At 41.4% G+C, this 111,081-nt stretch overlaps 2 protein-coding genes across 3 annotated transcripts; both read left to right on the top strand.

Annotated features, from left to right (window-relative positions):
• Positions 1 to 21,445: 21,445 nt before the first annotated feature.
• On the top strand, positions 21,446 to 33,657 carry ddx56 (DEAD (Asp-Glu-Ala-Asp) box helicase 56). Its single transcript, XM_072554007.1, has 14 exons — positions 21,446 to 21,521; positions 22,627 to 22,788; positions 23,580 to 23,734; positions 23,819 to 23,989; positions 24,549 to 24,639; positions 25,418 to 25,659; positions 26,103 to 26,231; positions 26,825 to 26,938; positions 27,205 to 27,299; positions 29,198 to 29,271; positions 29,816 to 29,905; positions 30,072 to 30,177; positions 31,836 to 31,933; positions 32,473 to 33,657. Exons 1-14 carry the CDS (start codon positions 21,465 to 21,467, stop codon positions 32,545 to 32,547), a joined length of 1,659 nt encoding a protein of 552 aa, XP_072410108.1. The 5' UTR covers positions 21,446 to 21,464; the 3' UTR covers positions 32,548 to 33,657.
• A 1,885-nt stretch (positions 33,658 to 35,542) lies between these two features.
• On the top strand, positions 35,543 to 77,605 carry cdca2 (cell division cycle associated 2). 2 transcript variants are annotated; one of them, XM_072554005.1, is made up of 15 exons: positions 35,543 to 35,672; positions 35,804 to 36,204; positions 36,590 to 36,659; positions 37,869 to 37,929; positions 40,875 to 40,929; positions 44,022 to 44,366; positions 45,695 to 45,955; positions 55,561 to 55,679; positions 56,391 to 56,511; positions 59,017 to 59,255; positions 60,252 to 60,342; positions 62,787 to 63,511; positions 68,951 to 69,143; positions 73,879 to 75,325; positions 76,592 to 77,605. In XM_072554005.1, exons 4-14 carry the CDS (start codon positions 37,912 to 37,914, stop codon positions 75,306 to 75,308), a joined length of 3,597 nt encoding a protein of 1,198 aa, XP_072410106.1. In that variant the 5' UTR covers positions 35,543 to 35,672; positions 35,804 to 36,204; positions 36,590 to 36,659; positions 37,869 to 37,911; the 3' UTR covers positions 75,309 to 75,325; positions 76,592 to 77,605. The 2 variants fall into 2 exon arrangements, with proteins under 2 accessions (XP_072410106.1, XP_072410107.1); XM_072554006.1 differs by lacking the exon at positions 35,543 to 35,672 and having other exon boundaries at positions 35,773 to 36,204.
• The last annotated feature ends 33,476 nt before the right edge of the window (positions 77,606 to 111,081 follow it).

Below are 111,081 nucleotides of genomic sequence, written 5' to 3'. Positions count from 1 at the left end.
AGATTGACTGAGGCCAGAAACCAAGAATTCCTCCTCTCTCAGTTCATCAGTACCCATCTGAACATCGGAATGCTGATGCTGGTGGTATATGAGAGTCCCAGTTACTCTCACCTTTGTACATTTTCTAGTGCTTCATAAGTAACTCTTCTCAATTTTTCTCCCACTTGCCACATGGTTTTGACCTCTTTCGTTTCTTTCAACATGTATGTGTGCTCCGTACCCATTCATTTTTCAGATTATTGACAGAAGAGGTCTTTCTGTCTCTGCTGTCACATGCTGCACCTTCAGTCATTTGCTCTGAATACCTCCTTTCAAATCTTGAATTTTGTGGATTTCTATTTTGCTGAGCCTGTGAGTTGTTGAAATAATGGTCAGTTTTTGGAAGGATCACAGCTGAGTCTGAGTTCTGTTCTTATGCAGCATCCACACTCCACAGACCAATCGAAAAAAAAATTCACCCGATTTAATTCTCTTTGTAGCAGTAACTCTTGTAATACCATACTCCATGTTCTCAGTTGAAATGGCTCACTAAACATCAAAAAGACATGGTAGCTGAGATTGCCCTGCTGACAATGTTCAAACAGATCAACTGGGACTTTTGCAGGAAGCCTCAACATTGAATTTTGTTGGATGACAGATTGTTGTAAACACACCCTTGCCTTGTCTCCACACCCTTGCACTTTCTTTGACTTCTGGGATCATGGTCTGGAATGTGAAAATTGACAGAGATTAATAGAATCTGAATAAGCTTTTAATTTGTCAATGTAACAGTCATGTCTAAAGATCTTCGATAGCGTCCAACCTGATGTTTACTCATCACAGTACATACATCTTTCTCCCAGTGATAAGTTCTTCATTGAATACGCACATGTTGCATGGACAGGAAATTTTGGTTTATGCACTAACGATCTATTAAATCCAGCAGACAGAGAGAAAACAGAGAACCACAGGCCAGTTAATCTGATAGGAAAGCGCGAGAACCTTCGGAAGAGATCTGAGCATTGCACTTGGAGAACTATCATATTCAGTTAATGTTTTTTCTGAAGGCAAGTTATGTTTTGCCAAATGAATTTGAGTGTTTGAACTTGTAACTTACAGGATGGTTTGCTGAACATATGGAGCTTGGTGGACATAAAGAGGCAGCAAAGACATATACTCAGCTTGAGTAAGTGGGCAACAAGTTGGCAAATGAATATAGTAAAGGAAAGTGAGGTTGTTCACTTTACTTCTCAGTATAGAGCTGCAAAATATTTTTAAAAGACGTCAAGTTTACTATTATTGTTGGTACTGGATTTCAGTATACAAATAGGAGGCAAATAAATTTGGCATGCTGATGCAACAATGAATAAGGAAGATAAATAACACATTCACCTTTCTTGCAAGTGGATTGGGGAGAAAATAAAATGTATAAAGGTAAAAATAGGAATAAAAATGCATGCTGCATTTGCACAGTCCTTTGTGGCACCATATCTGCAAGATAGTGTATGGTCTCCATCTTGAAGGAATACTTACATCGGAGGCAGTATGTTTCCCAAAATGAAGGTTTGTCCTGTGATGATGAAGGATTTAATTGAGTCTACATTCTCTGGGGGTCAGAAGAAAGAGAGTTGATTATATTGAAAAATATAAGACTCTGAGGACCTTGCTGGAATAGATCCTGAAAGGTTGTATCTCTTGGCTCATGAAACAAGTGCATGGGGCACAATCTCAGGATGAGGGACTGACCATTTAGACCAAGGTGAGGAGAAACCTCTTCAGGCATATGGCTGTACAGAGGAACCTCGATTATCCACCATTCGATTATCCGAACAAGATCGCAAGTCCCAATGCTTGACTAAACTGTGTTATTCGGCATTCGAAAATCCGAATGAAATACTCCCCACCTGTGTCCTTCGGATAATCGAGGTTCCGCTGTAAATCAGTAAAATGATCTACTCCATTGTTTGATATATTTAATGCTGAGATAATCATTTGTCTCTGGGGAAGTAAAGGTGTCTGGGGAGCAGATTCAAAAGAAAGGTTGGGGTTTAGCCTCACTCATGATTGTATTGAGTGGTGGAACAGACTGAGAATCGTAGATTGTAGAATCCCCTCAGTGTGGAAAGAAGCAATTCTGCCCATCGAGTCTGCATTGACACTCCGAAGAACATCTCACCTGCACCCAGCCCCCCAATTCTATATTTATAACCCACATTTACCATGGCTAACCAACCTAGTCTGCAGATCCCTGGACTCTACAGAGCAATTTGTCATGGGCTTTCTGGGCCTTCAGTGCATCATTGCTGTTATGTCTTTGGTTCTGAAGGTCTTGCAAGTCTAGCAAACTCAACAGGTGACAATGTTCTAAAAAACACAAGACTGAAAAGTCAGAATAAGTGAGTCAGCTTTTGCCAAGCAGAGACACATACGACCTAAAATTTTTAATGTGCCTTTTCTCTTTTATCTCTTATCAGGTGTTAAGTGGTGTCCAGTGTATTTCTATTGATATTTTTCTTATTTAAGATATTTTTTCTTTATTCAGATGAGGAAACTTGGAGCTCCATCAGTCGAGGTTTCAAAGACTTTGAGAAATTCACATGTGTACGCTTTGTATCTCACAGCGATGAGGAGGACTTTATTTCTATTCAGCCTATTCACGGGTGTGTACAACTTGTGGGACCAAAGTGTAGCTGTCCTGAGAAATATTCTTCCTGATTTGTGACATGACTCATTGCATCTGAGCTGTGTAATACTTGCACTTCATAGCTTCCGCTCACTAGCAGTGTGATTGAGTGGTCAGGAACAGTGAAGTCGGAACTAGTCATAGAATCCCTTCAGTTTGGAAACTGAATAGGCCTTCGGCCCATCAAGTCCACCCTGACCTTCCAAAGAGCATCTCACCCCTCCACCCTATTCCTGAATTCCACTTTTCCCATGGCTAATCCACCTAGCCTTCACATCCCATGACACTGTGGGCAATGTATCATAGCCAATACACCTAATCTGCCCATTTTTAGACTGTGGGAAGAAATCGGAGCACCCAGAGGAAACCCACGCAGACATAGGGAGAATGTGCAATCTCCACACAGACAATTACCCGAGTGTGGATTCACACTCGGGTCCATGGCACTGTAATGCAGCAGTGCTAACTGAATGACCGAACTGCCCTGAGGAGTACTGGTATCACTATCGAGACAGGAGGGGACTGTATTATTAGAACAGGTTCCACCTGAACCTGGAACCAGGATCCCAATGGAAAGGTTGAATGGGGTGGTCACAAGGACTCATTAAAGTTAGGGAGGGCTGAGTAGTGGTGACTGAAGTTTCTAGAACAAGTAATAAGACAATGTGGAAAAGGTCAAGAATCTAACTACAGGCTCAGCAGATAATGGGTAACTATAAGAAGGGAGATGGTCAACATAGGACTGAGGATGTTGTTCTTAAATACATCAAGGATGATAAATGGAGTCATAGCACAGATGGAAGTTGGCGAGTAGCATGTTGTGGACATCAGAGACATGGCTTCAAGGGGATTGGACTGGGAATTAAATATCCAACGATTCGCGTTCCGTCAATGGGACAGGAAGGTGGTCAAAGGGGATAGGTTGCCACACAAGATAAGAAACTATCAACCAGTTGCCCTGACATTGGTTGTTGGTAAGATTTCACAGTTCATTATGAAGAATGAATTTGTGGAGCACTTGGAAGTACATGGCTTCAGAGAAGGGAGGTCATGCTTGACAAATCTATCAGAATTCTTTGTGGAGGTAACAAGCAAATTCATCAAAGGAGAGACAGTGAACCTGATCTGTTTGGATTTCTAGAAGGCCTTTGACAAGATGTCGCACAGGAGGCTGCAAATTAAGATAAGATCCCATGGTGTTATGGGTGAGGTACTCTAATGGATAGAGGATTGGTAGACTGGCAAAAGACATATAATGGGGACCAAGAGGATGGCATCTGGTGACAAGTGGAGTTCCACAGGGGTGTGTGTTGGTACCACAACTATTCACGTGATACATGAACAATCTGAATGAAGGAACTGAGGGGATTATTGTAAGGTTTGCAAATGACAAGAGGTTTGTGTTGAGGAGGCAGGGAGGATGCAGAAGGACTCGGACAGGCTCGGACAGTGGGTAAAGAAGTGGCAGATGGCATTCAATGTGGGAAGCATTGAGCTTAGGCACTTGTGATAGGATGGATAGAGGCATAGACTATTTTCTAAATGGGTAGGTCCGAGTTAAGGATTTGCTTAAGGCTAACATGCAGGTTCACTTGGGAGTTAGGAAGACAAATGCAATGTTTGCATTTATTTTGAGAGGGCTCGAACAGAAGAGCAGAGATTTGGTGCTGAGGCTGCATAAGGCTGTGGTGAGACTGCATTTGTAACATTGTGAATGGCTTTGGGCCGTGTATCCATGGAAGGAAGTGTTAGTCTTGGGAGTGGTCCAGCAGAGGTTTTCAAGAATTATTCTGATAATGAAGGGCTTGTCAGCGGAAGAGTGGTTGATAACTCTGGGTCTGTAGTCAATGGAGTTTTGAAAGATGAGGAGAGATCTCATTAAAACTTACAGAATACTGAGAGGCCCTCAAATGGGCACATAGAAAATGTTTTCATGAGGAGAGCAGACTAGGACCTGAAGACACAGTCTCAGAGAGAAAGGAATGACCCTTCAGAACTGAGATGAGGAGGAATTTCTTCAGCCAGAGACTGGTGAATCTGTAGGACTCGTTGCCTCACAAGTATGTGGATTCCAAGTCATTGAGTATCTTTAAAACAGAGATAGATAGGTTCTTGATAAGCAAGGTGATCAAACGTTATGGGTAAAAACAAGGACTGCAGATGCTGGAAACCGGATTCTAGATTAGAGTGGTGCTGGAAAAGCACAGCAGTTCAAGCAGCATCTGAGGAGCAGGAAAATCGATGTTTCGGGCAAAAGCCCTTCATCAGGAATAGAGGCAGAGTGACTGCAAGGTGGAGAGATGCAGGCCACCCTGCAGGCAGTCTGCCTCTATTCCTGATGAAGGGCTTTTGCCCAAAATGTCGATTTTCCTGCTCCTCGGATGCTCTCTGAACTGCTGTGCTTTTCCAGCACCACTCTAATCTAGATCAAATGTTATGGGAGAGGCAGTGCCTCCCACCATATGACATCAGACAAATGAGAAAGGTAGCTGGTTCGGTAAAAGTCTTGGAATAATTTACTAAAGGTGAAGTATTAGATTTATCAAATGCTTTACATGAACTTTGTTTCTCCCAAATTGCTTCAAAGCAAGTGAAATGTTCTTTGCCCTGGATATTAATTCTTTTTTCAGTTTTTGTCAATATGTTTAATGACCATTTACTTCTGTCAATTAGGTGTTACTCATCTGTAGGCCGTGTTGGTGGAATGCAGCTCATGTCACTGAATCACCAGTGCCTGAAGAAGGGGAAGGGTGTTGTTGAACACGAGATTATGCATGCACTTGGCTTCTGGCATGAGCATGCGAGGAGTGACCGGGGCAAATACATCAAGATTGAGTGGAAGAATGTATGGCCTGGTAAAGTGTTTTCTTCCCCTTAATTCCTTGCCCCTTTATACAAATGTGCATTATCAACTTGTCAGCAGCAAATTGAACCTTAAGGTAAGCTCATGGGTTTTCTGTGCCAAGGACCATGAAAAATATTCACAGTACACAAATAGGCAATTGGCCCAACAGGTCTAAGTCTATGATATGCCATCTGTGAGCCTTCTGCTGCCCTTCTCTGTCGAATACTACTAATATATCTACCTGTTCTTTTTTCCCTTTTCATCTAGATTCCCAGAAATGCATCTAAAGTATTTGCATGAATGATACCTCTGGTTGCTCATTCCACATGGACACTGAAAGTTTTCCTGAATTCCACATTGGAAATATTTTGACCATCTTGCATTTATGTCCCTTAGTTCTGGTGCTAATAACAAGTAGATATGTCTTTTCCACTGCTGCCCCATTAAACCATTTAATAATCATGAGGACTTCCATCCGATCAATCCCTCCAATTCCTGAAAGAAGCACTCATTAAGCCAAGATCTGCCCCAGTACTGTAATATTTACTTACACACCCTTCTTTGGAAGTGTAGCCAGAGAAGGGCAAAGCAGCTTTGTACCAATCAAACGTTTCTACAAGGTGTGTGAATCTGAGAAAAAAGCTGCTGTAAACTGGATTAATCACTGTCCATTGGTTCTGTTGAAAGAGAAGAGTGATTCAAGTTCAAGCTACTAGACTGGAATAAATCTGTTGACTTGTTGGATACCCTGTGATTTTTAGTAGAGTTTTTCTTTAGTTGATCAGAACATGCTGAAGGACAAAAATATCTCATTGAAGTATAATTGTGTTTCGCTCGTGTGTACCAGTGACTTCCTGGCTTCTGTTTCAGGTTATGAACATAATTTCTTGAAACAAAACACGAACAATCTCGAGACCAAATATGATTATGGCTCCATTTTACACTACAGCAGGTGAGAATAATGCCGAGGTGGTATATGGGAGATGGTAAGCCACTTCTCTCTCTCTTTATACCTTTATGTGGAGGAGCAGCAGTCTGAACAGTATCACTGGGACTTGTAATGCGTTCATGTCTGCTGCAACACCTTGAAATGAGATGCAGTTTTTGTAGTTCCTGCGATTCTTAATCTGCATGTTAGCCACAACTTTGCATTCACTGTAATCTTGAACTTATCCAAAACTTGCGTTAATATTTTAAATTACATGAAATCCATTCACTCATCACCCTTGTGTTAGCTGGCTGACATGAGCCCACAATCCAGCACGCTGTTGACAAAGATTCTTGATTGTTGCTTTCCTGTACCCCCTCCTTATCTCTGATACTTTCACCCACCCAAAAACTCTCCAAACTGTCTGCTCCACACTAATTCTGCAACTTGGGCCTCCTTGATTTTCATTGCTGCACCATTTCTTGTTGCTTGTGGGCAGCATGGCTGCTCAGTGGTTAGTGCCAGGGACCCGGGTTCAATTCCACCCTCAGGCACTGTCTGTATGGAGTTTACAGTTCTCCTCGTGTCTGCTTGGGTTTCCTGTGGGTGCTCTGGTTTCCTCCCACAGTCCATTGATGTGCAGCTCAGGTGGATTGGCCATGGGAAATGCAGGGTTACAGAGATTGGACAGGGTAGGAGGGGGTGGGTCTGCATGGGATACTCTTTGGAGGGTGGGTGTGGACTTGATGGGCCAAATGGCCTGCTTCCACACTGCAGGGATTCTGTGAATAAACTTGTGCCCTGTGTTTATGAATTTCTTCCTTAAATATCTACTTTTCTGCTTATTTATAAAGTAATTCTTAAAATCTCCTCCTCTGAGCAAGCTTTTGGTGAAACTGTGGAGGAGCATAAATGTACAAGAGATAAAATTAAAAAGGAAATTAAGAGACCAAAAAGGGGGCATTAGAAAATAATGGAATGTAAAATAAAGGAAAGAATGTAGATATTTTACAAGTACATTAAGATTGCAAAGTTACTTAGGGAAAGAGTCGAGCCATTCAGGATTAAGCTGATAATTTGTGCGTGGGGCAAGAGGACACGGGCATAGTTCCATATGAATGTTTTATGTCCGTATTCACTCATGAGAGAGACAGTGTGGGAAGAGCAATGAGGGAGAAGAACTGTGATTTACCTCAAGGAATTGACACAGAGAGGAAGTTTGGATCGACTTTAAAGTAGACATATCTCTTGGGCCTGATGAAATGTAACCCAGGCTGTTGAGTGAAGCAAGTGAGGAAATAGCAGGAAATAATTTTGAGTTTCTGTCTGGCCACAGAAGAGGTACTAGATGGCTGGTGGACAGCCATTGTGGTACTGTCATTAAAGAAGGGAGCAAGGGAGAAACTAAACTCCAGGCCAGTTAATCTAATGTGTGATGACGAAACTATTAGAAGCAATTCTGCGGATCAGAATCAAGCTGCATGTGGTCCAACATGTCAAAAGGCCTTTGATAAAATCCCACATGGGAAACCTATAGCATGGAATCCAAGGAAATTTGGCTGCTTGGAACTACAAATAGCCAAGTGGCTGGAAGCTTGTTCCAGGGATTCGTGTTGATGCCCTTGTGTGTTGTAAATATACTTGATCTAGATTGAATGTAGGAGGGTTTATCACTAAGGTTATGGACGATATGAAAGTTGGTATGCTGGTAAATCATGCGGAGGATAGCCTTAGATTACAGGAGAATATAAATAGGCTGGTCAGATGGGCGATCATTGACAAATGGAATTCAATCGAGATAATCGTGAGGTGATGCACTTAGGTGGGTCAAAAAAAGGCAAAGGAATACATGACTAACAGTGGAACCCTGGGAAGCACCAACAATCAGAGGGACCGTGGTGTGCATGCCCAGTGGTCCCTTCAAGTAGAAGGACAGGAATATAAAATGGTTAAGAAAGCATGTGGGATACTCGCCTTTTATTAGCTGAGGCATAGGGGTTAACAGCAGGGAGATGACACAGGAATTGTATCAAAGATTAGTTAGGCTGCATGAGTGTATTGTGTGCAGTTGTGGAATACAAATTATAGGGGTGAAGTGATTGCAGTGGAGAGGGTCCAGAGGAGATTGACTAGAATGTTGCCTGGGCTGGAGATGTTTACTTGGGAAGAGAGATTGGACAGACTGGGGTTGTTTTCCTTAGAGCAGAGGAGACTGAGGCCGACATGATTGAGGTATATAAAATTAGGAGGGGCATGGACAGAGTTGACGAAAGAAACTTCTCCCTGTCATGGAGAGGATCATTGACTGGGAGCATCAATTTAAGGTTAAAGGCATTTAAGAGGGTTTGAGGAAAAATGATTTCACCCAGACGATGGTTGAAATCTCGAACCTCCTACCTGTCAGGGTGGTTGAGGCAGAAACCCTCAAAACATTAAAGATGTATTCAGAGGTACACTTGTGATGCAGAGACATGCAAGCCTCTGGGCTAAATGATGGAAAATGGAATGAGAATAGTTAGCTGGTTGTTTTTGACCCACATTGGCTGAGTGGAATGAAAGGCATTTTCCTCTGCTGTGGACGTTTATGGCTATGACTCTATCTACTCTTAGAGCTTATGATGTGTCTTGGTTTCAAAATTTATTTGCTAACGCAACAGTGAAGCTCCTTGGGACTTGTTATACCATTGATGTGATAAGATGCAAGTTTTCAGTCACAAGACATGACTTAATATACATGAAAATTTTTGTTCAATTGTAGGACTGCATTTTCCAAGAATGGACAGCCAACCCTGAGACCACTAATAGATACAGATACTGTGATTGGCCAGCGAAACCGCCTGAGTGAGCTCGACTTGTTGAAGGTTAATCGACTATACAACTGCACCATGCATCTCAAAGATAAGGCCAACGTATTGAAACGTAAGACTGCAAATAGGTATCAATCTTATTTAACGTGTGTGAGAAACAAAGAAGCAATCACTCAAAGTTTCTGCTGGTTTTTGTTTGTGACCAGAACAGATTTGCATTTTTTGGGATTTTTCTGTTCAGATTCCACTTCATGTCATATGTTTCCAGTGATTTTTCTCACCTAACACTGGCTTTCTGCTTGTACCTGAATCCTTTATTTGGGATGGTGGGAATTAAAACTTTTTTTTAAAACAATGCTGATGGTTATTTAGGTTTTGCCAACCAAAATCTGATGTTGTTTTAAGCGTTCCTGAATTAGAATTCCTTGATCTGTCTTGCCTCTGATAAGTAGGTGTGTGGTCCTAAGATTTTTAAAAGGCTTTTGTGTGAGCTTATTCCAGTTTTATTAAAAGATTCTGGAGTTGCACCTTCAGGTGGTGATTGTTTTGCCATTATGTGCAGGAGAGGAGGGTTCAATCCAGAGGTATGTCCAGAATCTATAAAACTAGGTTCACATTCATTGCCCCTTATGTGATCAGGGATAGAAAGCACATAGTTGTTGGTTTGCAGTTTGAAGATGTCTCTTATTCTAGCTAGATATGCGGGATAGTGTCCATCTGTTCTTCAATGAACAGTGAATCCTTTTATCTGTCTGATAAAGAATGACATTGGACAAGGAGAATGGTATGTCGATATATCTCAGTGTTGGTACAGTCTGCTGCTTGTGTATGTTTCTAGCTTTCAGATACGGAAGTCTTTGTGCATAAGAAGGTCGTGATCCCATAACAAATGTTTGTGTTCAAACACAAAGAGTAGAAAACTTTGTCTTATGATTTAAATGCCTGGATCCCTTCTGATTTGGTTTTAACTGTTCACTATCAGTGACATAGCAGGAGCCATGTCTAACCACATTCTCTTCAATTCCAATCCATGTCCTTCACGTAACAGCCTTGAGTCACAGCTTTCTATCTGCATTGTTCATGTTTCTCTTTCTTCTATGCATTTGGACATAATCATTTTCAATTGTTAACTTGGTCCACTCATCTGCATTCAGGATTGTGCCTTTTGAGCAAAAGAAACTTGATTAAGTGTTCAATACTGGCGAGGGTCTTGACGGTATAAATGTAGATAAGTTGTTAAAGTGACTGATTGATGACCATAGAACACACAGTGAAGATGATGAAGAAATAACATGAGGAACAGTTTTGTTTTTCTTTTTAAATGCATTGTCTGGTATCTTGAATTGTTTGCCTAAAGGGTGGTGGAAGCAGATCCAAGGATCACATTCAAAAGAGAGCTAGAGAAATATTTGGATGGGCAGAATATTGCTGAGCTATGGAGAATGAGCTGAGAACAAATCAGGTAACCTCCATGGCCATCAGGTCCGAAACTCAGTTGAAAAGGTGGCTGAAGTAGGTTGATTGTCAACTAAAAATCCTTCTAAAACATGTATAGCTAGCAAGAGGAGTGGAAATGTTTCCTGGCCAGCCAGAACTGTGTGATGGTTGCTCTGCAGCAACCATCCCACCTGCAATGTGATGGTGTTTTACACATGTCATACTCTGTGGCATGTATCCTCCTCAAGTTGAGGGACTGCCAATAGATAGCTCCATCATGGGTATTACAGACTGAGTTGTTTCCTTCTATAGTATCTCATAATACATAAGCTGAATTTTGAAGCTGTAAATCCTGATTTTAACTATTCCGTTTCCTTCCCTCTCATCCCACCCAAAACACCCTTAGGTCTTCCCTTGCTGAATGAAAGTGGTTCCTTGCGTGAATTTGGAAGAACCAAAGAAGCAGAGAGATTAAAACCTCTTTTAGACATTTCTCCTGAAACAGCGAAAGCAAGAGTTCACACACCAGCACAGCTGGTGGTGAGTTTGCGTGGGAATGCGTCCACAGTGAATCAAACCATCGCCATTGTGCATGAATATCCCAAGTGCATTCTCCTACGCAAATGTGCACCTATTAGCCAACTGATTAAGTCAAGGCCTGAAGTCTACAACACTTCTATCATCACAGCATTCAAGGAATCAGCAACTGAAGCCTCAGAGGGCCAGAGCAGGCCTATTAGTGCACAGATCCATAAAGGAAAAGCTAAGACATTTCTGCTTTTGCCCTTTGCTCAGAGTCCGATGACAAACTCACTGACCACTCACTCACCTCTACATGTAGTGTCCCCGACATTGGCGCAGAGGTCTCTGACTCAAGGACCTGCACTCTGCCCCAAAGCATGTGTCAGATGTTGTACCAAGGAGCATGTTTTGCATCCAAACAGCCAAAATCTAACGGATCATATTGAACCATTGGCAGGAACTCCGCATACAGTTAAATCTGACACCCAAACTGAAGCGACAGTGGGGTTTCTTGCTGACTTATTGACCACTGGTCAGCAAGATTCTCGACCAGTCAGTTGGTCTGATCTTCCAGACACTCATGCACAAACCAGCAATGTTGCTCACCAAGCAGTGCCGTCAGTTGGGCTGGTTCCAACTTTGACCAATTTGACTTATCCATTGATTATTCCTGACCTAATTCTAAACCAGAGCCATCAACAAAAATTACCTTTTCACTCTCTGATCAGTCATACACAGAAGACTGGTCACTTGAAATCAGTGAATCCAGCCAGTCAGTTTGAAATGTCACCCAGGCCTCTGCAGTCCAGCATCTCAATAAAGGAAACCATGGGAGCACCTGAGATTCTTTTCAGAGAGTTTCATAACAGAATGGTGACACAGAGAAAGGCACTGACAGGGTCCTCGTATAAAAAAAAGCTGCCTTTTCTTCTGAAAACTGGAAGCCCTGCTCATTGGAACAAGGCATTTAATTCACGTGACCTTTTGTTGACAGCCATACCTAACCCTGTGGGCACCCTACTGGTGTTCACCCCAACCACAGTGGCGGCATCCACTCGACCTGGTGATAACCTGTTGTTGTCCACTCCCCCATCGGAGACTCTACCAGTGTCCACTCTTTCCACAGACTCTCTGCTACTGTCCACTCCTCCTACAGATACTCTGCCAGTGTCCACTCCCCCTGCGGACACTCTGCCAGTGTCCACTCCCCCTGCGGACACTCTGCCAGTGTCCACCCACTCTGCAAAGACTCTGCCAGTGTCCATTCCCCCTGTGGAGACTCTGCCAGTGTCCACTCCTCCCACAGAGATTCTGCCAGTGTCCACTCCCCCTGCAGACTCACTGCCAGTGTCCATTCCTCCTGCAGACACTCTGCCAGTATCCACTACCCATGCAGAGACTCTTCCAGTATCCACTCCTCCCACAGATTCTCTGCCAGTGTCCACTCCCCCGGCAGAGATTCTGCCAGTGTCCACTACCCTTGCAGAGACTCTTCCAGTGTCCACTCCTCCCGCAGACACTCTGCCAGTGTCCACTCTCACTGCAGATACTCTGCCAATGTCCACTTTTCCTGCAGACACTCTGTCAGTGTCCACCCCCTTTGCAGAGACTCTTCCAGTGTCCACCCCTCCTACAGACACTCTTCCAGTGTCCATTCCCACTGCAGAAGCTCTGCCAGTATCCAGTCCCCCCACAGATGATCTGCCAGTGTCCACTCCCCCTGTGGACACTCTGCCAGTGTCCACTCCCCCCGCAGAGACTCTGACAGTGTCCACTCCCCTCACATTCGTTCTGCCAGTGTCCACTCCAGCAGAGACTCTACCCATGTCCACTCTCCCTGCAGAGGCTCTGCCAGTATCCAATCCCCCCACAGGTGATCTGCCAGTGTCCACTCCTCCCACAGACTCTCTGCCAGTGTCCACTCCTCCTGCAGAAACTCTGCCAGTGTCCACTCCCCTTGCAGAGACTCTGCCAGTGTCCATTCTCTCAGCGGAGACTCTGCCAGTGCCTACTTCCCCTACAGACACTTTGCCAGTGTCCAATCTCTCAACAGATATTCTGCCAACAGCAATTCTCCCCAATGAGACTGTATTAGCATCCACCTCTTCTCCAGAGATACTCCTGGCATCTTTCTCCTTTGTGGCCAACAGAGCAGCAACCATCCAGTCAATAATTTCTCCATTTACTTTGACGACACGCAACAATCCTGTGACAATTAATCCCTTATATAATGTGCCTTTGATTTCTCCCACTCAGTCAGTGTTGCCTGACAACCTTCCTGTGGAACTGTTTTGTGACTTTGAACATGGTCTGTGTGACTGGGAACAATCCACAACAGATGATTTTGATTGGGTGCTTTATCAGTACCAAACATTCTCGAGAGAAAGAGGACCAAAACGTGACCATACGAAAGGCCAGTGCAAACGCCAAGGAGGTAAGTAAAAATCTGATGAGTTTGGAGCCATTAACATGACAGCACAGAGGGAAGTGTGGAACAGTGTTGTTTTTCCAAAACAGACAGAGACTGGAGAAAGAAATGAAAGGGTCTGAGTATGTAAATCTGAAATAAGGTTAATTAATGTTTAGAAATAGAAACCTCACATTTGTATTTGAGGTGTTTATTCTCCTGTCGAAGAGATTAAAAATTAGTTCACCTTTCAAAGGATGTCGATGTTGCTACCATGATCATTTATGTGTGCAGCCTTCCCAACATTTTTTCAGCCCTGTGGGTCAGTAGTTATGTGTTGGTCCAGTTAGCAATGGTTGGTAGATTTCCCCTCCAATCAAGAATGAGTGAACCGATGGATTTGAGGTCAATCGAGTTGTGATTATTTTTGCTGATGGTAATTTGCGATTGTAATATTGACTTAAGTGGGTTTCAATTCACATAAAAGCAGATACAGATAATGCTGGACATCTTAAACAAACAGAAAAGATTCTGGAGAAATGCAGTAGGTCTGGCAGCATCTGAAGGAAAGTGACACTGGACTTGAAATGTCACATCTATTTCTGTCTTCACAGACATTGCCAGACCTGCTGAGTTTCTCCAGCAATTTCTCTGCTTTGACTTCATTTCTCAAAATGATGGAACTCATAGCTACAACTTAGTCGTCCAGCCTCTGCATTCAGAGTCCAGTGATGTGACAGCTGTACTTCTGTACTGGAATTGTTGATTGTTAGGCAGGAGGCAGTCTGCGTCCCTGTTTATAGCAGTGTTCGGAACCACTGGGAAAATGTCTTTGTGGATTCACAAACTTGAAAGTAGGAATGGAAGGATTTGGTGATGAAGACTGGTGTGGGATACGCTCAATGGAACAAAGTAACGAAAAGGGAATTTATGATGGTGGGGCTCAAAATTCTTTATGATTTGAAAGTGTACATTCAGAATTCATAACAAGAACATGTAAATTCAGAAGTGTCAAGAATTAGATAAACAGTCTCAAATTCTAATAGATTTTTGGCTGCATATTTCTGATATTTTGACAGTAGTTGTGATCACATGGTGTGTTTGATTAATTTTTCTTCACTGCAGGTCATTATCTGTACCTGAAAGGTTCATATCCTCAGCAGAGTGGGGAACAAGCAGCACTCATCAGCCCTCCACTGAGAGAACAGAAGTGCCTGACCTTCTGGTACAATATGTTTGGGAAACACATGGGTGAGTTATGAGGCTCTGAGCAGCAAACTCTGGTCATAACCTGTAATAATTCATGGAAACAATTTGATTTCACATCTTGCCAGAATAGAACAGTGACATAACAAAACTGCTGTTTCTAACTCTGTGACATTTGGTGATAGGCAAATGCATGGAGAAAGCAGAGCAGGGAGGTTGAGAAGCAGTGCATGTATCTAGATAGTGCTTATGACGTGTCAAGGGCATTGTGGAGGGGTTGGAGTGTGTTGCAAGAGCAGGTACTCCTGGTTTCTATTATGGTTTGGCCCAGATTGCTCTGTAAGGGTGTCAGAACAGGACTGAACATGAGGAAAGATCACCAAAGGCAGATAGATGCTGCTGAATTTTGGGGAAACAGCAGTGTAATCTTAGATTTACTTTTGATCCCATCTATTCAGCTCCAAATTGCTTTCTCTTTCTGGAAGCCTTTTAATCAGGCCACCACGAGGGGATTACTAAGTTAAAAATACAGGCGAAGGTTGGACCTGCTGATGGACTGCTTGAATCCATTTTCCTGCAGGTTCCTTAAATGTATTCCTGAAATATGAACACATGACTTCCTGGCGCAAGCTGTGGTCTGTCTCTGGAAACCAAGGCCGGAAGTGGCTAAATGCTGAGATCGATATTTTCACTAATGGAGACAAGTTCCGAGTAAGTCAAAATATGATTTGTGTTTTGTTGTAGGAAAAGTGTCTAAGTACAAGCTGTTGAAGAAATAAACCAATCCAAAAGTAAGAAGTAGTTAAACCAACCAGCATGCTTTTTTTTGTCATCTGAGGACTGTGCCGTTCAGTGACCAGGTGGGTGATGTGGGTGCAATGAAGGCTGAATGAGTATTTTCATGTATCCTGAAGCATCCATCTGCTCACTGGATATTGATGTGATTGCTGTTTGTGGATTGAGACTCCAGCTTTTGAGAGTGGAATTCTAGGTACTCATGAATGCAAGGCATTTTACAACACACTGATATGGGGTTGGGCAAACCGTTTAATATTTCCCTGGCCGTGAACCAAATTTAAGCTTGAGTTACTGACTCTGAAACATTTGTTCAAAAAAGGGAATAGGGATAACCCCGGGAATTACAGGCCAGTTAGTCTTACTTCTGTGGTAGGCAAAGTAATGGAAAGGGTACTGAGGGATAGGATTTACGAGTATCTGGAAAGACACTGCTTGATTAGGGACAGCCAGCACGGATTTGTGAAGGGTAGGTCTTGCCTTACAAGTCTTATTGAATTCTTCGAGGAGGTGACCAAGCATGTGGATGAGGGTAGACCAGTGGATGTAGTGTACATGGATTTTAGTAAGGCATTTGATAAGGTTCCCCATGGTAGGCTTATGCGGAAAGTCAGGAGGCATGGGATAGAGGGAAATTTGGCCAATTGGATAGAAAACTGGCTAACCGGTCGAAGTCAGAGAGTGGTGGTAGATGGTAAATATTCAGCCTGGAGCCCAGTTACAAATGGAGTTCCGCAGGGATCAGTTCTGGGTCCTCTGCTGTTTGTAATTTTTATTCATGACTTGGATGAGGGAGTCGAAGGGTGGGTCAGTAAATTTGCAGATGATACGAAGATAGGTGGAGTTGTGGACAGTGAGGAGGGCATTTGTCATTTGCAAAGGGACTTGGATATGATGCAGAGCTGGGCTGAGGAGTGGCAGATGGAGTTCAACCCTGCCAAGTGTGAGGTTGTCCATTTTGGAAGAACAAATAAGAATGCAGAATACAGGGTTAATGGTAGGGTTCTTAGTCAGGTGGAGGAACAGAGGGATCTTGGGGTCTATGTACATAGATCTTTGAAAGTTGCCACTCAGGTGGATAGAGTTTGTAAGAAGGCCTATGGAGTATTATCGTTCATTAGCAGAGGGATTGAATTCAAGAGTCGTGAAGTGATGTTGCAGCTGTACAGGACTTTGGTTAGGCCGCATTTGGAGTACTGTGTGCAGTTCTGGTCGCCTCACTTTAGGAAAGATGTGGAAGCTTTGGAGAGGGTGCAGAGAAGATTTACCAGGATGTTGCCTGGAATGGAGAATAGGTCGTACGAGGATAGGTTGAGAGTTCGCGGCCTTTTCTCGTTGGAACGGTGAAGGATGAGGGGTGACTTGATAGAAGTTTATAAGATGATCAGAGGAATAGATAGAGTAGACAGTCAGAAACGTTTTCCCCAAGTACAACAGAGTGTTACAAGGGGACATAAATTTAAGGTGAAGGGTGGAAGGTATAGGGGAGATGTCAGGGGTGGGTTCTTTACCCAGAGAGTGGTGGGGGCATGGAATGCGCTGCCCGTGGGAGTGGTAGAGTCAGAATCATTGGCGACCTTTAAGCGGCATTTGGATAGGTACATGGATGAGTGCTTAATCTAGGATAGAAGTTCGGCACAACATCGTGGGCCGAAGGGCCTGTTCTGTGCTGTATTGTTCTATGTTCTATGTTCTATCTCTGTCCTTCTCTGCACTGCTACAGGTCAACACCAAAGGTACCAACCTGGTGGGGTTGCAAGAAGAGTTTGCATTCCTTACAGAATGGCAATAAGCCTCTGAGGCAGGCAACGGCAGTTTAAATGCTTACCTTACAAAAAATTCTTGGCTGCCTCTTTTTGAACAGATTGGTCCAAAATACCCTGGACACTGATTAATCCAGAAGGACTTTACGTTCATCAGAGTGGCTGCTCATGATGCAGCAAAATGACCAGCAACAGATCATCTTTGGAGGGAGGTGCAAAAGGTAGCTTTCAGAGGCTAGCTCCTTGACCCACGTCTCTGATTACCCCCAAATGGGGCAATTAGCATCCTTCACTTCATGTAAATTGGAAAGTTGCTTGAAGTTGCTTCAGGCTGTGTAACTGAAGAGGGCTGTGTTCACATTGAGGATAACCATGGACTGGTTGAGCCAAGTGGCTTGATTCCCTCTTGTGTTTGTTCTCTGTTCATTTGCTGAGGTGAAGTAGTTGTCTCAATGAGCCATTAACATCTGTTACCAATAATTGATATTTTTCTCGCGGCAGATCTGACTTGTTTTTACCTCTTCAGGTGATTATCGAAGGTGTGCTGGGAACAAGCTATCAGAGCGATGCTGCAATTGATGACGTACAGATCTACAGAAATAACTGTGACTCAAGCTGGAAGCACTGGAACCCAACTTGCAATCGAGGCCTGAAGAAAAGGAACAAATCGCATTTGGGTTAGAGTGTTGTGACAGCAAATTGCTTCTCTCCAGTCCTACAAGGGGTGTGTTGACTGCCCAGGGCAGTGTTCTTGGATTGGCAATTCTACACACCAAGGGGGACAAGCGATGTGTTGTATTCAGGAGAGGACCCTGCCAGGAAGTATTAAAGAGATGAAGTGTCACCTTGAGAGATTGGAGCTTTTTTCAACAACTAACTTTCTTGCCAAAACTTCTTTCTTCTGAGATTATATATTCAGGACCAGATGCAATAAATGTTTAGAATTAGTTTTACCTTCGCTGTGTTTTGAATTTTCTCCTGAGTTCATGAGCTGGGTTTTAAATGCCTTTGACAACACTGCCCCCATATCTAAATAACAAATCACAAATCAAGCATTAATCATCTTTAAAAACCTCAGGACATTCCAACAGCTTCACAACAACATTCCTTGAAGGTGTTATTGTTGTATTGTTGGAAATGAAACATAATTTATGCACAGCAAGCTCCTCAACCAGCAGTTTATTTTTTGTGAGGTTGACAGAGGGATAAATACTGACTGAGACTCTCCTCGTCTTCTTGAAAACAATACTATTGAATGAGCAGACAGGACTCTCCATTTAACACCTGATGGTCATTTCAGTGTTCCTCTAAGCTGTTTAATCATACAGCAAGTCAGAAGTTCCCAAATATAAGAACGTAAGAAACAACAAAAGGATAGACAACATGACTGCTCAATTCTGTACAGCCATGCAATATGGTGATGGCTGTTGTTCAGCTTCAAGTCCATTTTCCTGCCTGCTACGTACATCCCATGTCTCCCAAAAGACCAAAAATATGTCAGTTGCAGCCTTAAATGCATTCAGTGATGGATGATTCACAATGTTCTTGGAGAGAGAATTTCAAAGATTCACAGCTCTTTGAATCTCCTTATTTCAGTCCCCCTGCTTTCTCCTAAGGCATGTTCTTCATATCCACTAGGTCAAACACCTCTTAATATCTACACTGTAAGTTCCTTCAGATTGAATGAAATCGCCTCTCATTCTTCCCATTTCGAGGGAATGAAGACTTAACTTACTCAGCTTCTTATTATGTAAAAAACCCTCTGATCCCAGAGTAGGTAGATATGGGACCTGGCATCAGAATCGATGGCTGCTACATTGGCGAGGTAGGCCAAGCAGCGAAGAATGGCATCTGAGGAACAGCAACTTCATCGTTGGTTGGAGCCAGCACTGGTGGTGGTGGAAGGGCATCACAGTGATGTTGAGATGGGCCCAGCGCTGAGAAATTGTGGGTACGACAAGGTGGGACGAGGCAGTGGTGGATAGGAATCAGTCCAGTGGTGAAAGATGGCACCTGAAGAGTGTCTACTTCAACACTGGTTGGGTGCAGTATAAGTGGCAGTGCAGGTGTCATTGTTGATGAGCTGGCTCAGGATTGATGGATTGTCTCAAAGCTGTACACAGAACATTCTCCTTCTCCTTTGATGCTGCCTGACCTGCTGCGCTTTTCCAGCAACACATTTTTAAACATCTGACCCTTCGATCAATAAAATCATGGCTGATCTTTTCATGGCTCAACTCCACTTCCCCGCCCTCTCACCACAACCCTTATTTCCTTTACTGTTCAGAAAAGGATCTATATTCGCATTAAAAGCATTTACTGAGGAAGCCTCAACTGCTTCACTGGGCAGGGAATTCCATAGATTCCCCACTCTTCGGGTGAAGAAGTTCTTTCTCAATTCGGTCCTAAATCTGCTCCCCCTATTTTTGAGGCTATGCCCTTTTGTCCTAGTTTCACCCACCAGTGAAAACATCCTCTCTACTTCAATCTTATCTGTTCCCTTCATAATTTTATGTTTCTGTAAGATATTCTCTCATTCTTCCAAATTCCAACGAATATAATCCCAGTCGACTCAGTCTCACCTTATAAGTCAACCCCCTCAACTTTGGAATCAACTTGTGGAAACTCCTCTGCACCCCCTCTCATCCCAGTACATCCTTTCTCAAGTAAGGAGACAAAAACTGCATGCAATACTTTGGGTGTGGCCTCACCAGCACCCTATACAGCTGCAAGATAATGTCTCTGCTTTAAAATTCAACCCCTTTTGCAATGAAGGACAAAATTCAATTTGCCTTCTTAATTATCTGTTGCATCTGCAGACCAACCTTTTGTGATTCATGCACAAGGACACCCAGGTCCCTGTGGACAGCCAGTTCCATTTACTATTCAAATAATAATCCTTTCTCCTGTTATTCCTATCAAAATGGATGACTTCACATTCAATAACATTGTACTCCATCTGCCATACCTTTGCTCACTCAATTAAACCAATAATGTCCCCTTACAAAGTTTCACAGCCCTCTACATACTTTGCTCCACCACTCATTGTGTTCTGTAAACTTTGATACACTACACATGGTCCTCAACTCTAAGTCATCCATGGATATTGTGAATAATTGCGGTCCCAACACTGATCCCTGAGACACACCACCAATCACTGATTGCCAACCAGAAAAGCATTAATTTATCACCACTCTTTGCTTCTTGTTAGTTAAGCAGTCCTTTATCCATGCGAAGACATTGTCTGTAATGCCTTTCATATTTATCTTAAGTCGCAGCCTTTTGTGCGGCACCTTGTCTATCTTTCTTTTTTTTCCCTTTTATAACTGTTCAAAATTATGCTGGATTGCGGCATCAGTCGAAAACTTTTCACTGTATTTTACTATTTTTCTCACTTTAAAATACGTATGATAATAAAACAATTCATTCATTTTACATGCTCTCTTTGATGTCAGTATTTGACATGTGTGCACTGCACATACTATTCAACATGCTCTGGAATTTCTCAGTTCTTACTCGGGCTGTTGAGCGTTGTCAGTAAATTTAGCTATTTTGCTCTGAAATTAATAAGTAGTGCAGAAGAAGATGGATTTGATTTCCATCTGGATGTGAGTTGTAAAATGCTTTGGTTGACTTGACAATGAGGTTGGCAGGTAACACAGTTCTGATCAACATAAAGCAATGAACTGCGATGCTGAAGATCTGAATCAAAATTCCAAAAGAAATTCGGGAGGTCTGGCAGCATGTGTGTGGAGAAAGTAGATAACATTTCGAATCCACTGAAAAGCTTCACTCCACACATGGTGCCAGACTTGCTCAACTTGTCAAGCAATTTCCGTTTCTTGTACAGTTCTGACCGAGGTGTTCAACTTGAAGGTAAAGTTGCTTCTTGTTTTCCGTTTTTGAGATGCTAACTGAAGTATTTCTCTGAGATTAGAGATTTGTTGGGAGGGCGACTGATTAAAGGTTGCAGACCCAACTCCTCTGTTGCAGTCGTGGGGTGGCAGGGGGATTGAGTTGCAGTTACCCGGCGCCACCACAGACAACAGCCGCGAGCACCGGTGCACTGACGTCATATCCTCGGGACTCAAGATGGCGGCGAAGAAGTTGAGGTTCCACGAGATGGGACTTGACGAGAGAGTTTTACAGGTTGGAGAGGGATAGAGATAAAAATAAAAATAGGGTTGGGAAAGGGAAATGCGAGTGTGACAAAGGACGGGATATTATGTTTGTTTTGGGTCAGAGAGAGTGAGTATGATGTACGACAGGATGGAGAGGTGAAAGTGGTGAGTGAGTCACTCACTCACTTCGTCAGTCATAGAGCCCTAGAGGGGTTTGGAAGAAGGTCTGGAAATTTACTGTTCGTGTGTCTGCTGGGGAGAAAGAGGGAAGGTGGATGGGAAGAGGAGGGTAGGGGATGGGGAAAAGGGAGATAGGGAAGGAGGGTGGGATGGGGTGGAAGACGATTGGGGAGAGCAGGAGGGGAAGAAGGTGGGTGAGGGAGTGGGAAGGGTGGGGGCTTAGGGTATGGGTAGATGGAGGGTGAGGAGAGGTTATGAGGGAGGGGGGAAAGGTGGTGGCAGGTCGGGTTGGACAACCAGCAGTCAACCCAAATGACTTGAATGGCAAACCTGAAGTTCAAGGTGTGTGGGGAGAACAGGTTAAGCAAGCAATCATTCTGGGTCATGAAAGCTTACAAGTGTAGCAAAGCATTATCAATCACTGCAAATGCCCAAAGGCAGGACAGTATTTTTTTCAGATCATGTCTGGGATGTTGGCATTGCTGGCTGCACCACCATTTACTACTCATTCCTAGTTGCCCTAGAGAAGGTGGTGAAAATGTGTTGCTGGAAAAGTGCAACATTTTCAGCTCTGAAATCCAGCATTTGCAGTCCTCACTTGCTTCCAGAGAAGGTGGTGCTGAGCTGCCTTTTTGAATCACTGCTGCCATGTAATGGTGGTTCCACAATACTGTTATGGCAGATACCCCAGAATTTTGAGGCTCTTGTTACTAGTAGCAATACTCAGTATGGTTCATCTTGTGTACTGACGAAGAACAATATGCTAGGAAGATTAAAACAATAAGACTTATACAAAATAATATGCATAATCCATATATGGAAAAAGAGTGATGGAATGTGGGGTTGGAGTTGGACTTGGGGGGGGGGGGGGGGGGGCTTTGCGTGGAGCAAAGATGATGTCAACTTCTTGAAATTTTGACTTAAGATGCAAATATAAATTTTACGTTGCTTAGGCAATTGCAAGCCTCAGTTGGGCTGAACCGACTTTGATCCAGGAAAAAGCCATTCCTTTGGCACTGGAGGGAAAGGATCTCCTTGCCAGAGCACGTACAGGATCAGGAAAAACTGCAGCATATGCTATCCCCATCATAGAACATCTTCTTAACACCAAAAAGGTAATCAAATTATTAGATTGACTTTATTTGTCTTCATTTTTAATCATGTTAAATTTATAAATGTGATGAGTTTGATTTATCTTTTTGGGATTAGTACTGGGACAGGTTCATGTGATATTTACACATGCAGAGTTCAGATGTTTTTGGTGATGAGATGAATGTAACTCCACACTGTACTTGCGCCAAGATCATCTTTGATTCCTTCCTTCTCTTAAAAAGTCTTGAGCCTCTACTTGGCATTGAGATCAACAAGTTGTCTTGGAAATTGCTGTAATGCTCCATGTCTCAACAGTACTTCAGAATTCCAAGGGTGGAGGATTGCAAAGCTTGGAGGGGCCTATTTGTAAGGTGACAGGAGAAAGATTTAAAAAGACTTGGGTAATTTGTTTTTTTTCACGGTAAGTAGTTTGTGTTTGGAATGGACTTTCAGAGGACGTGGAGGCAGGTACAGTTAGAACATTTTAAAAGACATTTGGATAAGTACATGAATAAGAAATATTTGCAGGTATTAGGACCCACTGAAGGCAGTTGGAAATAGTTTAGTTTGGGATTGTGGTCAGCATGGACTGACAGGACCGAAGGATCTGCTTTCATGCTGTCTGACTAATTTTATGTTGCCCGTGTGTAGCTGATGATGGAGTTTGCATCTGCCTTCATTCATTCTGTGTTATGAAGAGCTCGTTTTTAGGTCAGGGAAGTACCTTTTTGCTACCACACGGCACAGGCTGCATGAGTTGTCAACATTGCAGAACAAAGTTATAATGAAGCTTTGATTTTCTGTCTTTGTTTAGTCAGTCTGCGAGCAAGCAGTGCGAGCTCTCATATTGGTTCCCACAAAGGAACTAGGTCAACAAGTGCAGCAGATGATCCGACAACTCACATTGTGTTGTGCTCGGGATGTTCGAGTGGCTGATGTTTCGGGACAGGTGGATGTATCAGCACAAAGGTATAAAATAGGAGTGCATAATTTTGGGGCACTTGGCTTCAGTATCACAACTTGAGTAAGTTCTCACTTACGACATTCTTTCAGGCCTATATTAATGGAGAAACCTGACATTGTTATTGGTACGCCTTCTCGAATTCTGCTACATTTGGAACAGCACACCCTGAACCTCAGCACCTCACTGGAGATGCTTGTCATTGATGAGGCTGATCTACTCTTCTCATTTGGATTTGAAAATGATCTAAAAAACCTGCTGGGGTAAGTTTCTTTTTCTCAAAACTCCTGTTGGTTCAGTGTCATCACAGAACTGGAGAAAGTGAAGATTGAGACACTGTTAGAGTTATTGCAAAGGTTGACAGCCAGAGGGCACCAATTTAAAGCAAGTTGCAAAAGAAGCAAAGACAACATGTGGAATTTCTTTCAGATGTATGGCTGGGCTCTGAAATGCATTGTCTGAGAGTAAGTACAATTGGGGCTTTCAGAATTATGGAAAGTTCAAGAGGGGCAAAGAGTAAATGGAGAAAAGGTGGATTGTGGGATTCGTCAAGTTGGTCCTGCAAACTGTTCACAAGAGTGTGATGACCGAAGTGGTGCCTCCATGTTTTTGTTTTTAAACCAGTGTGTCAGGTGTACTGAGCGATGGTGTTATGCTAATATTGCTACTTTCACTGCTCTTTTACTGGAGTCTCATGACCTCCCCCCCTGGCCTGTAATTATATTTTTGATTGTTACAGTATCTGTAACATTGAGGCCCTTTGGGGTTATGGTTGTGCTAAATGCATTGCTTGTCTTCAAGGCTTATTCTATCTCTTTGCAGGCACCTTCCAAAGATTTACCAAGCATTCTTGATGTCAGCCACTTTTAATGAGGATGTTCAGACATTGAAGGAACTGGTGCTTCATAACCCGGTAAGAAATCTCAAATGCGACAGAGGCCTTTCGCTGTGTCTCAAACAGGAAATTGTTGTTTCCATCCTCAGTCTCGATACTGAGCACATAATCTGTGCACCACACAGGAGATAAGAGTGTTCATAGCTCTCGATGACACTTGAATCTGAAGATGTATTTATCTATACACCATGTGTATGAAAAGGTTCAATTTCATTTTGTGGAAGTCAAATGGGGATTTCTGCCTGTGTTTTGGCCAGCATTGTCTTTCGTGTATGCTGAATTTTGACAGGTTAGCATGCGTTAGTCACAGAAGAGCAATGTCTTCTCTGAAAATGGTGACTATTTCTCACAAAGTAATTCATTTTACATGAGCTGGGTGGTCTCTTGAGGACTCAAAAGGTCATGTATGCATCCAGTTTCTTTCTCTGGTCAATTGTATGATATTTAAGTTGTGCAAAGACGGTTTGTCCCTGAGCACTAAAGCAAATGTATTGGAAATGCAATTGGTATTTCATTCCTATAAGCAGTGAGACAGACATGATAAAGATAATTATTATGTAGAGTATTTTATTGTTTTTACATTCAGGGAGATGTGATGCCAGCCATTATCTTGTTGAAATGTGGAGAAGGCATGAGGGGTTCATGCATCTATTTCCTGCATTTTCGTGTTACTGAACTTAAGGTCGATGGAAGTGCTTGATTCTGGAATAGGGCATTGCCAGACAAATAGACTAGTACATGTCCTGTTTTATGTCTTGGTGTGTCCACTGTAACCTGATCTCCTTTACCCTTTCAGATGATTCTGAAGCTCAAGGAGTCTCCGCTTCCGGATAGCTCACAGCTGATCCAGTACCACATTAAATGCGAGGAGGAGGAGAAATTCCTTCTGATTTACACATTTTTCAAACTTTCCCTTGTCCGTGGCAAGACCATAATCTTTGTGAATTCCATTGATAGATGCTACCGGCTGAAACTATTCTTGGAACAATTCAGCATTTTGGCATGCGTCCTAAACTCAGAATTACCGGTACACTCCAGGTAGAATCTTGGTTGGTAACTGCTGTCTGCTCGATTTCTCTCGCGTAAACATGCTCTTTGCTCCAAACCCCACAAAGTCCTCATACTCGCACGTTCCTATCAGAGATCACAAAAAGAACTATCAAATAGCGGATAAAAAACACTTGCTCGCAGTTGTGAAATATCATAAGAAATCTGTTTTAAAAGGGAAACTCGTCAGTGCCACAATTATTTCTTCTGTTGAGCTGGGAAATCAAGCATTTTGGGTTGTACATACACAAGATGTAGCACACCACTGCAGAAAGTTTCTGTTTGAATATATTTAGGCCAGTATGGATGATGAGATTGGAATGACCTCTTTCCTATCAGCTGTAGATTTAGTGGAAAAGTTGTGCTATGATGTGGAGAGTTGGGCAAGTAAATTGCATCTTTGGTGTACCTTATTTCCTGTATTTTTCCATCAGGTGTCATATCATCAATCAGTTCAATCAGAGTTTGTATGATTATATCATTGCCACAGATGAACATGTTTTGACAAATTTAAATGGCTCAGAGGAGCAAAAGACAAAAAAGAAACGGTGTAAAAAAGCAAGGTAAGCATGATCAATTTCGTTTCGCCCTATGAATGAAAAATTCTGTCTACTAAATTACCTGAAATTGTTATTTACAAGTCTGGATTTCTTGCTTTGTTGTTTTGAATTTGCTTGATGTTTGAGTCTCAATTAGCTTAGTTTATCTCCTGAGTCAAGATTAGAGTGTGATGGAAAAGCACAACAGGTCAGGCAACATCCGAGGAGCAGGAAAACCGATGTTTCGGACAGAAGCCCTTCATCAGGAATCTCTGAGTTTGGGATTTTGTGCTTCTGTGAATTTGGCCATTTTCTGGGCATGTGTCGCTCTAATTTGCAGTTAATTCCGCCATGTTACATATCAGAGTGCTGAAAAATAAACTGACTTTCTCTGCAACATCAGCATAAAATATCTGGCTGTCCCTAACCTTATCCTGGAACCATGTCAGTATGCTCTGTATTCTGGGGCATGAAGTTATTGGGTTTGCATACTCTAGTCTACAACTTCATAAATAAAAACACTCTGTACTTTACTTCTGGTGGAGTTCATTCAATGTGTTCAAATGGTTAGAATATTTATGATTTGCTGTTGACCAGTCTTTCTGCTCCTCTTTCAGAGCCAAGGATCATGAATATGGGGTCTCCAGAGGAGTGGATTTTTATAATGTTTCGAATGTTATTAACTTTGACTTCCCACTCTCAGTGGAGTCCTATATACATCGTGTTGGCAGGTAAGATATAATGTGCACCTGTACATCAAGCAGCTTTCCCACATGTCATTTTCATGTTTGTTCTGTCCTTGCTGCACTGTTGTCTCACGTACTGGCAGCTTCTCTTTTAGATGCTGTTGAGTCACTGTTTGGTATCATACACATAATTCACCTGGCTGCATCAATCCTACTGGTATCATGCCGGCATTGTTTATTTTATGAATACTGAAATGGGAAATGAGTTACGTATTTGATAGTTAAATTCTGACTCTAAATGTTTTCCATAGGACTGCCCGTGCGAATAATCAGGGGACGGCATTGACGTTTGTATCTCACACAGAATTGCCACTACTACATAATGTGGAGGATGCACTTGCTGGAGGTTTGTTCCAAGTAACGTTCCTGATGAAGGGCTTCTGCCCAAAACATCGACTGTCCTGCTCCTTGGATGCTGTCTGACATTTTCCAGTGCCACACTCTTTGACTAATATTTATCCTTTCTCTGTTCTGTGTTGCTGCCTTAGATGCTTTGAATGGTCTGGTCTTGTTTTCTTGGTTTGGTTTGTCAAGTGGAGAGTTGTAGTGTGAGTCTGTATTGAGAATTCTTTTGTGAGGTTTTCTAATGAAAGATCATTGAAATCCAGTGAAAAGGCTGAAGCGAAACTACAAGACCTTCACAAGGAGAGATCTGTTAAGTGCAGTTGCTGATTTCTTAGTTTGCGTATTTCAGCGAGAGAACTGTTATACATTTGCAGATCAGTTGATTCATGAAGTTGAAAGGAATTGCCTTATGCTGGGCTGGGTAACGTACTGGTGTTACTTGTTGACAAGAAATCTAGAGGCACTCCTGCTTTGGAGACCAGAGTTCAAATGCTCGGCACCAAGTTAATGTGTTACCAGGCAACATGTGCGATTTTAGGTTCAATAAGTGCTTAAAAGAGGTAAGAAGAAGTTAAATGTGAGTTCGAGAGGGGAGAAATGTTATCGGCAGTAAATGCTTTCAGCACAATCTTGCAAAGTCTTCCCTGCTCATGGGTCAGCTTGCCCTCTTAAGTGGCATTCCTGCCACCTTCAATACTCACTCCCTCCAGGATGGGTGCACTGTGGCATCACAATGTGCGAGATACACTGCAGCGACTCTGTGTGTCTGCATCTACAGCATCTTCTGGACAGGACAAATTTGTGCCATCTGCCTACATGAGTGAGTAGCAGGTGCATGGCAACATATGCAGGTTGCAATTTCCATTTAAGCTGCACACCCCAATCCGGAGTTGGAATGAGATCAACTTAACTTCAGTGCTGAAGGATCAAAATCCTAGAACTTCCTGTCTAATATAATTCTCGGTGAATGCTGTGTGGGCACTGTGTGGATTGCAGAGGCTCAGAAAGGCAGCTTGCCATTACCTTTACGGCTGATCAACAAATCGTAGCATAGAAAGTGATATTTGCATCACATCAGAAGTATTTCAAGTGTTCCTTGAAAATGTATCTCTCTGCACAGCAGTCAATCTGACAGTCAAAGGATGAGGACATGTGGCATAAACATGTTGCTGGGTATCTAACTGTTTAAAGCCTCTTGTGGTTCTGTTCGCTGAGCTGGGAATTTGTGTTGCAGACGTTTCATCCCCTGTCTAGGTGACATCCTCACTGCTTGGGAGCCTCCTGTGAAGCACTTCTGTGACATTTCCTCCAGCAGTTATAGTGATTTTGTATCTGCCGCTGCTGGTTCCAGCTATCCGCTCCAGTGGCCGGTAAATTGGGTCCAGGCCAATGCGCTTATTGATTGAATCTGTGGATGAGTGCCATGCCTCTACCTGGACCCAATATATCGGCCACTGCAGCGGACAGCTGGAACTGACAACCGGAAGCGGCAGATACAAATCACTATAATTGCTGGAGGAAACGTCACAAAAGCGCTTCACAGGAGGCTCCCAAGCACTGAGGATGTCACCTAGACAGGGGACGAAACGTCTGTAACACAAATTCCCAGCTCGGCGAACAGGACCACAACAACGAGCACCAGAGTTACAAATCTTCTCCCAAACTTTGTTAAAAGCCAATTCACCACCCTGGACGATGGCAGCAGAGCAAAAGATATGCAGAAATTGTCGTGCATGTTGGACCACTGATGCAACATCTTCCATGTCTCTACTGTCCCCAGAAACCCATTTCATCTTTCATCCTCAGTCATCGAGAAAAGCTTCTGTTTTCAGCAACATGAGTGTGTGAAATGTTTCATGTCCTGTAATTGGATTAATATTCATTGCTTTGTGTTGACAGACAATTTGGACTGTGCTTTGAAACCATATCAGTTTCGCATTGAGGAGATTGAGGGCTTCCGCTATCGGTGTAAGGTATGGTCGACACAGACGATGTGAAATTTGCTGTTCATTGTTGTGCTGCCTCTCCCAGACTCTTGCGGAGTTCTGTTGCTGACAGCATACAAGTCAGCCATTTAATCAGTTTCGTCTTTATCTGCTGTCTGCAGTGCCTTGTCCCAGGACTTTTATTTTGATCATTATGCATTTCACTACTATGAAGTCATCTATAAGCATTTAGACATGAAAATGAAGATGGTATTATGAAGCAGTATGCAGATGGATATGGTGCTGCCATGAAGTGTAAGGCATTTCTCAGCAATGAAGAAAATACTGAGTGCAAAGTACCATCACCATTCATGATAAAAGCATTATCACAGAATGGAAGCATAGTTTTTGAAATTTACACATGTTGTTTGATCTAAAATGATAATAATTCATGCTGATTTTTGGGTTAAATGCATTGTGCAAATAACCAAGTCGTTCTTGAGAAGGTGATGCTACTGTTCATGTTGAGATGTTTCCAGAGTATTGAGTTTGTCCTGGCAGTTAATTGAGGGATATTTTTATTTCTTGGTAGGATGCCATGCGTTCAGTTACAAAACAATCAATCAAAGAGGCTCGCATCAAGGAAATCAAACAGGAACTGCTCAACTCTGAGAAACTGAAGGTGAGAAAGTGGAACTCTATTATTCGTCTTATGCGCTGAGATATTTGCAATAGCAGTCTGATCGTAGAGAGATAGCTCCAGGAAAATTAAAAATGAGTGTTAAGGTAGTTTAGTAAAACTCCATGTCAAAGTAATGTTCTGCAGTGAGCATGTTCTTTTCTTGCAGACCTATTTTGAGGACAATCCTCGAGACTTTGATTTGTTGCGACATGATAAACCTCTGCATCCTGCTATTGTGAAGCCACATTTGAAGAATGTACCGGATTACTTGAGTGAGTAGCCTGCCCAGTGACCTGGTTCAAATGATCTGTGCTGGGAGAATATCATATGCTGCTGTAGTGTATAGATGCTATTTGTAAATCAGGTGAATTGAAATAAAAGGTACAGGAGCTTCAATATTCAGGTGACCAGCAAAAAGGATTATGAGAGTATTTTAAGAATAGATGTTCTTCCTTTCTGAGATGAACGTATACTGGTGATGTAGACTGTAAAACTACAAGAAGATGGTGATTGGTTTTTAATTAATGAAATCTTGGCCAGGAGGGTTCCCAAAATTTTAATAGGGCAGAAGTAGTGGGGAAACTGTTGAAAGCCAGAAAACTGTTTGAATCCACTTTGCTCTACTGATGCCAAGACAGAGTTTATTTGGCCAGAGTACAGTTGTAACACTTAAATAGCAGGGAGATTATTGCAATCATTTCAACAACCGACCTGGTGTTCAAAATCATGACATGACCTTTGCTGATCATTCCTAATCAAACTCCAGTTTTGTATAAGATTAGCCTCAGGGTGACTCTGAACATTGAGAGTGCAGGGACCCATCTCTGAGAGAAAATGTACGAATAGAAAGCAAGTGCAAGAAGTTGCTTACAAGAGAAGTAAAGATGAAATTCAAATATCATAGAAAAAGAATGCAGGTGGTAAGAAAAAAAGAGATAATCTTGGTGCTATTCATCCATCACATCTCATATACTTCGCTAAATCTAGCAAAACCTAGGTAGTTGCAATATTAATTTACACTTAAGAGTCCATGACTTGTACTCAGTCGAACATGCTTTGTCTCCTTCACCAAATTACTAGATTATATCGTGGAATTATTTTCTGTGATATTTTGGAATATAAAATTTAAAAAGGATGGCAAGAAATGGAATTGCAGAAAAACTTCAATGATTTAATTGGCAAAAGAAGTATTAGTCATTAGTTGGATAGACAAATGTAAATTGAATTTACCTAATGTAAGAAGATTTCAAATAACTAGAACATGCAGGAAAGTGTCGGAGGAGGTTTTGAGTTCAGTTGTCTCTTGGTTGTTGAGAAGGAGAAGGAACCACTTTTTAAACTGTTTGTTCCATTGACAATGTATAGTTTAATCGAAGTCATTGGTAATGCAGGAAAAGAATGAGTTTGTATTGAGTCATACTTCTTGGTTGGCAAACTTGTACTTCCCTAAACTGTCAAGTTTGACCTGAACTCACCTTGGTCACAAAAATGGCCAGGTCTCTCATCTTTTATCTCTCCATTGGCAATGCTGATAAACTCAGCACATTAGTACCACGCTACCTGAAATTAATTCACTCCTGCTTTAAAAAATGTGGTCTCCATAGCTTCTGAATTTGCCCCTGACATTGCAGCAGTGAGGCGGGCAAGTAATATTTTAATGGAATACAAACAGTGTTGGAGAAATTCAACCGGTTTGGTAGCATCTGTGCAGTGAGAAGCTGAGTTCATGTTTGACGTTGATCGTTCTAAATAAGAGTCATCCTGGCTTCTAACTCTGTTTCTTTCTCCACGTGCTGCCAGATCTGATGAATTTCTCCAGCACTTGGTTATTATTTCACATTCTCAGCATCTGAACTGTATTGTTTTCCTTCAATAAATTCCAGTTGTTTGTTTTTGGCAGTTCAAGTATCTTGTATTTTAATCCTGACAGTTCCCCAAACCCTCAAAGGAATCTCGAAGCCCCTCATAAGTAAAAGAAAAAGATCGCGAAGCAAGGTCACCAGAAAATCAACTCAGAAAAACAGAAAGGTGGGAGACTACAATCGAACCCAAGAAACATTGTGTGACCTTTGTTTTTACTTGCTGAGCAAAAGATTATTTTGCTGTTGGCTGTACCAATCAAAATTTATTGTCACAACTATTACCAGTAAAATGTGGCTGAAGTGTGGTGGATGGAAGGACAGTATTGCTGTGTTATGATTTTACTGTAACAAATTTTGGAATTGTCCACGGTGCTTTGATGCTCTTGAGGCATTGTTATGCATGATGCAGGTGAAGTGGGTGGGTTTGAGAAAGAAGTGTGGAGAGCTTGAGGATGCATTCTTCAGGGACCACTGCCAATGAAATCTGAAACAAACAGCAAGAAGATGTTCAGTTGGTCTGGTCCTAAATAATTCTTTGATGCATTTGGAAGGCATGTTATATTTAACTTGCCAGTTACCAGTGTTTCAGCTGCGTTTTCAACAGATCTGCATTCATCTATCTACCCTCTTGAATTCTGTTATGGTGGCTTTTGCTTTTGGTGTTGTAAGATGAGTAATAACGTTGGCTGTTTTTCCCTTTTTTAGCCAAACATGAAGCGCAACCCGCTCAAGCATTTCACCTCCCAAGGGAAGAAGCAAAAGGCAAAAAGTGCGAGTTAAAGCAGAACTTGCAGAATCCATTAAAAGGATGTGGCATGGCAGAATGTGAAACTGTTGTCTGTGTGCCTTCAATTTAGGCCCAGTTGAATGGTCTCAATTTTAGATTCGTCCAATGTTGTCTGGGTGGTGACAGTACAGTGTGTGGACTTCTAGTTTGAAAACACGAGTAGACATTGGCTTTGATTGAATTGTTTGTCAATTGGTGGAGCTACAACCTTTCCATGTATCATGAATGCTTAAAATTTTACTTTTGGCAAGGCATTTATAAAATGAAAATGTTGTTGCACTTTAATTTTAAGCCTTATTCCGTTTCTTCGAAATGTTGCCCTGTGAAGGTACAATTGGCTCTCAATACCAATTGCAAGAATCTCTCTCCTGTTCTCTGCAGTGCCACCAAACCCACCACTGTGTGCATACATCATGACATATCGCATCAGTGCACAATATAATCAGGTGTGTTCTACACTGCAAAGCAGAAGCAGTTCCTCTCTTGATGCCAAAAGAGACCACAACACTCATTCCTGGTTTTCACATATAGATGTACAAACATGTCAATATGATGGCACAAGTGTATAATAAAACCAAAGCAAAGATGAGCGCTTTCGCTGATTTATGTAAAGAGGTCCAACAAGTGAGGATTTTGACAAAAAGATGTAATTTAGTGACTGGATTTGTCCCCTTGCTTGATGATTATCGTAGGCTGACCTATCTTTCGTCATCCTACTCTTCTCAATGACAAGTATTTGTATTATGTTGGATGATTTCTTGTCTCCTGGTGGATGGGAACTCATGGAGTTGTGTTGTTTAGTGCAATATAAATGAATGGACAGTCACAGTGCCAAACATTCATATTTTTGTAATTAACACATTCAAAATATTTTGGTTGGTTTGTCTGTTCTGGATCTTCCGACTCAATATGTTTTGCAATTTACAGATTTTTCCACATTTCAAACAAATGAAATTTTCTAACATTTTGTAACTTTACCATCAAAAAGTATGTGAGATTCTTTTTGTAAAGATGTTTGAAATTTCAAACACAGGACTCTGTGTAAGGTGGTTTTTAACATGTGAAGAGATAAATTGTAAATTTAAAGTAATGTGAAATTGTAATCAGTATCAAAGAAGTGGTTATTACCCTTTCATGACAAAAGGAATGATCTTCAGTGAGGTCAGATGAGACTGTCTCCACTTAAAATTCACAGTTCCCTTTTTATTTTATGAATGACCTTTAACATAAATTGAGTTGTAAATTGTGAGGAAGTATTGCTCTGTCATGTTTTGCATAAGCTATGGCTGGTTGTGTTCATTTATGAACTGATTAGTCTTTTAATGGAGAGCCATGTCTACCTCCGTTGATAAAATATTATACTACCAGAGACACAAGAATGTTTTTCTTTCAGTTCTGTGCAACAGCTGCCACTGTATATCTCATACATATATTTCAAAGTATCCTGTGATCTCTCTATCTTACCTGCAATTGGAGGTTTGCTGTTAGTTAGCAGTTCATTGTAAAATTGTGATTTGCTTGCAAGACAAGTGCTAAGGCAATAGCTCATTCAGCATAAATGAATGCAGGAGTATGAACAGCCTCTTCTGTTTCAAGATATTAGTAGTTGTTAGAGCGTCTGCTACAAGTTATAGGTTGATTTCTGTGTTGTCTAACTATCGGTCCAACTTGTCAATCTGTTCCGATGTCCTAAACTGAATTGATTCTTAGCGAGTTCATTTTATGGGCCAGCAATGAGCTTGTATCCCTTGAAATGCTTCCTTTTCACGAACCTATGCCTTCTAAATGTTGTTGCATCTCCGACACTTTCTCTGGCATTTAATTCCATACAAGCATCACCCTCTGTGTGAAAAATTTGCCTTTCAGTTCCATTTTCTATCTTTCCCCTCTCACCTTCAACCTTTTACCCTCTTGTTTTGGACTATGTCCCTCATGATTTTGTAAACTGCGATTGGGTTACCATGAGCCTCTGATAATCCAGAGGAAAGAGCTTCCGACTCTCCATTTAACTCAAAATCCTCCAACCTTAGCAATCCTTTTTGAATCCTTTCATGGGTTGCATGGTGGCTCTGGCGTTAGCACTTTTGCCTCATATCGCCAAGAACCCAGATTCCATTCCATCCTCACGCTATTGTTTGTGTAGAGTTTATACGTTTTACTGGGATTGCACTGGGTGCCATGGTTTCCTCCGTCCATCCAAAGAATTGGTGAATTGACCCTGCTAAATTGCCCAAAGTGTGAAGGGATGTATGGGTTGAGTGCATTAGACAGGGGTAAACGTAGCCTAATAAGGGAGGGGAATGGGTCGGGGTGGTAGACTTCTTGGCGGATCAGTGTGGCCCTATTGGGCCAAATAGACTATTTCCACACTGGGGATTCTATGAAGAACTTTCTTGTAGCAGGGATACCAGAACTGAATGCAGTACTCGAAAAGTGGCCTAACCCGTACTATTCAGCCCCAATATGAGATTGGAACTCCTATGGTCCATCCACTGACCAATTTAGGCAAACGTACAATATGCTTTCTTCATCATTATCTACAAGCAATTCCCTTTTTTTTAGTTCACTATTGGTAAACACTTACCATGGCTGTCCTGACGTGGAAAAATCCTGTCGCGTTTTGCTTTACCGAAATGCAACACTAACCGAAATTAAACTCTACATGCCGCATTTCAGCCCATTGGCCCATGTAATCAAGGTACTGTTATACTCAGATAACGTTCACTGTGAACTGCACTGCGAATTTAGTTCAGTGACGTTCCAGAAATCAGTTTCGTCCCGACATCTCTCTGTCAAAGCAAAGTCCACAGATGGTGAGAAGCTGGAAGTGCACAAAACTCTGGCAATCGACACTGAAGAAAAACACCATGTTAGGATTGAAGACTTGGCCACATTCTTCGTCGACCTTACAAACCACAGTCTGGGCAAGGAACAGTTGAAAGATCGCAGTGTTTCATCTTTGAGGTGGGGGGTGTGGCGTGGCAGGGGAAGGAGTATGCATGGCAAATGTTCATCTGCCCTTGTTGAAGGGCTTATGCCTGAAACGACGACTCTTCTGATCCACGGATGCTGCGCTTTTTGACTGATCTGCAGTCCTAACCAGTGAGCAGAAAACTGGGTACGCTCTGAAATGAAGGTCGCAGGAGCCGAAATATGAATTCTGCGTTCATCTGCTGAGTTTCTCTAACAATATTATTTTCAAGATTGACAGCATAATCCGCAGTTGTTTTTTTTTCCCCGTTTTCGTAGGCCGAGTCATGCTGGGAAGCAGTGGAAGGCTTCAAAGCCCAGAGAAGGCAGAATAAATAATTTTAAACAGTGACGAAAAAGACGTGGCAGTGAGAGCAGCGGCTGAGTGACAGTTATTGACGTTGCCGCACCGCGCGCCCCCAAAACTTCAAACTGCAGCACGTGATCAGGCCCGCCAACGGTCGCCCTCCTCCAGCTCCGCTCCCACTGGTTGGAACCGTCCCCACGTGGCCTACGAACTCCCTTCCAATTGGTCCGTTTCGAATCCCGCCGGTCTCGTCCCAATATTTTCCTTCTGGAGGCATGAGGGGAGTGCACCCGTAAGGTGTCTCAATCATTTACCTCACGTCGCAGAAATAATTATCTTTGTCTGGTATTGGAAACGATATTGGTGATTGACGGTGGGTGTTTGTTTGCTGGTGGTGTTTTAATGCTGATTTAACGGGTGGGCGGGGGATGTGCGCCATTGAGCGCAGTTTGTATCGATTGAAGGGGTTGTTTCCTATCTTCCAAATACTGCGCGATGCGCGCAACTGACATGATATTTAACGAGTAATTTGGCGAAATTTTGCAGGTCTGACGGCTAGAAAACTTAAGAGTTAACGATGCGAGTTTCCGAAGTGAATTTTGCCCGCACCAGACCGGCTGCTTAATTCTAGCCTTGGGTTCGTTTCACAATGAAGCTGTTTTCCTCCGAGTTTGTTCAGTGTTCCGATGGTGATGGTTCCCTGCAAGAGTGATGCTGGAAGTCGTCATGTTCAACCTTGATTTTGTTTCTCTTGATAGACGCTGCTGAATTTATCCAGATGTTTGTTTTGATCGCTGAGTGCCTGGTTGAAGTTTCAAGCCTGTGTTGGTAAGTCCTGGTATTTTCTGTCTCATCAGATTGTGAAACACAGGAAGAAACCACATGTATCACCAAATGGTTTAAAGGTCCTCGCTGAGGTTGAAGTTATGTTACTTGATGCATCAGCTTCTGGAGTATGAATTAAGGGAAGGCAATGACCGACTGATAGCATCGTCAGATGATTGATCCACTGACCCAGGTCATGTTCTCGGGGACCTGGGTTCGAATCTGAAATGAATTTGAATCCGGTTTAAAAATCAAGAATTCCAAAGACATGAAGCCATAATCCATTTCAGAAAAAAAAGCTCTGATTCGCTTCTTTTTTGTGGAAGGTGGTCTGGTCTATATGTGACTGCAGTCTCACTGCATTGTTGATGGCTCTTGCAGTTAGCTGTGGGCATTAAATGCTGGTTTGGCCAAAGATGTCTCTGTCCTGTTAATGAAGATGAAATAAATCTCCAATCAATTGTATCAGTTGCAAATTTTACCCTTGATACCAGTTTGCCACATTAAAAGGTTAGTGATCTTGGGTGGAACAGTTGTCCGCTGGTGGTTCTTTTAGATTGGGCGAATGTTTCAGAGGGCATTAATGGCCAATGCATTGATTGCTGTTGACAGTCCCAACTGTAACTGTAATTCATTTTTATATATCAAAAATGAGTGTTTGTTTTTAGAACTCGAGGCAAATATGGGTAATAATGGGTGTTCAAGTTTGATCAGAAGTTATCGGCATTCGTTTGTCTCTGCATTTGAGTCAAAACCATTATTTGGAAGGTTCATAAATTTTCAACAAATGATGCATGATTGCTTGTGTTATGGGCACATCAAACTCTTGTAAAGTATGTTAAGAGTGTAATCTGGACCCTAATCTTTCTTAGTTTAGTAGTAAGCATAAGGTGTTGTGTTCACCTCTTATAGCCATAGTATCGAATATGTTGTGAAACTTGTAAGGCATGGAAAGTTTAAATAGGCAAGGTCTTTTCCCTGGGGTAGTGGAGTCCAACACTAGATGACATAAGTTTAAGGTGAGTTGACAAGATTTAAAAAGGATCTAGAGTCATTACTTCTGAATCATTGAAATGCCTGTATTGATGGGGTCTTTTTGTGGAACGCAACAACTTTCAGATAATTCAAAAAGGTGTCCTTTTGTTGTGGAATTCAGGTTCGTGATTGTACTTTCCTGATTTTGACTAATAACTCTGTGTACTTCATCCACAGAGTTGAGAACCAAGATTTAGAAGCCTTCACTTCAGGGTTTGCCATGGATGCAAAAACACAAGTATGTCATTTAATACTGGCAATGGTTCTTTCTTCTGAATAAGATTTGAGATGTAATAGCTACGCAACAGTCATAGTATGAAACCATATTCAGTGAAATGGATTGCTTCACATATGATTCCCAGCATTTAACTGTAACAGAGAGAGCAATAAGAGCTGGTATAAAACCAAATACTTGTGCTTGGTGAGCCAACTATTTCAGCCAAGGCAGTTGATGAGATTTTCTGATAGGTTTATGACACAATGGCCTGTGAGCGATAAATAATTTGATCTTTGACCGCTTTTTGAAAAGGTTTATAAAAAGGTGAAAGTGATACCCAGTTAGGCTTTTAATTAACGTTTTAGCTTGGCTTTGATATTTTTTTCACTTGTCAAACAGTCCGATCCTGTTCATAATGCTCAGTAACTTGCCACTGCATCGCTTCACTAAGAGTCAGTTCCAACAGAAGCAATACATCGAAGTTGTGCAGGGGCAATTACCATGTTACTTCTTTTGCGAGACACGACAAGAGCACCTGAAAATCTGTTTGCACTCAAATTAGAAAATGTTGTACGAGCAGTTGCATCTATTCTTTTTTCTAATATGTTCTTTTCTAATATCTATTTCTAATATGTTCTTTAAAGTTCTTATGCTGACTGAACGTGTGTTCAATGAAAATTACTTTGATTTGGAAAACATGTAACAAGCATTAGTTATGCTCCTGACAGGTAGCTTCTGGTTAAATCCTACTTTTGTGATTTAATTGACCATGGGTATAAGGTTTGGAGTTGTATTCAGTAATGTCATTTGTACACTTTTCGAAAGCAGGTGAGATTTGAACCAAGCAGGAAGATTGTCACTGCACCTCGAGACCTCCGTTTTGTCCCTTGTCTGTAACAGCCTCCTCAGAGGGCAGGGTGGATGATGCAATCACTGGTTCTTGGCACTAAACAGAGGCAATTGCTTTCTGCTGACTTGCCTATGGTATCTGAGTTGTGATATGCAAACCTTGGGAGAGGAGAAACAAGTGGGTAATGGAGAGTGAGCTGTCAGATGATGACCAAGACTGGGCCAGGTGCAGTGAATGTGAGATGCTAAAAAGAGAGAAAGGTTGGTGAGACATGACATTTGGTGAGAAGCGTGTTTCCTGCTTGGCTATGAACACAAGGGCCTCAAGTGTGCTGCTGTAAGTTGTGCAGTCACTAACCTGATTGTTTTGTACTTAACTGGAAGGGGGAGATTTAGTTTGATAGGCCTTTGTGTTCCTGTGGTGCTAAAATGAAATGAATTGGGAATGTGGTTGTGACGAATGTTGTATGACCTTGTCATCCTACTACATGTTAGTTGTATTCAGTGTGGTCATTAAGCACTGCCACTTTTGCTGGTCTGCTTTAATTTAAAGTCGCTCAGAAGCAGAATGATCTTTGCAATAGAAATACAGAGCAACCTTGATTATCTGAGGACACAGGCAAGGAGTTATTCATTTGGTTACTTGAATGCTGGGTAACATAGTTTAGGCAAGCATTGGGACCTTGCGATCTTGCAGGAGAATCCGATATTTGGATAATCGAATGCTAGATAATTGAGGGAGCAATTACGTAACTATATATTTGGAGTTAGGATAACTTTTGAATTATTATTATGTCATAGTTTCATGATCAATCTGCATCCTCCTCAAGTCCTAAAACAGTTGAAAACACATGACCTCTTATGAGCTGCCCAGGGTTTGTCAGCCCATTTTTCTTTTTTTTTGAATGACCCAGGGCTGTTTTGGAGGTTACCACCCATTCCATATTCTGTATTGTCCATCAAGTTTTGTTTCAGTGCAGTTATTGGTGTACAATAATTGTGAGTTGTTGAACTCTCCCCTCACTCACTCCTGCTTAAATCTTAAAAGGTTCTGTCTTGCAATGTTTTTGTGAGTTTACTGTTGACTTCAGATATGCCAGTGTTGCTTGGCAAATCAAGGTGTCAACAGGAACAATCCCCTTGAATTCAAACAGTGAATTTCAGGCCATTTCACTGACTTAGCTGCCTCAATAGGTTTTTGCTTGAATTGTATCCGATTTCAATTCAGTACTGAATTGAATAAATTCTGAGCTGCAATAAAGATCAAGCCCAAAGTCAATATTGAAGTACTATGCCTTGATTTTATCTTGGAGACTGCTTCAAGGTGAAATATGTTCTTCGTCCACATAGTTATCTAAGGGTGACATTTTTGATTTTGGTTTTTTTTTTGGCAAGAGTTATTTCCAGTCCTGTGCGGTGCTCCATAGAAACTTTACTTCTCAAAGGCAAACTAATTTGCTGCAATAGCCTTGTCAACAAATGGAGTCCTATAGTTGTGACTGAAGCTAGGTTTATAGTTCAGTAAATATCAGGTGAAACCCACTGGACCATTTGGTTTCTGTGCATCTTGCATCCTTTCCGGATCGAAGCAGATAACCATTGGGTCAGTGGTAATGGTCTCTATCTCTGAGCTTGCGGACCCAGGTTCAAATCCTACCGAACTGCATCCATGGCATATTTGGCCAGGTTCCTGGGGGAAATATAAAATTGAGTTTCTTCAAAAGGTGAATGGGAGTCATTTAACATGTGTGAACACTGAAGTGGTTGTCTTTTTTTTGTGAAGAAAGGCTAAGTTAAACTCTAGTCAAGGCCTGTTGTGATGCAATGGTAGTGTCCTTCTTTTGGACTAATCCATGTCAGTTGAAAAGTCACCTGCTTCAAAGGTATGCCAGAACAACTCTGGACAGGTCGGTTGCAAAACATGGGAAGCCTAACAATTGACGGTTCTGTGCTAATGAACCAGGAAGACCAGATCAACTCCCACCTGATCCAAAAGTGTTATGTAACAGTCCTGAGATAAATAAAATCCAACCATATTCATTGAAATATAAGGTTAATTTTATTCTGAATGTTTGTTTGTTTTGGTGTATGTTTTCACATGTATATTACTGTCATAGGAGAATCTTTCATCGAACAGTCATCGACTGAAGAAAGCCACAAGGAATGCATCTGGTAGAGTACAAAAGTTTGCCCATATTGCCAAATGATTTTAATAACTTGTTTATACAGTGCTCTGTGAAACGTCCAATGTATTGGGTTATTTTGGATCACAGTGATGATGTAGCCAGTTTACTTCATTATGTTTGCAAGGATAGTGCCAAATGCCTCCGGAGGAGGTCAGGTATTTATTTTCTTTTTATCTGAAATGTGATATTGCTGAGATGCTGTGTTTCTTCAGTATTGAACTGGGATGGGAGAAACTTTTGACTCCATGTTGATGCCATTATCAGAAAGATACCTTGTAGTCACAGTATTGAAGTTCAGCAATATGGACATTTCAGTAGGAAACACGTCTGGGAATTGGTCATCTCGATGTGTGCTAATTTGAAAGAGAAGTTAATGTTGTGTGGGTTTTACGTACAGAAAAATAACTAAATTGTCTGTTTCCATTTTGGATCTCACCTGCAGTTAGTCACGCAAGGAGGATGTGTGGGAAATCATGTGCTGTACCTGAGGGAGCAGGAATGTACTTTGCCTGACTCTACCCCACCTTCAATTCATATAAACTTCCACCATGTCAGTCATGGTGTCAAATTTGGTATATTTTAGCAAGTTAAAAATTGCACAATACTAGCTCCTTCATCAGGTAGCTCGTGGGGCAGGAACTTAAGCAGCACTCCAAAAGCGAGTACTTCCAAATATACCTGTTGGTCTATAACCTGATGTGTGATTTTTAACTTCATCCACCCCAATCCAACACCAGTGGCACCTCATCAAATTTTAGGATTTTAAATGTTCTACATAAGCATGGGTTGTTCGACCTTGAGCATTTGAAGAAGCCGAAAACTTGAACAAGCATTGCAATGGGATAGAGTCTTTTAAATGACTCCAAGAGGGTTTTTTGAAAGTTTATGTAGATACTGCAATGAGGCAAAGGTCACACAAGAACTTGGGGAATGACTATGGCCAGGTGATTGAAGATTCAGTGCAGGTAGTATATTGTGAACCGTGGTTAGAGTTGGATTTAAAGTTTAAGCTGGTTATGGATAAGGATATGACTGGTTCTTGGGTAAGGTTGCTTAACAGGGAGAAGGCGAGTTAAAGTTCTGTGCAGGGACTGGAGAAATTAGGTTATGGGGGTGCAGTTTGAGGATAGCGGGACACTTTTTTTTTTCGAGGCCAATTGAGCAGAGTTCAGGGCATGCATCTTCTTGTGGAGATGAAGGATAATAATGGTGAGATTCAGGAACCCTGGATGATGAGAGGTATTGAAAGTTTATTCAGACAAAAAGAAAGCTTGTTTCATGTTTAGGAAACTGATATCCTTAAGGAAAATCAAGGAAGTAGGGAAGAGCTCAAACAAGGAATGAGGAAAGCTAAAAGAGTCTCCAAGATATCTTTGGCAAGTAAGATGAAGGAGACTCCCAAGGCGTTTCATAATTATATTAAGAGCATTATGTGGGATAAAAGGGAATTCATGCATGGAGCCAGAGGAGATGGGTGCAGTGCTGAATGAGCACTTTGCATTGGTTTTCACCAAAGAGAAGGACATGGATGGTCCTAAGTTGAGGGAAGGATAGTTGATGTTCTGCAGTATGCTGATATGAAGAAGGTAGTTGTTCTGGGTGCATTGCTAAACGTTAACTTCAACAAGTCCACAAGGGCTGATGGATTTAGGCCACAATACTGAGAGATGTGAGGCAGGAGATTGTTTGGGTCCTGACAGAGATCTTTGAATCCTCTTCAACCCCATGCAAAAATCCAATTGACTGGAAACAGCCCAAGTTGTTTCTTACGTTTAAGAAGGGAAATTATTGCAGAGGCTGATTAGGGACAGGATTTTGTCACATACAAAAGAATAGACCTGTTGGCAAACCAGCATTTTTTTTTGTCGGGGAGATCTTGGAAACTTGATTGAATTTTTTTTTAAGGAAGTGACGAAGATGACTGTGGGTTAGGCAATGACTGTTTTCGATCTGAACTTTCTTGAAGTGTTTGATAAGGTTCTTCATGGCAGACAGGTATGGAAGTCACTTAGGATCCATGGTGAGTTGCTGTGTAGGCATTGTTCATACATAGGGTCATTGTGCTGTCTGTTTTGCTTTTTTTCTGTTTGGATGTCTGTCACCACTGGTTTTCTCCAAGGATCAGTGCTGGTGCTTGTATTATACATTAAGGACTTGGAATGTGGGTGGTCTGATCAGTCAGTTGCTGATGATAAAATCGGACCTGTTGGTAGCAAGGAAGTTTGAAAACAAGACAGCAGAAGGTTGGGTGGAAAAATAGCAGGTGGAGTAGAATCTGGGCAAGTGAGGAGATGAAATATAAGAGGAAAACATGGAACAAAAGTCAGATGGAATATAATCAGAGTCCACACTTTCCTGAAAGTGGTAACACAAAGGGATAAATCGTCAAAGAATGCAAACGGTGTGCTTGTCTTCACTTGATGCATCAAGTTTGAAAGTTGACAAGTCATTTTGAAACAATATAAAATCTTCGGCTAAATTTGATGTATTGTGTGCACATCTGGTCATCACAATATATAATGAATGTGAAGGCTGGAGAGACGATACAGAAGAGATTTGCCAGGATGTTGCCTGGATTGGAGTGCTTTAGCAATAATGAGAGATTGACGCTCCAGTGAATACAATCCAAATGATCCAAAAAAGGCTGAGGAGCGATGATAGAACTATGTGAAATGTTTAGTGGCTTGGATAGGGTGGCTAGTTGACATTCCTTTTGTTAGTTTGGAAATGTCAAGTAGGGGGCTTATGTCAAATGAGAAGGGTAAAGATTTAAAGGACATGTGAGGGATAAGTTTATTATGCAGATGATGATGGATGACGAGAATGTGCTGCCAAGGTAGGTGGAACAAACTGGTAGGGTAGGAACATTTAAGTGTCATTTAGACACATGAACAAGTAGAGAGTAAGGGGGTATGCACCAAGTATAGGCAGATAGGATTAGTTCAGAATGGCAACATGATTTACAAAGACATGGCTGAAAAGTTTTATTTTAGCTGCACGGTTCTGTGTTGTTTTAAATGGGGCTAATTTTAGGATTGCAGTTGGTGACATGAAAAATATTTTGTTTCTGATTAACAGGCAAAAGGAAATTGAGGCATGATCCTTTGCATGAAATAACGATATCAACAGTTGAAAATCAACATCAAAGCACCAGGCAGCAGTTTTGTGCAAGACCATTACAAGCCAATAATGTACTGTGTTCACCATTAAATTTACAAGAAAAGGAAAAGTTAAAAGTTAGCGATTTAATAAAGTGTCATCCCCGAAATGGGCAACTCGCGATTGCTTCTGAAGGATCACGTGCAACCTGTCCAAGTGCCTCAGATTATTTGACCAAAAAGTCATTAGAATTAGACCTCCGGTCCGAAGACTTAATTCAATCTGATGGCTTACCCTGGAGACCTGTTGGTCCAGAAACTCCAGGTAATGTGTGGGCATATACTAAGTTCCTGTTTTGAGTTAATTTGGTTAACTTTATCGCTTCAGTGCTGTTCATGAAAGTGTGTGTTTGGTTTAACATTGTCATTTTTTTGTTCTCTGGAATGCCTGCTTTTCTGATGTTTTCTCTGTTTCTGTTTTTGCTCCCACTCTTGTTATCCGGGCCAGTTTTTGTCTGTGCTTGAGTCTCTCTGCACAACCTCTGAGCCTGACCTCTCCTTTTAAAGGCTCAGTGGAATTTTTATTTTGGCTCCAACTTTGCACTTGTAATTAAATTATTGGCTCAACTGCATGGCAGAGGTAAATTTGCTTGCACGCGGCAGCTGTTGCCACAAGATGGAGCCTGGTTCATTAAACCTGATCAAGTGAGTGTAATTTTAACATGATTTGGCACAGTGATAGTGTCTCTAATCTCCTGAAGTGCTGTTGCAAAGGAGTGTTCGAATGTCTGAACAGGTTTGTAAGAAAATGTGTTTAGTTTCTTTCCCTTTGTGAAGATCTTTATATTTTCAAAGTTTTCTTTCTTAAGCATTTAAATAGTGAGGAATCCGTGTACTTTTAACTTTGTGTTTCAAGATTTTGAAGCTTTGATCAAAATGTCATGGATTTCCTTGGTGCACTGTATTTATTTTATTGTGATGTTATTTTTTGTAAGCTATTTTGGGTAAGTGTACAGACAAAAGGTACTGTACTTCAATCTGTTTTGTACATTGTTTGTTCCTGTGGTCAAATGTCTGTAGGAACCTGTATGGCTACATGCATACCTGTGGACATTGAAGTTTGAGTGAAACAAACTACAGGAATACACCATATTTTAAATGAGGACGTTGTGGACTCCAACCTGTTTCCAAAACAGTGCCATAATGGACAGGTGCAAGTAACCCAAAGTGCAAAGTGTGAGAATGAATTAAAACAAAGTGATGGGAAAATTCATTGCTATCTTTTTTTTAAAAAAAGTAATAATTTTGCTTCTCTTTATTTTTTGCAGTTTGCATCTCTGTCCTTCCTCACCCTTCCACTATGTTAGTTAATGTATCAACAGCACAGTAAATTAGCAACACATCCAAATGAACTAAGACACAGTTGAATATAAACCTGTCCTCTCTGAAATTGACACACTTAACAGTAGGAGTAGCAAGAACGTTTAAAAGCAGAAAAATTGATCATCCCAAGCCGAGTGCATTCAGGGCAGTTGAAACTTTTATCTGCTTCAAAGCTGTGAGCAAGCATAGCGAGTCTGTGGATCCAAACTTGGATGTTGTCTAAAGTTGCGTTCCTTCTTAGAAATTGATTGATTATTTTATGTGTTGCAGGACCAACAGTTGAAACACGTGAGAGCATTGGCAAGAACGATTCTTTTCGGATAACACAGAATGATTGCATCAGGCCTGCTGCGCAGAAAACAGAAAATAATGCAAATAAACAATTAGATGATCTGATGAAACAGGACAAGGTGCAATCCCCTGCTCTGGTTTCAATTTGTACAAAAACACCCTCCACTCCAATGCATTTTTCAGTGGTCACTGAAAATCAACTGGGAGACAGAGCAGACATATTGAACCTTAAGTCAGCAGGTAATGGAACTGAGCAAAGTGGTGGAATGTCATATGTCTGGCTGTTACTGGTGTTAATTGAATTGCCACACTTGGCTCTGCTTTCTCTGATCTCAAGAACAAAAAAATCAACTTGGGTACTTGGTCTTGTTCATCCAATATTGTCAGCCTTTGGAAATCTGTCTGTATAGTTAGGGGAAATGAATTGGCTTCAATAGCAGGTAATTGAACCATTGGGTTTAAACATTAAATCAAAATAATGTTCGAGGAGGATGTGCTGAATCTCGTTCTGAGAGATGTTGTGGCTGAAATTGTTTAGTTGGACAAAATTTATGGCTAAGTGGTCATATGTATGGTTTGTTGGTGATGACAAAGACTGAGGAAATAGCTCCATGGATTGGTTTTGGGAATCAATTATTTGTTGATGTATTTTGATGACACAGATTGCAGAGTTTAGCGATGGTCCAAAATGTAGACGTGTACTGCACAGTGCTGAAATTTGTCATAGCCAGGCATGTGGAATGGGCAGACATAAAGTGATGCAGAGAAAGGTCAGGTAATTGTTTTCAATTAGAAGTAGTTGGGGAACACCACATCAAGCATACAGTTTTAAAGCAGGTGTCTGAACAGAGACCTTGGAGTTTATATGCACAAATGGTTGTCAGCAATAGAACACAATCATAACGTGTTTAAGAATGCATTTGGGATCCTGGGCTTTGTAATTGGCAGCATAGAGTTGCAGAGCGAACAAGTTATGATGGAGTACTGTCAATATTCAGTGCCACACTTTCGAAAGGAACAAGGGATTCGAGAGGGCATAGTCAAGGTCATGACTTGCTAAAGCACTCCAGTTCTGAAGAACCTGTGTTCTCTTGGGAGATGGCACACAATTATTTCCTAAGATCATAAAGTGGAACAGATGCCTGCTCCACCATTTCAAACCACCATTCTTTGTATTATTTTGTGCTTTCCTTGATTCCCAACTGATTGAATTTTTTTTTAGCCTTAAGTAAACTCTAGGACTCCACCCGAGAACACAATGTGCAAAGCAGTTCCAAAGACAACAACTGTGTGAGAGAGGTAGTCCCTTTTCATCTTAGTTTGAATTGACTTTTAGTTCTGAGTTGACATGCCTCGATTGAGAGATTATGCCCTTGGTCTGAGCCTTTGCCTGTCAGCCTTTATGCTGTCCAGCCCTTGATTGATCCAATTATGTTTTAATGAGATCCCCCCCTCATTTTTTTCAATTCCAGTGATTGGAGTCCAAGCTTTTTAGCCTTTGCTCTAAAGACAAGCCTATCCACACCAGGAATCAACCTAATGAATCTTCAGTGACTGCCTCCGAGGAAATTATTATTTTTGCTTAAATAATGGGACCAAGTATGCAGATGTGGTTTCACCAGCACTTTTTTGTACAGTTGCAGCAACACTGTCCTACTTGGATACATACCCCCCGAAATAAAGGACAGCATTCCATTGACATCCCTGCTGTGCTTGCGTGTAAGCTTTCTGTGTTTACTGTGCAATTACTCCCAAGTTCTGGATGTTGCAGTATTTTGCAAATTTTCTCTCCTTTTAACTAATACTCTGTTCTTTTTGTTCACCCTTCCAAAGTACCCACCTTCACATTTTCCTAACCCTGCAAGGCCCATGAGGCCTACTTGTCTGCCGAGCTGGAACTCATTACCTGAGCCCTTGTGGGGCTCCTCAAGAGATCGTCTTGTGATGCATTGGTAGTGTCTATACCCCAAGACATGGAGGCCTGGATTCAATTCCCACCTGCCCCTGAGGTGTGTCATAATAGGTCTGAATAAGTTGATGTAAAATAAAATTACTAATTTAAAAACAAGAGCTCTTGTTTTTAAAGTCATGGCATCCCATGTCTGGGTCAGAAGGTCCTGGTTGGAATCCCAGTTACTTCACAGATGCATCATAATATGTTTGAGCTAGCTGATTAAAAATATCAGCATAGCTACCAGAAGATGAATAAACATTTAGCTCAAAAAGATCATAAAGCAGACATAGGAAAGAACTGTTGTAATGTAGTGGTGTTGTTCCTAGCTCAGGGTTGTGGAGGCTGGGTTAGAGACTCACTTGCTCCAGAGGTACTGCAATGGACTAGACCAAATGCTCTTCAAAATTTTTTTTTAAGAATCCCTCAAGTGTGGAAACAGGCCATTCAGCCCAACAAGTCCACAGTGACACTCAGAGTATCCCACCCAGACACATTCCCCAACCTCATTACTCCCCTACCTCACCTAAACTGCATTTCTTTGGACTCTGGGGGGGATGGGGAAGCTGGAGCACCTGTAGGAAACCGATGCAGACTCGGAGAATGTCTCAATGGAGTTTGCACAGTCACCTGAGGCTGAACTCTAACCCGGGTCCTTGAAGGTCTGAGGCAGTAGTGCTAACCATTCAACCACTGTGCCGCCCCAAGCAAGCATAGCAAGAAGATGGTCAAATCCTAATGTTTTGTTATTTAAAGGCAAGTGTAAGGTGCTTGATCCAGATGTAATTCAATTGGATATACACTGTATTGTCAATCTCCAGTTAAAATAGAAATGCAAGGAGGAATTGGTCTAACTTAAACTTTATTGACAAACTTAACACAGCAACAGATTATCTAATGACTAAACAGCAACTCTTCTCATATAGTAACATCCCTCAGATGCAACCTTGGCTAAGCCACAGTAAAAGAGACTGTCTCTCACACAATTCTGGCAGCAGAAAGAGAACCCAATCTTTTGGCTTTGACAAATATGTAGCAGCTTCAAAACCCCAACAACTACTTCAAGCTAGACTAAAACTTGGTACTCTGAGCACCTCACTCCACCCATTCAGCCTGCTTCTACAACTCTCACTTCCAAAAAAAACCCAAGGTGTCACAGCTGTTAAGTGTTCTGCTCCAAGCCAATAAAGACAGCTCTCACCTCTGTCTCAACCTTTTCGTGATAAAAAACCAGGACAGAATACAGCTTTTAAAGCCATTGTGTCATCACAGCATGTATTATCAAGCTTGAACAGGTTGACAAGGGAAATATCTTAAACCCTGATTGTAGGGCTGTTGTGTTTCACTGGTACCCATGCAGATATACAGCACAGGGATAAGGTCATGTGGCCCTTTTAGGATACTCCTGTCAAAGCAAAGTATGGCTGACCCAGAACTGGAATTAAAGGTGGCACAGGTGGAATAATCCAACTTTCGCAGGAATTGTGTTCTGGAGTGTCAGACCAGGCGTGTTGGTGTCAGCAGCCGGATAAACTTAGTTGCCATGGTGATTTGATAGTGGGAAAGCCGTTCAGTTGTACATGAGAGCACTTCTGGATAGAAGTTAAATTCAGCAGACCCAGGAAGTGGTGTGCAGAACTGTCTGTCCCAAGCTGGGAGTAACCTGTGTATGCCATGACCAGTGACTCTATTGTAGTGTTCAGTAAGAAGTCCAGACAGGCTTCTTGAGTTAGTCCATCCACATTATACTCTGGCAATCCTTTGCCCACTTAATTATCATATCACCTTTTCTCAGTAAAGTGTTTGTCTCCCACTTGGCCTTTCCACCTGTTTTTGTGTGGTCTGCAAATCTGATTGCAATACATTCGGTTCCTCCCTCTTAGTCTTGTGAACCTTGTGCAATCTTTCCACCAATAACTGTGGTACCCTCCCTACCACCCTGAACAAGAGCCCTTTCACAATTGCTGTTTCCTGCCCATTACATCTCGATCTGCTTGTCCTTGAACACCTTCAGAAAGTCCAAACAGAACACATCTTTATCCACACTGGTTGTCACTTCCTTGAAATACAATAAATTCTCAGACCAAATTTGCCTTTGGAGCCATACTGTTTCTGCTTTAGATTGATATTTTCTTAAATGCTGTTAATAATTGATTCCATAATTCTTTTTAGCATATGGGTTTAATGTTGCCACTTTTGAGCAATCCTCTGATACCAGTACAGTATCCACCATCTCTGTTGCTACTTCTAGTATGTTAGAATGCAAGCCATCAGGACCAGAGGACTTACCTGGCTTTAGCCACCATTAGTTTGTTTAATTCTACGTCTGTTCTGATGTTGGAATTTCATTTCTGCTCTGTAGTCTTCAGATTTAATGGGATATTTTGAAATATCCTTCACTGTAACTACCTGCTTAACTTTGCTCCCATTCCCTTGTTCCATAAAATTGAACAGATTGATTGAGTTGAGGGGCCTGTGTTCATCTTGATGTCAAAGTTTGCATATGATCCCAAGGTGGGTGGGAGGACGAACTGTGATGAGGATCCTTCAGCAATGACCTGGACAAGTTTGGTGAGTGGGTAAATCAATAGCAGATGCAGTACAATTTTGATAAATGTGACGTTATTCACTTTTACCAAAACAAGAAGGTAGTTTAGGACATTGAGAAATTGAGAAAGGGGAGTGTACAGCAGGACCCGGGTGTCCTGTGCACTATCCGCTGAAGGTGACACCAGGTGGTCAAGAAGGCAGAGCAATTCAAGTCTAGGAGCAGGGATGTGTTATTGCAGTTATACAGGGCTATTGTGAGGCCACAGCCTTTGTGTGCCATTGTGTGAATATCAGTTTTTGTGTGCCATTTTGGCCGCCTTTTGAGGAAAGTTGCTCTTGCTCTCATGGGAGTGCAGCAAAGATTCATCAGGCTGATTCTGGGAATAGCAGGACTGACGTATGAGGAGAGATTTAACTGGGTTAGGATTGTTTTCACTGGAGTTCAGACCAGTGAGCGGGGAATCTCCTCAGCCTTGCCAAATTGTAACAGGATGAGACAGGGTCGATTTACAGGAAGGAGGTTCCTGATGGTGCATACATCCAGAACCAGGGGTCACAGTTTGAGAAATTGGGAAACCATTTAGGAAGGCGATGAGGAGACCATGTGTTCACCCAAAGAGTGGTGAGCCTGGAATTTATTATAGAGCATTACAGTGCAGTACAAGGCCTTTTGGCACCCGGCAGTGTGATAATGTGTGAAACCAATCTGAAGCCCATCAAGCCTACACTATTCCATTATCCACTGACCATTTAAATGCCCTTAAAGTTGGCAAGTCTACGACTGTTGCAGGCAGGATGTTCCACGCCCTAACTACTCTCTGAATAAAAGAACCTACTTCTGATATCTATACGATTATCTATCACCCCTCAATTTAAAGCTCTGCCCCTTCATGTTTGACATAACGATCTGAGGGACAAAGGCCTTCACTGCCCATTCTATCCATTCTTCTGGTCGTCTTGTATGTCTCCCTTTGGTCACCTTTCAACCTTCTGTCTAACGAAAACAGCCTGAAGTCTTTCAGCATTTCCTCCATACCATGCAACATCCTGGTAAATCTCCTCTGCACCCTTTCCAATGCTTCCACATCCTTCCAGTGACCAGAACTGGAAGCACTAGTGTTTTGTACAGCTGCAACTTGACCTTGTGGCTCCGAAACTCAATCCCTCTACCGATTTTAAAAGCTGGCATACTGTACGCCTTCTGAACAACCATAGTAACTTTCAGGGATCTATGCACATGGGCACAGATCTCTGCTCATCCACACTACCAGGAATCTTGCCATTAGCTCAGTACTCTGTACTTCTGTTACTCCTTCCAAAGCGAATCACCTCACACTTTTCTGCACTAAACTCCATTTGCCACCTGTCAGCCCAGCTCTGCAGCTTATCCCTCTGTAATCTGCGACATCCTTCCGTACTGTCCACAACCCCATTGACCTTTGTGTATCTGCACGTTTACTAACCCATCTTTCTCCGTCCTCATCCAGGTCATTTATAAAAATGGCAAACCGCAGTTGCCCCAAAACAGATCCCTACGGTACACCACTTGTAACTGAACTGCAGGGTGAACATTTCCCATCCACCACCACCCTCTGTCATCTTTCAGCGAGCCAATTTCTGATCCAAACCGCTAAATCGCTCTCAGTCCCATGCCTCTGTATTTTCTGTAATAGCCCACCATGGGGAACCTTATCAACTGCTTTACTGAAATCCATGTACACCAAATCAACTGCTTTACTGAAATCCATGTACACCAAATCAACTGCTTTACTGTCATCCACCTGTTTATCCACCTTCTCAAAGAAAGCTCAATAAGGTTTGAGAGTCCTCAAGTCCCTCAGCCTTTTCTTGTAAGACCTTCCCTCTATACCAGGCAACATCCTGGTAAATCTCATGTGAACCTTTTCCAAAGCTTCCACATCCTTCTGATAGTTCGGTGACCAGAACTGAACGCAATACTCCAAGTGAGGCCACACCAGTGTTTTGAACAGCTGCAGCATGATCTCATGGTTCTGAAACTTGATCCCTCTAACACACTGTATGCCTTCTTAACAACCCTATCAACCTGGGTGGCAACTTTCAGGGATCTATGGTCATGGACACCGAGGTCGTTCTGCTCATCTATATTACCAAAGATCTTACCATTAGCCCAGTCCTTTGCATTCCTGTGACTCCTTCCAAAGTGAATCACCTCACACTTTTCCACATAAACTCGATTTGCCACCTCTTAGCCCAGCTCTGCAGCTTATCCAAGTCCCTATGTAACCTACAACATCCTTTGGAAATATCCACAACTCTACCGACCTAAAGTATCATCTGCAAATATCCTAATCCATCCTTCTACGTTCTCATCCAGTCAATTATAAAAATGTCAGAGCAATGGACCCAAAACAGATCCTTGCGTTAGTCCAGAGTGAATATTTCCCATCCACCACTACCTTCTGTCTTCTTTCAGCGAGCCAATTTTTGATCTAAACTGCTAAATCACCCTCAATCCAATGGTTGCATATTTTGTGCAGTAGCCTACTGTGGGAACTTTATCAAACGCCTTACTGAAATCCCTATGCACCAAATCAACTGCTTTCCCCTTCTCCACCTGTTTGTCCGCCTTCTCAAAAACCACAGTAAGGTTTTTGAGGCATGACCTACCCTTCACAAAACCGCGTTGACTATCCCTAATCAACTACTTCCTGTCTCAATGATTATAAATTCTATCTCTTATAACCTTTTCTAACACTTTATCCACAACCGAAGTAAGGCTGACTGGTCTGTAATTACAAGGATTATCTCTATTCTCCTTCTTGGACAAGGGGACAACATTTCTGGTATTATTCCTATAGACCAGGAAGACATAAAGATCAAAGCCAAAGGCTTGGCAATCTCCCCTCTAGCTTCCCAGAGAATCCTATGATAAATCACGTCCACTACGACTAAACTATTTTCACACTTTCCAGAATTGCAAACACCACCCCCTTGTGAACCTCAATCCTGTCTAGTCTAATAGCCTGAATCTCGGTATTCTCCTTGACAACATTGTCTTTTTCCTGTGTGAATGTGAATGAAAAATATTTAGCACCTCTTCCTATCTCATTGGTCTCCACGCATAACTTCGCACTACAACCTTGACTGGCCCTAATCTTACTCTCGTCATTCTTTTATTCCTGATGTACCTACAGGAAGCTTTAGGATTTCCTTGATCCTACTTGCCAAAGACTTCTCATGTCCCATCCTGGCTCTTTTGAGCTCTCTCTTTTTTTCGGTCTTTCCTGGTTATCTTGTAACTCTCCAATGTCCAAGCCGCCACCTTCCTCTTGACAAGAGATTCAACTTCTTCAGTAAAGCATGGCTCCCTTGCCCTCCCTACTTGACAGGTCCGTACTTATCAAGGACACGCAGTAGCTGTTCCTTGAACAAGCTGCACATTTCAATCATGCCCACCCGAAGCAACCTAAATCTTGCGCAATTGCATCATCATTGCCTTTCCCCCAGCTATAACTCTTGCCCTATCTCTTTCCATTGTACAGAATTGCAGTCGCTATCACCAAAGTGATCACCTACCTCCAATTCTAACACCTGGCCTGGTTTATTACTCAGTACCAAATTCAATGTGGCATTGCCTGTTGTTGGCTTATCTAATTAATGTATCAGGAAACCCTTCTGCACACATGGGCGAAAAACTGACTCATCGAAAAAACTTGAACAATCTGGTTCCCAGTCAATCTGGCCCCTATAACAACTACCCTATTACTTTTGGCTTCGATCCTGGATCGTCTTTGCAATTCTTTCCTCTACATCTCTGGACCTTTTCGGAGGCCCGTGGAAAACTTCCAACAGGATTACCTCTCCTTTCCTGTTTCTAACCTCTCTCATACGACCTCAGAAGACAAGTCCTCATCAAATGTCCATTCTGCCACCGTATTACATTGCTTCGCTAACAATACCACATCTCCCCCTCCCTCTTTTACCACCTTCTCTGTTCTTAATGTAACATTACTACAGAAAATTGTTGATGCCAAAATATTGAATGTATTCAAGAGGCAGCCAGGTAACGCACTTGGGTGAATGGGATTAAAGGCTATGGGGGGAGCAAACAGGATTAAGCTATTGAATTGGATGATCAGCCATGATCAGCTGAATGGTGGAGCAGGCTCCAAGGGCCGAATAGCTGCTGCCTCCCACTCCTCCTTTCTGTGTTTTGGGCACAGTTTTCTTTTTTGTATCTTTTTAATGAAGCTCTTGTTACTTATTGTATTCCTCCTTTGTTTGTTTTTGTAGTTTCTTTAATCTTCTTTTGGTTTTTGTATCATTGTTCAGCACCATCTCTGACGTTTTCCTCCTTTATAGATTTTTTCATTAAATTTAATAGTCTGACTATTTTGGTTAGCCATGATTGGTTTATCCTTATCATAAAATCTTACCTCTGTAATGGGATATAATTTTGCTTGAAGCCATTAATTCCCTGAAATGTCTGCTTGGTAATTGCTTACTTCATGCTAATCTATCTGCCTGGTCTACTTTAGCCGATTGTAATTACCTTTGTTTAAGTTAAGAGGAAAAGTCTTCTGATAGAGTGGTTTGCAAAATAATGCAATAGTAAATATAACTTAGTAAATATAACTATTTCCACTGGGAAATATGACAGCAAATCAGGCACAATCATCATGGTTACAAAACAGAATGTAGTTAATAAAATCATGACATCTGCATCAGCCCTCTATAAGAGGCACTGAACTATTCTGATTGAGCTGTGTTTAAAAGCTTGGAGAGGTGTGGACACAGAAATCGTTCTCCATCCTGGAATGCTGAAGAACCAGAGAAGACAAAATTTGAACTAAGGGGCAAAATAGCTGAATATTTCACAACCAGTGTCAATACCTGAATTTGACCTCACAAAAGAGAATTGCATGATGATGATGTGAAGATAAGAGATTTGTAAGATTACAAAGAAAGGCAAGTCAATGTTTTAGTGTTTTTCTTTGATTTTATGTTGTTTTGATTTGCAAACAACTCAGTCAGATTATGGCTTTTCCAGATGAAACGAAAGGAAGTGTAAATTGACTGTACCTTTTCCCCATGCATAACAGTCTTGATATTAGGACAGGATAATAGCAGCAAATCTGAGGCAAAAAGCTCTCATTTCCCTTTTTCCTTCAGACTCCCCTACTCTTTGGGACAAGATCTTTGCTATTCTTCCTATCCGTGCCCCTCACTGTTTTATAAACCTCGATAAGGTCACCCCTCAACTTCTGACCTTAATTTCTGTGCCAGTTATGTTCGTGATTTTGCCTTTAGCTGTCTGAGACGTATGACATATCTTTAAAATTGCATTAAACCTGTGTTCCAGAGACGTTTTTAGCAGAGAGGAAGCGGTTTTCTCGGCGCACATCTTCTGTTGGAGCCAGAGGATCTCCAGAGACCAATAGTCTTATCTGCTTCATTGCCAAACGGAGAATGCAGTTACAGGTATAACTGATACATTGCGTCATTTCAGCAGGATCTTGACAATTGTGTTTGTCCTGAATGTTTGACAGAAAAATGTACCCGACAACATTTTTAAACAGTAGCCTCTACTTGTTTACCTCATCTGAGGTAGAACAAAATCTCGTTGCTAAAATGGTTTGGTGTTGCAGTTGACCTCTGGGATAACTTGACTGCAATAGATGTTGATGGGGTAAAATGTGCTGCTTTGCTCAGTTTTAATGGTTGAAATGGTAACATGCATTTAAGCATGGAGTGAAATTACTAACTTTGTGTTCATTTATGGCATAGTTGTTCCATGTTGTGGAATTGAAAGCTTTCTCCCCTCCCCCACCCCATGTTGTGCAAAACGCCTTCGAGAAGATTATACAAGATAAATGTTGCACATAACAAGCTTTTCTGTTCCATCTTCAAAAGTCGCCAGCAGTCTAGTTAAAACATAATTTCCCCTTTAGAAATCCATGTTGAATCAACCCTCCCTTTTTTATGTATGCAACTCCAAAATCAATCCTGAAAAAGGTTTCATGATGCAAGTGAAACTGACTAGTCTTGATTACATTCTAACAGTAAACACAATCAACAACTTGTGATACTTGGTTGTCCAATACATGCATGTTGTCTACTCTTAATGACCTTAACATTTTCATTAACCTGACAAACCTCCATAGTTCATAGAATACCTGTATTTTTTAATAGGAATCCCATAAAGGTGCGATGCTGAAGAGCAAGATGACTGGATTTGTGGACGTGTTTCAAAATTCAGAACATGATAACAGGAGTATATCCACCCCAGATCCCTCTGTGTTACAGCAAAATGGTAGGTATGGAATTCATACCATGACCTAAGCATAGTTTCCAGTGAATGTTGTGTTGGTCTGAATGAAGGCTTGGATGATGTGGAAATAACACCGTCATGTTGGCTGCTGTCTTATTTAGCTGGAGCACTGATGCATAAAGATAAACCAAGTGAGGGTTATGTTTTGGATTATGCTTTACTGTTGAGTTGTATCTATGGCACATTGAGTATTGTTGATCTCAGCACATCTGAGTGAGGCAGAGAAAACTTTCACTATGCATGGTCTGTGCAAATGTGAAATGAGCAGCCAAGAGTCTGGCACCCAAATTCACCGTTGCCACCATTCCTTGAGCAATCATCATTGACCTGAATGTCACAGCCTTTTCCCTTGCAGAGGAAATTTGAGTTTTCAAATTTAACTTTCAGTTTTTGGATGCAAAACCAAACAGAGGCTGATTTGCAAAGAGAAACAGACAATGTAAACAGCAATGAAACTGACCCTCTTGTCTTTGAAACCAGCTGAGGTTGGTAAACCAAAATTTGAGGAATAACTGACCCTGTCCATAATTACAACAAAAATGTTGATCAGACCAAGCTGGATGCGAGCAGCTGATGTGTCCATTGAAGCTGAAGAAGGCCATCAAACTCCATGCTGTATGCCGATAAAGTTAAGCAGGCTGTGCAATCATTTGTGTTTTAGATTATGCCTTTGGCATTCTGCTTTGTGCCATTCATTGACTGACAGATCTTTTTACAAATGGAAACTGAACAGGTAGTCTGTCAAATATATTGTATGCGCTACACTCAATTTCAATGGAATAGACATGTTGGTTGGTCGAAATTTAACATAAAAGCAAATGTGAACAGATTTGCTGAAATTAGCAGGAGACCAAGTTTTGAAGAACTTGTACTCTGTAAGATGACAAAATGTAACTGGATGCAATTGGAGTCAGCCTGTATGACCTGTGTAATCTGCTCTGGCAATTGAAGTTGCAATTTGAGGTTTACATTCAACTGTAATTTGCCTGTTAATTCATGTTAATTGTAGATGTTAAACTGTCGGTTATATATTTTCTGTTTATGTTTGTTTGGTTGATTCTTTTGCAGTAAAAATAGATCTCGTAGAAATTGGTTTCTTGCGACTTCAGTCTTGTTTTTTGAAGAGCACAATTAATGTTCTTGACTGAGCTGTTAACATGTACCAGAAGTGTTAAATTACAACTATTTTACAAAATGATTTCACTTTGAAGCTGACAAGTTTCACTCTTGCGGGACATGGTTTTCATGTTTTGTTTTCTTAATCATCTGCTTATTCATCATCATTTACCTAGATCAGTTTCTGACCTGAATGTCAGAGTACTTCATTTCTTGATTTGAATTGATGTATAACCACCCCACAAACAAAAAACAAACTAGCAATGTCATAGAATCATTCAGTACAGAAGAGGTCCATGAAGTCTGCACCACCAAAAATGTCCAACAACCTACGAGTCTCCTGTTTGAACACGAAGCCCATAGCCTTGTGTTATGACATTTAGTGTTCATGCAAGTATTTCTTTAGAAGTTTGTAAGGTTTCCTGTCTCAGCTACTCCAGGCAGTGCATTCCTGGCTCCTGTCACCCTCTGGGTGAGAAGAGGTTTTCCCCAAATTGCCTCCAAACGTCCTGCCTTTTTTGTGAAAATTATGCTCCCTGTTATTAAGCCTTGGATGAAAACTGATTTCTATTCACTCTGTGCCTTCAATAATCTAATGCACCTTTTATGAGCTGCCCCTCTCTCCGTTAGCTGTTCCAAGGGAAGTAACCCAACCCAATCCAGTCAGTCTTGATAGCTGAAATGCTGCATTGCAGTCAATGTCCTGGTGAATCTTCTTTGCATCCCCTCCAATTGTATGGTGACCAAAATTGCATACAGTAAACCAGCTGTAGTCTAACCAAAGTTAAGTGAAACTCCAGCATGATCTTAATGCTCTCACAATATAAAATGACTGATGAAGACAAGTGTCCCATACAATGCATTAAGTACTATATTAACCAATACTATTACACTTTAAGTGATTTGTGGACAAGCATCCCAAGATCCCCTCTATTCCTCTGAGCTTTCTTGTGACTTAGCCTGCATTGAGTACTCCATTATCTTGTTCCCTCTTTGAAAATGTCCCTTTGCGTTCCGAGGTCATGTTTTGCAGTGGAGGTTGTATTAAATTTGCATCAATCCACAGGCATGTTTCATAGAGCAGTGTTAATTTGGGTTGAAGGTGTAGCCAATGTATTGGACAAATTATTCTTAATTATGAAAAAGACCAAGTAATCTGTTATTCAACAGTGCTTTATAAACATTAAAACAGTGTTGATGTTCAGCAGGCAACAGGGGAGACAAGTGATGGTTTTTAGTTTGGTGATCTTGAGTCGGTGTCATTTTTTTTGTAAGAGAAAGGCATCATTGCATTTCCAGTGAAATTTTAGTTTTATGTGAGCAGTTAATAAGATTACATAAATTAACACAAAAAAAATTTTTGTATTTCAGGTCCAACTTGTTCAGCACAACGTGATATCCTCTCCTTGAGTGGAAGTAAACCACCACTGAAGAAAAAGGTGACTTTTGGAGAAGAACTGAGCCCTGAAGTATTTGACAAAAGGCTCCTATCCAACACTCCTTTGCGTGCGGGAGAAACGTTCATGTGTCAGAAGATGTTGTTAAGTGAAGGTCCTCTTTCTGCTCAGAAGCAAGTGTCATTTGTCCAATTCGGTTTGGGAGAGCAAAAGGTAAATTTCTGTTGGTTGACTAGGCCCTGTTTAAGTTGAGAGATTAAGTTTGTAGGGTTTGGAGTTTTGTTGCGCAACCAGAGTGGCAAAGTGCGAAGTTCATCTGAAATGAGAGCATATTTTGACTTTTTGAAGTGTGTATGATTATATGTTTAAGTAATTGTATGTGGGGACAGTGTGAAGTCGTGAAAGTGAAGGGGAAAAGAGCTCTTGGTGGGGAATTCTAATGAGATACTTTAATTCAAAGTAGGGCTTGCTAAATCTGAAAGCCCACAAAGCAAGTAATTGGCAGTGAAGTTCAGTCCAGTTAATAATAAAAAAAAATACACTGAAGTACTTCATTAATCAGAAATACAATAAAAGAAACTGGCACAAAAGCACGAAAGGAAAAGTTGTGACGTGAACGAAGTTCTTTGTTTCCAGACAGATGAAAATGTACAGTCAGCTGACAGGTAGGAAGATGACAGTGGTGACCAGCAACAATTGGCTCCAAGAGGTTACGATGTACTGTTTTTGCTGGTGTATAAAACTGGTCTGCATGACTGCTATCACTGTAACTCCTCGCAGAGTATGATTTTACTGTAATATGTTTGTGTTCAAACGTTTGTCATGTTTTGGTTTAAGTTTAGAAATACTTCTTGAGAAACTCATGTTTGTGATTAGAGTTGAAAGCTTTCTGGTGAGATATTACATTTTCATGGGGGGGGTCATCAAATATTACCATGGAAAGGGACATACTGGGTTTTGGTTTCACATTCGATCTGTTATCCACAAATTTGCTGCAATTCAATTGAACCAGTGTTCGAGTGTTTCATCTCGTGGTTGTTGTTTAGAAGTTAAACATTACTGCTCATTCTTTCGACCTTACTTTTATTGACCTAGATAGATTATAAATATAATTCGGGTATCCAGATTTTTGATAAATGCTTGTGATAGTCTCAACTAATTAAAAAGATGCAACAATGTAATGCTTCCACTTTGAACTCTATTTGTTAGAACCTGGTCAGTAAGATGGCTGACAATAGCAGCCCTGCTGTTCACGAAAAATGCAACGGCGCATCACTGAAATTGGTGCCAAAATTAACAGGTAAGTCAGATGAAGGCAATAAAAGTGACCTTGAAATATCATCAAATGGATGTTTAAAATTCATGACTGTTCAGCAGGGGTCACTGGAGCAAGAACTACAAACTGTGTAGATGTACATCATTTGTAGTATCCCAGATGTCCCTGACCCACAAGTTTGAAATTTGAAACAGTTACAGAACAAGTGAAATCTGGTCTGCATTGCTCACCACTGTGGTATGTGGTGCAATTATTTACTAAACTAGACTTGGTGGGGTGGATTTTCCTTGTGGTTTAAAAAGGCTGTGGACATGAGCTCTGACCTCCAGTTCATGTGCTGATTTGTTGCAACCTGAGATTCTTCATTCTCTGGGCCCTTTTTCAATGTTTAGTATGACAGAGTAGATTGAAGAGACTGATCTCAACCCTGACTACCTGTAGTTGGTGTTGTTCCTGGTTTAGTTTCTGGTTGAGGTAGTGCATCATCCACCTCTGATTTTTGAAAGATGGCAGTCATGTATAGATATTATTCCTGGTTTGCTCTTGACAGGTTCTTTGAAGGTGTCTGTTACACAGTGTCTTTAGGTTATTTTGTTTCGAATTCTGACGTTGCACCTATATAACAGGTTATCTTTATGATGATTTTTACATTTCCAGTGTTTGAGAAGAGTTTGTGACGTTAAATTCCACTCATAAACCTGTGGGCTCATGGTGTCAATTGCCTGGTGGGTGTTACAAAATAAATATTGCATATCATGTAGAATTTGAAGGTGGTGCTTACTGGTGTTTTTTGTTTGGCAGCTCTGTATTTTTGTCAAGATTGTTGGTGTTTAGTACAAATTCATACAAACAAATACTTCGAAGAGGCATGTGATCTTAAAAGTTAGGAAAAGATCAACCCAGTGTATCATTGTGTAAACATGAGGTAGCAAGGTGTACAAAGTCAGTTGCATCTTAGTAATTGGGAAGTTCTGAATTCTCAGAGACCCAAAGCAGTTCATTGACTTGTTATATTCATTAAAAATTACAAATATGCTTTTCAGCATGGTAAATATAGAAACACAATTAATTTGGTTGATGGGCCGAAGGATCTAAATGTGGCAGCGCCCCCCCCCCCCCCTGCTTTGAGTCTTGGGTAATGGGAAGTGACCCTTCAATTCAGTTTCAGACATGGTCTTGTTCAACCATCTCTTGTGTCAGAGCAATGGTCTGCAGTTAAATGGAGTACTTTCCCCTTAAAATGAAGATCCTGTTCCTATTTCATAGAAACAAAGTGATGTGGAAACAACAATTGGTGATAACAACAAATTTGACTGCAATTAAGTAAGGTATAGTAGTGCACTTCTTTTAACTATTCTGCTTGATCTTTGCACATAACTACTCTACAAATTAATTCAGATGATCTGTTTTTAAATAAGCAGAAATTGAATTTTTTTGCATGTCTTGAGTGAAATTTTTGTCGTCAGAGAGCTGCAAATGACAATAATGGAATAAAATTGTGTTTTTTGTCTTTCTTGTACCTTTTCATTCAGTTTGGACCACATAGCATGGTAGAAGTGCATATAAACCCTTTTTTCTTTTTGTGATTGGGTGTGGGCATCACTGGCCAGACCAGCACTTAATGTCCATATGTGAACTGTTGCAGTCTGTTTGGTGTCGGTAGACTTGCAATTCTGTGAGGGAGGGAGTAGGAGGATTTTAAACCAGTGATAGTGGAAGAGGAGGGATGGGTTTCAAGGTGGATGGTGAGTTGTTTGAATCGTAATTTGGGGTGGAGATCTTCCCATGTATTTGCTGCTTTGTCCTTGTGTGGTGTGTGTGAATTTGGAATGTGCGATGTGAGGTAGGATGTTTGGTGAATTGCTGTGGTGTATTTTGTATGTGGGACTTAGCATTGCTGAGCTATGGTGGGGTGTTGGAAGTGAATGTTCGTTTGTTTATGATGTGCTGGTCAAGCAGGCTCTTCTGCACGGTGTCAAGCTTCTTCAGGTGATGTACCTGGACTCATTCAGGCAAATGGAGATTATGTCAGCACCCTCCTGATGTGTACCTTGCAAATAATGGAGAGGCTTTCAGGAGTGAGAACCTTATTTGCTGCAGGTTTTTTAGCCTCTGACCTACTTTTGTATCTACACTGTCATGTAGGATTCACTTCAGTTCAGCCATGGCATTGGTTGAGTTTTATAAGTGATTTGAAGAGCACTGAATTTGGGAGAAATTCATTGTTCATTGATATCTGGTGAGTTCATGACCAGAAGTGAGGTAAGTTAGTGCTGGACTTGACTTGACTCAAGATAGAATGACTTGCTGATATTTATTGTCAGTTCACACCGTGAATTCGGAGACTCTTGTTCATTTTTGTGTACTTCATCTCCAGGCTTGATTGTGAACCATGTGAGCAGTCATAACTAAGGGGGAAATTTGAATGAAAATTACTTGTCAATCATTCACATTTTGTTTTTATGTAGATTACATGGAAAATGGGACTGCTGAAACGAAACTTGGTAATGAAGAGAGAGATTGTTCAGCACCCAACAACCTTGAAATGTCATCTCCGATGTCAGAATGCAATGTAAACCTTCAGAAGAAGCCCATGAGAAATGATGAATACCCTTGTGATGTTTTGGAAATGAATGTTGAAGAAGTGAAAGAAGTTGTAGTGGATCATTCATCAAGGCACAATAGCAAAGAGAATCAAGTTGGGGATAACAATGTCATTTGCCTAAATGTGCTTAGTGGAAAGAAAACAGATTCTGTGAATGAGTCAAAATTGTCAAGGGTAATGGATGAGTCAAAGTGTTCTCGTACAATTCGTGACTTGGGGTCTTGTGGAATTAAAGCAGCATCCCCTGTTCAGCCTGATGTGCAACAAGTGACTTGTATACTTGATGAAAAGTACGAAAATGGTGATCTTCAGATCACTGATGTGTCCATTCAGGAATCTACCAATGAACGGGAGCAAAACTGGTCTTGTGGTGAAGGTGTGTGCCTGGGGATTCAGAATGTCACGACTGATGCAGTGTGTCTTAATATGTTTTCAATGCCATCTCTCTGCTTAAGTGTGGAGGTAAGCCCAAAATTTAAGCAAGAGGTCCAACTTGAAAACCTGTCAGAAAAGCCCAAAATTGAGGAACCCCGCAGATCTACACGGGTGAAGAACAAGATTAACACTACTTCAAAGAACTCCACGATGGTATGCAAAATTCTGTTATATTGAGAAGGGTTAAGATGAGCTTATTGATCAGTTGTCAAGTTAGGAATTTTTTGTGAGCCAAGCACATGGAATGTAGCTAAGTTGTTAACCCTAGTGCTGCTAAGTGGAGGTAATGTTTTCTTTGATCAATTATGTTAAGTCCAATTTTTTTTGCTGCTATTCTGTCAATTGAGTATTCGGTGTTTTGTCCTCAGAGAAATTAGAGCAACTGCATTCAAGTTGAAATAAAGTTCGAAGCTACCGAGTAACTAAGTAAATTGATGTGCTCATGTACAAAGAGCATTCTGCAAGCAATGATAAAGAGCATTTAATTTGTTGATATTCTTGAGCTAATGATGAGAAAATGATCTGTAAAAACTCTATCAGATCCCATAAATCAATCAGAGATTATGTGGACAAAGCGTTAAGCTGTTTAACTGGAAATTTGTTTGTGCAGCACATTGATCCATTTGCCTCTTGAATGCAAATTGAGCCAACAGCCAACACACAAGCCAGGGATACAACACTCAAGATACTCTGCATCAACTTGCCTACTCTGTTTCTAATTTTGCATCATCTTGTGCAATTTACTGAATCAGAAAATCAGTCAATGGGGATTATGTTGCCTTTTATTTCATGGGCCATTCCTATGTTGACACTGTCAGTAAACTAAATGGGCCAGAGTTGAAATGTAGGGTGTGATGGACTCTCAGGGGAATGTATCAATGTATCTTGGTACCAAGACTGGCTCTAGTATAATGAAGAGTATGTCAGGATCCAAGTGATGGATTGTAATAGGGGATTCTCTAGTCAGAGGCACAGACGCTCGTTTCTGCGGCCGACAGTGAAAATGCCTCCTTGGTGCCGGGATCAAGGATATCTCGGAGATGGTACAGAATGCTTTCAAAGGGGAGTGTGACCAGCAGGTGGTCGTTGTGTTGAAACTAATGATATGGAAAGGCAAACAGTTGAGATTCTGAAGGGAGAATATAGGAGGTTAGGCAGGAATTCAAAAAGGAGATCCTTGAGTAGTAATATCTGGATTACTGCTGATGCTACGAACTGCTGGGCATAAGAATAGGAGGATAAAGCAGATGAATGTATTGTTGAGGAGCTGGTGCAGGGAGATGGGTTGTCATTTTGGATCATTGGAATTTTTCTGGGGTAGAACTGAAGGATAGATGGTACCTAAATTGGAATCCAAAGGCATTTTTTCATGGGTACTAGGGAAAGCATAGGATGCCTTGCTGATGTTTAAAGAGTCCTATGTGTGTAACTGCAGGAGATGGGAGAGATGCTAGACGAGTATTTGGCATCAGTTTTTGCTGTGGCGAAGGACGTGGAAGATTTGGAATGTTGGAAAATATATGGTAACATCTTGAAACATCTTGAAAAGCATCCATATTACAGAGTAGGAGGTCTTAAAAACAAATCAGATGGATAAGTCCTTTGGACCAAATCGGGTGAACCACAGAAGTTTGTGGGAAGCTAGGGAAGTGATTGCTGGGTCCCTTGCTGAAACATTTGGGTCATTGATGCAAGACAGGAGGTTGGCTAATGTGGTGCCACTGTTAAAGAAAGGTGCTAAGTCAACACTAGGGAATGATAGACAGGTGAGACTGACATCGGTGGTAACAAGTTGTTGGAGGGAATCCTGATGGACAGGATTTCTAATTAGATTAGATTACCTGCAGTGTTGAAATAGGCCCTTCGGCCCAACAAGTCCACACCGACCCTCCGAAGAGCAACCCACCCAGACCCATACCCCTACATTTACCCATGACTAATGCACCTAACACTACAGACAATTTAGCATGGCCAGTTCACCTGACCTGCACATCTTTGGACTGTAGGAGGAAACCGGAGCACCGACTGGAAACCCACACAGACACTGGGAGAATGTGCAAACCCTAGACAGACAGTTGCCCGAGACGGGAATAAAATCAAAGTTACTTAGAGTTGCTGAGGAAAGATGTTTAACAACCAAGATGATTGAGAAATGAGGAAAGATTTATAAAAAGCCTTTATTGCTCTTGACGATGCATCGCACAGAGAAAGAACTTTGGGAAGGATTATAAGGGTCATGATTAACCAAGGAAGTTAAGCACAGCATAAAAGCGGGGGGAAAATTGTTACAAATACTATGGGTAAGCCAGAGAAATGGACAAATATGTATCAACAAATGAGTATGAGAACAAAGTCATGGTTGGGGGGGGCGGGGGGAAGAGAAATTTTGAAGGTAAAGTAGCATGTAATACTATAATAGAATAGCAACAGATATTTCAAGTATAACACGACAAAAGGGAAGAGAGAAATGAAAATGAACATAAGGTGAGGTAATGGCCTTTTGGTATTTTTGCTGGACTGTTCAGTAAAAATCCAGAATTAAAAGTCTCTTTATCACCATGAAAGCCTTGACAATTGTTGGAAGAACCAATCTGGTTCCCTGATCTCTTTTTGTTTTAGAGAAGAAAACTGCCATCTTATCTGGTATGGTCTACTTGTGACTCCAGACCCATAGTAACTTACATTTGACTCTCATCTGCTCTTACAAATGTGCAGTAAATTCTGGCCTAGTCAGCAATGCCCACATTGTGAATGAAGGTCAAAAAGACCTCTTAAGGATCAAGGTTTGAGAAATAAACGTATGGAACCATGATTTGCTAGTAAAATTAAATACTTTAGATACTTTGCATATCTATTTATAGTTGATGACAAGAATACAAACTAAGGGGCAAACTCGAGGGCAGAAGAAAGTGAGCTGAAGAGAGACAAGCCCTTTTGACCTGAAGGGGTTTATCACATGATATTGAAGGAAGTAGTTAGTAAAATGCTGGATGTGGTGCTTGTCATCTTTGTTGCATCGCTAGATTCTAGTAGTAGGCTATACGATGGGAAAGAGGAAAATGTCACACTTAATCTCAAAGTGAAGGAAACAAAATGATTAACAATAAACCAAAAGTCTTGACATCTGTCATGGACGAACATTTTGGAATCCAGAAGCACGCAAATTATTTCAATGCAGAATTTAGCAATGTATAATAGAATGAAGCAGAGTCAGCATGGTTTCATGAAGGAAAAATCATTCTTCAGAATATCTTGGGAATTCTTTGCAAAGGTAACAAGCTGCATAGATGAAGGGAAAACAATGGATATAATATATTTCCAAAACACAATTGATAAGGTACTGCATGAGAGAAGGGCTCTTATGGTGTTGGAGGTAGTAGATTGGCCAATAATTAACACAGAGTGAAGGTAAGCGGTGTCGTTGTCAAGATGGCATCCTCTCTCAATTGAACTGCCATAGGTTCAGTGCTGGCGTTGCTGTTATTAAGAAATATATATGAATGACCTGGATGAGGCATATGAATGCCAAGTTTTCGGATGACACAAAAAGCGATGGAAAGACCAAATGATAAGGCTGACAGACGCTAGAGGGATGTCGATTAAGTGAGTGGGTATAACCTTGGCAGGTGTGAAAATTTAAGTTATTATATGGCAGGTCGAATAGCAGCTGAATATTATTGTAATTGAGGAAGACTGCAGACAACTGCACCACAGAAGGATTTGGGAGTCTTTTGTGCATCAATTACTGAAAGTTAACCTAGAAATTCAGAAGGTTGGAGAAAAGTCAAGTGGAATGTTAGCCATAAATTTAAAGAAGGATATAAGTATGAAGGCCAAGCTCAAATGAAACATGGCACAAATCAGACCCGAAGTGGAATATTGTGAACAGATTTGATTGCCTTGTTTCACAAGAGATACACTGGCGTTGTCTGCCGTACAGTGAAGGTTCACGAGGTTGATAATGGAAAAGGAGGGACTGTCTTGTGAGAAAACATGAAGTCAATTGGGTCTGTCCTCACTGGAGTTAAGAAGAATGTGGGATTCATGGCAGAGATGATGTGTGGAAGCGGAGGACCAGATGGCTTACTCACAGAATAAGATCCATAAGGGATTATCAGGAATTTGTTTGCTGACAGTCATGATTCTGTCTGATTGATGCCCACAGACGGGTACAGAAGATTGACATCATGTATTTTCATGTTGGAGAGATGAAAATATTTCAGGAAGGGAATAGAGTCATAGGGAAAAGGCAGCCAAATGGAGTGGAGGATTATCAGATGAGCAATAATCTCATTGAATGATTGAGCAGACTTATTGGGCTTGTTGCTTGTTGCAAGTTAACGAAAAATTATTTTCACCTTTTGCTCAATTGCATTACAAGTTCAACAAGGTAGATGAGTAACAGTTTAGAATCTGTATTGATAATGTAATGACGAAAACTAATTCCAAATAAAATAGTTATTCAAGTTGGAAGGTGTCAAAATTCAGACTCAGAAGTGTACACTTTGCCATGGTTAATTCACATCCCAACTCATGTACAATATCAGTCCTCAACAGTGGCACCGAAAGCCAGGATAATGATGCTTCACATATCCAAGAATGGAAAATAGCATCAGCACTGGGAGGATTATACAGAAGGTTGGGATTTCTTGCAACGGTGTTAGGAACATTTGCATGTGTCACTAAACATACTTAGGTTTTAAGTTAATATTTCCCTCCGGCATGGGATTTGTTAAGTGGAGACAATGAGCAGGACAGTCAAATGCAGATCGCTCAGTTGAAGGATCAAGTATGTCATGAACTGAATTATTTGCTAAACTGAAACTGTGAAGATGCCTTGAACTGAAATCAGTAAATTTACTGAACCAAGCTGGTGCCTGGGCAAGGTAACGAAGGACAGCATGAGATCTTGCTTGAGGCATTTGCATTTTGCATGATTCTTACTCTGTTCCAAAGAAACTGAAGAGATTGCTTGGCAATGTAATACAGGCCTGCATGTTGTGAAGAAGTCGTCTTTAGCAAGCCTTAATAACAAAATGTATTCAAGAAGCAAGACGTTCCAGGAGACTGCTCAAGGTGTGTTATCAGACCCACTCAAACGTCAAGTCTTGTACAGCAATTGGCAAGATGACCTAATGTCTGGTTGAACAAGTAGGCTTTTGGAAGCATTTTGGATGAGGGCACAAGAGGGTAGAATAGGAGGTACACTGAGCATGCAAAGCCATGGAGGGATTTAAAGACCAGACAGAAAAATAGATTATGAGTAAGGAATCTGTGTTTGATATATTGAACAACATATTTGTTCAGAATATTCCCCAGTGCATGTTGGCCAATTATTTTCCTTTCAGAGTGCAGTTATTATAATTTGTAAGCAGCTGTGACTGTAGTTTTAGTACAACAAGGACCTTAGTGGTCATAAAATCTTCATCCCTTCAAATGCTCAGTCCATCATATTGTGAAACTATGCAGGGCACGTTGAAGTACAGTACTGCACAGTGGAGTGATGGCTGAATTTGAGACTGAGGAAAGCATGACGTAATCAAATAGTATGTGATGGAAAGCAGGAATGATGGCAGCAAAACTGTTTTGCAGGTAACAAAAGGCAAATATAGAAAGAAAGTCAAAAAAGAACTTTATGGAAAACGGGAATATGCTTCCAAGAAACCATTACTGAGCCCAATCACAGAGGACTCGAATGTGTGGCCTGAGCCAGCAGATTTTCCTGATTGTGATGGAAAGGCAGACTGGAAAGCTTCAAGGATGAACATTCTTCTCCCTCTTGAGGGTAAGGATTTTTGGAAATACTAATTGTCTCTTAATGGATTATTGACTGACTGAAAAAAATTCAAATATTGTAAGTAAGGACTTGAAGTTGATTCTGAGGGATTAGTATCTTTGGTATAATTAAGAAGATTTTCTTCACAAAAAACCAGAGCCACACACATTTTTCAACAGTCGTCACCATATCCCATTTGACGAAGTCAATTCTGTGATCCCAAGTGTCGGGGATAAAAGAGTGGATGAATGTAAAACAAAGGAGAGGATTTGCTTTCAAGCGCGCAGAGTAATTTCCCAGTTGACTGCTGAACATCACTGGCTAATTTATAGTTGCATCTGCTGCTGTTCATTGTTGACAAATTAGAAATAATTGGAACTTTGCAGCAAGTTTGCACAAAGGGAGAATGATCTTGCCATAGACCTCCTGTAAGTAGTTGTTAATGCTGCTACTGCTTCCTAAGATGACTCTTCGCTTTTTGGACAGATGTAGACACCCAGAGCATAGAAATACCTTTTCACTCGTATTTGTTGTGTTTGTCAAAACCAACCACTAAACTGTTCTTGTCTGCCTTGGCATATAAATTCATCAACTGCTTCTTGATTCACATCCTTTGTCAATCTGGAACAATGTGACATGCAAATTTTCCTCAAACCTGCTGCTATTTTCCCTGTCTCTCTTATAAGCTTCTGACATGATAATTTCCAGTCCTGCAGCCATGTCGGAGTCAAAGTAACACTCCAATTTGAATTTGTGCCTGCAGCTCATTTAAATTATTCCTTATACATTGTATGCTATGCATTGAACTGTTATTTGGGCTGAGCACTCAAACCTGTCACTCAGCACTAATGTTTTATTAACTTGTTTTATTTATGTCATCAAGTTCAATCGCTGAACTGGTATAGTTTTGCCATTACCTGCCACACCTGAACTAAGATTCCTGGCTCTTGATCTAATCTGTCTTGTTAGCTGTTTTTGAAACTGTATTGACTTGCCCAAGGCTTCCAGTATCCTTTGAAGCGAGTTGAAGATAATTCTCTCCCTGGTACCAGGTAGGTAGCACCCCATGGAGGACTCTATATCCTCCAGTGCTACACTGAAGATCCCTTCAGGTACATCACATTGAGTCACACTGTCCTTTCCCTGACTGTTGGCCAAATTTCAAGTAACCAAAAGTGTGTGACTCCTCCTAAAACATTGAGGTGTTTTGCAGTGTCTGAAGCTCATTTGTCCAGTTTAACAGTTCTTAATTTGAGTTCCTTGAGCAGCCATAAGACCATAAGACATAGGAGTGGAAGTAAGGCCATTCGGCCCATCGAGTCCACTCCGCCATTCAATCATGGCTGATGCGCATTTCAGCTCCACTTACCAGCGTTCTCCCCGTAGCCCTTAATTCCTCTCGACAACAAGAATCTATCAATCTCGGCCTTGAAGACATTTAGCGTCCCGGCTTCCACTGCACTCCGTGGCAATGAATTCCACAGGCCCACCACTCTCTGGCTGAAGAAATGTCTCCGCATTTCTGTTCTGAAATGACCCCCTCTAATTCTAAGGCTGTGTCCACGGGTCCTAGTCTCCTCGTCTAACGGAAACAATTTCCTAGCATCCACCTTTTCCAAGCCATGTATTATTTTGTACGTCTCTATTAAGTCTCCCCTTAATCTTCTAAACTCCAACGAATACAATCCCAGTATCCTCAGCCGTTCCTCATATGCTAGACCTGTCATTCCAGGGATCATCCGTGTGAATCTCCGCTGGACACGTTCCAGTGCCAGTATGTCCTTCCTGAGGTGTGGGGACCAAAACTGGACACAGTACTCCAAATGGGGCCGAATCAGAGCTTTATAAAGTCTTAGTAGTACATCTCTGCTTTTATATTCCAACCCTCTTGAGATAAGAGACAACATTGCATTCGCTTTCTTAATCACGGACTCAACCTGCATGTTTACCTTTAGAGAATCCTCGACTAGCACTCCCAGATCCCTTTGTGCTTTGGCTTTATTAATTTTCTCACCATTTAGAAAGTAGTCCATGCTTTTATTCTTTTTGCCAAAGTGCAAGACCTCGCACTTGCTCACGTTAAATTCCTTCAGCCATTTCCTGGACCACTCTCCCAACCTGTCTAGATCCTTCTGTAGCCTCCCCACTTCCTCAGTACTACCTGCCTGTCCACCTAACTTCGTATCATCGGCAAACTTCGCTAGAATGACCCCGGTTCCCTCGTCCAAATCATTAATATATAATGCGAACAGCTGTGGCCCCAGCACCGAACCCTGCAGGACACCGCTCGTCACCGGCTGCCATTCTGAAAAAGAATCTTTTATCCCAACTCTCTGCCTTCTGTTAGACAGCCAATCCTCAATCCATCCCAGCAGCTCACCTCAAACACCATGGGCCCTCACCTTGCTCAGCAGCCTCCCGTGTGGCACCTTATCAAAGGCCTTTGAAAGTCTAGATAGACCACATCCACTGGGTTTCCCTGGTCTAACCTACTTGTTACCTCTTCAAAGAATTCCAACAGGTTTGTCAGGCATGACCTCCCTTTACTAAATCCATGTTGACTTGTTCTAATCCGACCCTGCTCTTCCAAGAATTTAGAAACCTCATCCTTAATGATGGATTCTAGAATTTTACCAACAACCGAGGTTAAGCTGATTGGCCTATAATTTTCCATCTTTTGCCTTGATCCTTTCTTGAACAAGGGGGTTACAACAGCCATCTTCCAATCATCCGGGACCTTTCCTGACTCCAGTGACTCTTGAAAGATCTCAACCAATGCCTCTGCTATTTCCTCAGCCACCTCCCTCAGAACTCTAGGGTGTATCCCATCGGGGCCAGGAGATTTATCAGTTTTAAGACTTTTTAACTTTTCTAGCACTATCTCTTTCGTAATGGCAACCATACTCAACTCAGTCCCGTGACAGCCTTTAAATTTTGGGATATTACTCATGTCTTCCACTGTGAAAACTGACGGAAAGTACTTGTTAAGTTCTCCTGCTATTTCCTTATCTCCCATCACTAGGCTTTCTGCATCAGTTTGAAGAGGCCCAGTGTCTACTTTTGCCTGTCGTTTGTTTCTTATGTACTGAAAGAAACTTTTACTATCATTTCTAATATTACTGGCTAGCCTACCTTCATATTTGATCCTCTCATTTCTTATTACACTCTTTGTTATCCTCTGTTTGCTTTTGTATCCTTCCCAATCTTCTGATTTCCCACTGTTCTTAGCCACTTTATAGGATCTCTCTCTTTCTTTCTTTAATACATTTCCTGACTTCCTTTGTCAGCCAAGGTTGTCTAATCCCTCCCCGGTTAATCTTTCTTTTCTTGGGAATGAACCTCTGTACAGTGTCCTCAATTATACCTACAAACTCCTGCCATTTTTGCTCTAGTGTCTTCCCGGTTAGCCTCTGCTTCCAGTCTATTTTAGTCAGTTCCTCTCTCATGCCCTCATAATTACCTTTATTCAACTGTAACACCATTACATCCGATTTTGCCTTCTCCCTTTCAAACTCCAGACTGAACTCTACCATATTATGGTCGCTACTTCCTAAGGGTTCCCTTACTTTAAGATCTTTTATAGAGTCTGGTTCATTGCAAAGCACTAGGTCCAGAATAGCCTGCTCTCTTGTGGGCTCCATGACAAGCTGTTCCAAAAAGCCATCCTGTAAGCATTCCATGAATTCCCTTTCTTTAGATCCACTGGCAACATTATTTACCCAGTCCACCTGCATATTGAAGTCTCCCATGATCAATGTAACCTTGCCTTTCTGACATGCCTTCTCTATTTCCCGGTACATGTTGCGTCCCTGGTCCTGACCACTGTTAGGAGGTCTATACACAACTCCAATTATGGTTTTTTTTGCCTTTGTGGTGCCTCAATTCCACCCACACAGACTCCACATCATTCGACGCTATGTCATTCAATACCATAGATTTAATTTTGTTCTTAACGCATAAGGCAACCCCACCCCCTCTGCCCACCTCTCTGTCTTTTCGATAAGTTGAAAAACCATGGAGGTTTAACTGCCAGTCCTGACCCCCCTGTAACCAAGTCTCTGTGATGCCTACTACATCATAATCATTCACTATTATCTGTGCCATTAGTTCATCGGCTTTGTTATGAATGCTACGAGCATTCAGGTAAAGTGCCTTAATGCTAACTTCCTTATCATTAGAGATGTTGGAAGTCATATGTCCTAAGTTATCCTTGCTTTTTTCTGCATTCTCAGTCTGCCTCAATTTTAAATCCACCTGGAAACATGCTATCCTGCTGCTTATCTTTCCATTTACCTCCATACTCCCTGTCGCTTTCACTTTCCCTTCCCCCCCCCCCCCCCAAGCCGACATGGTTTGCAGTTAGGAAGAACATTGGGGTCCTCCAGTTCCCCATTCATCATGCAAGTAGAACTTATCACTTGGCCCTGCATTTATTTATTTTTTTTTGTTTTGGTTGATCAGTTGTTAAGTTGTTTTTTTTTAAATCATCTTCGAGCTGGATCAGTCTCAGCTTCAGGATGTCTTCTGTCTTTGTGTTCTCTTCCTCAACAAAGGGTTATCAGGCCAATGTTCTGATTTGTACTGACATCACTGTGGAAGACAAATCTTCTTTTCTGTAAAAGACTATGTAGGTCTTATGATTGCTTTCTCCCTGGACAGACTTTTTTCCAGCTTCACATTGAATCACAAGTAGCTAACAAAAGTATAGAATGTTTTGTACTTGTCTTGTTTCATTGTCCTGCAGGTAGTCTTATTGAAGAAGAAAGTAGACAAAGCACATTCAACTCTGAAAAGCCTGCTGATGGACATGCTGCTTTGCATGCAGTGTTTAAAAGGGAACAAGTACGAAAACCAAAAAGATTGTGCAAGAGCAGTCTCCATGACTTTGAGGAAGACTCAAGTGTTTGGAAATCTGTTGAAAGTGACAGTGAGCAAAGAACCACTTTGGTTAACAATGTGAGTGATCTCCAGTGTGCACTTGAGAAAGTGAAGAACAATTTAAGCAGTGGTACTGATGAATCGCCTGTATTTTCACCTACAGCATTTGATGAGTTGGAAGCTTTGGAAAGTTCAGGTGCTCAGAATCTTGACACTGAGCCTACTTGGATGAGTGAGACATTTTCAAATAAGATGACAAGGAACCATCTTTCAGAAGAGTTCACTATGGTGAAAAATAATCAGAAAGGAACAAATGGAGTGCAGACCCTACTTGAGAGACAACATCCAAAGGACATTGAACTCAAACAATATTTCAAGGAGGCGGATGACACAGCTGATTACAAAATCATTAGTTCTTGCCTGGAATCTGAATCAAATGTTGTTCAAGAAAGTGACCAGCAACTGAAAGCAGAGTTGGCAAAAATGGAGGACTTGACTCCTGCCAGTAATTTCACTGTAATGAAAGAATCCCTTGTAACAGCAACTGCGCCATCCGTTGCAATTCATGACCAAAGGGTGTGTCATTTACCTCTAGCCACTCAGGAGATATTTCAAAGCCGAACATGCCGCAGAAAGAGCAAAATATTTGGAGCAGCAGAATTGGCATCCAAAAAGCAGGTAGACAAGCCATTTGTAGACTATTTTGGAGAACATGAGGCATTAGATGCAAATGATACAAATGGTCATGAAGCTGTGAATGTATCACAAACAGAAAGCCTTGTAAACAGCATGATGGGCAAAGGAATTGTTCCCAAGTATAAAAGTGACATTGAGGTTGATGAGGCTGAAGTAAAAACCAACTTTGGAGCTCTGTTTGATACCTCAGGACTTTTACGTTCATCAGAACAGATGAATATAAATATATTTGAAACTGCTGACCAGTTGGAAGTGGGAATCAAATATTTAGGTTCTTCAAGAGAAAACTCAATCTTCAAAAAGAAGGTGAGGCGTAGTGCCCGGCTGTCCGGTGTGATAAATGTGGCAGGACTGAGCTGGGTTGAGGTATCCAGCACTGAACCGGTACAGGAAAAGATGACGACCAGTACGCTTCCCAGAAGATCTTGCAGGCTCACCAAACCATGGGGAAACATTTCCAGTGCAGAAGAATTGGCGAGTAAAACTGAATCCCAAGCAAGAATTAGAACTCTCAGGCGACGGTCACTTTCATGTCTCCGAAATACAGCTGCTGATGGTTTGGAGGAATCTCCGAAGAAAAGCATGATTGAACTAAGTTGACCATCAGAAATACTCAGGTATTTTCATCAATCACAGGGAAATAACATGGGTATTTTTGTCACGTATCGCTTGTTGAGTTTCTGTACAATATGAAAACAAACAGCAGTAAAATTACAGCTTCTGTTCGTAAAGTTGTATCGCAACTAGAGCTTGTAGCCCTAACTCTGCTAAGTGTTAAGCCTGCCACTGCTGACAGAATTAATCTTGCAGCATAAATGTGTTCACTGGAGAAATGCAGTTTTGCACTTGTTAGCTTAGACCCTATGTTATCCCATCAGGTCAAGCTATCAACTTGAGTGAAGTGACAATGAAACGTTCTCAGAAAAAACAAATGAAGGGTTCCACGGATAAGCAACCAGTTGAAAGGAAATTAATTGTGCTTTTGAAACGAAATAAACAGTGCCACAGAGACTGACTGACTGCTTTCCATTTATTCCATTGCAAAGCAATCTGAACAGATCCCTGGAGTGAAATGTGTTAAAGAAACATATGTGTTAAACAATTAGGTCATATTGGGTCACTTAGTTTTTTTTTATTTTTCAATTGCTTTCTGCTCTGGCTGTTATAAATGCTGTTCGTGTTGGGTGTGGAACAGCAGCACAGTAAAGTTTTGGCAAGTTACACAGGCAAGGAGATTGCAATGGAAGTGTGCCTTTGTCTGACCAAACTTAATTGGCAATTTTAAGATTTACTTGACTTTCCTTTTGCCCCTTTCTCTGTCCTTCCTGTCCACTTATAGTCCGGGATACTAATGTTATCACCCCAAACTAAAAATGATCAGCAATAGTTGCCGTGGTGACACAGTGGTCAGCACTGTTGCCTCATGGTTCCAGGGATCCAGGTTCAATTGCAACTTCAGGTGATTGCCTGTGTGGAGTTTTCACATTGTACCCATGTCTCCATGGGTTTGCTTCAGGTGCTCCAGTTTCCTCCCACAGTCCAACTAAGTGCAGGTTAGGTAGATGAGCCAAAGTAAATTGCCTTGTAAGGTCCAGGGATGTAGATGCGGAATGCAGGCTAGGTAGCCTAGAGGTGGTTGATGTGGGCTTATGGAAATACTTTGGGAGGCTGTTCAGAGTTAGACTACAAGCTAAAGGGGCCAAATGGCCTCTGTCCTGCACTGTCGGGCTTATATAACAGAAATTCAATGTGATAAGTAGTCCAAGTGTCAAGTTGAATCTTGGATTTAGCCGCAAGTCAGCTGGGAGCTGTTGGTTTGATAGAATCACTTCAACTGTATTAATTTTTTTGAGTCAAATAAAGTTCTTTGGTTTTCTTTTAAGGAGTTGAAGAAATGGGAAGTTGTATAACAGACTTTTGAATGAAGATAATTGACATTGCGACAAGTTCAAAGAAGTGAAATCCCAAGTTTTCTTTATTTCGAGGATGTTGTTGTTCCTTGCATATTCTTTGCCACTGTACCAGTGTGAACCATGGAGCAGGTACTGAATCTCTACAATAGCAGATCCATAGTTATATTGTTGAAATGGAGCGATTTGCTGTTCTGCTGTGCACAGTGCAAATTGTTTTGTGATTTATTTTTCATTGAAGCAACTGATATATTTTTTAAAAAAAGAAATTGCTTGTGAAATAATGTTACTTTTGCTTTGTCATTTAAAAAACATTGTTCGGCTCATTCCATAAGAAATAAAGAGGCACACATGCTGAATTTTCCTCAAAGTCTATATTCTGTTGCACATCAGCGTTCATGTTGGTGCTGATGTTTTCCATTTCGGATGTGACCAGCACCTGGGACAGCTATATTTCTGGTATTCATACCCTTCTGATTGTTTTGTGTAATGTCATGTCGGCATCACTCGATTGACTGAACTCATTGAGGATGTTTGAATTTCTGTTGCCTCTGAGAAAGTGGGATAATTGTAATCCCAAATTGGTGGATTGAATTGTTTGTGCAAGACTTGTTGCCATGCGGACCAGATTGGAGAACCGATGAAGCAAAGCATTTTTGTGGACCACACTTAGACTGAGTCAGAAAACTGCAGGTTGACCTGACTTAATCAGGCTTGAGTGTCATGTTATTGCTAAAATAATACTTTGTTCACTCACATTTCCTTCCATTAACAACAGAAGCTGGCCCAAGTGACTGCTTTGCTTGGATTTTGGCAAAAAAACTGTCTTTCATAGATGTTAGTAAAGTCACGACAAATCCAAGTGCTTTATTTCCTATGGTGTCTCACTGCGAATATGAGCATTGCCACAGGGCCAGTTTGTTTTTGTTCAGTTTCCTCCAACTGTTTGTCAAATATGTCGACAATAAAACCTTCTATTCATTCTTCCTTCCTTTTATAGTTTCTTAAATGCAGCTATGCTCTTTCTGGTCTTCTGCCTGAAATGAACGATATTGCCAAACAAGTATCTTGGAAGAGAGAGTGCAGCGTTTCTTAGTAGATCATTTATAACAGTTCGTGACCCCATGTTACGGTTGCAACTTTTGTATGCATTTATTTCAATGCAAGGGGCCAAACAGGGAAGGCAGATGAACTCAGGGCATGGTGAGGAACATGGGATGGGATATCATAACAATTACGGAAACATGGCTCAGGGATGGGCAGGACTGGCAGCTCAATGTTCCAGGATACAAATACTACAGGAAGGATAGAAAGGGGGGAGGCAAGAGAGGAGGGGGGAGCGGCATTTTTGATAAAGGATAGCATTACAGCTGTGCTGAGGGAGGGTATTCCTGGAAATACATCTAGGGAAGTTATTTGGGTGGAACTGAGATATAAGAAAGGGATGATCACCTTAATGGACTGGGGGCATTCTTGCGAAGTTTTCCAATGATACAAAATTAGGTGGACAGGTAGGTAGTACTGAGGAAGTGGGGAGGCTGCAGAAGGATCTAGATATTTTGGGGGAGTGGTCCAGGAAATGGCTGATGGAATTCAATGTGAGCAAATGCGAGGTCTTGCACTTCGGGGAAAAAAGAATACAAGCATGGACTACTTTCTAAACGGTGAGAAAATTCGTAAAGCCAAAGTACAAAGGGATCTGGCAGTGTTAGTCGAGGATTCTCTAAAGGTAAACATGCAGGTTTAGTCTGTGATTAAGAAAGCGAATGCAATGTTGTCATTTATCTCAAGAGGGTTGGAATATAAAAGCACCGTTGGTTAGGTCCCATTTGGAATACTGTGTCCAGTTTTGCTTCCCACACCTCAGGAAGTGCATACTGGCACTGGAGCGTGTCTAGCAGAGATTCACACGGGTGATCCCTGGAATGGTAGGTCTAACATACGAGGAAAGGCTGACGATCCTGGGATTGTATTCATTGGAGTTTAGAAGATTAAGGGGAGATCACATAGAAACTTACTAGCTAATACATGGCTTGGAAAGGATGGATGGTAGGAAATTGTTTCCGTTCGGTGAGGAGACTGGGACCCTTAGACACAGCCTTAGGATTAGAGGGGGTAAATTCAGAACAGAAATGTGGAGACATTTTTTCAGCCAAATTCATTGCCGCAGAGTGCAGTGGAGGCCGGGACGCTAAATGTCTTCAAGGCAGAGATTGATAAAATCTTGATGTCGCAAAGAATTAAGGGCTACGGGGAGAATGCGGTTAAGTGGAGTTGAAATGCCCATCAGCCATGATTGAATGGCGGAGTGGACTCGATGGGCCGAATGGCCTTACTTCCACTCCTGTGTCTTATGGTCTTAATGGGATTGTATTATTGACCCCCCAATAGTAAGAGGGAAATTGAGAAACAAACTTGTAAGGAGATCTCGGCTATCTGTAAGAATAATAGGGTAGTTATGGTCAGGGATTTTATCTTTCCAAACATCGACTGGGACTGCCATAGTGTTAAAGGTTTAGATGCGTACAAGACAATTTTCTGATTCAGTATGTGGATGTACCTACTAGAGAAGGTGCAAAACTTGACCTACTCTTGGCAAATAAGGCAGGGCAGGTGTCAGTGGGGGAGCACTTTGGGGCCAGTGACCATAATTCTATTAGTTTTAAAATAGTGATGGAAAAGGATAGACCAGATCTAAACGTTGAAGTTCTAAATGGGAGCAAAGCCACTTTTGACGGTATTAGGCAAGATCTTTCGAAAGCTGATCGGAGGCAGATGTTCGCAGGTAAAGGGATGGCTGCAAAATAGGAAGCCTTCAGAAATGAGAGAACCAGAATCCAGAGAAAGTATATTCCCATCAGGGTGAAGGAGAAGGCTGGTAGTATAGGGAATGCTGGATGACGAAAGAAATTGAGGGTTTGGTTAAGAAAAAGGAAGAAGCATATATCTGGTATATACAGGATAGAACGAGTGAATCCTTAGAGTATAAAGAAAGTAGGAGTATACTTAAGAGGGAAATCAGGAGGGAAAAATTGGGACATGAGATAGCTTTGGCAAATAGAATTAAGGAGAATCCAAAGGGTTTTTAACAAATATATTAAGGACAAAAGGGTAACTCGGGAGAGAATACTGCCCCTCAAAGATCAGCAAGGCAGCCTTTGTATGTAGCCACAGAAAATGGGGAAGATACAAAATGCATATTTTGCATCAGTATTTACTGTGGAAAAGGACATGGAAATAGATGGTGACATCTTGCAAAATGTCCAGATTACATAGGAGGAAGTGCTGGATTTCTTGAAACAGTTAAACGTGGATAAATCCCCAGGATGTGACCAGGTGTACCCAAGAACTCTGGAAAGCTGGAGAAGTGATCGCTGGGCCTCTTGCTGAGATATTTGTATCATCGATAGTCACAGGTAAGGTGCCGGAAGACTGGAGGTTGGCAAATGTGGTGCCACTGTTTAAGAAGGGCGGTATAGACAAGCCAGGGAACTATATACCGGTGGGCAAGTTGTTGGAGGGAATCCTGAGGGACAGGATGTACATGTATTTGAAAGGCAAGGACTGATTAGGGATAGTCAACATGGCTTTGTGGGGGGAAATCATGTCTCACAAACTTGATTTTGTCTTTTTGAAGAAATAACAAAGAAGATTGAGACCAGATCAGTAGATGTGATCTATATGGACCTTCAGTAAGGTGTTCAACAAGGTTCCCCATAGGAGACTGATTAGCAAGGTTAGATCTCATGGAATACAGGGAGAATTAGCCATTTGGATACAGAACTGGCTCAAAGGTAGAAGATGGAGGGTTGGTTTTCAGACTTGGAGGCCTGTGACCAGTGGAGTGTCACAACGATCGATGCTGGGTCCTCTACTTTTTGTCATTTACATAAATGATTTGGATGTGAGCATAAGAGGTGTAGTTAGTAAGTTTGCAGATGACACCAAAATTGGGGGTGAAGTGGACAGCAAAGAGGGTTACCTCAGAATACAACAGGATCTGAACCAGATGGGCCAATGGGCTGAGAAGTGGCAGATGGAGTTTAATTCAGATAAATGTGAGGTGCTGCATTTTGGGAAAGCAAATCTTAGCAGGACTTATACGCTTTATGGTAAGGTCCTAGGGAGTGTTGCTGAACAAAGAGACTTGGGAATGCAGGTTCATAGCTTCTTGAAAGTGGAGTCGCAGGTAGATAGGATAGTGAAGAAGGCGTTTGGTATGCTTTCCTTTATTGGTCAGAGTATTGAGTACAGGAGTTGGGAGGTCATGTTGCGGCTGTGCAGGACATTGGTTAGGCCACTGTTGGAATATTGCGTGCAATTCTGGGTCTCCTTCCTATCGGAAAGATGTTTTGAAACTTGAAAGGGTTCAGAAAAGATTTACAAGGATGTTGTCAGGGTTGGAGGATCTGAGCTACAAGGAGAAGTTGAACAGCCTGGGGCTGTTTACCTTGTAGCGTCGGAGGCTGAGGGGTAACCTTTTATAGAGGTTTACAAAATTATGAGGGGCGTGGATAGGATAAATGGTCGAAGTCTTTTCTCTGGGGTTGGGGAGTCCAGAAATAGAGGTGAGAGGGGAAAGATATAAAAGAGACCTTAAGGGGTAATGTTTTCACGCAGAGGGTGGTACGTGTATAGGATGAGCTGCCAGAGGATGTGGTGGAGGCTGATACAGTTGCAGCATTTAAGAGGCATTTGGATGGGTATATGAATAGGAAGGATTTGGAGGGATGTGGGCTGGGTGCTGGCAGATGGGACTATATTGGACTGGGATATCTGGTCGGCATGGACAGGTTGGACCGAAGGGTCTGTTTCCATGCTGTACATCTCTATGACTCTATGAAATGCTTGTAAGATTTTGAAGACTTGCACAACCTGTAATTTCTTCAGGAATGGGATTAAGCCATGTCCAATTAAGTATCTTTTTTGACTCCAAATATTGCGTTTTGCTTGTTGACTCCTGCCACCAGATGGCAACATTATACTATTCAAGAAATGTCTGAAAACTTTGTAATCTTAGAAAAAAACTTTGTTCAGGCAGTCAACATGGGTGTAATGCCACAGTGTCGAGGGTGTGGCAGTTGGTTTCTGCATCTATTTCGATGTGAAAAGTAAGGTTAGTTTGACTTTCTTACAAGGTGAGCTATGATTTGTCGGTGCTGGTGTTGGACGAGGGTGTACAAAGTTTAAAAATCACACAAAACCAGGCTATCGTCCAACAGGTTTATTTGATGAAGGAGCAGCGCTCCAAAAGCTAGTGCTTCCTGTTGGACTAAAGGTTGGTGCTGTGATTTTTAACTAGGTGAGCGAAGTTTTTAAAGAGAGCCTGGGCAATATCCAAAGTTATTGAGGTATCTCCTGATATCATTAATTACTTACTTAGCAATTATATATTGCCATTTACTAAACTTGGTGAATGGCTACATGTGTTTTTATTTTTGTACTGATTCGGGGGTCAATGTTGGTCAGACACCTACATTTTGGAGTTTGGTTGAAACAGCTTATCAAACGCCACTAGAATTTCAAAGAATGTAATTATGAGTTCATGATTCATTGAAAAGTTTAACTGTCTTAGTGTCATCACTATCACCGTATTTGTGTGACAAATTTCCTCATTCTGGTGAATAAGCAGTTTAGCACTCCTCCAAGACTTGAAAGCTGCTTTTGTTATGTGATGTTGTGTTGTGTTATGTTGAAAATGGATCGATTCCAAGGTTTTCGTATTGAAGACAGAAAATGCTGCATCGTCTTCACTTCACTCTCAGCAGAGTAGATAGGTTTCTCCTTTTTAACATGTATCATTAACACTTAATTTACCTATCGATCTCTTATGTATAACCATAAACACTCCATTTGCCTTTTGCATTTGCCTTTTGCAAACCCTTAACGTCTATTGTACTTGTGTTCCTCCTTTGTTGACCACATTGTAAAAAAAAAAGCCATGCTCCAACCCCTTCGAATTAAGTCATCGAGATGTACAGCACAGAAACAAACCCTACGGTCCAACTCGTCCACGCCAACCAAATATCCTCGCCGTATCTCGTCCTTTTTGCCAGCAATTGAACCATAGCCCTTTAAACCCTTCCTATTCATATACTCATCCAGATGCCTTTTAAATGCTGTATTTGTGCTAGCCTCCACTTCCTCTGGCAGCTCAATCCACACACGCACCACTCTCCTGTGTGAATAAGCTGCCCCTTAGGTCCCTTTTATATCTTTCCCCTCACACCCTAAACCTGTGCCCACTATTTTGAGACTCCCCCACCCCAACGAAAAGACCTTGTCTATTTATCCAAGCCATGCCCCTCATGATTTTATAAACCTCCGGAAGGTCACCCTTCAGCCTCCACTCTAGGGAAAACAGCCCCAAACCTATTCAGCCTCTCCCTATAGCTCAGATCCTCCAACCCTGCCAACAGCCTTGTAAATCTTTTCTTAACCCTTTCCAGCTTCACAATTGCATGTAATATTCCAAAGGTGGTCTAACCAATGTCCTAGACAGCTGCAACTTGACCTCCCAACTCCTATATTCAATGCTCTGACCATTAAAGGAAAGCGTACCAAATGTCGTCTTCATTATCCTATCTACTTCTGACTCTACTTTCAAAGAACAATATACCTGCGCTCTGAGGTATCTTTGTTCAGTAACACTCCCAAGGGCCTTAGTATTAATTGTATAAGCCCTTATCTGTTTTGTTTTTCCAAAATGTTTCCAGAGTTTCTATAAATGGAAGGTGCATTACCAGTGATTACTTCTAGAACAACAAGGAGCAGATGCAAATGACAGGCCATTAGTAATCCCAGTCAAAGAGTCACTCCAGTACAAAATCAAAAGATGTTCTGAGGAATGCTCACTCGACCCAAAACATTAACTTGCATTTGTCTCCACAGATGCTTCCAGACTTGGTGAGCTTTTCCAGCAATTTCTATTTCTTCACCACATTCTCATTACCACAGAGATGCCACAGGCACTTGCTCAATCAAACCAGCCTGAGTCAGTAGATCACTTCCATAATAACAGAAACAAACCAAATGAAGGCATTTGACTTACCCTCTCTGTCCATGCTGTATGGTCAAACACGAAGTGTCAGGCTGAACTGTAGCTGAAGGTTCTGAAGAGAAGTTTGCTGTAATGCTTCAAGACATGAGCTGCGGATGGCATTAGTTGCTGATTTTCAGTGCAAAATCACTTCCTGACTCAAAATTTTAGCAGCGTACTTTATCTTCACATGAAAGAAAATTTAATGAATCTCTTCTAAATGTTTCTTGGAGAGACTATTGTTGGAGATCTTTCGCTGAAAGGCTGTCTCAAGATTGCAGATGAAGGCAAGGGAGGTGTCTCGGTGTGTGTGGAGCAGGTTGTGTGGTTTGTTGCACTAAGTGCACAAAAGTTCCTTCCATGAAGCTTGAATTGTTCGGCAGTCTCATTGGAGGATCTGTCTTCATGTTTTGTTTGCTGATGTTTTGTGCCCAAGTGAGGTTGAGAGAATTTCAGATCATGTCTTTTTGTATTTTCAATATCCGCAAGAGAATCTGGGCTGAATGGTCTTTGAATACCTGGATCGATTTCATGCGCTCGCCTCAATAGGACTTTGGAGTTGCAAGTGGCTATGAAGGTATGTTTGTCAGACAAGTGTGTGTCTGACATGCTGCTGGGGAGGTGGTAGAATCAGTTCCAATAAACCAGTTTTAAGAGTCATTTGAACAAACCTGTTAACATGAAGGGAATAGAGATGTGGACCACCTGCAGTCAGATGATGTTACTTGGGAATCACAGCATGTTTGGCACAGATTTGGTGGGCCCAAGCGCCTCTTTCTGTGCTGCACTTTTGATACTGAAATGCACATTGATCAGATTGCGGTATGGTTTGCTTTTCCAATTCAAAGCCATGGTGTTAATGTTTCAATTTATTATTACTGCGTGCTTTATTATTGCACAGAGCAGTTGAAATAAATTGACTATTCCATGTTACATACAAAATGGTTCAAAAATGTACATTTGCATAACTATACATTTGTATGTAGGTTTCTACTTTGCTATCCCTGTTAAGAATGAATACAAAGAAGCAGCATTATATATGTACATGAAGCAAATCTTGTTACAGTCAGTAAAAAATACTTTCATGATCTTGGATTTGAGAACTAAATCATTGACACAAAGCATCCTGTTTGTTCGCTCCTTCAAAACAAGAACTGTTGAAGGACCACGCAAGAGTATGAGCCAAGGGGGGGGGAGGGAAGAGTTGTTGGCAGGCTTAGATGAGAGACCTTAATTTGCCTGAGGTTTGCTATGGTGAGGGGCACAGATAGGTGGTGCTCTACAGTTGCTGAAAGCCACTGTATTCCTTTTGACTCCCTGCTCCCCCAAACACCACGTGTGTGTGGGGGAGGAGAGAGGTGGAACATTGTGATGGAGACAGTTCTGTCATGGGGCAGCCTTGAGTGTTTGCTTCGTGCTGGATTTGACCGACCTTGCCCTTGATATGGAGTGTGGTTCGGGGGTGGGGGTTGCTTAGTGCATCTGGCTCTTGAAAATGGGCTCAACCATATGTAAATAAAAACAAGGATAATCCTGTCCACATCAGTCTGTCTTTCTTTCATTGTTTTATTTTGATTAGTACAATGTTGTTCAAAAGATTTTTGCAATGTTTAAAGACTCACTTAAACTATATTCTTTTAATTCAATGGCAGGATTTGAATAATACTGATAAGAGAATTTTTTTTTAATATTGTAAATTAGCTTTGAGCTTCTCAACCACGATGTTACATATGGTCAGGTTGTAACACAGTTGGCAACAAAACCAAATTCCTAATTTTCAGTATGAGACCAATCTGTTCTTTGTTTCTTTCAAACTCATTAGGATCTGTGTGTCACAAATTAATAAGTTGTATATCCCCTTCCCACTTGTCTTTGAGAAGTTGGTAGTGAACTGTCGAGTTGAACTACAGAGGAACATCTATTATCCAGCATTCAATTAACCAAAGTTCAGATTAGCTAACAAGATAGTAAGATCCTGATGCTTGGCTAACTGTTATCCAGCATTTGATTAACTGAACGAAATATTCCCTGCCCATGTCCTTCAGATAATCAAGATTCCTCTGTGCTGCATTTCATTTGGTGCAGGTGTACCTCTGAACTCCACCTGCATTCCAGCAGGGATGAAGAAGTGAAGAAGTTACAGCCATTCTGGCTGTTTTTGCTCCATACAAGTTGGTTCATTGGTCAGTTCTGCAGCCCCAGTTGCTGTGTAATCAGCTAAATGAGCACAGACTGCGATCAGAGACAGCACCAACAATTTGCTTCACATATTCTATGTATTGAATTATATATGAACCTGAATGTATCACTGCAGCAAGCATCCCATTCTAGTAAATCACAAGGAATATTGAAATAAGGTAATAAGATCTTCTCAAAGCATTACATTTCTTATCTCGTGATGTCTGTGACTGTTCACTGTAATGGTATTAATTGTTCAAAAAGGAAAATTTTCTACTTGTTCTGATTTATTATCTCCGTTATTATCTCTCCAGGTTGTTGAAGAATATGTTTTGCCATCGTAGTTGTATTCTATTTTCCACTCTTGTATTGTAATTACTGCCACCTTGAAGTGTTAGGGGATCAAGTGATTTTGGTTTATTGAACTGTGCAAGGCCTATTCTAAACTTATGGGAAGCCCCTTCAAGCCAGGTTTTCAGAAAACTCCATGGAATGTTTGATATGTGAGCAAATCAGTGTTCCAGCTGTACAGGACATTGGTTAGGTTACTTTTGGTATATTGTGTGTAATCCTAATGGAAGGACGTTGTGAAACTTCAGAAAAGTGTTCAGTGTTCAGAAAAGATGTACAAAGATGTTGCCAGAGGTGGGGGGGGTTGCCTGGCATGGGGGAGTCCAAAACACTCAGGCATAGGTTTAGGGTGAGAGGGAAAAGATTTTAACAGTGCCCTAAGGTGCAATTTTTTTATGCAAAGGATGGTGCATGTATGGAATGGCAGAGGCTGGTACAACTAGAATATTGAAAAGGCAGCTGGATGGGTATATGAACAGGAGCAGTTTAGAGGGTTATGGGCCAAGTGCTGGCAAATGGGACTAGATTAGATTTTGGATGTCTGGTCAGCATGAATTGGATGAATTGCGATATGTTGTTGTGGGTGGAGCGAATTTCAGGAAATAAATAGCTTCATGATGGGCAGTGTTGATCTGGTCTGTGTTGTCTTGCGAGAGACCGTTCCTACAGTCAAGACCAATGAAAACATTGTGGTATGAGCAAGACTTGAAGTAAGGCCAGAAAATTGCCACTGACAGTCATCGTTTAACCGACCTAAAAAAAAATACAGTGGAACCAAAATTGAAAATCACAACAGGCCAGTATCTCGATGAAGGTTCCAGCATCTTGTGTGGAAATGACTGGAGGGGAAATTGCCATCTTCACTACTTGTTCTCTTTGTAAAAATCTGCCCATTTCTTGCCGATGCAAAAACCATGAAAAATACTGAGGAACTGACAAGTTCATAACCTTCAAGTTTTTCCTTACTTTTGCATGCTTGCAAGAAGCTTGTGAGCCAACCTTGACTCCACTCAAAGTCTTGCATGTGAAAAAAATGCCAGGATTCGAAATTATATTTCCTTTAGATTTTAACTTTTTGTTTTTCTTGGTACCTGCTTGAATGACATAATCGGACCATCGGATATCTGAGTAGAATTAGGTCAGTCAGCTCTTTGACTCTGACTCTGCTCCACTGTTTGACGATTGATATGTCTCTCCAATCCCATTCTCCAACCATCTCCCACTAATTTTTGACGCCCTACTTAATCAAGAACTTGTCTATCTCTGTGTAAAAGAGTCAAATAACTTGGCCTCGCAGCTTACTGAAGCAATGAATTTCACAGATTCTCAACCCTCTGGTTGAAGAAGTTCGTCCTTAGCTTAGTTCTGAAAGATCCTCACTTTACTCCGATCCTCTGCCCTTTGCTACTCTGCTCTTATACACTGACAAATGTCATCTCAGTGTCCACTCCATGCAGCTTCTTGGTGTTCTGCAAGTTTTAGATAGATCCTCCTTCATGCCACACAACTCCATTGAGAACAGACCCACAGTCCTCAATCACTCCTCATGTGACAAGTCCTTCATTCCCCACACTGTTTTCATGAATTTGGTCTGGATCCCCATGAAGGCCAGCACCGCCTTCGACAAATGGCCACAAACTTCTGTGTTCTAAATGTTGTCTGACAAGAGTTTTATACACCCTTTGCTGTACATTCCACTCATGGGTTCTAGCTCTATCGCAATTAATGCTAACATTGCATTTGCCCTTATGACTGTTTTGACCATGTAGGTTCAGTTGGCAATGACTGCAGATGCTGGAAACCAGATTCAGGATTAGTGGTGCTGGAAGAGCACAGCAGTTCAGGCAGCAGCCGAGGAGCAGATGGACGTTGCCTGAATTGCTGTGCTCTTCCAGCACCACTAATCCAGAAACTGAACCTAAATGTTAACCTGAAGAGAATTGGGAACTCTTGACTCCCCAATCCTTTTGTGCTTCAGATTTCCAAAGCCTCTGCCCATTCAGAAAGTACTCTGTTCCTCTAATCTTTCCAGCGATATGCATAACTTCATGTTTGGCCACATTGTATACCATCTGACACTTCTTGGCTGACTCTTAACAGTCTTAAGTTCAGCTGCAGTCACCCCACCTCTTCAACACACTCTGCCCCTTCACCTATCATGGCCTTACCTGCAACTTTGGCAATAATGCTATCAATTCCTTCATCTGGATTGTTAATGCATAATGTGAATAGTTATGCTCCCAACACAGATCCCAGTGGAACTCCATGGGTCAGTGGCTACCATCCTGAAAGGAACCACTTTATCCCCACTCCTCAAAGTGCCTTGTGGCCAACCAAATTGATGATGTTCAGTGGCTCTCCTTAGTGTAGCTTGTTTGTTACCTCCTCAAAGAAGTCCGATAGATTTATCAAGGAAGATATCCCCGTGAAGCTGTGTTGACTCAGCCCTCTTCTATGATGCACTTCCAAGTTTCCTATAGTCTCATCATTAATAATGGACTCAAATCTTAGCAACAACTGCGGTCATGCTAACCAAACTATAATTTCCTGTCTATTGCTTCTCTCCTTTCTAAAATCGCGGTCCTCTGGAATGTACCTGACTGCAGTGATTGCATCCACTCTGGTCAAAGACCATCTTACACAAAACTAGCCCCACACCACCTCTCCCTGTACTGCTGCATTTCCTTTGGCGAATACAGCTCGCCTGCACAACTGTGGGCAGTACGTGCACTTTGATGTGGTCAATCAACATGCACACAGTATAGGAGAAAAGCTGAGCACTCTGAGGAAACCCAGCAGACTGGGAAGAATGTGTGCACACACAGTCGCTTGAAGATGGAATTGAACCTGGGTTCCTGGTGCTATGAGGTGTCATTTCTAACTATTGAGCTCTGGACCTGAGAACTATGCATGCAACGTAGCCTGAAGGATGTTTAATGCTGGCAGAGACAACAATATATGTTCTCCTTACTATCTCCCATTAGAATTACGTGTGTCTTTTCGACTTGCTTTCCCACACTTTTTGAATTGCTCCCTGTCCCTGGTTTGGTGAAAGTGAGGGCTGGAGATGCTGCATCCAAGGAGCAGCAAAATCGACTTTTCAGGCAAACTCCCTTCATCAGGAATGAGGCATCCATGGTTGTTAAGTCAGTTTGCTCATCCTCCCAATCGTTCCTGCTCTTGTCCACACAGGAAGTAAGAATTGCAAACCCATTAGACATGCTCAAAGGCTGAAGCTCCTTCCGCACTATGTCCTGGATACTTTATTTGTCTCGCTTGTAATCACATTCTCCTATCCCTGAATTATTTTGAGTTTGTTAATTTAAGGGATGTGACTAGCTTCTGAAATACAGTCTGCACAAAACTCTCCCCACTCTGCTGCAGTTTTGAAAACTTGGACTCCAATTTGTCAATTTTTGATCCAGCGTTCCTATAGCAACCAACAGTCATGGGGTGTGGTCATTATAGATCACAGTGGGATCCACCAGCTCCCATACCTTGAAGTTACAAAACATTGTTTTTATTTCAATCCAACTGGTGTTTCAGTTTGCAATCTAAATATTCCTCCTACTTATTTTCAGTCTCAAAATAATGTAGAATAGATAGTCAAATCATCAGCTGATTGAAGTTGGACCCCCCCAAGCCTGCTCTTCAGTTTGCCCTGTTCAAAGCCCTTCCAAAATGTTCACCAAAGAAAACCTTTCCCTCCACATCAAATTCCTATCCTGTCATTCAGTCTGTGTCTCACTCCTGATGTGATCTCTGTTTCCTAACTGAGTGAAGGTTACTAAATCTGTTATTAACATATTTTTAAAAATTAGATCGATAGAACTTGGAAATACTGCAGGTTTGAATGCAGTAGTGAGGAGCTGATGCGAACAACAAATTGAGGCGTCAGGTAGCAAAGCCATAATCTTAGGAAGTGGGAGTAGGTATCTCAGCCCTTAACCCTGCCACACCATTCACAATGTTGTGAATGATGGCGTTCTGTAAAGTTTCCAAAATTATTTTCTGTGCCTGCATTTCAATCTTTTGCAATTCATGCCCAAGGACTCTCAGATCCTTGTGCATTGCATAGTTGTGAGCAGTTTCTTCGCACTTGGCTCCAATGCTTTTTGTTCGTCCCAGCAATGCAGATAATTTCACACTTTGCCACATGTATTGCAATTGGTACATCTTTGGCTACTCACTTAATCCATTTTTTTGACCTCCTTCCTTTCTACAACTTCCTTTCCTGTTCTTCGCATTGAGAGCAAATTTGGTAACCATACCTTTTATCCTTTCACCTCAGCCATTTGTACTGTGTCCAGAGTCTCTCAGCCAAATGCAATGATGCCCTCTGCCCCTGCATTCACAATGCAGTAAAATTAAAATAATTAATACACTCAAAATTGACCCCAGTAAAAATCCAAGTCCAGGCTTGGTGAATACCGAATGCCAGTTGTGAAGTTAGTAGCTTAAACAAAATATTTCACTGACAAACAGTATCTTACACACAGCAAACTTAAAGCACAAGGTTATTTAATTGACTTGAACCTGATCTCTGTTGATTCTGGCACACTTGTTCATACCAGCAGAGGCAGAGACCGAAGCAATGTTCATTTATGTGTTTATTGTATCCAACTTCTTTCCTGAAGAAACCAATGCATGCAGATAAGATTAAATATTTTCTGAGGGATATTAATTGAATTGTTATTGAGATTCTGTTCTCTGAACAGCTCAAAAACTTTACAATAAGAGGACAATTAGGGAGCAGTCAAACCTCCACCCTGTGGTTTTCACAAGCCCAATCCTTCTGACTGAAATACAGTGCAAAAACCAGTTGAAATTCTGGTTTCTCTTTTGTTTCGGCCAATTTTTTCTACGTGATTGCCCTCCTATTATCATATAAACATCTGCCATAAGATGAGCAGATTGCCTATCTGGAGTTTAATAACTTAAAAGCACTTTTAACAAGCATGACCTTCCAACTAGCTTCCAGATCTGTCCTCAAGCACTGAATTCATTTGTTTATTAAATGAGCTGTATCTCACAGTCCAAAGTTACTTTCAGCTCCTAGTTCAGAGCTTCAAACCAGAATGATTTTTTAAAAGATGAAATCAAGTAGAAAATCAAGTGAGGGTATTTTCAATATACATTGTGGGCACTTGAGATACTCGCATCAATTCCAATGTCTTGTTAAATCTTGTCAACCTGAAAAATAGCCATTTATGCCTCCTCTCTGCTTCCTGTTGCCCATTTTTGATCCTTGGTCCTCGCCTTCCATCCTACTCATCTCAGCACACTGCACATTATTCTGTGCCATTTCTGCCACCGACAATCAAACCCCACCCACCACAGATATATTTCCCATCAGTGTTCCGCAGAGACTGATCCCTCCGTGATTCTTTTGTTAGGTAGAGGCCCTCCATCAACCCAACCTCTACACCTGGCACCTTCCATGGCATCTGCAAGACATTTAAAACGTGCGCCCACACTTACCTCTTCACCTCCATCCAAGACCCCAGAGGTTCTTTTCACATCCGGCAGATATTTTCCTGCACATCCACCCACCTCATCAACTGTGTCCATTACTCTAGATGTCATCTCCTTTACATTGGGGAGACAGGACTGTTTCAGGGAACATCTCTGGGACACATCTACCAACCAACCCGACTGTCCTCTGGCCAACCACTTCATTTCTCCTTCCCAATCCACCAAGGACATGCAAGTCCTGGGCTTCCTCCACCACCAAATCCAAGCCATCTAACGACTAGAGGAAGAATGCCTCGTCTTCCACGTTTGGGATTCTCCAACCAAATGGCATTAATATTGCATTCACCAGTTTCCTCATCTCCATCTTTCTCCCCCCCCCCCCCCCCCCCCACAATCCCAGATCCAACCCTCCAACTCAGCATTGCCCTCTTGACCTGTTCTACTTGTCCATCTTCTTTCCAGCTATCTGCTCCATCCTCCCCAATAACCTCTCACAATTACCCCCCCCATCTGTCTCCAACTAACGCTTCCCCCAAAGCGCCCCCCTCCCCCCGCAATTTATATCTCAGCCATATTCCCTCTCCTGATTGAAGGGCTTATGCCCAAAACGTCAACTCTCCTCTTCAGATGCTGCCTGACCTGCTGTGTTTTCTCAGTGCCGTGCTTTTTGATCAATGCTAATTAGCTAACCACAAACAGCAGTGTTTATTTTCCCCAATAGCCTTTCATGCAGTAACTTAACAAATGCTCTCTGGAGATTCTGAGTATGTTATATCCAATGGTTCCCCTTTATTCCTTGCATATGTTATGTTCTTAAATAATTCCAGTTGAACATGATTTCTCTTTTTCAAAACTATCTTTACTTTGCCAGATAACCTTGCTTATTTGAATGTCCTGCTGAGAACGTCTTGAATAATAGTTTGAGATTTTCAGCATGTTAGTTGTTCAGATAACTGGTCTGTGATATGCTGCATTCTGTCTTTCTCCTTTTTTGAAAAAAGGGATTACGTTTGCTGTTTGTTAGTTTATGGACATGCCCCTGAACCAAGGAAGTCTTGCAGAATTCAGATCAATGCATCAACCATCCGATGAGGACTCAGGCACTTGTCAGCTGGCAGCTCCTGGCTTTTGCCTGAAATGTCAATTTTCCTGCTCCTTGGATGCTGCCTGACCTGCTGTGCTTTTCCAGCACCACTCTAATCTAGAGCTCGAGCAGTTTACTCATGACCATTTCTGTGGTGATTTGGTTTCCTATGTTCCTCCTTTTCTTCCTGATTTATCACTGCTTCTGGCATGTTACTAGTATATTTTCTCAGGACGACTAATGCAAACTACCAGTTCAACTGCCTTCCCATGTTTTCTGGTTCATTCTTTAATTCACTAGTCTAACATATTGGACAAGCCTTCACTTTGATCTTTAGACATTATAGAAATTCTTACTCTATTTTTCAATTTCAGGTTGATTTAATTGGGTCGTACTCTCTGGGGGTTTTTTTCTTGCTCATTCTTTGATTTTTTAAAAATTTGTCCAATCCTCTCACCAGCCATCTGTCTTTGTGCATTTTGTGCTTTTTATCTTGAGGTTTGAGACTGCATTTGATATATTTGAGTTCTGGTGGGTGGCTGTGTACCTTAGTTTTTTTTCCTGTTATTTGGAATGTATCCATTTGACCATTCCAAAAATATCCCTTCAAGTGTTTACCATATCTCTCTGTTCATCCCTCCTGAAACCATTTTCCTTGTTTCCTCATGTTGTAAACTGAGTACATGTACTCGTCAAGATTCAGGCCTCCATCATGTCACCTTTGTCGTCTTGTTCATGTGACCACTTCCAAATCATAGTTATTCATTTCTGCTTTAGTTGTCATTTCACTTGCTTTCTGCTGACTGCCTTGCTGATTCGCCAAGCCTTTAGTTTTACCCTTTCTTCATTTTTCTTGCTTCTGAATTCCAGCTGTGTTCATTGGTTGAATTTCTATTTGTGCTCTGAGTCCGTTCAGTTGTGTTTCTTATTTCACTTTTAAGTAATACTTTCTACTGCCTCCATTGTTGCATTTACTAACTCTACCCAAACGTAATTACCTGCCCCTATGTAGTTGATTTAAAATTCCGTATACTTCACTCATTATGTAGTTGGCAAACACGTGGAGGTTCCATGTGGAGAGCATCCCACTGGTTCTGCTCCTACTTAACCAGGACTGGTATCAGTGCTCTCTTCTCCCACATCAGTCTTTCTTTGCCTCATTTGGCTTTTGGCAGTCCTGCATCTCGGATGATAATCACAGATCATGACTTTGGAAGTTGTCCTTCCTCACTCAATGTTGACCTTTCTCAACCTTTATCCTGTTACCAAGTCACCCTTTAATTATTTACATGTGTGAGCCAGTTAGCTGAAAGTTAGCCCCAAGAGTGAGCAAAACTCATGACACATGCCAGGACTCCCTGATTGGGTCTGTTCACCTGGTCCAAACAGTGAACTGGATTCTGTGAGGTCCACGTGCCTTAGCTGGTGAATAACACGACAGGCCTCCCATTGTAAAGCCTGGGATGCGGTCCTGTTTTTTCTGCTGTCACTTCTCCTAAGGTCAGGTTACTTAGTCATAGAGATGTACAGCACGGAAACAGACCCTTTGGTCCAACTCATCATGCTGACCAGATTTCCTAATGTAATTAAGTCCCATTTGTGAACACTTAGTCCATATCCCTCTAAATCCTGCCTAACCATATACCGAACCCAATGCCTTTTAAATGCTACAATTGTACCAATCTCCACCACTTCCACATGAAACTCCATATGCCAAATTTTGGCCTATTCACTTAACCTATCCATATCCATTTGTAAAAGTCTTATTGTTTCTTGGAAATTTAATGTCTTATTTATTTTAGGTTAATCTGCAAATTTGATTTGGTGGATTCAATGCCTGCATTCATGTTATTAATACGTATTATATGTATTTGGGGTGTGAGGCATGAACCCTGTGGCACTCATGAATTTTCCAAAACTACAAGCCAAGGCCAATCCTCCAGTACAGACATCTTAAGTAGGGCATAGTTGATCACCCTCGCTTTATCTTCCCATGGTCTTGTTGACTCTGTAGCATAAATAGACTGCATGAAACATAGACTTTTCACTCCTAAGGTTGCTTTGGTGCAACATTTAAGCACTGTGTCCAAATTCTCAATCATCTTTATTGTTATTCCTGGTTATGAGGATTCATTCAGATATGTGGCGACCCGAAATAGACCTTGTAACATGTTCTGCTTAATCTTCTGAAAAAGAGAACAGGCTGATGAGATTCCAAAAGGCAGTCTTAGATATTTGTACAAACCCTTATCGGTATTAATTGGAGCACACTTGTGCGAATCCTAAATAAAAGGAAATCAATAGCACAATCGGATGCATCTGAGAATCATACAACACATCAGTTCAGAAAGGAGCCTCAGTGAGGAGTGGTGGAGATCAGTGCTGAACTAACTCCACCATGGCCGGTATCCCATCACTACGTCACTCTTTATTTACGTAGGCCATGTCTGTGACACTGACCCACCTAGCTGAGAGCTGTCTCTGAGAGTGAACAGAACACCCAACCATCCTATTTATTATCTGTCAGGCAGTCCTTGTTGAAGATATTTTGAGACATGTACTACTCAATTAAAAATTTAGGTATTCTGTTGTCTGGAATTTCTAGGAGAGTTCCAGCCTCAGATGTGCTCACTGATGTTCACAAGAGACCATATAACTCCTTTGTGATGATGCTGCATTATTAAAATTGCAAATTTGTTAAATGCAAAAAAGTGTCATTAGTACAGTCAAAGCATGGAGGGCGATGTGTCAGAGTGAGGGCTTCTTATCCAAGACTTCACCACTTACGCCTATAGTTGGCACACCAGGGTTCCGACCAGAGATGATGGACTCAGGATTCAAACTATGGGCAGCGAGAGGAGTTTCTAGTTTGGGAGACTTGTTTGAGGGGGAGGTTATGATGTCTTTTGAGCAACGGAGCCGCAAATACAGGTTGCCCAGCAGAGGTCGTTTGTTCTTTTTCAGGTGAGGGATTTCATCCAGAAGAAGACTACGCTTCTCACTAAGCCCTATAAGCCTGATACAGAGAGGCTGTTGCTACGTTCCACAAGCACCCTTTCAGTTAGTGCCTTCTATCGCCTGCTGGGTGGCAGGGTCTGGCAGGATATTAACCGACTATGTGAAGTCTGGGAACAAGAGCTAGGAGTGGAGATCTCTTTTGAAACATGGGGAGAACATATGAGAGAATGCTCAAACGATCTCAATCTGTAATAGGACATGCGTTGTGCAGTTAAAAGTCCTGGACAGAGCTCATCTGGCACCAGACCATCTGATGAAGTTTAAAAAAGGGGCATCTTCAGTGTGCCCCAAATGTAAAATAAGTGTAGATACTCTTACCCATTGCTTCTGGACATGCCATAGGCTCCGTGTTATTGGAGCACTGTGGCGGGATAGATAGGGAGGGGATTGAGGACTGAAGTCAAAGTAGACCCGATATCTCTCCTCTTAGGTCTACCAAATTTACCATCTTTAGACAGGCATGGGAAGAAACTATTTAGTATTCTTGCATACTGTGCATGGAAGAATATTCTGATGAACTGGGTGTCTGAGAACCCACCAGGCTTACTGGAATGGCAGAAATTAATTATGGAACAAGTTTCCTTGGACCTTTTTACAAACATGGTTGCACAACACAACAGACCATTTTTATAAGACATGGCAGCCCTACTTGAGTTATTTGGGTATAGATCTGTCAGTTACCTTAACTAGGGCATTTGTTTAACCAGGATGGTTAGGTTTGTCGAGCCCTGGGCTCTGGAGGTGGTCTCTTGAGTTAATACAGGTATATAAACAATGCTCCCGTTCCTTTGTTTGGGTGCTTTGCGTCACGCATAGCTGTTCTGTATTTTGTGGGTTTTTTTTTGTTTTTCTTTCTTTTTTAGATCTATTAGTTATTTACTTATTTAGTGGTGTTGCTTTGCACAGTGTTAGGGTTTGTTTTGTATTATAGGGAAGGTTGGTAGTTAGCAGACAGTAGTTATATTGTAATTAGTTTTTTATCTTATACTGGTACTTGTTATTGATTTGTATTTTTCATTAGTTTTATGTTTGTCAAGTTAAAAATATTTGCTAATATATTTACAAAAACCATTCAAAAAACTAAACTTTGAAAACTTCAGATAAAGAAACAACAATGCAGCTAACATGCAATTTTGAAGTTTTTAAATACAGAAACAAAAAGAAAGCCATTGTGACAAACTGATAGTAGGTGTCAATAACCCATTGAATGTCTGACGGAGTTCAAGTAGGAGAAAGTTAATGGGTATCCTTTTCAGTGAAGGAGAAGAGTATTTAGGTTTTTGGGTGCTTAGAAGGAGCAACAAAGGTCAAAGAAACTTAAATGACACAATGTCAGATTATGAACACAATATAGAGGGACAGAAAGAAAAGAAGGATCTCCTTCCTCATGCTGTTTGTAACAAATCCAAGTCTGGAAACTGCAAGAATGACTTGATGACATCTGATAGCTATTCCTGCAGGTGAGTAAATTGAGAATTGCTCCAAGTACTTGGCACAGAAGCAAATCAGCCAAACTAATTCACCTTGGGATGAAGATGGCTGATAAATAGTTGCATCACTCATGACCAAGCAGGAATAAAATTCACCAACTTGAGAATACAAACTGCTGCATATAAATAGAACTGGACGACACAGTCAAACTGAGGTAAGCTCATTCATCATTCTAAACTTGTATAAAAACTGGTGTGCACATGTCTTGGGCAATTGCGTGCCAATTAATCCTTGGTAAAACTGCAGTAGCATTGTCACAAAGGGAGTTATGTGTCTCTTGTGAACATCAGTGAGCACATCTGAGGCTGGGGAACTCTCCTGAAAATTCAAGACAACAGAATATCTAAATTTTTAATTGAACCTATATGTTACAAAAAAATGACATGCCCTCAAAAATATTCTCTGTATTTCTCTTGGAGATACATGGAGATCTTGAAAAATAATTTTTGGGGGGCTGTACCTTTTAAACCTTATGGGATGAGCACAAATTCTGAACAAACTTAATAATGTTTGGGAGGAAAATAACATAGTGGACCTTTCCTGCAGTTACCTGACTGAAACATTACCAATTAAACAGAAATCCGATGGAAAAACTCAGTAGACACTGGGTATTTGCATCTGTCAAATGATGTTTGAGGCATAAGCCCTTCATCACAAATTATGCCCGATTTATCAATTCTCCTGCTCCTTGGATGCTGCCTGACCTGCTGTGTTTTTCCAGCACCACATTCTTGACTCTGTTCTCCAGCATCTGCAGTCCTCACTTTTTCCTTTTGCATCTGTCAACCAACAAAAAACATCTTGTGCAGGTCCAGTGCAGTCCTTTCGGTGGTGGACAAGAATATTCTGAAATTAAAATGGGGAGCGGATTCCTCAACGAGTTACTATTTTCAAATATTTGAAAAGCACACGTGCAGGGATGCTGTTGAGGTAAAGCAGTTGAAGTTTTATTTTGCGTCCAGGTCATGTATAAAAGCTCATGTTTTTGATCTTAAATCATTTGCCTCATCTTGTGACTGCACTTTGAGTAAAACCTGTGCTGAGAGATAAATGTTTTGCAATAATAAATGAAGTGGTTGTAACAAGCTTCGTCACGTGGACCTCAAAGAGTATGAATTCCCTGAGTGAGGCTGTTAACCTGGTCTACTGAGCAAAAGCAAAGATTTCAATCCATAGTGGAGGGATGTTAGTTGCTTATGATTTATTGCCTGTTTATCGATTTGTAGCACTACTTCTCTGCATGAAGTTAGTAAGAGCAGCAATGATTGAGAAGATCCAAGCTGTGGTCTGGGACCACAGCAGAGATATTGCATGTGAATTGAATACTTTGGTGTGAGAGGTGATATCCAGGCAGTGTTGCTGCTCTCAATCACCATCTGTGGAGTGCAGCTGGTAAGAACATATACAAATAGAGACAAAAGGGAGAAAAGGAGGTTATCAGAAAGTCATAGTTAAATAAAATGGAAAGATGGTGGAGACTTTGTATGGCATGTATTCTGAAACTCATGCACAAGTGGCTAAGTTTGCTGGGACTGAGTAAAGGTTACAGATGCTTGTCATCAAACAGTGCATTGGGACCTCAGTTTATGTTAAGGTAAATTGAGTATGTCAACTGTAGCTCTTTTTGATCTTTCTTTTATTTTTCCTTTCTTCATAACCTGTGTGTAGGATGAAATTGGATACAGATAACCTAATACATCTCTTATATATGAATCTGTATTGTTTGAAAATGTCGTCAATATCAGTTAGAGTTCAAAAACAACAGCTTGTTGTTTTAGTTATGTAGCAGCTGGTTTCGAGATACTTCAGAGTGCAGAGCTAGTACAATTCATACCTGAAGGAAGACGCAGGTCAAGAATTGGAGTTTGACTGAAGGAACGGCACAGATGTAATTTTGTGATGTTTCTAAGTATAACTTTGTTGGGGAAATGCAGCAATCACATTGTGCACTGCAAGAACCTAAAAGCATCAAAGATGTTATTAACCAGTTAGTTTGGTTGTAATTGAATGAGGAATATTGATCTGAAGACCATAAGTCTACAATATTGAAATGGCTTTGGAATTCTGTCTAAATGGAAGGAATATGAAAATACAACTCAAATATAAGCACTCTGATTTCAATTAAGCTGTCCAGTGAACAGAGGGCTTTTGTTAAATGTCACATGTCTGGCAGTTCCCCACCTCCATCTGAATGTTATGTTCCAGTGACTTCAGCATTGTGAAGGGTACAAATTTAATGACAGTCTCAATCCTCAGATGTTTCTGCTGGGCGAGTGATAGTTAAAATCTGGACATATATCTCTTGTCTCTTTGCTTGTGCAATGAAATATTCTCACCATTCTGCGATGTTTTGCCATCTCCGATTAATCGTGTGTAGTTTTGAGTCTGATTTCAGCTTTAGGAAAAGGATGTTGCAAAGTGATTGTAATTTTAAATTGTGAGTGAGAAGAGAACAGATATAATTGACAGGTGTGCATTGATGCCGTGTTGTAAACATAATAATACTGGACAAGAAACAGTTCACTGGATGTTTCAGTAAGTTCGTAAGGGAGAAGAGCAGAATTAGGCCATTTGAACCAACGAGTCCACTCCGCCATTTGATCATGGCTGATATGCTCCTTACCCCCATTTTCCTGCCTTCTCTCCATATCCCTTCAACCCATTACCAATTAAAAATCTATCTAACTCCTCCTTAAATTTATTCTCTGTCCCACAATCCCCTTCACTTTAACGTAGCGAATTCCACAGATTCACAACCCTTTGGGAGAAGTAGTTTCTCCTCAACTCTGTTTTAAATTTGCTACCCCTTATCCTAAGATAGTGACCTCTCACCCTTGAGTGCCCCACAAGAGGAAGCATCAGCTCCACATTTATTTTATCCACACCTTTTATCATCTTGAAAAATTCAGTTTGATATCTTTATTCTTCTAAATTCCAGAGAGTATAGGCCTAAACTCTTCAATCTCTCTTCATACGACCAACCCCTCGTCTCTGGGATTAACTTAGTGAACCTCCTCTCAACTACTTCCAATGCCACTCCATCTTTTCTTAAATGAGAGGTCCAAGACTGTGCACAATACTCCAGGTGTGGTCTCACCAATACGTTGCATAGTTGCAACAATACTTCCTTATCTTTATATTCTCTTCCCTTAGCTATAAAAGTCAATATTCCATTTGTTTTATTATCTTCTAGTTTTGTGTGACTGTTGAATAAATAGACCTAGATTTGTCTGCACCGATACACCCTGCAGTCTTTCCTCATTAAGATAGTAGGTTGCCTTCCCATTTTTTTTTACCCAAATGCATGACCCCTCACTTCTCCAGGTGAAACTTCATCTGCCATATTTTAACCCACTCACCTGGTCTATCTCTATCCATTTGTAAGGTTCTTATTTCCTTATTGCAATTTACCGTCCTGTTTATTTTTGTGTCGTCTGCAAATTTGGCTGTAGAGCCTTCTACTCCTGTGTCCAAATCAATAATGCACATTGCAAATAACTGGGCTCCAAGTACTGTGACACCTCACTAGTTACATCTTGCCACCTATAAAAACACGTATTTATCCTAACTTTTTGTCTTCTGTCATCTCACCAGGCTAATAAATTATCCCTGACCCCATATGATCCGAATGAACCTTTTTGTCTGGTTTTCATGACATGCCTTCCAGAAGTTTAGATAACTTACAACATTCTCCACTTTGCTTGTTTCACAGAGTCAGAGACACGTACACCATGGAAACGGATCCTTCAGTCCACTCTTGTTCCTTTACCCTATCCATGCTCCTCATGATTTTATAAACTTCTGTAAGGTCACTCCTCCGCCTCTGGCACTCCAGTGTCTTTGAAAAACTCTAACAAGTTGGTCAAACAATAGTCTGCTACCACAGTGTGCACGAGAAGATTCTGCATTACAAGATGCACTGTAGAAATTCACAAAGGCTGCATACACAGCATGTTGGACTGAGCAAGACCAAGTCACCTTCCACACCATCCTCAATTGAAAATATACTACCAGTCTTTCAAACTCTTGGAACTCTCTCCCAAAAGGCATCGTGGGTCCCCGACAGCACATGGGTGCAGCAGTTCAAGAAATAGCACAGTATGATCTTCTCAAGCAATGAGCTAAGTGCAAAAGATGCTAACTCAGTTGGCGGCATCCACACACCATGAGTGAACAAAAATTGCTGAACGTCCCTCACTAACAGCACTATGGGTATATCAAAGCCAAATGACTGCAGAGAATCTAAGAAGCACTCGGGGCTCAACAGAGGGACCTCATTTAGTGCTCCCAATGCATTGGCCTCAGGTTGAATGAAATTACTTCACTAGGCAGACTCCAAGTAATTGTTTAGTTTCTGCAGCACCGTATGATTGTTGATGACAGGAGATTTGACCATGGCACTACAATTAAACATCAGAGGAAGTTTGAGGTGTAGTAATAGTGAAAATATTACTTGCTACTTACCAGGTCATGCCTGAGTGAGGCTTCCAACATAGTTAAGAGTTCTTTTCAAGTGAACAGGATGATTAGTTGAGCACCTCAGCTGTGTAAGGTTTTAAATAACCAGTCTCTCAACCAGATCATGAGCACAATTTATCAAACAAAATTTCTTCAACTCAGGCAAAATAATTAATTAATATACACAGCTAATAATAGAGAAATAGAAATGCTAATCCCTAAAACAAACACACATTCATGCAGAAGAGAGAAACAAAATGCTGATTTCTCTACAGCGAGTGATAATGGTTTTGTTTTCTAGAAAGCCAGTTGATTGCCCTTGCGCCAGACGGATAAAGCACAGCTTGCTGTCGAATTTTATGATATTGTGATCTGGCATGTGCATTCAAGAACTAATCATATCATGAATCACTAGCTCATCTGTGTTTTGAAGTCTTGGAGACACAGCTTGCTCTGGAAATATAAATTTAAGATGTTTCTTCAATCACTTTTGCAAAAGAACAAATTGGTTTCATCCTCAATTTAGCAAGAGTTTTTTTGAAAGGGTTCGTTTATCCCTTTATTTTCTCTTAGACTAGAAGGGATTCAGGATCCTTTGTTTCAACCTTGAAATTTGCATGCATCGGAGGTGTACGTAATCAAAAATGGTGTACAGCTTAAATAATCATTGCATGAACCAAGGTTTTCTATCATTTTTACAGAAAACAAACTTCAAACGAACTATTCTGGTGTTATAATTTCATGACAAAAGATTTCGCCTTTAGTCAATTAGATCCTGATCTAATCGTGTTAGTATATTTAAAATTATGATTTATTACCCATGAAGATATTATCTAATCACGTTGAAATAATAAAGAGACAAACAGACATTGGTAATCACAAAGTACACACTAAAAACCTGAGATGTGAATAAGTCATGATTTGATACGAAAATTCCATGCATTGGATAATGAAGGTTTTTATTATGGTGGAAGGGGATGGGGATGGGAAAGTGAGGTAGCATTTACAAGGCTGGAGATGTGGACCACGAAGCAGCAATGTATTCAAGAAAGAATTGTGTGTATGATTGGAAGAAAGAAAGTTCCATATATCCCACAGAGAGACTAGCATATTTGGGGCCCGTGTGGGTAGCCATGGCCACATGTTAGATTTGGAGAATATGTGATGCATGACAAACTTATTCAAACTAAGAATGAACTCCATCAGGCTAAATAAACTGATAGTATTGGAAACTGTACGGGCCTGTTTTCAAGGAAGAAGCGGAGATCCTTCAGGCCCTTCTGATGGACAATGGTTGGAGAGAGGAATTGTAAACCTGTGGTGAAGAGAAATGGCTCAGACCTGAATACATGCAGTTATGGAGCCAATGTAAAGTATCAGAAGAATCACAAATTTAAGTGGGAGACACTGAACACGGAGGAGGGGGGGTGGGGAGGGGAGAGGCTGGGACTGGGCACCATGAGAAAAGATCAACAAAGGAATGAGTGAGTTCAGTGATGCAGGAACTTGCTGAAATAATGAGTATTCCACGGCTGTCCTGTTTATGAAGTTTGGGAAGGAAGTAGAAGCTGCAGTCCGCACATGGGGACAATAAGGTGCGAAGCTGCAGAAGGGTGATTGGTCGAAGAAATGTGGTCAGTGACAGTCCAGAAAACACTGGACTGATGTCAATGATGAGTTCATGATCTGGGGGGATGGGAGGCATTGTCTGAGAGTTGGTATTTAGCCTGTACCAAGGAGTGGTCAACACACGAGGCAACAAATGCACCATCCATATCAGCAGATTCAGTAACAATGTCGAGCTTAGACCTGAGGAAACAGGAGTGCAGCACATTCAACAGGAGACAGTTTGGAGTGAATGAGAGGAGTACAGAAATTAAAGCAGTCTTTGTTGTGTGAGCAATTTTTAATGAAGAGATCTAGTACCAGTAAAAGTACAGAGGCAGAAGTCCAAGTGGAGGGGGATTTGTTGGAGATGGATACAAGGGTGGCCTGAGGATCCTAGTCCAAAGAAGTGGCGACGGATTGGAGATGATGGAAAAAGAGTTCATTACTGTCATTGTCATGTCCAAAATTTTGAGATGGTGGCCGAAAGAAATCAAGCTGTATTCTTTCCTGAGCACAGATTGTTCCGCGTCAGAGGGTATGGTGAATATATTGGCAAGAAGTGGAATTCCATGAAAGGAAGGTATTATTGACAAAGAATAATCCAGATGGGCATCAGAAACCTTGAATGTTTGAAGCTTGCATTCATTAACACCTGATTGAATGAAACAACGAATGAAAAAGAACAGAACAAGCACAGCTTTGTGATTAGTGTGAGACAATGCAGATGGGGAGAGAGGTTGACAGTGTGCAAATGGCAGAGCATAACACTAAGTGTGGATCTCAGGATATGGTCCAAGCAGCTGTGGGAGGATTGTTCTGTGTCTTGGAAATACTTGTAAGTCTGTGGAGGTCCAAACATGAATGATGGAGCTTCAGTCCGAATCCATGCGAGGCAGTTCTGAATGCATATTTTTGCGAACACTGTACGAGAATACAGTCAGAAACCATGAAGGTTAAAAAACCTTAAGGTGAAAATACTGTCGAAGTGACAAGCAGCACTTGTTGAAGGTGGGTGTACCTGTGAGAAGTGAAGTGGCAGTGAATGAAATAATCAAATACAGACAAAACACATAACAAACTGGAAACCTGAAACAAACACAAATGTGGGAGAAACTCGTCTGGTCTGGCACTATCTGGGGAGAGGCAAGTGGATCAAGTTCTTCTTCAGAACCAGATTGATTTGTCAGAAGCCTCAGTCAAAACAAATCTCCACTGTTCATGGTGAACTTTCAGTTACCTCTTAAAAAGAAACCACTCCAGGTCTTTTCTCAACACGTGAAATAAATCTGCTTTCCCCAATCCATCAAAACCTGTGTCCTACAAGCAATATTAAAGATAAAATAGCTTGTCATAGAATCCCCTAATCCCTGTGCAACTGAAGCAAAACTTTCCAAATTTTGTACTCCATTTCCTTTGCAATTAATTATAACACAATGAGCTTTTGCAGTTTCATGCTGTATCTGCATACTCACATTTTACAATTCTTGCACTTAGGCAGACAATTCCTTTGTCACAAGGTCTGCAATCTCTGAGCTTTTGCACAGTGTGTTGTGTTTTTATTCTTCCTAACAATGGGCTGTGACACATTTTCCACATGGTATTCCATTTCCCAGATCTTGGTCTATTCTGTTAATCTTGCCAATATCCCTTTGTAGGCTCCTCAGGGAGAAAAATAAGTTGTTGGTAAAGTCTGGCACAGCAAGAGCACTGAAGGGCCTGTACTGTTCAATGTTCTACATGCATTCCTTATGACATTTAAACCTGTTTTTTTTAAAAAAATTGATTTCTGAAGTCTTATGAAACCAACGGATGTTGCAATCATGCAGTAAAGGTTCATTAACATAGATAATCAGTCATTACCTGCAAACTGAAAGGCACAACAATCTCAATCGACTGTGCCTCTATATTGCAAATTCCTTATGCCTTGTCAGACTACCAGGTCATTGAATTGCTTGTGTGCAATTAGTCTGTAACAACTACCTTTGTATTTGACCTCCAGCGATATTTTCTTGATTTAACTTGTGAACTGCTTTCTCCACATATTGGGAATTTGACTTCTCTCAATATTCATTCAGTCTGACGGAGTCCCTCCGGAAAGTCTTTCCCCATTCTCAGCTGCTGCCATCACTTCAAATATTCCCCTGTATGTTCCCCTATCATCCAATTTCCAGGTTCTGCCTAAATTTTAAATCTGCCACCTGTTTCAGTGATAAAATTTGTACCTGCAAACTTGAAAGGGTTCAGAAAAGATTTACAAGGATGTTGCCAGGTTGGAGGATTTGAGCTATAGGAAGAGGCTGAACAGGCTGGGGCTGTTTTCCTTGGAGCGTTGGAGGCTGAGGGGTGACCTTATAGAGGTTTACAAAATTATGAGGTGCATGGATAGGGTAAATAGCCTAAGTCTTTTCCCTGGGGTTGGGGAGTCTAGAACTCGAGGGCTGAGGTTTAGGGTGAGAGGGGAAAGATATAAAAAAGACCTAAGGGACAACTTTTTCACACAGAGGGTGGTATGTGTATGGAATGAGCTGTCAGAGGAAGTAGTGGTACAATTGCAACATTTAAGAGGCATTTGGATGGGTATATGAATAGGAACCGTTATTAGGGACATGGGCCGGGTGCTGGCAGGTGCGACTAGATTAGGTTGGGATATCTGGTCGGCAGAGACTGGTTGGACCGAAGGGTCTGTTTCCATGCTATAAATCTCTCTGACCCGATGCTGTTCGTGCAGTTGTTTGTAAACTATTACTCAAATGCAATTTGAAATCTAAAATGAGGATTTTCTCTGCAAAGGTAAAATTCAGTTTGTGCATGGTAACGTAGGGCAGTACAATACTTTTCAGAAAGAGCAAATATAAAGCATGCTGTGGTAACTTAGGTGAGTTAGCAACTGTGCGAGGACAAACAAATATATCAAGTTTGGTATGACTGTTCATCAGAACTTCTTTCTAAGTAAAGTCACGTGGCACAGAAACAGACCCTTGGGGCCAACCCTATTCATGTACCCTTCCTATTCATGTACCCATGCAAATTCCTTTTTAAATGTAATTGTACCAGCCTCTACAACTTCCTCTGGCAGCTCATTCCATACATGCACCAACCTCTGCATGAAAAGAATCCCCATCGGTCCATTTTAAATCTTTCCCCTCTCACCTTAAACCTATGCCCTCTAATTCCCTACCTTAGATCAAAGCTCATGGCGATTCACCCACTCATGCCCCTCTGGATTTTGTGAACTTCTGTAAGGTCACCCCTCACTCTATGATACACCAAGTTAAAATAGCCCTAGACTATTTATCCTGCCCCTAAAATTCAAATCTTACAGTCCTGGCAACATCCTTGTAAATCTTTTCTGAACCCTGTCAAGTTAAATAACATTCTTCCACAGAACGGTGACCAGAAATGTACACAGTATTTTAAAAGTCACCTCACCAATGTTTTGCACAGCCACAACAAAACATCCCAACTCCTATGGAAGCGAGTGTGCCAAATGCCTCCTTCACCACCCTGTCTACCTGCGCCTCCACTTTCAAGGGACCATGCACTTCCATCCCTAGGTTTCTTGGTTCAGCAATATTCTGCTGGGCCTGGCCATTAAAGTTGTATAACTTTGCCTTCCATAAATGCAACATCCCACATTTATCTAAATTAAACTTCATCTGCCACTCCTTGGCCCATCGCCCATCTGATCAAGGTTATGTTGTACTCTGAGATAATCTTCTTCAACTGTCCACTACACCATACATTTTGGTGTCACCTGCAAACTTGTTAACCATAAGTAGTTAATTTCATTTTTTTCCCCCTTCCACTGGAATAGGTTTGTACTGAAAACTACTTGCCTATTTTAGTGTGGATGTCCTTTGACACCCCTGCATTTCCTTTCTCATTTAGAGTGCATTCAAGAATAAAAAAGGCTGACAGATTCTTGCTTCTTTGGCCTCAGCAGTAAACCGATGGAAAGTATCACCAACGTGCAATCAAAGTGTTTCCCTGGAGTGCCGGAAGCTGAGGGGTGATCTCGTGGAGGTTTATAACATCATGCGGGGCATGGAAAGGATAAATAGACAAGGTGTTTTTGTTGGGGTGGGGGAGTCCAGAACTAGAGGGGCATCCAGAACTAGATTTAGGGTGAGATGGGAAAAATTTAAAAGGGACCTAAGGGGCAGCTTTTTTTCACACAGAGAGTGGTGGGTGTATGGAATGAGCTGCCAGAGGAAGCAGTGGAGGCTGGTCCAATTAGAACATTTAAAAAGCATCTGGTTGGGTACATGAATAGGAAGAATTTAGAGGGATATGGGTTAAGTGCTGGCAAATGGGACTAGATTAGCTTCGGATATCTGGTCGGCATGGCTGTGTTGGACCAAAGGATCTGTTCCTGTGCTGTACATTTCTTTGACTATGTCTCTATAAACTGTACCTCCTGAGCAACCACCTGCTCACTGTTGCCCAGTTTGGACTGCACCATTCTCACTCCTACTCTCACAATGGCCTTGGTTGAACCATTGGAAGAAAGAGTTGGAAACGAGAGGTCAGGTTAAAGTGACAGCCTTTGACATCAAGGCTTAATTTCTCGATTGTGGTGTCAAGGACCCCAAGCAAAACTTGATTCATTGGGTATCAAAGACCAAACTGTCTACAGGTTAGAGTCAAACAGGAAGATTGTTGCAATTGTTGGAGGTCAGTCATCTGGCCTCCAGCCCATCTAAGAGTTCCTTAGTCCATGGCCTAATGATCTGCAGCCACTTTATCAATGACCTTCCCTCTATCATAATTTCAGAAGTGGAGATGTGTGCTGATGATTGTGCAACCATTCACGACTCATCATATATTAAAGCAGGCCAGGTTTATTGCAACAATATCTGGACAATATTGAGGCTGGGACTGACCAGAGGCAAGTAACATTTGTGCCACACAAAGGACAGGCAATGCCCATTCCAAGATGAGACAAACTCACCACTCTTTCTTGATATTCAATGGTGTAACCATCACAGAAACTCTCACTGTCAATGTCCTGGTTCCCAGGAACCAGAATTTCATCTTTGGGGAGCTGATAGTGGTCTTATAACTGGAACATTAAGCCAGAGACTCATATAATGTTCTGTGAATACAGGTTCAAATCCCACCATGGCAGATGTTAGAAGTTGAATCCAATAAAAATATGTTTACAAGTCTAATAATGATCATAGAGGTATTGTCAATTGGCAGGAAAACGTATCTGGTTCACTAATGTCCTTCAGGGAAGGAAATCTGCCATCCTCACCTCATCTGATCTATATGTGACTCGAGACGGACAACAATGTTGTTGACACTTAACTGGCCAGTGTTACTCATATCCCATGAATAAATATAAAGAAGCAAAACCGGTCTTGCCATATACATACACAAGCTACAAGAGCAGGTCAGAGGCTAAGAATACTGTGGTGAGTAACTTTCCTTCTGATTCCCTGAAGCCTTTCCACATCCACAACGTACATGTCAGGAGTGTGATAGAATACTTCCCACTTGCCTGGATGGTTGCAACTCAAGAAAATTGACAAGACCAAGAGAATATAGTGCACTTTACTGGTATCAGATCCACCAACATTACTCCATGCACTAATGCTCAGTAGCAACAGTGTATTCTATCCACAAGATGTACTGTAGAAATTCATCAAAAATCCTTAGACACCATATTCAAACCGATTACCATTTCCATCTAAAAGGGCAAAGGCAATGGATATGCTGGAACAGCACGACCTACACGTTCCTCTCCAAATTACCAGCCTGGCTTGGAAATCTGTTGCCCTCCCTCCCTTGCCACTGTGTCAAAATCCTGAAATGCCTTCATTTAGGGCATTGTATAAAACCTACAGTACATGGATGATAACCTTTCAAGGAGGCAGCTCACTCCTGCCTTTTCAAGGGCAGGTAGGGACATGCAGTAAATGCTGGCCAGCCAGCGATCTAATGTTCCACGCGTGAATAAAAAAAGGCTGAAGGTAAGTATGTTTTGTGAAGCCACCTTCATTTAAAAACACACATGGATTAACCTGGGAGCTACCTCAAGAATATGGATCTTTTTATTTTTGGTGTGCCTTTATCCTGTAAGTAATAATTCCTTTATAACTCCATAATTGGTAGAATGTTTTCGTGACAAAGACTTACCTGTTATTCCAAGTAATTCCTGTTCTTTCGTCCTTGCTGGAGATAACATACTCAGCATTACAAAACTATCAGTGCAAGTTGGACAAAGTGATAACAGTTTGAAATCGAAAATGCAATCTTACACTTTCATGTGCCTCACACGCCTCTGGTTGGTCCTCCCACACAGCCATTCACAGTAATAAAATCATAAATATTTGATTATTTCCGTTTGAAAATGCCATCGGGAAGGGACTTATGCCTTCACACAAAAACATCAAACTTCTGTGTCAAGCCAATAGATCCACTTATTGCAGCCACATGTGCAATTAACCACAGATAGAACTTCATTCCATTACAATTGAATGTACACAGTGGGTGATCGATCATGTTAAGTGAGCTGACATTTAAAATGAAGGGTCAGTTCCACCACAACTTTAAATTTTATTCAATCTTACTGTGTGGTTTGTGTACTATTTTGGGATTCTGTCCTTGGCATGCAAATGTACAAGAATCTAGCCTTGTTCACGGGGACTGTGAGTTGAAAAAAATATATTGACTTTATTTCTGAAATCTAGTGATTGTGATGTCTGTGGGTGTCTGTTCTCTCAGTTTCTCTCGCCCTTTCTCTCTCTGTCTATATTTGGCATTCTGTCGTATGCCTCCCTTTGGACTTGTCCAACCTTTCTCTGATAATACCCCCTTAGTCTTCATTATTATCTTGTGTGCGTCTCTTTTTTCCTCTCATAATATTATGCTGTTTTCACTCTTCCTTTACCTGTTCTTATGCTATTAAGTCTGTTCTATGTTTGTTGTTAAGATCTTTGTGCTTTTTATGTTTCTTGTTATTTTCTCTATGATGTAGATACCTTTTGTTTCTGATCTTGCTGCTAATATCTGGGAAACTTATGCAATTTGTATTTTAACAAGCTTTGAGAAGATTTGTAGCTCAGGTTGAGGTTCTAGATGTAGGTTTGCTCGCTGAGCTGGAAGGTTCATTTTCAAACGTTTCATTACCATACGAGGTAACATCTTCCGTGAGCCTTCGGATGAAGCACTGGTGGGGTAGCCCATGTTTTCTATGGGTTTCTATGGGTTTGGGTTTCCTTGGGTTGGTGATGTCGGTTCCTGTCGTGATGTCATTTCCTGTTCTTTTTCTCAGGGGGTGGAAATGGGAACCAAGTCAGTGTTTGTTGATAGAGTTCTCGTTGGAATGCAATGCTCCTAGGAATTCTCATGCGTGTCTCTTTTTGGCTTGTCCAAGGAAATGACACCACCATAGGAAATGATGTCACCATAGGAAATGACATCACCAACCCAAGGAAACCCAAGCATACAAATAGAAAGCGGGCTACACCACCAGTGCTTCATCTGGAGGCTGACTGAAAATGATACCTAGTATGGTGACGAAACATTTTAAAACGAACCTTCCAGCTCGGAGAACAAACCTACATCCATTTGTATTTTAAATTTGAAACCTGGAAACATCAAATATTAGAACAAGAATAAACTCATCTCGCCCTTTGAGCTTGTTCTACCATTCAATATGACCATGGCTGATAATTCAACTTGATATCCTATTCCTGCTTCCTCTCCCTATCTATGAGCCCTATAGTCCCACAAACCTTTTTCTCTTGTTGAAAA

The sequence above is a fragment of the Chiloscyllium punctatum genome, chromosome 35 (genome assembly GCF_047496795.1).
Source record: "Chiloscyllium punctatum isolate Juve2018m chromosome 35, sChiPun1.3, whole genome shotgun sequence".
In the NCBI taxonomy this organism is placed as follows: Eukaryota; Metazoa; Chordata; class Chondrichthyes; order Orectolobiformes; family Hemiscylliidae; genus Chiloscyllium; species Chiloscyllium punctatum.
This window is presented reverse-complemented; position numbering and strand designations above follow the sequence as displayed.

Bases quoted from the DNA above. Each gene is read 5' to 3' on its own strand.
- ddx56 (XM_072554007.1), top strand. From the start codon at position 21,465: ATGGCGGCGAAGAAGTTGAGGTTCCACGAGATGGGACTTGACGAGAGA. The intron at 23,735-23,818 runs GTATAAAATAGG...ACATTCTTTCAG, and splicing joins GTGGATGTATCAGCACAAAG to GCCTATATTAATGGAGAAAC. The intron at 26,939-27,204 runs GTAAGATATAAT...TGTTTTCCATAG, and splicing joins TATATACATCGTGTTGGCAG to GACTGCCCGTGCGAATAATC.
- cdca2 (XM_072554005.1), top strand. The intron at 59,256-60,251 runs GTAAATTTCTGT...TCTATTTGTTAG, and splicing joins TCGGTTTGGGAGAGCAAAAG to AACCTGGTCAGTAAGATGGC. The intron at 63,512-68,950 runs GTATGCAAAATT...ACTGTTTTGCAG, and splicing joins CTTCAAAGAACTCCACGATG to GTAACAAAAGGCAAATATAG.